At 34.8% G+C, this 137,720-nt stretch overlaps 10 protein-coding genes, 5 long non-coding RNA genes and 1 pseudogene across 21 annotated transcripts; 10 read left to right on the forward strand and 6 right to left on the reverse strand.

The window, feature by feature from the left end:
- Positions 1–22,661: 22,661 nt before the first annotated feature.
- Positions 22,662–27,020, forward strand: LOC113347204 (armadillo repeat-containing protein LFR-like). 3 transcript variants are annotated; one of them, XM_026590811.1, is made up of 8 exons: positions 22,662–22,902; positions 23,657–23,826; positions 24,055–24,197; positions 24,300–24,556; positions 25,845–25,950; positions 26,035–26,173; positions 26,307–26,434; positions 26,533–26,757. In XM_026590811.1, exons 1-8 carry the CDS (start codon positions 22,719–22,721, stop codon positions 26,534–26,536), a joined length of 1,131 nt encoding a protein of 376 aa, XP_026446596.1. In that variant the 5' UTR covers positions 22,662–22,718; the 3' UTR covers positions 26,537–26,757. The 3 variants fall into 3 exon arrangements, with proteins under 3 accessions (XP_026446596.1, XP_026446594.1, XP_026446593.1); XM_026590809.1 differs by having other exon boundaries at positions 22,663–22,902; positions 24,333–24,556; positions 26,528–27,020; XM_026590808.1 differs by having other exon boundaries at positions 22,664–22,902; positions 26,528–27,020.
- A 3,085-nt stretch (positions 27,021–30,105) lies between these two features.
- Positions 30,106–32,199, forward strand: LOC113347206. Its single transcript, XM_026590813.1, has 5 exons — positions 30,106–30,369; positions 30,463–30,559; positions 30,648–31,144; positions 31,269–31,368; positions 31,512–32,199. Exons 1-5 carry the CDS (start codon positions 30,146–30,148, stop codon positions 31,854–31,856), a joined length of 1,263 nt encoding a protein of 420 aa, XP_026446598.1. The 5' UTR covers positions 30,106–30,145; the 3' UTR covers positions 31,857–32,199.
- Positions 32,200–33,325: 1,126 nt separating this feature from the next.
- On the reverse strand, positions 33,326–35,809 carry LOC113347205 (3-ketoacyl-CoA synthase 2-like). Its single transcript, XM_026590812.1, has 2 exons — positions 34,961–35,809; positions 33,326–34,412 (listed from the first exon to the last, which is right to left on the reverse strand). The coding sequence occupies exons 1-2, from the start codon at positions 35,561–35,563 to the stop codon at positions 33,621–33,623; spliced, it is 1,395 nt and encodes a 464-aa protein (XP_026446597.1). The 5' UTR covers positions 35,564–35,809; the 3' UTR covers positions 33,326–33,620.
- Positions 35,810–42,671: 6,862 nt separating this feature from the next.
- Positions 42,672–43,889, forward strand: LOC113353074. The gene is made up of 2 exons (XR_003361064.1): positions 42,672–43,177; positions 43,273–43,889. It is a non-coding gene; the product is annotated as an uncharacterized LOC113353074 (long non-coding RNA).
- A 1,606-nt stretch (positions 43,890–45,495) lies between these two features.
- On the forward strand, positions 45,496–48,445 carry LOC113347208. 4 transcript variants are annotated; one of them, XM_026590815.1, is made up of 6 exons: positions 45,496–45,975; positions 46,106–46,296; positions 46,509–46,561; positions 46,649–47,384; positions 47,509–47,608; positions 47,752–48,436. In XM_026590815.1, exons 4-6 carry the CDS (start codon positions 46,924–46,926, stop codon positions 48,094–48,096), a joined length of 906 nt encoding a protein of 301 aa, XP_026446600.1. In that variant the 5' UTR covers positions 45,496–45,975; positions 46,106–46,296; positions 46,509–46,561; positions 46,649–46,923; the 3' UTR covers positions 48,097–48,436. The 4 variants fall into 4 exon arrangements, 3 of the variants coding, with proteins under 3 accessions (XP_026446600.1, XP_026446601.1, XP_026446602.1); XM_026590816.1 differs by having other exon boundaries at positions 46,509–46,556; XR_003358814.1 differs by having other exon boundaries at positions 46,106–46,847; positions 47,216–47,384; positions 47,752–48,445.
- A 1,121-nt stretch (positions 48,446–49,566) lies between these two features.
- Positions 49,567–51,913, reverse strand: LOC113347207 (3-ketoacyl-CoA synthase 2-like). Its single transcript, XM_026590814.1, has 2 exons — positions 51,202–51,913; positions 49,567–50,653 (listed from the first exon to the last, which is right to left on the reverse strand). The coding sequence occupies exons 1-2, from the start codon at positions 51,802–51,804 to the stop codon at positions 49,862–49,864; spliced, it is 1,395 nt and encodes a 464-aa protein (XP_026446599.1). The 5' UTR covers positions 51,805–51,913; the 3' UTR covers positions 49,567–49,861.
- Positions 51,914–58,935: 7,022 nt separating this feature from the next.
- Positions 58,936–60,129, forward strand: LOC113353075. The gene is made up of 2 exons (XR_003361065.1): positions 58,936–59,417; positions 59,513–60,129. It is a non-coding gene; the product is annotated as an uncharacterized LOC113353075 (long non-coding RNA).
- Positions 60,130–62,737: 2,608 nt separating this feature from the next.
- LOC113350787 lies at positions 62,738–64,307 on the forward strand. The gene is made up of 5 exons (XM_026594906.1): positions 62,738–62,800; positions 62,888–62,910; positions 63,017–63,622; positions 63,747–63,846; positions 63,990–64,307. Exons 1-5 carry the CDS (start codon positions 62,738–62,740, stop codon positions 64,305–64,307), a joined length of 1,110 nt encoding a protein of 369 aa, XP_026450691.1.
- Positions 64,308–65,802: 1,495 nt separating this feature from the next.
- Positions 65,803–68,422, reverse strand: LOC113347210 (3-ketoacyl-CoA synthase 2-like). The gene is made up of 2 exons (XM_026590818.1): positions 67,438–68,422; positions 65,803–66,889 (listed from the first exon to the last, which is right to left on the reverse strand). The coding sequence occupies exons 1-2, from the start codon at positions 68,038–68,040 to the stop codon at positions 66,098–66,100; spliced, it is 1,395 nt and encodes a 464-aa protein (XP_026446603.1). The 5' UTR covers positions 68,041–68,422; the 3' UTR covers positions 65,803–66,097.
- Positions 68,423–74,110: 5,688 nt separating this feature from the next.
- On the forward strand, positions 74,111–76,377 carry LOC113347213. Its single transcript, XR_003358815.1, has 2 exons — positions 74,111–75,665; positions 75,761–76,377. It is a non-coding gene; the product is annotated as an uncharacterized LOC113347213 (long non-coding RNA).
- A 2,245-nt stretch (positions 76,378–78,622) lies between these two features.
- LOC113347214 lies at positions 78,623–79,249 on the forward strand. Its single transcript, XR_003358816.1, has 3 exons — positions 78,623–78,786; positions 78,999–79,051; positions 79,139–79,249. It is a non-coding gene; the product is annotated as an uncharacterized LOC113347214 (long non-coding RNA).
- Positions 79,250–79,296: 47 nt separating this feature from the next.
- On the forward strand, positions 79,297–80,924 carry LOC113347212. The gene is made up of 3 exons (XM_026590819.1): positions 79,297–79,873; positions 79,998–80,097; positions 80,241–80,924. Exons 1-3 carry the CDS (start codon positions 79,413–79,415, stop codon positions 80,583–80,585), a joined length of 906 nt encoding a protein of 301 aa, XP_026446604.1. The 5' UTR covers positions 79,297–79,412; the 3' UTR covers positions 80,586–80,924.
- Positions 80,925–82,055: 1,131 nt separating this feature from the next.
- Positions 82,056–84,677, reverse strand: LOC113347211 (annotated as a pseudogene).
- A 9,539-nt stretch (positions 84,678–94,216) lies between these two features.
- On the forward strand, positions 94,217–95,741 carry LOC113353076. 2 transcript variants are annotated; one of them, XR_003361066.1, is made up of 4 exons: positions 94,217–94,696; positions 94,826–95,016; positions 95,228–95,280; positions 95,368–95,741. It is a non-coding gene; the product is annotated as an uncharacterized LOC113353076 (long non-coding RNA). The 2 variants fall into 2 exon arrangements; XR_003361067.1 differs by having other exon boundaries at positions 95,228–95,275.
- A 1,912-nt stretch (positions 95,742–97,653) lies between these two features.
- Positions 97,654–98,587, reverse strand: LOC113353077. Its single transcript, XM_026596785.1, has 2 exons — positions 98,153–98,587; positions 97,654–97,785 (listed from the first exon to the last, which is right to left on the reverse strand). The coding sequence occupies exons 1-2, from the start codon at positions 98,533–98,535 to the stop codon at positions 97,776–97,778; spliced, it is 393 nt and encodes a 130-aa protein (XP_026452570.1). The 5' UTR covers positions 98,536–98,587; the 3' UTR covers positions 97,654–97,775.
- A 24,579-nt stretch (positions 98,588–123,166) lies between these two features.
- On the reverse strand, positions 123,167–124,836 carry LOC113353078 (3-ketoacyl-CoA synthase 20-like). Its single transcript, XM_026596786.1, has 2 exons — positions 124,196–124,836; positions 123,167–124,086 (listed from the first exon to the last, which is right to left on the reverse strand). The coding sequence occupies exons 1-2, from the start codon at positions 124,754–124,756 to the stop codon at positions 123,316–123,318; spliced, it is 1,332 nt and encodes a 443-aa protein (XP_026452571.1). The 5' UTR covers positions 124,757–124,836; the 3' UTR covers positions 123,167–123,315.
- Between the last annotated feature and the right edge of the window lie 12,884 nt (positions 124,837–137,720).

The following is a 137,720-nucleotide window of genomic DNA, read 5'->3' on the forward strand; positions in this document are numbered from 1 at the left end:
TCATGTGTTATTTTTATATTTAAATCTATAAAATATTATGATTCATGTGATAACAATATAATATGAATTTTTCATAAAGAAGACAACTTTCAACTTTCAACTTGTGAAGAGTGTTTGTCCATAATTTCAATTACGGAGAGCTGAATCCCAGTTCAATATTTCACCATCTTGGAATAGGTAATAGAGATAAAGACATTTTCACGCTTGAAAACTACTTCTGAAATGACAAAGGTACCAAGTACACCACAATATTTTTGATATTAACCTATAAGTATGATACCTTGCGTGATCTAATATAGACATGAACTGTCAAGAAGATAACAACCACAAGGTATATACTTGGTACATAGTATAAGTCCGAAAATGAACCTTAAACTATAGGGATCAACCCAAGTGTTTGGGGTTAACGTACAATGTATTTACTTTTAATTATAACTAAAACAATGACTATAATTGCAGAAAGTAAAAGTAAAGACACAACAAGATTTTGTTAATGAGGAAACCAAAAATGCAGAAAAATCCCTGAGACCTAGTCGGTTTTGAATGCTCTCAGAATTAAGCCTCCACACAAAGACTACTACCAACTTCGTGTGGTTGAGACCAAGTAAACTACCCCTAGTCACCTAGTTTCCTCAGTATCCCTGCGCCTATAACCAATCTTTCCAATGAACGTGAATCTTAAGATAGAGTCCACTATCTTAAGTTGCTTCAGTCCATTTGATTACTTTAAGCACTCAACCTTTAGATTGTCCTCCAAACAGTGAAGACCTAATCCGTTTGGTAATCACTCTTCTTATAGAGATATTATAGTTGAGCTTGATAAAGGCTTTTCTGTCTAAAATCAGTTAAACTCCTTTTTCGGGTTAGGTCTTCCAAGATTTGTATTAACAAGTTAACCAGATGAAGTCAAACAAAACTACCAGATGTGGATACTGAAGAGTACCACCAAATGATAGCTTATCGATCTGAATACGAATAAAAATAACAATTCTATCAAAAGATAAACCATATCTAGTCGGGTCACAGCCGATCAAGTTTGTGCATGAAGCAAATGACAAAGATACGAAACCAATAAGAAAGTTTTCTTGTCTTCAAATCTTCAATAGTCTTCTGTATCTGCATAATAACAAACTTGAATCCAACTTATGATCGATCACGTAAAGAATAGAGTCTGTTAACAATGGATGATCACAAGTCAATGCCAGATCTAACATCAGGTCTAAACTATCGCTAATCTCTTGATCCAATTTGAGTGACCTTATGTCAGAAGACAAGTCTTCAAGAATAATCAAACTAGGTGAAATCAAGAGTTAACAACTGTTAGTAAAACAAATCAATAATCAAAAAATAAAATAAAAAGCCATATTCTAGTTTCCCATAAACGGTACTAGTAGACGCTTCTTGATCCCAGAGAAGTCTTTCAACTAGAGGACGCAAGAAATTTTGCCTAATTAGGTTACTCTCCTCTCCAAGATAGTATTACAAGTAATACTATTAGTCGGCTACATCACTGATTACGAAATGAAGTGCATTCCTCAGGATAACTTTGTAAGAAGAACAAACTTCACTATTTATAGACAAACGTAGTTTGGATACCAAGGAATTCCCATAACCAAAAATAATCTCAAGATATGCAATAAGCACCTAAATTCGGTTTTGTCTAATTCCAACAAATATCCAACTGTACAACCGAAATCCCTCTTGTACAACTCAATATTAGCTAGCACTTAAATAATATATCTTTCCAGATATATGTTTTGTTTGCTGGTAAAACAAAAACATATACATTCGAAAATCTCAAAAGATTATCAAACATTTTGGTTTTGGGATCTTACCTTGAGTATCAAGGAATATTTTTGAACAATAAAATGTAAGATTTGGTACATGTTGAAATTACTCATTATGTCTACATCTTGAACTTTTCTATTTTGTAAACCAAATTTTCAAACACAAACCCTATAGTGTACGTGACTTGAGGAAATAGGTTTTGCATATTGGGACCGGTTCAACCTGACTCCCAACATAGGTTAGGACCGGTTCTACCTTGACTCCCAATATAGTTAAGGAACCGTTCTATCTTGACTTCCAATTTAGGTAACAAACAGTTCTACCTTGACTCCCAACATTAGTTAGGGTCAGTTCTACCTTGATTCCCTATATAGGTTAGGATCGGTCCAACCTTAGATCTTCAATGAAAACCGGACCTTCAGTCCTAATTTGATTTCTTTCAACTACGAACTCATGTAATTAAACATATACATGAAATCAAACTTATGTTCGCTACACAATTTAGTAATAAGTTACAAATATTATGTTGATATCACAGTCACGAAGTTCAAAAGATAAGCGTTATACTTCGTAATACAATATACCAATATAAAGCATTCATAATTGATATATTCTTCCTTGACACTTTGATCATAATAAGATGATCAAGTCTCTAATACTAGAGTTTCATGTATATAACTTTGCATGTTACGTTTTCAATCAGAATCAACTTGAAAGTTTACGATATAGAAATGGAAACAAGTCAAGTCATGTATTACTAACCTCAGGTGGAAGGATGATGTCTTCGTTGATGTCGACACGTCTTTGGGTTCTTCAGGTCTTCAGAGTAATACTTGTATGTATCAACATTTCTAAATTTCCTAGTCTAACCTAACGAAGTTGACTCTAGTAATCTAATCAAGCAACTTTTGAGTTTTGTAACTAAAATATGATAACCAACTTTGACATACCAACGTTTGGCGGGTTCAACCGAGCAGTGCTCTACCAATATCCCCTTTTGTCAATTTTAGTGACAAAACTCTATTACATATGGAGAATACACGAATTAAAAGATAAAGATATTACATTACATAACTTTCTCTTAACTCATTCTTCAAACGCTTGTTTCCAAGTTTTAACAACACAATAACCTGCACATATTCAAAAATAAATACTATTGTTAATGCATTTAAATAACAAAATCTTTACTCCCCCTAAAGGAAAGCTAGGTAAATATTCAATACGAACCTATTTCCTCTTTTCTAGTATGAAACACTATACAACAAGATGATATATCTCTCCCCCTTATTCATTGTGTTACTCTTTCGTTAGATATATACTTTTTCACACACATATCCTTTCTCAGTGATTGTAAATCACCCGTATATTCCATATATTTCCCCCACTTTTTGTCACAAAAATGACAAAGACATGAAAAATACAAGAGCAAACCGAAAAGATTTTACAAGTTCATAAGAATATACAACCTATAAGTGTTAAGCACGAAGGTCTAACATACCATTTTAGATAAGTAGTTCTAAAACCGAAACTACCTAAGTAATTTTTTTTAGCACCTTATTAAGGAAACAATTGCCCGAAGCAATTTTTATTTTGATTTGATAAGTCATACTAAAATCATAGTTAACTTAGTTACTTATCAGGATCCAATTATTCATAAATAATGGTACCTAATTTAGACAAGACAAAACTAGGTTAGATAACTAGTTTTCTTATCAAGGAATCTATTAGACTTGCATAATCGTACCTCGTTTTGATAAGCCTAAATTACGATTAGAATCAACTTAGTTTTTTTAATCGGGAATCAATTGGACTAGAGAAATTGAACCTCCTTTTCGTTAGGCAAAAACAAAAGTCAAACTTACTTAGCTTTTTTTAGCCGAAACCAATTTAAACATAATATTTGTACCGTACTTTTCATTAATCAAAAGCAAGAAAAAACATTTCGAATAATCTTTTCTTAATAAGAAGACGATTAACAAACATAAATAAATCATGACCTTATTCTTCGTTATGATAAACTAGGATCCGAATCGATCAATTTTTCATATCAGGAAAGATTATTAAAATAATTCTCCCTCGGTTTCCATAACCACTCTCCCCACAAAGATATGACGTTTAAGCACTAGTTCAATATAGAATTCCCCCTCATGTGAGTTGTTATTCCATGCAAGACAAAAGAATAACAAACAAGAAAACCTTTTGCCAGAGAAAGGTCGACCAAGTCTTAGCTATTACGTGCCATTGTAAATAGCTAAAACTGAAACTCATATGTATACTAAATACACAACTTGTGAAATATAAATCGATAATAGTTGATCGCTGTCTTATGCGTCAAAAATAATATTATTTTCTCACTACTCAAAATATATTATATAGCAAGGCAAAGAAAGGATCGTTCCCACAGAGAGGCCTAGGGATGTTATGTAGTTTCTGTTTCCTAAATAGAATAAGGGGGGATTTTCTAATTTTATGAAACTAAAACTAAAATAAAAGAAAACAAGAAAGAGTAATCACGCAAATCAAAGATGTAACGATATTGTTCAAAGATTTCATCTTCGATTTCAAATAAGTATTTGAATAAATAATTAGAATTCATATTTAATCTCGCTATCATCAAAATCCCTAGAGTATCAAGAGAACAAGTTACTCCGTTAATTTCCTAAAATCATCACACTTACATGTAAAACGATGCAAATATGAATACTACCTATAGAATAATCCGACGCCTTGCGCTAATCAAGTTCAATTCTTAAAGATGCATTAAGAATGGTGAAATAGGCTAATCAATGCAATTGAAATACATTGCGCAAACAATTCGAACAAAGGTCAATTTATACATCTGATTACAAGAAAGTATCACTACTATCCGTAATCTTATCATGCTACTTGTATTTGGGGTTATCGCTCGATGATAAACCCTAAATTAGCTATAGATATGGATGTGAGTTCAATAAATTCTAGACTTAACTAAACAAACATTCAATCATATTATAATACATCAATCATGCAATTATTATAAACATTAGAACGGAGAAACTTTCCTCACTAATTTAACAGGTTATGTTTTAACTTAATCAAAAATAGTAATAGTCCATGAGTTCACTATTTTCTACGAGACATCAAATATGTCATTTGGGGGGATTCTCATTGCAATATTGATCTGGAAGTTTACAACAACGTGCAGTGTGACAACATATCCATGATGAGAAGGTAACAAGTAGTACTATTAATCATAGTTAAGAGAATGGGGGAGTACTGATCATACATAACTTCTGATCTTTCCTCACATATGTAACTAATTTAGTGTGTTATTTTCCTAACTTAACCAAATATAGTAGTAGTCCATTACTTTACCATTTTCTATAAGACATCAAATATGTCACATAGGGGGATTTTCATTGAGGTATTGGTATGGAAATTTAGAACAACGTGTGTTGTGGAAACACATCTATAATGACAAGGTAACAAGTAGTGGGAACTATTAAGGGAAGTTAGGCGAATGAGGTCATACGTAATTGATGATCTTCACTCACGTAGCGAACATGACTTCATCCTTACCTCCACGACCATCACCTTTCCATTTTTTCACAACTTCTACAACTTACAAGAAATCATTGTGTTCAATGCGACTCTAAATAGATGACTTCATCTATTCAAAAAAGGAAGATATCAGACTTTCATTAAGAAGTCTAGCATTTACAATAGTTCAACAACTCTACACTGCAAAATATGTCACACAGTGATTTCCCAACCTTCATTGCTTTTATCCCCTAAAATCAACCCATCATCTCCACCTTCGTGATCGAAGCAAAACCTGAACGATCATTTCTTGGTTTAGGCTCGTCTTGTATGATTTTGATTTCTTAAACCCAAAAAGTATTTCTACTGTACATTGTTTTTACTTAAAAACAACATGGATCAGTGGTGGTTATTTAGGATAACTACAAATCTCATCTAGAAGGGGATAAGATATACAAAAATCTAGTTGGGTACACGAGATAAATACAAATCGAAGTGGTTATTAGGATAATTGCAAAATTTTAACAACTAGATTTGTTTTGTGCCTATAAATAAAGTCTGAAATCCAAGGCTCTCTCTTATTCGAGCGTGAGAGTGTCTTTGCAAGCATCCCTATTTTTTTTCTACAATATTATTAGAGAGTTTGACCAATCGTTGGAGATCAATCATTCATCATCAGTTTTGAGAAGTTTTGGGGTCTGGGTTGCACAGAGGCGGACGCGTATACGCGGACACGACAAAATTCTCAAAATAGTAGGACGCGGACACGTATATACTTATTTTATTTATATATTGTTTATATATATAATCATGTATTTATACAACAAAGTCAAGTGTTTTGATCCTGAAAATTATAAAATGATGCCACATTATGTTGTTTTTGTGTATAAATTTCAAAAGAAAAGAAGAGATCGTTTGTTTATACACGCTGAAGGTCAAGCAAGCAATCACTATTAAACACGTTCCCAACCAAGGGTACTTACATAATGTCGTTTCCAAATACAAAACCCTAATAAAGACCTAATTATCCCATTTATTGTCTCTGTCTTCTTATTCTCGCCTCCTTTTCTTCACTTTCCTTCATCGTTGAATTGTTTTGCTTCATCTTCTACTAATTAACACTAAATCTACATTGACGAAAGATCAATGTGTATGAATACGTAATGTAATTAGTTAATATTTTAGTTACATTTCCTTAAGCTTATTATTTCGTATTCTATTCAGATGGATCGGTTTAATGATTGATCTAAATGTTTGTCTTTCTTCATTTACTTAATTTTATCAGGCAAGTTACTAAATTTTATCAGTGGAATAAGTGACAAACCAACATCGAGCACGGGTAGTTCATCAGTGGAATTTCGTGATTTGAAGTGGTTGTCACTCATGTCAACTGTTTGTGATAATGCCAATGTGCAACTATTGTTATATGTTGCTATTATTTGAATGTTGTGATTGTCTATTGTCGCCTATATTTTTATTCTTTAAATGTTGTGATCGTCTAATTCTCGCCCGCACTCATGTAGGTAATTCAAATGTTCCAAAAAACGCGTTGGATTTCATGGACGTGAATGATGTCTTCACCATTGATGACAATGTAAGTAGCACTCGCCCTTCAAATCTTTGTTGATCAACAAATAACCTATTAGATTTTGATACCTTATAATCAATCCTTTGTATTTTTTTAACATAGCTTTGTACAAGGTCTTAACGTGGCTAATATGAAGCTCTTATAAGCTTTTAAGCTTTTATAATCTTTTTGAGGTTTACTTCCCTATTTTAATATATAGTGAAAGTAAATATCCAGAACCCATATATTTGTTATTTATGGCCTCTACATGCATTGCGTTGATTTACGTATTACAAAATTTCATTATAATAGGAAGTCTTAAATTTTCTTGGTTGTTTATGCTTACATCTCCCTTTTCTTACACATCTACTTCTTCCTATAGTAAATTGGGCAACAATACATGATATCTATTTTTCTTTACAGTAAAGGGCAAGGGTTCATGTTAAACCAAGGCACAATTATTGTTTCCATGGAGGAAACAATTACTTCAAGGCAAGCGTTTGAGATGATAATCCATTGTTCCAAGTTGGATAACAAAAACATATATTCTAAAATGATCAGTTTCATAGTGATCATATGGTTTTTAAGATTTTTGATTTCTGCATACCGGGATCATCAGGAAATGTAGCCATTATAGTTAATAAATTGGCAAGGTATATATGTCTCTTCACCAAGCTTTATGTTTTAATTTTGATATGTTCAAATTTGTTTTTAACTCATTAAACGGGTATTTTCATATAGCTTGCAGAATTCAATTTTAACTTACTGGATTGATGATCCATAACAGACAAAGAGAGTTCATATGTGCAGTATCCAAGATGCACTCATCCTGCAGGTAAGTATAATGTTCATTAAGCTTATGAAAGAGAAATTTTGAATGTCTTGACCTGGGTTTGGTTCTTCTCATGGAGTATTTACTGCTGGATAATTTGAATGAATGTCTTCGAATTTGTTAAATCCCATTGCAGGCAAGTTATGGTGGTATCTTCAACTATCAGTCGGTCGATCAGTGGATTTCCGTGATTTGAATAATAAGTGATGCAGAATTTTATCAGTGGAATTCCACTAATAACTTCAACACAAGTTATGGTGTTATCATTGTCATCACACTAGGAAATTTATGTGGTACTGAAATGTGCCAACCAAAGTGTCATCTATGTTATGGAAATTTAAGCTCTTCAAATATAATTTCATCATTTTGGATACAAATAAATTGTTCGACAACTTTATTACTTTCGGATGTTGACTAAAGAAAACAAATTTCCTTCCATGGAATCATATCACACACATTTTTAATGGTTTAGATTGTTCAACTAATTAAACATCTCTTTAGTTATAGATCCATGGTATACCTTCAGTTTATGATTTCTTTGTTCTTGCTAATTCAGTAATCGATCAGTCAACTTTCTGCGTATAAGCGTGAACGATTTAGTACAATATTTCATAACCTTTATACACTAGTTTAGGGTGTGAAGGTTAAATATGCACAGTTATCTATACATCACTTGATGTATATATTTCATTGCAGGTGCTTGAATATAAGACCGCCACATCGTATACACTGCCTATGAGGAAAGGGAAAACACCTCATGATTCTTTGTAATGGGATCCCACCTACTCGGTGAGCTTTTGCAGTGCATTTCATATAGTTTTACTTTTAATGTTCCACCCATGTATGAGATTACTAATATCTTCATTTCAATGCGGTCACTACCAAAAATAGTTGGAAGAGAATGAGAATTGAATATGGGAATTCCCGTAGCAAGGTTAACACTCTGGACTATATATCATATTGACCATGTTTGTTGGGACCTATCATCCTGTGCTTTTGTGGTTCTATTCTTATTGTATTTGGTTTTGAATTCTGTCTTTCTCTACGTGGTGAAAAATATAAGTTTAATTTTTCTTTCTTTACACTATGAAAAAGACGGCAAAGAAGACACTCCTTACACTTTTTTGTATCACCGTCGTTACCTTTCATCTACATCTTCTCTTTGTTATCGTATATCAACCCAATTTGATAATGTGCTACTGTGCTATCAAGCGGGAAATTTTGGATGGTTTAGTGGACAAAATCTCCGATCTAGCTAATTATAGCATCACAGGTGTATATACAGGCATTCCATCGGTCAAGATGACAAAAAAAAAAATCGATCTCTCGAGATTGCATTGACATAGGTGAGAATAAAGATAGGTATGTTTCCAGAAGAATCAACGACGATGTGAGAGGTTGTAACTTTTACGTGATGCTTCTTTTGGGTCACATACTTATATGTTACTAGATTCTAATAATGGCAGCTGTAATACTTAAAAATAGAATGAACGTGTATGATCGATTTCATTTTAGGGTGTAGATTACATCTTCTGGACCCTCTATTCTTGACAGGTATCTTTATGGAACAAGAAGTTTGTGACCTGGCGAAAATAGTTCACAATATCGAAGTGTTGATTCTCATCATTGGTAGTATTTTCATACTCTTTATGGAGCATATGTTACACACCTTTAGATATGTAAGCTCATGCTCAATGGATAGTCATTACTTTAAATTTTACATTTGTATTTTGGATACCGTTGACGCATATTTACTAAGCCGGATACCTGAGGTTTTAGGTGAGCTCTTTATGATAGATATAATAGCAAGATATATGACTAGTAGGGCATACAGACTGTAGTGCACCATCATTATTCTCATGGTGTTCTCATAAGTCAGTGGATGTCTAATAGTAAAACCCATGGATCTGGATGCTGTCAGCAACTAGACATTTATTATGGTTTGGCTTCAAAAATTTAACGTTTTAAGTTTTTAGTATCTTTTTTATTAAAATTTCGTTGAACAGTATTCGTGAATTTTTTGAAACTCTAAAATGTACTCAATGTTTGTTTAGCAGTTATTTGTATTTAGTTGAACCGTTTAAGAATTTGTGTTGTTATTATGATTAATGTAATGGTGATTAGCATGGGAACTTAGATAACAAAGTTCAGATCCGCACTACATTTTTGAAGAAAAGTGGACAAGAAAGGAAGACAATTCTTTTCCCACACAAAGAAACATATATAACCTTTGTGAGGGTGTTGTTTAAAATGGCGGTTTGCCAAATATTTTTGACGGTGGAAATCCAAATTTTGGAACCAGTATGGTCAAAAAATATCTAATAACCATATCGTTAAAAAGTAACTGCATAACCATTAAACCATATCAAGCAAGCACCATAGGCGAAGAACAACAACACAACAAGAAGAAAGTTTGGCGATCAATTATCATTGACACCTAATAACAGTCCGGGCCGTTACGGCACTGGATTGGATTAGCTGTGAAAATAAAGATCGTAGAAATTCGTGGGGGCGCTAATTTTCTTGGTATTGAAATCTAATTACCTTTATTTTTGGCCTTCCTTTGAAACAAATTGTAGCTTTTACTTTATTAGAGCAATTCTTATGGTGGAATCCAAACTATTCCAAGTGTGGAAAAATCATGGAATGTCAAGTCTAGTGGCTTCCAAGTTGGGGTCTTCCACAAAAAATCCAAGCAAGGTTCCACGGTTTCGTGGAAGGGTTCGTGGAATCCATCTGAACGCCAATAAGAGTAGCGTTAAACGCAATTAAGAATGGAGCTAAAAAAATGCAATTAAGAATTGCGTTATTTTTATCCATAGATTTAAAATAAGTTGTTGAAATCTAACGGCTGAAAAAAAGATCGATTCTTAATTGCGTTTTTTTAGCTCCATTCTTAATTGCGTTTTTTTAGTTCCATTAAGAATAGCGTTTCTACTATTCCACCATTACACTTGCGCTTCCATCCACAGTTCCAAGTGCTGAGTTGGCGTGGAAGATGGATGGATTCCACCATAAGACTTGCTCTTACAGTGGATTCGTTTTATGTATGTTTATTTATGCCTGGCATATTAGGCTCGTTTTACTTGAATCAGTTTTAGTGATTCTTTAAAAAAAACTACCCCTTTTGTGGCTTGGGAGAAACTGAATCTAGAAGCAGCAAGCAGCAAATGAAAATCCCAATTAATCATTGTGAAAAGTTCTGAATATTATCGTGAAAAGTTATGAATTCTGCTGTTGCAAAGTTTCAAATTCTTGCAGAGGTCTTAATTGAATATGCTCGAAACTGTACAACAATGTATATATATAGAGTAATATTTACTTTTATTTCTTCATGTGATAAAAAAGAGGCATAATTGCATTATCCAAATAATGATCATACATTAGTAAAATGAGTTTTTCTTGGTAAATAGTGGTCACACTAATTTATTGAAGATGAAATTTCCCAGCATTCAACAATTACATCAAGTGACAACCATAAGAAGTTATCGCTTGATACATGCCGCGCACCACCATTCTTCAAAGTCTTAACTCGCACGAAGATCAATTTGTAGCATTAGTTCAAAACTTTTACTCGAGTAATAAACTTATTTTCTAGGAATTTTGTGTTTCACTAAATTTGTACATTAAATTCTATTCACGACATCAATTTTGATACCCGAGATTGAATTGGTACAAAGATTCTCACTTTCAAGCTTCTATAAAAACGATTTCCAAAATCCAAATACAATTGTCAGTTTAACAACCCTCAAGAAGAAGAAGAATTGTCATTGCCATAAAAATTTAATCTTCTAAAACACTCCAAAAATTGGGTTAATTGCACACCCCCTGATAATTAAATAATAAAAAAACAAAAATCAAATAAAAATCATGGATTTTATGAAGTTACCCTTATTTCATGACTGATAAACAACATCAACAACAGATGAAAAATAAGCATGCAGTTGAACTAAGTATGGAGCGGGAAATAATCGAGACAACAGTTGCAAAAATGGATGGGTGCTATTGTATTGGCAGATTTTCAGTTAAAACGCACCCGTTATGGTTTGTAATGGTTATACAAAAATTTAGCGCTTGTCCAATATAACGTATTTACATTTCATAAAAAACTTCGTCGCTCCTCTCTTCTTCCAATTCCATTTCAGATTCACTCACTCCAGTTCTGCCCACTACTGTATGATTTCCCGTAACCAACCGAATTCAGCTAATACACGCAGTAAAGTTTTCCTTCAGTTGTTTGTAATATGAATAATTTATGTCGTTTTAGTCTATATTACCTGTCGTTTGACTTTCCTTTTCGTTGGTACCGTTGGATCCTGCAGCAAAATTTCAGTTCAGTTTCATTCATAAATGCACGTTTTGTCTGGGTAAACTTTGTTCGATTGATGTCAATTCATTTAAACAAAAAACATACTTCCATAGAATTAAAATGTCTGACTAAAGCTCCGACGAATAAAAACAATATGATTTACCTTCGTAATACAAAATTTGTTAAAATATAGCTTCGTTCTCGATCTGACAGCTATATTTTTTAGAATGATTTCCAAATACGACTAACATTTGTTTTCACTTGATGCTGGTGATATCATCTGAAAGTCTCGCACCAATAAGACTCATCCTATAATCCGCTCCTACCGATTTATCGTAGTTAGAATATAATAGCAGCCAATCAAGTTAAGGCTAGAAATATACTCATCAATAAAGGCGACTAAATTGTACCTTTTATATTCGTCAGCTTTACTAAGAGACTTTGACGCCTCATTAGCATCCTGAAAATAATGTGATAAAGTGAGAATAAGCTTATCCAGCAAAAAAAATAATTCTGGAGACTAAATTCAATCAATATCTATGTCTCGTAAAATGAGTCAAACAATAAAGTCAATCTTACATGAGTCGATGGGATTTGTCACTTTGTTTGGATTCCAGAATGCAAATTTTGATTCGTAATATTTAATTGGTCTCAGGAGGAATTATGATACGACTTGGACGACTCACTTCTCGTACATGAAGCTTTTACAGTAGCTTAGCAGGATTAAATTGGAGCAACAAAAGAAACAAATAAATACCATATGATATGAGACTTCAAATATGGAATTCTCAACTGATCCATATGAATTGTATACATGTACCGAAAATTTGGAACTTAATATTTATTTTTTATAGATAAGTAAAGAAGCTACTGACAGATAGATAGTAGTGAGTTCATTTGCCTCCCATATTTGAGGACTTTGTTGTCTACCCCCAACCTTAGGAAATGAATTGTATTTGGGAATACATGATAATGGTATACCTTTTAAAAAAGAACTTCATTCCTTGACCTCAGTTACTAATCGGTATGAAATGCTTGTTGCTAAAGTTGTATGAAATGTTTCACTTCTAAACCAACCATTACGCATGCTATTAGCCGTTAAGCGTTTTTTTTACACGTGTGCCATTCAGGTTAACTACAAAGCAAAATACACATGCTTGAAACCTTTAATCCCAACATAGATACAACATCTTCATCGAAAATTACTTTTTAAAAGAAAAAAGAATTTGAGTTTCCCGACAATCACCTTTTGAACGAAAAAAATAACATCACTTGTAATAAGTGTATATACACCAAAGTACCTGATATGGTGCCGAAAATGCAGAGTAGACATAAGTTTAGACCTCTAATTTAAGTCCCTAAAACTTTCTCGGAGAACTTCTTCATCTAGTTTGACATGAAGGACTCTTGGGAACGCCAGGTTCCAACACCAAGAATTTTACTCCCCGTATTGGAAGCTGTCAACATGGAAACCCTGCTTTCAGCCTTTAGGAAAAGACCTTTCGTAACAGTACCTATTAGCCATAGCTATAGCCAAAATCCATGGAACTTATCTCCGAAAATGCTCCATGAGTATCATTCACTATTAAGCATATAGTTCATGTTTGGGATTAGAATTTCGTTATAATGGTTAAATCCATGATACATAACAACATAATGTGAACTCTACAAAAGAAAATAATTACAGGGAAACATATCAACTCGGTTTAAAGTAGTACTCGGATTCAGGATGAGTTACATATCCTCGCATCAAGTAAGCATAAGTGGGAAAACAATACGAAGAGGAACTCATAATTCCTTTGTCGGCCGAGCATACTCCTGTGAGAGGAAGATAAAATATTGTGGTGCGACATCGGCATTTTGCAAGTATAAGATTCAAGTTTCATCGACAATGTTTACCTTTAGATATCAAAGGAAATCTCTAAAGCAGTCAGAAAAATGACTGTCGGTATCACCAGATATTAAAAGAGATTTGTGATTTACAACAAAGTAATTGAACTGTGGCTGAAGTTTACAAAATCGTTTAACAAACTTTGAATTCAGTTGAAATGTTACGATTGATTTATGATTATTTGTAGAGTTACACGACACACCAAAACTCAACATGAATATAGAGAAGATAAGCTCAAATACAACAAACTGATATATGCAAATCTTCTTTGACAAACAAACTGCTCCATTGCATGGACATTATAAGTCATCTTTCCTGAAAAGAGAAAAATGATGAATTGAAGAGTCAGAAACTGCTCCGCTGCTTTGGGATCAGTCATAATTAAAAATCAGTTGAACAGAGTCAAAAACATAATTTCAATTGAAGAAACTAATCAAATCCATGATATGCATCAGCAAAGCCGATCACAATTAAAAATCATTTGAAGATATGGAAGAAACAAAATTAAAATCGAAGAAACTCATCAGGAAAGATGAGTACTTACCTAATAGTCGTGAAAATAGTACTTACCTAATAGTCGTGAGAGAGCATGTGATAGACGCATTTATGTGTCTATTTTGTTCTCAATGTTCTGTATTGTTAGACTCGATTAAGTACTTATTGTGTTATTTTGTTTTCTTGTAGGAAATTTTAGAGAAATAAGCCCTTGCGGCGAAATGGGCTCAAAAAGCAGTGTTTTACACCCCGGAGAAATGTACCGTAGGCACCCCAGAATTGCACTGGAAGCGTCCCAGAAATTTCCCAGAGGAACCCATAAAATTTACTATTTCCACCCCAATTGATATTCGCACCCCAACACTCTGGATAAGGGGCACCTTCTTCAACAATTTGAATTTGTGTTTTTGGCGGGAAATGAAGTTTTCAACTGGCAGAATTTTGATTGTCAAAATGAATGGGTTAGAGTGCGATTCAATCGCTGAAAATTGGCAGAAAGATGTGATTTGGCATAAGGAACAAAGTTTGGGTGGTGGTTTCGATCAAATTTGGTTGGAATACGTGTTTTTATTCTCGAGTTCAAAACAGGGCAAGCATGCACTGGAGGATGATAATCACGCGTCATGGAGAGTTATGGACGTGTTCTGACGATGTGGAATGGCTCGAGCATCACTTTGGGTCGTGAAGAATCGATTTGGAGCGTGGAGGGAGGATTTACGCAAGAAATTCCAAGTTTGGTAAGAAAATATTCGGAAAATATTGTTATTCACTGCCCGCATAATGAAGAATTATATTGGAGTTACTGGCGAGATTTGGAGCTGTTGTTGAGTATAAATAGGCTCTTTGGGTCTACTAGAGAGGGTGTCGAGAGTGGGGAGGAGAAGAGAGGAAGCTGCAGAGGAAGAATCACCAATTCTCTCTGTTGCTGCTGCTGTTCGTGATGAAGATGAAGAACACGAAGAACAGACTTGCAAGAACCGTCGTTTATTGACAGTCGTAGTTACAACGCGCGACAACGACACTTCAGCTTTTTATCGTTCCTTTTGTAACGGTTGAACAGCGCCTTTGCAACAGTTATTTCTGTTGCGATTTTTCTGTTCAATTGTTTTACTCCCTTTAATCAACGTTTGAGCTTTATACATGTATTTTGAGATTATGATTAATATGAGGAGCTAAACCCCAACACTGGGGCGATGGAGGAAGCCTTATTTCACACTTGGGTAATTATATTTAATTGTTTTCATGACTTTTGCATTAATTTTAATTGAAATTATGATTCAAATTAATTAGTTGTGATTTGATTTGATGGGTCATGCTTAGCTTAGATGATTTGATGTCCCATGCTTAACATTTACACCTAATATTTTGAGAATCTATCTTGGCGATAAATTAGAGTCGATATATTTAATATATTTTTCGAGCTATTATTGATAAAAGAATTATTATTTGAACCTTAAGAAATGAATTTGGCGGAATCCTAGTCTCAGTACCTCTCTACCAATTTGTCAATATTTTTGTATATAATTTTTATAAATCTAAAAATCCTTCACCTTCACAAGTCTTAGAGTTCGAACCATCCTTACCACTACTACAACCCCCATTAAATCTAAAATCATTTTGGCGTCGCCGACGCGGATTTGTGCTTAGGTAGAATTTTTAGGTTTTTATTATTTTTTTTACTATTATTTGTTCCTTTTTACGTTTCTTTTTGTGTCTTTGATTTACAGGTTCGAAGTGGAATACTAAGGACTTGGGAACAAAAAGCTTAAAGCTAAAAGCTAAAAGCTAAAAGAGAAGAAAAAAAAGACATAATTTTTTTTTAGGATTTGTAAATAGGCTTTATTTTTCATAATTTTTGTAATTTTTGGACTTTTTATTTGGACTTTATTCTGGACAATTGGACTTTATTCTTTTTTTAACCCTACGGAAGGGTATTATTAAAAAAAATTATATAAACTGTGTGCAGGGAAGGACGACAATTACTATATCGTCTCGGCTCCTCGGGTTCGTACATGACATAGGAGTCGTGGCCCGAGTCGACTTCAATGGTTCATCCCTCGTCTGGTACGGGAGGCAAGTCCGTCGAAACACTCGCGAATCTCCTGTAAGCGAGTTAATGTATTCCTTAAGGTGATTCATTGATTGAGGACGAATTTGGACTGTTTTTAAATTCCTAGTAAAGGGCAAGGCCTGGCCAATACAAGATAATAGTTCGGATTTCATCACCGCTCCCTTCTTGCCCGCCTTAGGAAAACGAAACCTAACGGAAACCCAAGCTTTAAAATTTGGAATAGAAAAAGACCGATAGGGTAACGAGCTTAATAGGAAACTCGTTCGAAAAATATTGGTTGCTCTTTAAGCACACTTCCAAGTTCATGATGGTTTCTGTGAGTTGAATGCGTGGCTGCGCCGCCTTCTAATGCGGTGAGGCCTTGGGTATCAAAGCTCTACTAAGCTTCCCTCTCCTCGATTCAACTTACATTAGCTCGGATTGATTCCAGAGGGGTGTGCTCAAATTGTAACGAATTCCTTTTCGAAGGAATAGAAGCTGGTCTAGAAAACAATCTAAGTGAAGCCATCATGCTTTTTGTTTGCTAGAAATCTTTAGGTTTGTTTTGGTAGAGTCGAGTCGGCCTTGTTTGTGGTTGTGTAGAATTCCCTTGCAATTAAGAATGTCGAACTGGTATGATAGAAGCCAATACAATGAGTATCGACCTGAATTTGAATATGGACGTCATCAGTTTTATGACCATAGTGGGAATAATAGTTGGGAACGCCAACCTTTTCAAGGTTATGGTTCATACCATGGTGAGCCCAATTACTATCCACACGCGAATTGGTCTTACGAGCAAGAAAATCAGGAACACTGTAGTACTGGTTACTCGTTTTTGGAAACTAGTCCTGATTATGATATTTCTGAACCTGTTCCATCTCTAGAAGAGACCCAACAACTGATTGAAAGGACGTATAAATGTTTAGTTGCAATGAATAGTTCAAAAGAAGAGTGTACACGATATTCTGAGATGATAAACGAGAGTGGTGAACGTATAAGTGTTATGCTCAGTGAAATTCAGGCACGTCTAGAGGCAGAAAATGAACAGTTGGATAATGCTGCTCGAAATAATCTAAATTTCCAAAATAGGGTTTCTAATTCTACCCTTGATATCAATAGTGAATATTTGCCTAATTTAGAGGACGGGGTTAGAATTGGTAACACTACTTGTTTTGATAAGGTTCGATCATTTTCATATTATTATAGTGATGATTATGATGAGGATAGTATTGATGAAGAACATGAAATATGTAGGCATAGTGATCAGGAATTTGTTACTCCGATTGAGCTTTATAATGATAGTGTTGTTTCTAATACAAATCCAAATAATTTTAATAATTATTCACCTATTCAAAAGGATGTGGATTTGACTAGAGATACCACCGTTTTAGACGATGTAGTTCATGATCCTTTAGCCTGCAGTATGTTGGAAAATCCATTATTTGATTTGCCTATCAGTGAATCGGAGGAGGTAACTATGATTAAAACCTTAGTTTATGAGACTTTCTATGATAATCCTTTATATGATTGTGATGATGGTTTAGAGGAAAGAGTTTACCCTGAGAATACTGTTTTAGAATCTAGCGATTTAGAAACACTAGTCTTAGAAGATGATAAACTCGTAGAAATGAGTGAGGATGAACCCAACTTATAAGAATCTATTGACCATTTCCAGGAATCTGATGACCTAGAAATTAGGGAAGTTGTGACTAGTCTTTCTAGAGACACAGAAAACTCTAAGTTTGGGGGTGATTAGCATTCTCCGTGTGCTTTAACTCTTAGAAAGTACCCTCCTGTAGGACTTGAAATTTGTGCCTCAACCATCTTACAAGATTATCTTCATACACGTTTTCCCGAACCTAATGATGTCCATAAAGAAGCTCAGTTGTTAGAAACCCATCCTCTGGTTGATGTGGTTAACCCAGGCTATGATACCAAGATTGATTTTGTTTTCCCACCAAAAACTTTTCAACCAATTGTGGGAACTTTTGATTTTAAGATGTGTCGGTTATTAAGTTTTGAGACTAAACCTAATCACTTTAGGATATTAGGGTCGACACATTTTCTTAAGGAAGACCACCTCTTTTACTGTGGTCAACTATGTAAGTCATATCTGATTGACTTAGAAGATCCGCAATTATTTAGGTTATTACTTCGTGATTCTAAGTTTGTAATTGAGTTTTTACAGACTCTAAGACCTAGTGATTCGGATCCCATCTCTGAAGAAACGCAGCCAATGAAAATATTCTATTTAGACCCTTTCATAGAACCTGAACCTGAACCGCAATTAGCGATAGTTTTCAGGAAACTAGGTAAGGGCATGCTTTTCTTGTCCATTTTCTTGGTTCATTGCAGTTTCCTATGGTCAGCTCTATTTGGTTTTGAAGACCCACAGTTATTTCGACTGTTACTTTATGGTTCGATTTGACCAATCCTTTTATAAGTCTGTCTGAAGACTTTAAACTTAGCACTTCTTGGGAGGTAACCCAATCTCATGCAACACGGTAATATCCTTCCTCAACTCTTTTGCTTCAAATAGTAACCGTTTATCCTTGTTCATGCTTTTAATTTCATCTTTAGATCATTGAGGACAATGTTAGATTTAAGTTTGGGGGTATGGGAGAAACTTTTTAGTTGCAATTAGTAAACTCCAGAGCCTAGAAATTTATGCCTATTAAGGTTTGCACTAACCAATCTAAGTGGATGGGAAAATCTTGGTTATAGAAGTTGAGAAACCAATCTGATTAGATGGAAACATCGAAAGAGTCTATTCATAAAAGCACAGATCTCAGGTGTTAGAAATAACATGATAGTTGCACCATATCTCGTTGAGCCCTTTTCATTTCTGTTTTATTTTTTCATTTTAAACTATGTTTCTCTAAGTGATTAGGTGGGGCACACGATTCAAGTTGTTACCACTGCTAGGGTGAATTAGAGTGACTGAGTTACTAAAAAAAAAAAGATCGGACCAGTTAGACCAATCGGAATAAGTATTAACACTTGGATAGCAATATGTGTGTGTTCTCCCTGTTTCCGTCGCCTAAGCAAGCGTGGAATGCAGGACCCGTGGGAACTATCGTGTAATCTGCTGACAAGAAGCATGCACTTGGATCAAAAAGATCTATTCATGCCGTTAAGTTAAAAAAAATGGTTATTGTTCTGTGTAGTCAACTGCTGGTTCCCTTGTATTTTCCAGTTTGTTGATCTAGATTTAAGTTATTGACCACTGGTTCCCTTGTATATGCCAGTTGTGTTGATATTAGTCAGACCGATATCTCAGTCCATTAGGATAGGTTCATTTTGGCAGTGGCCTTCAGACAGATATGTGAAACATCGATCATTTGGTTAACATCAAAACCATCTACATTTTTCTATTTCCATCTCATTTTTCTATCCATATGATTAGTTTGACTCCGAATATGATGTCCATAGTGCAACTATCTGAGTAGAGCTCTGTCACTGTATATGAATTTTAGTATGCTTGAGTGTAAACTCGTGTACAACAATTGGAATTTCGCATCAGGGTACTTCCTCCTGTAGTCAGTGATTGTAAGCCAACCAAGGAGATTATTTAGTGCCTTCCAAGGTTCTTCGTAGATAGCTAGGGTCTAGAGTAAAGGTTTTGTGGATACACCTCTGGTAAACCCTCCGGAGACAACACTCCTCCACTAGGGCCACCTAGGGGTTCAAATGATTTTCCTTTCTAGAATAAATTTGCTCGAGGACTAGCAAATAATAAGTTTGGGGGTATTTGATAGACGCATTTATGTGTCTATTTTGTTCTCAATGTTCTGTATTGTTAGACTCGATTAAGTACTTATTGTGTTATTTTGTGTTCTTGTAGGAAATTTTAGAGAAATAATCCCTTGCGGCGAAATGGGCTCAAAAAGCAGTGTTTTACACCCAGAAGAAATGTACCGTAGGCACCCCAAAAATGCACCAGAAGCGTCCCAGAGGAACCCAGAAAAATTACTATTTCCACCCCAACTGATATTCGCACCCCAGCACTCTGGATAAGGGGCACCTTCTTCAACAATTTGAATTTGTGTTTTTGGCGGGAAATGAAGTTTTCAACTGGCAGAATTTTGATTGTCAAAATGAATGGGTTAGAGTGCGAATCAATCGCTGAAAATTGGCAGAAAGATGTGATTTGGCATAAGGAACAAAGTTTGGGTGGTGGTTTCGATCAAATTTTGCTGTAATACGTGTTTTGATTCTCGAGTTCAAAACAGGGCAAGCATGCACTGGAGGATGATAATCACGCGTCATGGAGAGTTATGGACGTGTTCTGATGATGTGGAATGGCTCGAGCATCACTTTGGGTCGTGAAGAATCGATTTGGAGCGTGGAGGGAGGAAGTTTACGCAAGAAATTCCAAGTTTGGTAAGAAAATATTCGGAAAATATTGTTATTCACTGCCCGCATAATGAAGAATTATATTGGAGTTATTGGCGAGATTTGGAGATGTTGTTGGGTATAAATAGGTTCTTTGGGTCTACTAGAGAGGGTGTCGAGAGTGGGGAGGAGAAGAGAGGAAGCTGCAGAGGAAGAATCACCAATTCTCTCTGCTGCTGCTGCTGTTCGTGATGAAGATGAAGAACACGAAGAACAGACTTGCAAGAACCGTCGTTTATTGACAGTCGTAGTTACAACGCGCGACAACGACACTTCATCTTTTATCGTTCCTTTTGTAACGGTTGAACAGCGCCTTTGCAACAGTTATTTCTGTTGCGATTTTTCTGTTCAATTGTTTTACTCCCTTTAATCAACTTTTGAGCTTTACACATGTATTTTGAGATTATGATTAATATGAGGAGCTAAACCCCAACACTGGGGCGATGGAGGAAGCCTTATTTCACACTTGGGTAATTATATTTAATTCTTTTCATGACTTTTGCATTAATTTTAATTGAAATTATGATTTAAATTAATTAGTTGTGATTTGATTTGATGGGTCATGCTTAGCTTAGATGATTTGATGTCCCATGCTTAACATTTACACCTAATATTTTGAGAATCTATCTTGGCAATAAATTAGAGTCGATATATTTAATATATTTTTCGAGCTATTATTGATAAAAGAATTATTATTTGAACCTTAAGAAATGAATTTGGCGGAATCCTAGTCCCAGTACCTCTCTACCAATTTGTCAATATTTTTGTAAATAATTTTTATAAATCTAAAAATCCTTCACCTTCACAAGTCTTAGAGTTCGAACCATCCTTACCACTACTACTACAACCCCCATTAAATCTTTGATCAGTATGCGATTGAAAGAAATGGAGAAACCTGGGAAGATGAACCTCCGTTGAGGTTTTATATAGAGAAACATTTCAAAGGGTATCTCTTCTAACGTAACACATCAAATTGACTATCCGTTTATGAATCAGAGGGAGGCGCAAATCATGTCGTTGTTAATGGAAGAGAACAATCCGAAGAAGTTTTCAAAGGTAGATCTTCTAACTTAACACATCAAATTGACTATCCGTTTATGAATCAAAGGGAGGCGCAAATCATGTCGTTGTTAATGGAAGAGAACAATCTGAAGAAGTGCCATAATTTACTTCTGTAACCGAAGAGGGGATTAACTACAAGAAAATATCAGTGATGATGGGTTTTGTAACGGAAGAGGGGACTTGATGCAAGAAAATATCTGGGACGTCGGATGAGATCGTAGAAAAGGGTTCATTCTCAGTCACGATTTGTCTTTTGCATTTTTGAAAGAATGGCAGCCGCCGATCAGAGAAAAAGGCTATTTAGAGCCATCAGATTAGGCAAAACACATTTATTTTTGTAAGATAGACTTAATTATAGTAAAAATAAAGGAAAAAGTTTAAATCAAATTGAAAAGAAAAAAACGCGTCAAACCCGAATCATTAGTGCGTCCAAACTAGACGTGTGTGGGACCCGTGCATAGGTGCGTCGGACACGAATCATGTCAGCGTTTCACACGCATCCAGTGTTCAACACGCATCAGATGCGGACACAGCTCGAAAAATGTAGCATGCGTGCAGCACAGGTTGGGGTGAATATTTTTGCATCCGAACGCCTATAAAAAAAACTACCAAGAATAAAAATCCCATGTGAATCGGGGGAATCAGATTCAGAACTATGGATGAAGTGTAACTGTGTAAGCAACACTCAAACTGTTGCGGGCTCAAACTTTATGATATGGTATTTGGTGTTGTGCCCTTAACGAGTTTTGTTGGGTTATCTAACAGGTAGAGACTAGAGACGCGAGAGAGTCAGAGACAGTGGGAATAATGCAGAAGAGGGAACAGGGGAAATTAGGCGGAGCTGGTGGTGGCTCCGCCACTCAAACACCGAAAAGAGGACGTCCTTTTGGAAGTGTGAACAATAGCACTGGTCTTTCTTCAGCTACAGCTGATTCTGTTGCACCTCAGTGTCTCCTTGGTCCTTCTCTTCAAGTTCATAGCTCGTTTGCTGGTCAGTCTCTACCTCTCTAAACCCTAATTTCGCCCAATATTTGTGAAAAATTAGTCTAATATAAGTCTAACGACCATGATTTTGTTACTACGTTGTCTTGATGACTTCGTTATCATGTCATATACATTGCTTTTGTGTAATTAGGGTTTTGTACATAACATGGTATTCTGGTGAATATTTTTCTATGAAATTTTTGACGAAATTGCTAGTGGCAAAAGCCTAATTTAAGGACGAATTTGGTCTGAAATTTACCTTATAATATGTAGCAAAAGCCTTTTGGATCTTTACTTTCTAGCTTATTGAAGATCAGTGATGCATCCGAGATAAAGGAACTGTTTCTAGTCTCTAAGAATATGTCAATGCCTTAAAAGGGGGGGGATACTGTATTGTTGCTTTGGGTGCTTGATATGAATGCTTTGAGAAATATCAGATGTATAGAATTCTGTAGTGCTGATTCTTGAAAGTGGCAACAACTTTTCTTTCTTGGGTGCTATACATGGACTTTACTAGTGTGATACTCCTAGTAGTTTCTTTCCTTTTCCTATCTTTTCCGCTGTTTTTTTCCTTCTAGTTTAAGCAACTTGATCTCGTCAACTATATTGCTGTCTGTCTTGCTATGTATAGTTATTTCTTTTCTAGGATCGGATTCTAAGAGTTTGCATTTGAGTCAGCTCAGCTCATATAGTGAGACATATATGTACTAGTAGTTGCTCTGTCCGAGTTCTCTTCCAATGAACTTGATTTCTTTTTTCAGAACAAAACAACAAAAGAATAGTCCTAGCACTTCAAAGTGGGCTGAAGAGTGAGTTGACATGGGCGCTGAACACTCTGACTTTGCTTTCTTTCAAAGAGAAAGACGAAATGCGACGAGATACCACTCCACTGGCTAAAATTTCTGGGTTGCTTGATGCTCTTCTTCAAGTTGTGGGTATCACTAATATATTCTCTTTTATGCTTACCTACATTTGTAGATTGGGTTCTTTCTTATTACATTGCAATTTACAGCACTTGGATCATAATTCCTATAAAAGTCATCAAAGAAAACAATAATGATTTTATCAAATATTTTACATAGGGGTTCCTTTAGTTTTCTCGTACATAGGGCTTTCTAGCATCTTACTCAAAATAACAATGTTCCCCTGGTTTGACCAGATAGATGATTGGCGTGACATGGCTCTACCGAGAGAATTTCAAAGGGCACCTAGGGTCAGAACGTTGGGTACAAACACCCCAGTTTCAGGGTTTGGCAATGAGTATGAGGCGTTGGGCGTGATTGATGCTCCCTCACATCCTGGGTAACCCTGAAGCTAATTTCAAATCTCCATGTAATCTGAAATTCAAACTTGCTGAACCTCACTAACTCTATACGCATTATGGTGTGTTTTCTTTTGGGGTAGATCGGTTTCTGTTCCATCCAATCCCGAGGCATCAAGCCAGAAGAGCATGGTGAGCCATCATCCCACAGAGTGGTGGTTCGATGAAGATGGCTTGTTTAATCTGGATGAGGAAGGTCGTTCAGAAAAACAACAATGTGCTGTTGCTGCTTCAAATGTGATTCGTAACTTCTCTTTCATGCCTGATAACGAGGTGATTATGGCCCAACATAGGCATTGCCTAGAAACAGTTTTTCAATGCGTGGAAGATCACAACACTGGTGAGAGATCCCTGTCTCTAATAAAACCTTACTTCTATCTATTTGCCATTACCTCCAGTGGCCAAGATCTTTTTTACACATCATTTCTGTTGAGAGTATCGTGCACGCCTGAGAAACATATAAAATATTTAAATAGCACCTCATGGTGACTTCATTGTTGATTCCTTTACATATGAAATTAATCTAGGGGGGGTTAGGGAACTTGCGAATTCTACAAACCATACCAAGGAAGATAAAAACCTTGGCGTATTGTCAAAGTTCGGATCCTCTTTGTAAACTGTCTCACTTAGTTCATTTCTGAGTTATTCAGTGGCTATGTTGTTATGGGCGTAAGGCGCCGCTTGGCGTCAGGTGTAAAATCCCGAGCCGCAGCGAGGCGTGGCGAAGCCGCAGCATAGAACAATAATTCCCACATAGGTTTATGCACTTGACATAACTGATAATTAGCTTAGGATCTTCTATATTAGCTTGTAAATCTTAATGAAAAAGAGTTGCAAAAAAATTGGGAAGATTTTTTTTCCTTCACTATTGTTCAAGTAATTAACAAAAACAGCTAGGATGATCTGTTTCTTAACATAATTAACTTAGGGTTTTAAAATATTAATGTATGACTTAATTAAAAAGATTTTCCAAATATTTTGGCAATATTTGTTTTCCTCTTTTAGCATAAAATGCCACTTTGGCGCCCAACAAATTGGCGCCTTTGCCTGGGCGCCCAAAAAGGCGCCGCTGGGGCGCCCCTTTTGAAAGTGGCATCCTATTTTCCACTGCGTGGCGCCCACTTAAAAAATAAGTCCACTTTGGCGCCTCGGCGGCGCCTTTGACAACATAGTTCAGTGGGTTGTTCAATTTGTGAAGTATGTTTAAAGGAAAACATGTATGTCCTGGCCTACTTCGTGGTATGGAAGAGATACCCTACGGGCCCAAAGTAACGGTTGTTTGAGTCTCAGCTTTCTGCTTTTGTCGCAATTTCAATTCTTAACCCATTCATCATCTCCTTATTGGATACTATTAATCTTCAGTAGTCTCTTTAAATTCAGAGAGAAATCTGTTAATATAACGGAATAACTGAATAACTGAATAACATCGTAAACTGAACAGTTGCCAAAGAATCACCTTTTACTGCCTATGAAACTTTTCTGAATTACTGATAAATTTTTTGTTAGCCGTCTTGAAATATAATGACAGATAATAGGTTGGCGTTGGTAACTACTTATTTTCCAGAAAAAGATGTTTGACAAGTACTTATGGTTTGATAGACCTCTAATCTGTTGCTGTTTGAAATCAGGGGATGAAGAGCTCGTAACTAATGCTCTTGAGACAATCGTGAATTTAGCACCATTGTTGGACCTCCGCATCTTCAGCTCCTCTAAGCCATCCTATATCAAAATAACGTAATACATTTCTTTCTGATTTTTTCGACCACATTCTATGTTAGTTCTTAAGTTTAATATCTTTATCGTTTTCTGGACAAGCAGCGAGAAACGCGCAGTTCAAGCCATCATGGGGATCCTATGCTCTTCTGTAAAGACGTGGAATTGTGCAGCTGCTGAATTGCTAGGCCGGTTGATAATAAACCCAGACAATGAACCTTTCCTTCTTGCCTTTGCGCCACAGGTTTAACTATTTCACGCTCATAGTTCATCACTATTATGTTACAGCTTAAAGTTTCATTAGTTTTTCTGTTACATCCTTTTAGTACAGCTGAATATATTACATAATGTTAGTGACCAACTGATTTGTTTTGCAGATCTATAAGCGCTTAGTCGATCTTCTTAGCGTGCCTGCTATAGATGCACAGGCAGCAGCTGTTGGGGCTCTCTATAACCTTTCTGAAGTTAACATGGATTGCAGGCTGAAGCTTGCAAGTGAGCGATGGTGAGATTTTTTTTCTCAATCACATGGCTTCCATAGTTTTCTGTTGAGAAGTTTACGTAGCTGAAATTTGTTTATGTTTATATTTATTTTTAGGGCAGTTGATCGACTTCTGAAAGTTATCCGAACTCCTCATCCTGTACATGAAGTATGCAGGAAATCAGCGCTGATACTTGAGAGCCTTGTTGGAGAGCCACAAAATAAAGCTCTCCTCCTAGCTTATGAGAATGCATTTTCTGAAATCCTCTTTTCTGATAGCCGGCAGTCTGACAGCTTCGCCAGGATATTGTTTGAGTTGACATCTAAACCCAACAACAAAGTGGCAGCAGCTCAAGGTATTTGGGGCATGTAGCAGAAGCAATTGTAATGGCACTTTTGATATTGCTGTCTTTGCAGCCATTTGATGCCATGAAGATGTTTTCCTGAGTTAAGTCAAGGCTGATCAGGTGTATTGTATCAGTACTTGAGAGTTTCTCCTGGTGTTGCATATTTTCAATTTTACTTGGGTTAGCTAGTGTTTTAATGTAGTATTGCCTTTTCATTACTTCCTGTACTGCTGATCATATGTTCGACGAGGTTGGGTTTCTTTGAAATTCTAATTTCAGTTGCCAAGTCTTTCCTTCAGCACTAGGAGGAGGGAGCACTGGGCCAAGCCATTACCCGCAGAGTGGAATTCATGTTTCCATATATATCTTGAATTCAGGATCACCTAAAATTGACGGTTCTGGACTATTGATTTGAGTTTTCATGGTGATTAAAACTCGTAGGGGCAATTGATGAGATTCTAATTCTATATTTTTTTTTTGAACCCTGATTTTGGGCATACCTAAATCTTTCTAGGCATACAAAACAATAGTCCCATCTTGGGTGACCTTATAAGGGGTACCCTATGGGTAGTTCAATTACCTATATACCCTTAATACAAAAATCTAAAATCAGTTTTCTAAAAAATCAAAATCAGTTTCCCTTAACATCTCTTCTTCCTCCTCCTACTCTAGCCGAACTCTTCCCCCTCCTGCGAAAAAATAATTCATCATCGTGATTAATTGTCGATTCGTAAAAATTTAATCGTCGATTACTCAACCACTCGTACAAAGAAAAGCAGGGACTAGGCAAACAAAATCGTCTTCTAATCCATCAATTGAAGAAGAAGAACCAATTGAAGATGAAGGTGTAGAAACTGAAAATCAACCACCAATTGAACCAGAAATTGAACCAACTGCATCTCCAACTCCGGAAATGAGGATAAGAAAGTAAGTTTTACAAACCCAATCTCCTATTTGTTGTTTTTCATCGATTAAATGACGGTTACAGTGTTGGGTTCGGCTCAAAATTGAGTTGCGTTTTTAGCCGAACTGTTCTTCACAAAAGCTTCCTGTAAGTGTATATGAACGGTTCAGCATGAAATTTCAAGCCGAACCTAGTCATAAATAGAGATGCATAGGGGTTCGGCGTATTCGATAATCATAATATGTGCCGAACCTAGCACATTTACGAGGTTCGGCTATTACGATATTCTCAATATGTGCCGAACCAATAACAATATTTTAACCCAAAAAATAACAAATTGATGTTCGGCTCATACGATTTTCGAAATATAAGCCGAACCAGTAATTTTTTTTTTCCGGGCTATTCAGGATGTTGTTCGGCTTACTATGAAACTTTCATATAAGCCGAACTAGTGTCTAGCAAAAGGGTTGGAATTGAAAATTATAGGTTCGGCGCATGCAGTAAACAGATTCAGTGAGCCGAACTCCGGAAAATTGGTAGATTCGGCTCATAGATGTGAGTCGAACCTCAACTTGTTTCGCCAAACCATGATCAAAAGAATCATCTAAACAACCTTTCTAATTCTGAAAATTATCTTAATCACTAAACAAAATATTTAATCACTAATCAATATTATTAACACTAATACGTAAAGGGCAGATTTGCCATTAAAAGAAATTTGGGTTAAGGGGTAATCTGATTTTGCTATTTCACAATCTTATTTGGTTCTTTTTTTTTTTTTTTAATGTTTCAAAGATTATTATCATCGACTCGGTTAGCAGTAGGCTTATTGCGTTGAATTTGGGTTGCATGGTAACCTTTGATGTGATAAATTACGTAGTGGGCTTAGTTGTGGGAGATGATCCTTTTGCAGCTTACGTAAAAAAAAGAAGAAGACATTCCAGTTTGAAATTCACTACTGTGTTTTCTCCTGGCTTCATTTCTCTGTCCTCTGTCTCCCACGACCTCCTATAACTTCTTCCTTGTATGCTTCCAAAAGAAAAAAGTAAAAAGAAGAATTTCTTCGTTCTGCTTCCGCTCTTAGATGAGAGATTGGATTCTTAACAGCACCAACATTTAACCATCCATCTAAAATGTTTGTCCATAAGCAGGCGCGATTCAGATGTTTTAGTTCATATGGCCTTGATAAAAAAAAATGAGTAAGAAATATGGCCAAAGTTGACCTGAATGCGCATGAGCACACCTGAAATACACAATCATAGCCATAGCCTATGTCATTACCGCAAGGATCATACCCTGGCTAGTACTGATATGGTCTAGAAGACTAGAACTTTGAGGACGGATATTGACATCGACTATATGTTATGTAAGTAACACATTTACTGTAATTTTCCATGGTGAAAACCATATTTGTCAAAAATTGAGAAGAATTTCGGAAGAATAAATAATATGGATCAGAATTTGATGGTAGGATAAGTAGTAGATATCAGAATTCAAAGCTAACAACAAAAAATAGTTAGGATTAACAACTTTTTCACCAAACAATTAATATTCATAAATGTACACTCAATAAAAAACAAAATGAGAAGACTATTAGAAGACCTTTTGGTGTATGGTTGATGATGTCCTTTTGGTTCATCTAACCCAATCGAATGAACTTGCCATTGTTTAGAAATTTACTAACTCCAACAACAACCAAAGAGTAGTACACTGAGGTAGACTAGACATTATCGAATCTCTTAGCTGTAAAACTTGGAAAATCGTATCAGAGGTGAGAGTTAATATATGGGAAAACGTTGCCCTCTGTTACTCTATATCTGATGATTTACACGAAAGCATCTAAATTTTTATTCGACGGATACATCTCTCCCTTTCTCGGTATTACTATCTTCAATCACATAAGCTTGTAATACTTGAGCAAACTTGATATTATTACCCAACGCGCGAACTTGGATATTGTTAACTTTTATCTTGTGTTTAGTACAACTCAATGTGCATTTGAATTGTTTTTTCTGAGAGAGAAATCCGCATTTCAATCCTTGGAACCCTTATAAGCAGATCGGAAAGAAAACTTCCCCTGACCATTGAATCCTAACGATCAAAAAAAATAAACTCAAATTTGGCAACGTTGAATTATTTCTCCATCTGTGGATCATAAGTGAGATAAGGTGGACAGACTGTGTCCTTTCTGAGATCTAACCATGAGTGACATGAGAAGCTTCACGGTTGGCAATAGTGTCAGATAGGTTGAGAATTGAATGTTCAATTTATTCCAACTTTGTAGTACACGTGAAGCTGAAAACTGCTCCCATCAATAATTTTAGTACGATTTCGTATCCTTAAATGCAATCAAAACTCTTATTTGTAGTGCAAGAGACTTTTTTGTTACTCGTAACATAGATATACCATATATTTCAGAAAGCAGGAAGACCAGTCATAGGGTTAGATGCATGCCATCTAACTGGAAAGCGTGGTAGTGTTATAATGGCTGCAACAACACTTGATGGTCAGAATAATCTTGTGCCTTTAGGCATTAAGGTCTGTCAGAGTGAAACTAAGGAGAACTGGACTGGGTTCCTCAAGGATTTGGCTCCAGCAATCAATGCACATCATGCTGGCAGAATTACCTTTATTTCCGATAGGCAGAAAGGCTTGTTGGAAGCTGTTCCTAAGGTTTTCCCTGGTGCAAGAGTTAGATATTGTTTCAGGTATGTGTTTTTTACAGTAGTTTACATTGTGTATGTGTTTTTCTATTGGTTCAAGAACTTGAAGAAGTACTAACTCTTTATTTGCATATGCAGGCACTTATACAAGAACTTCAAGAAATACTACAAGGCACCAACCTTGCACAGCTCATTGTGGAATGCATGCAAAGCATACAAAGTAAAGCATTTTCAGGTTTGTGCCTCTTTTGTTAAAATCCCCTGTGTTTCTTGATTGTTAGTTTGTAGGTTATATATAAAATTGTGATTGTTTTGCAATGTAGGAGCACTTTGACAGTATATGCAAAGAAAATGCTGATGCTGGTGAATATCTTAGGAAAGAAGATCCAAGTACTTGGTCTAGGGCCTATTTTGATCCCCTTAGCTGTTGTGAGCATATGAATAACAATTTCTCTGAATCTTTTAATTCCATGGCTTCTAATATGAGAGATAAACCTATAATCCAACTAGGCATGATGTATGGTCAGTTAGTCATGGGTTTGTTATTTAAGAGAAGGGAAGAATTTGCTAAGTGGAATGAAAATTGTTTGGTCCCTGCTGCTGTTAAATTGATAAATAAGATGCTTGACTTGGTTGGAAAGTTTGATACAGAAGGCAGTGTGGTTGGACAAGTTTATTTGGTAACTAATGTGATCACCAAGAAAATATTCACAGTGAATATTATAGACAAACAATGCACTTGTTTGCAATGGCAGCTAAGGGGATTCCCTTGTCAACATGCTGTATGTGCATTGAAACTGCTGAGGCCAAACTGGAAAGAGTAAGTGGTTTGTATTATTCAATTACTTTTTTTGTATTATTCATTTACTTTTGTTTTTGTAAGTGGTTTGTATTATTTATTGTTCCTTGTACACTGACACACCTTTGTTTTATTGATTGAACAGTTATTGTGCTCCTTACTATTCTGTGGAGTATTATAGGACCACATATGCAAATGCTGTCACACCCTTAGAAGACATAACTGAATGGTTATGGGAAGATAAGGTAGATTTATAAATTTTATTGAAAGTGGTGCATTTACTTTTCAAGATATTGGTTATTTATTTTTCTCTTTTCCCTATTTAAGAATCAAACCCTTTAAGGTTTCATTACTTTAACTTTCTCATTTGTTTCTCTTCTTCTGGCAGGAAACCATGAACGTCAACGTAAACCCTCCTCCTTATCAGAGAAAAACTGGAAGACCAACAAAGAAGAGGAAGAGAAGTTATGATGAACCTGAAACTGTGGTGAAGAAAAGGAAGTGTGGAAAATGTGGATCTATTGCTGGCCACAACAAGAGAACCTGTGCTGGTGGTGATGTTGGTAAAAACCAAACTGGATTCAAGCCAAGCACTGAGTATGATGCTGCAAACTGCACCTTCACACATAGAGATCAGCCTGAAAGTAGCACTGCAAGGGGTAAAGCCAAGGTGAACAGATCCAGAGGTACATCATTTTTTGTTGGTGAGTCATCTGCAGGACCTAGCACTTAAGGAAGACCAGTAGCAGGACCTAACACTCATGGATCTACACAAGATAATCAAAATTTCAGTCAGAATTTTGCTGGTATTGGATCTGTCAGTCAACATCTTTCTGTCACAAAGGGAAAGCAAACCAAGGCTAAGAAGACTAGGAAGTAGAAGTGTGTGTGCTTTATTGTTTGTTTTAGATATGTTGTGGACAAGTATCTAATTGATGGTTAGTTTTTTTGGTTGCTTTTGACACTGATTCTGGTATGGACATGTATATGTACCAGAAATAAGTTTTATTTTGATGGGATAATCTTGCTTTATGAATGAAAATGATATTAGTTAGAACTAATTTTCAGATTACATGTTAATTGTCTTTTCAAGTTAATTTTTACATATTCTCAGATGCATTTCTGATTTGCATTGTTCTTTGTAGCATTCTTGTTTATGCAGTGGCTAACTCGTTTTCTTGACTGCACCGAGTCGCGAGTTAACTCTCTGCTCAATCACTGGCTAACTCGTTCCAGTTACTGATTCAGGGGCTTTAATGTTATTTTACGCTGCTGATTTAATGCCACATATGCACTAACGGATACTAACGCCAGTTAACTGTTTTCTCAAAAAAACATGACGAAAAAAGTCAAGAATGTGGCATTTAATAAACTTTGAAAAAAACGGTGTCATTTTCTTAAACATGAAATAGGAAGTGTGGCACTCTATTAAAATTCCCTTTATTCTTTCGATATGTTATTGCTTTTCATTAACATTTTGCATTTTAAAATTTTGATCCGACCACGAGTAGATGCTAATAGTAAAATAAAGAGTGAAACATTGAATAAGTGGATCTTGTCAATGTGTAAGAAAAGTACTTGGTTGTTTATATATACTATACACCCTTAATTCCATGAATCCTTTCAGTACTTAATCGTGCACATCCAAGTCTAGCTAAATTTTCTATCAAACTATTAAGTTTTTCAACTGCCTCACCGAACATCATTCATGCATAACCAGTCATGTGAACACCTATTGGAACTCAGTCGTATAGTGTACTTTGCAGTTTCCTTGCAAGTTACTAAAAATTATAATGATTTTTCTTTTAAAAGATGGCTAACTGTGTGAACAACACTTACACCCATATTTGTGTCTACAATCTCTACATCATTAAGATCACACGCGTAGTATGTCTGTGATATCAGTTTTTTTATTATTATCAGGTGACTGCAATGCATAAAACATTTTTTATTATCAGGTGACTGCAATGCATATTGCGAAAATAAAACCCTACTTGCATCGTGTTGTTGCTCTTTTTTGAAGAAGAGAGCATGCAGATGCCAACCGATCAAATAAAAGAAAAACAAAGCATGCAACAACTCTAGAAGTCTAGTTACACTGTTACTTTATAATTTGTATTTACACCAAAATTTTGCAATAAAATTGATGTAAAGTAGCAAAATAGTAAAATTGTGAGAAAGGACGCAATACCAAGGACAATATCCGTGCTTTCTCCTCCGTGAAAATAAACTTATAATAATTTTATAATAACAATAGGATAAAGATAACCAAGTACGTACAACTAAAATAATGCATGCAAACAGTAACTAGTGCTCCTTACGTACCAAACCCAACCATAACTGCATCAAAAAAAAACCCAACCATAGATATTTTTTTCACACACAACGTAAACCCACTTACAGTTCTCCAAATTAAGATCATCTATTATCATCATTCCTATACTATTATAATTGCATGATGATGATGTTCATCAAAACGATGCACCCATTAAAGAGATCAAGCCTTTGGCAAATCAACAGGAAACCTATCGATCTCATCAATCCAAGCGTTCTTAATAGATCTCCGATCAGCGCTCTTTAACGTTGCAGGATCGACGGTCTTTAAAGCATGCCAAACTGCACTATTACATTTAAACCCTGATCCAAATGCAATTTGACAAACCTTATCACCTTTCTTGATCCTTCCTTTAGCTTCGGAATAAGCAAGTTCATACCATAAAGAACTGCTTGAAGTATTTCCAAATCTGTATAATGACATTCTTGATGGTTCTAAATGCCATTCAGTTAGGTTTAAACTTCTCTCAACTTTGTCAAGAACACCTCTACCACCAGCATGAATACAGAAATGATCGAAAGCTAGCTTGAAATCAGGAACATATGGCTTTACCTCCATCAATAACCATTTTCTTGATATGTAGTTAACAACAAATTTGACCTTTTCGGCAATTGGAAGAACAAGGGGACCCAAAGTTGTTAAATTACTTTTCAAAGCTTCTTCAGCAACCGATGTTAAATCTTTGGATAATGTAACTCCCACACTTCCTGTATTATCTTCTTCTTGATAAGCACATTTGTATCCACGATCTTCATTACCTTTATGTGTTCGGATGGTGTGGATTAATTGATATTTAGCACGGCTACGATCAGATGTTCGGTTTGATAGTAATACAGCTCCGGCTCCCATTCTGAATAGACAGTTGGATACCAACATTGATCTTTTGTTTCCCCAGTACCAATTCAGTGTAATGTTTTCGGTACTTACTACTAGGGCGCATGAATCTGGGTGCACCTGTTTTTGACATAAATATTTACAACAATAAAAATCGGAATTAGAATCATGTAATCAAATGTTGTGTACTTTAGTAATTTAGTTTCGCAACAATTCTTTTCTTTTCATCAGTATATGCATGCATCCTATTACTAAGAGATCTCCTCATACAGTATCGCATCTTCAACAAGATGTACCAAATGCGTATCAGCGGTGGGACTAACTAACGTAAACGTCAAACGAGTAAACAGTCTTCGTGGAAAAAACATGACTATGATTCTATTAAATCATGAACAAAAAGAAGACAACCACGAAAAGTAGTTGACAGAAAGATCACAAATTAAAATCATGCATAGAATGACAAATCAACTTCTTATAGTTTTAAGGAACAAGTTACAAAGTTAAATGCATGCAATGACGTTCATGAAAACTTACGTTAACAAGAATTACCAAAACAAACTTAATTATGCGCAGGTCAGATACATATATATCCAAAGTCTTTCATCATGATCATCTAATGGTAATAAAAAGATCTAAACATAAGAGTATAAGATCCAAGAAATACGTACTTGAAGGAGCCGTTTGGCAAGGTCTACAGAAATGAGTCCAGCACTGCAACCCATTCCACCAAGGTTGTAGCTCACAATATCACTCTTGAGCTTATAATGATTTATGATCATTGAACACAACGATGGGGTAGGATTGAAAAGACTACTATTCACAACAAGTATGCCTATTTCAGAAGGTTTGATGCCAGTTTTGTTCAAAACTTCGTCGATAGCTCCAAATAGAACCGTCTCAATTTCTATTCTTGCTTTATCCATGCATGGGTTTGGTGGAAGCTCCCACATAGCCTCTGGAAAGTATGTGGATTGTCCTAAACCCGATTTTTCTAAGATCGTTCTTTGAAAAGCCAAGCTTTCTTCAGAAAATATTCCTAGCAAGCCCGAGTGCTCAAGGAAGATTTCATGGGAACACTTTAACTCATCAGTGGGTTTGTAACTAGCGAAATCGGCTAGGTAAATATTACGACGTTTAACCATGGAGTACAGTTTCGCTAAAAACATTGCTAGCACCAAACATAAAAGTATGTAAGAAAGGTTGAGCTTAATAAGGATGAAAAATTCAGTAACATAATGAGAACTAAGTACAGTACTCAATATGTCAGCCATTTTTGTGCTTTTCGAAACTAAAAGTTTTGATGATCACTTTTCAAGCAAACCAAAACGAAAACTCAAGTACAAAGAGAGAAAAACAGATCAATTTTAGCAAAGAAAAGATTTAACCCTTTTAACTGCTAGTTCACTGATATAGATAGAATGTTCAGAGAAGTAAAATAGAACACATAGTGGCTGAAAACCCTAAAATGGTATTATCAAAGCTGAGAAGTAACAGATGAGTAGTATCATTTGTTTTTGGTGGCTACTGTAAAAATATAATATGAGACATTACTATTTTAGAACCTGAGAACTGAAACTTAATGAGAAAAGGCGAAGAATGAATTGAACAAAAATTTAGAAGTAGAAAACTTAAATAGATTTTCTTCTTTCTTCTGCTTTAAATCAGGTAGATGAGACAGGATTTATAGCAACACAACTATACACCACAACAGAGAGAGACTCAACTGCTTAGGAATCTATTTATTAATCACCACCAACATATATGGATATAGAGAGAGAGACAGACTTTAAATGGTGTCGGTGTTGGCTGAACAAGTAAATTTCCCTTCTGTTATTATTTTGGTAGCATGGGCAAGTAAAAGTTAAATCAAGGATGCATGTTGTAGAAAAAATATCATGGAAAGCTGGCTGACCTTATATAAGGTTAGGGTTTCTTTCATTTTGAATGGAACCTTGCAAATATATCACACTTGATCCCCTGACACCCTTTGTCAATGAAACTTATATTCTTAGTTGCACACGTTCTTTACGTGTTTGTGTATTCCCTTTTGTGGAAATTTTGGATAAGGATAACTTTGATCCTTGTAAGGGTTGGCAGTTTCAGTGCGTCTGCAATTTCTTTTTTAGTTTTAAAGTGCAAGATATATTCCGAGACTCATCATTAGCACGAAGATGGTGCCAAAACTGAGCCAGAGATGCAAAGTCCTTCTAAAGTACAAAATGAATATCACCTTAATTTCCTTCTTCTAATAGGGTCATGTTAACTTGTATACCCTTATACATGTTAAGGTTCATTAAAGCAACAATTCTTGCATTGGAAACAAGATTTGTTTGTTTTATTACATTGAAAACGGTAATTCTTTGCATTAGGAACAAAAAATGTTGTTTCTAGTGCAAGAAAAACCAATTATAGTAGAACAAGACAAAAAAAACACAATTTTCAAATAAATAAAATAATTTTTTATTAAACCTTAAAATATATGGATATACAAGTTAATAAAAGTCTTATAAGCATCTATTGTCTCGTCTTTTGAGAATTTTGTAATTTTTCCTTCTTTTGACCTTTCTCTGTAACTTTTTCTTTGAATGATTCTAGACGAAACGGAGAGTTTTGGACATCACTACAACTCACATCCTCAAAGCTAGAGTGGGGGGTTTTTAGTCTTGGTTTCTGAAGTATTTTGTTTTTACTTATGTGTGGATAGTGGATACACTGCTGTGGTAAAATTTATCATGGTCATCAATCATTTTACTGCAGTAATCAAATTGCGGTAGGTGTTATTAAGGTGCTTCCTCAATGTATATATTTCTTTAGTAAGTTTAATCTTTTATAGCCCTCGGTATGGTCCATTGTATGCTTTTATATACATATCTATTATATTATAAGGGACAATGGTGTTTTTTCCTATGCACGGAGATCTACAGTTTGGACACATAAAGGATGGTCCAGATTGAGATGCATATTTAAGTTATTCTATTACATTTCTGACATATAAATAATGGTCCAGATTGAGCTAAATATTTAAGATTTTCAATCCACATTTTAGACATATAAAGAAGGGTCCGGATTAATTCACATATTAATTTTAGATAAGACAATTAATTTAGATTTTTAATGTCATTTATTTGGGAGTTATTAATTTTACTTAAGACAATGAATTTAAATTTTTAATGTCATTTATTTGGGAGTTATTCCTCCTATTTAATGTCAAACCGTTTCTTTTATTCTAAATCAACAACTCTATTCATCCTCTACACAACTCTATTCTCAAGGTATGATTCTTTTTTGTTTTGGTTGATTGAGATAATTTTTGTTAGCTTTTCTCTTTAACTTTTGTTAGATTTTCATCCTTTGCAAAACTCTGTTTTCAAGGAATGATTCTTTGTTATTTTGCTTGATTGAGATAATTTTGTTAGCTTTTCTCTTTAATTTTTTGTTTAACATCAATGGATTCACGGTGCCTCGCGCCTAATATTTGTGTCATTTATGCAGTTTAATTTTTCTAGATAATTTTTGTTAGCTTTTATCTTTAATTTTTGTTAGCTTTTCATCTAAGATTGAGCTAAATATTTAAGATTTTCAATCAACGTTTTAGGCATATAAAGAAGGGTTCAGATTAGTTCACATATTAATTTTAGATAAGACAATTACTTTAGATTTTTAATGTCATTTATTTGGGAGTTATTAATTTTACTTAAAACAATGAATTCAGATTTTTAATGTCATTTATTTGGGAGTTATTCCTCCTATGTAATGTCAAACCGTTTCTTTTATTCTAAATCAACAACTCTATTCATCCTCTGCACAACTCTATTCTCAAGGTATGATTTTTTTTGTTTTGGTTGATTGAGAAATTGTTGTTAGCTTTTCTCTTTAACTTTTGTTAATTTTTGTTAGCTTTTCATCCTTTGCAAAGCTCTATTTTCAAGGTATCATTCTCTGTTATTTTGCTTGATTGAGATAATTTTTGTTAGCTTTTCTCTTTAATTTTTTGTTTAACATCAATGGATTCACGGTGCCTCGCGCCTAATATTTGTGTCATTTATGCAGTTTAATTTTTCTAGATAATTTTTGTTAGCTTTTCTCTTTAATTTTCGTTAATTTTTGTTAGCTTTTCATCCTTTGCACAACTATATTCTCAAGGTATGATTCTCTGTTGTTTTGCTTGATTGAGATAACTTTTGTTAGCTTTTCTCTTTAATTTTTTGGTGCCTCGCGCCTAATATTTGTGTCATTTATACAGTTTAATTTCTCTTTGTTACTTTTCATTAATATACTATTTTGTTATCTCGAGTTTTTTCATTTGTAGTCAAAAGATACTGATCATATATGATTGCTATCTATTCATTTTTATTCTTATGTTAGGTTCTTTTTAATACCATACCATTTAATTTCTATTTTTTTACACTAGTTTTTTTATTTTTCTCTGGACAGGAAATTGTCCAATTAGACTGACTTATATGGGCCATAATCAGAGGATTTACATGGAGTGAAAATAAATGACGAAGAAAACGATGGTTCCATTGTTATGAACTTAACTTAGGTCGGTAAATAACATTTTTTAACTGTATTGCTACTGCTGTTAGAGAGTTCATACTCTTTGTTGGATTAGAGTCGTGTACATGTTCGTATCAAATGGATTAAAGTTTCTTGATTATGTGTGTATGTTATTCTTCAATTTTTTTGGATCATGTGAAACTTGAAATAACATTTCTTCACATTAATTACCTTTTGATGGTTTACAAAATGAGTATTTTTTTTATCTTAAATTCTTCGTGCATAGTCAAATAATGATTATATGCAGTTGACATCTAAAAATATCTATTCTCTTAAAAGATCATCTTAAATTCTTTATACATAGTCGACCATCTTGCTAATACTGAAATTTAAGAAGCCCAAAACAAGCAACGCGGAACTGGCTTATTGAAACTCACCATTTTCTGGTTTCAAGAGATTATTTTAAGCAATGAAGAAAGTGGTTTAGGGAGCAATACAATAATACAATTTTCTTTTCTGTGTGATGCGTCACTATATCTATATGTGTCGGGACTACACAAATCTTCATTGCATGCATTTTATCATTGATGCAAATGAAGAAGTTTTGGTATTCCAGAAAGGTACAAGTCTAATTTTTGCTGGAAAATGTGGTTCATATGTGATTGCGATGACTAAATGTAATTGTCGAGTTTTTTTTAAAGATAAAGCTTAGTGCATAGGAACTCATATACATTTTTCATCTAAAGATACCATGACTAATAATTGATCCATTACCCATGTTTTACTATGTGGATATCATCTAATACTTGAGCTTTTTTATTTCATTGAAGATACCAAGTAACCAAGGTTAATACAAATATGTTACACTTTATAGAAGTTGATTTAAAAAATATTTTAATATTCAATTGTATTGTCATGTTCATTTTATGCTAGCAAATTATAAATTATGGATGTTTTCGGCCTCTTATGTACTCTTAGGTTAAGATGTAATATCAGTTCCATTTGCAAGTTTTCATACCATTCATATTTAGACTGGGTCTCTTATTTACTTCTAGGTCTCAAATGCATATGTTGATAAAGAGCGACTCTCTTATACACGTATCATATTAGAGGGGGAAATTTCTTTTGTTTGGATATGCAATTTTATTTAGCGCGAGTCTTTCACTACTTAGTTAAGACAATAAGATTGTATTATTAATTTGCAAGGAAAAGCATATTTGGCATATGATATATGCAATATCATCACGCACGTCATTTTTCACCCTAAGAAATATTCAAGGACGCTTCGTATCACTAATATCCAAGGGAATGCAATAGGATTTAATGTTTTACATTTTTTTTTTGGTGAAGCTGTAAGCTGGGCGTTTTTCATATGTTAGTTTAAACCATAAATGTATAGTTATCATTCTTTATCAACGGATTTCATATTACAGTATAACGTCTCTCAAACCTAGAATATTGTAGGGAATAATGACGTTTAATGGCCGTAAAATGACTGGCCGTAAATTATATTATCCCAACCGATTGATATTTTTTTACCATGAGTTCAAGTATTACTAATGTGTAATCACGCCAATTATACATTGATACAAGCACAAAGTCAATATTCATATTTTAAAACTGTTAGTTGTTCCAAAAATTAATGTAGATATAAGGATATGAAAGAAGGATTCCCAACTCAGATTCAACATTTTGAATTTCGAAAAAAAAATTACTAAATTTTTTTTAGTACAAAATGACAATGTATTTAAATGATGGCTGAACTGCATTTGTAATTTGGAATGCAATCGACAAGTTACTTTTATTCAAACCTGGAATTTCTACGTGTTCCTTCTTGGGACATCAGGTTTTCAAGTTTGCTGGTATTATTTGCAACAACTATGAATAGATGGTTATCTCAATTACCATAAATGAAAACGGGTGTAGATCCCATTTTACACACTTACATTGGATATCTTAATCACCAAAAAAAATACTTTCTGTTGTATATGTGTCAGTGTACATCCATGTGGACATCCTAATCGTCATTTAACAAGAAACTGATCTGGTTGATGTTAATAGTTTCGATCAAAGCTTCGAATTCAGTTTGAGAAAGATTACAGTTCCCCAAGGGTTCCCACGCTCATCTCTTGGTAGTCTCACAAGAAAAAAATATTTAACCAACACAAAAACAATTCATAACCTCGTGCCGTTACAGCACGGGTCATATCATAGTCTATATTATAAGGGACAATGGTTTTTACCAATCGACGGTTATCTATAGTTTGGATATATAAATAAAGGTCCAGATTTAACACTATCCAATAAAAGGTGTGTTTTTCCATGTGTACCAAAAACTACATTTCGGATATATAAAGAGCGGTCCAGATTTCATAATAAAATTTATCCGAGTTGTAACGTGTTCGGTCATTCAATGTTAACAAAGTCAAAGACGTTTCTTTTCCTTCCATCAATAATCATACCAATGAAAGTAATTTATGTAAATTTTAATTTCAGTTCATAGGAAAGATCACCAGCCAAAGGCTTACCCATCCTACGAATCTATAATCCCGGATAATTTCAGTAATATATTTTCCAAGATTTGTTTTTGTGATTCTACATTCAAACTGTATTAGGTTATTTGAATTTCGTTTTGCGTTTTTCGGATTTCTAACTGTTTTGATAATTTTTTCCATTGATAGACAGAGAGTTCCTCACTTTTCAAAAGGGAAAATTTGTTGAGTTCTAGAAGGAAAGATTTGGAGCAATAAAAGTTCTCATAATTTCAGGTACACATTACAGTCCCCCCCTTAATATGTTTTCTTCTCTTGAATGGATCTAATAAAAGGAACGGTATGTAATTTATATTTATATTTCATAGTTGGATCGTTTTTTCTTCATCCGTCATGAATTTTGTTTTCTAGGGCGTTGTTGGAATGTCTTAATCTACCAAATACGAAGGTCTTATAGGTTTATAGGATTTTGTAGATTTTTCACTTTTTTTTTTACCTCAAAATTGCTAGATATATTTAACAAAAAATCCCTTTTAGTTTTGGTTTCAATGGATAGTACAATGTGCCTGTGACTAATATTTTTTCTTATTTTCGCTGTTGTACCTTTTGGTTTGAATAATACTTTCACCAAATAATTTGAAGAATGTTTAAGCTCAAAGATGAAAACGAACATCTAAACGGACATTCATATATTAAGAAATCTATTTATATTTCATAGTTGGATCGTTTTTTTCTTCATCTGTCATGAATTTTTTTTTTTGGGTGTTGTTGGAATGTCTTAATCTACCAAATACGAAGGTCTTATAGGTTTATAGGATTTTGTAGATTTTTCACTTTTTTTACCTCAAAATTGCTAGATATATTTAACAAAAAATCCCTTTTAGTTTTGGTTTCAATGGATAGTACAATGTGTCTATGACTAATATTTTTTCTTATTTTCGCTATTTTACCTTTTGGTTTGAATAATACTTTCACCAAATAATTTGAAGAATGTCTAAGCTCAAAGATGAAAATGAACATCTAAACGGACATTCATATATTAAGAAATCTATTGCTACTTAAGTGGGTTGTGTTTCTGTGTCCGTCGACACAGTGACCAGTTGTTAGTTTTGGATTATACACAGTGACCCGCTATTAGTTTGCACGCGCTATCAAGCAAAAGTTCTTACTCATACGATCATTATTCTCCAATCGGAACATACATCCTGGGAAATTGACGATCTGTTTTGCAGAACTTAATGGATAAGCATCTCTGGCACTTGCTATATTTTCTTCATGCTATTGACTTTTTGCGCTAATCGAAAGATATTGTTTGCAGGGACATGCCCATGGAGTTGTTTGTCAAATTTAATGTCAGGTCAAATAAAATCATTAGCGATTTTGTAAATTTGTCTGTCAAAAAATGTTGGAGATTGGAAAATGTCATTCCTTACAGAATTTATATTGTGCACTGTTAGGATTGTCAATACACTGAGAATTTTATTATCCATAGTCTGGTGTCTGTGTTTGATAGATATTGACTGCCTACAACATCCATGGTTTTTGTGTCTATGATCACTTTTGATCCCTTACACCTGTTTAATTGTAATTATTTTCTATTACACCTGTTTGAAATTGTGATATCATTGCTAATCATCTTTTTTTTTGCACTAAAATATGGATTTGATTTATAATTTTTCATTTAACGAGCATAATTGGTGATACTAGAAGCTTAGGCATGGGTAGTGACTACTTATATAAGATGTCAGATATGTTCCCTTGAGTTGGTTTTGACTCTGCTGCTTGAAGTTCCAAATTATTCTTTGATTGTGTTAATGAGCATTTAAATATAGAAAAGAATATATTGGCAGCAATATTAATATTCCGACCGGATACTTACTAATGGGATGGACCAAGGTATGATTGTTATTCTTATTCTTTGTTTGTGGAAGCAATATAGACTGTTTCTTCCCATATTTAACTCATGGGAACTCCGTTATTGTGTTATGCAGGTTGGCATTGTTTGGTGTGATATTGGAATATGTCCAAGGTCTGGATGATGCTTAAGCAATCAACCGAATTCATGAAATTGACGAAGGGAATCCATGCCAGATCCATGTTGGATCACCCGTAAGTGGTATGAAATTGACTGGAAGTGTACTATGGTTATCAGTTTAGATGCGTTGTTAGTCGCGAAAATGTAAGAAACTTGTACTGTGTACCTTTTTGTAACCCTTTCATTTGTTGTCTCTTTTTAAAGCTAATGCTAAATCGAATACAGAAGATGAATTGCATGGGGTCAAGTAATGGGTACTCAACAAGTGAGGGTCGTCTATAAAACACTTAAAAAGAAGGATGATTCTAAACAGACCGAGAAACTAGACTACACCAAAACAATATCTCACTTTATGTCTCACAATTTTTTTTGTATGGTCTCGGTGGGCCCCGCGGAGGACAGTAAGGGGTCCCATTTTTTGGGTTTGTTGCGTCTAAGGTTTCCGTGTGGTTTCATTCACACGGTTCACTAAGAATTTTTGTAAAAAGAAATGCAGATGGAAATCTACATCAAGGTGTTACTTTCTTGATCATTAATACGAAACTCTGGTCAAAGTAAAGAGTTTTATTGAAATGCAAAATTATTCTTTAGAGTTACTGTATATAAAGGATGACAAACCTATCGTATTAAATAGGATTTCACAAGAATCTAACCAATTTATACACTTTGAGCAGGACATGAACTAGCAGTTGGCACCTCGATAAACGTATCAGATCAGTTTGAAGGGAGATGATTGGGATATCAATGTCAGCTGTAGTTATAGTCTTTGTAAATCCTTGGCTCTTTGTGCATGTGTGCAATCTTCAAGAAGTCTTCTTAGTTTGTTGCTCAATCATTACAATTTATCCACGGTTAAGGTTTAAATTAACGCCTTGGATATGGTTCTTAAATATTTGCAGTGTTGCATTTGCTATTTTGATTTTCTCCAAATCTAGACAATTTTTCGGAGTGCTATATTTTGTGTTAAAAAATAGTCTTATAAGATGTGCACCTTAAATAGAAAATTAGATGTATCCCAAAACCTCAAACTGAATTTGTTGGAAATTATTTATTTTTTAGATTGATTCTTTACAGAAAACAAAAAAACATTAGTGTTTCCGTTGCTTTTTTAAAATAGTATTTTCAAAAATAAAATAATAATGGAGTTGTTAAATAGTATCTTGAAAATAAAATAGTAAGTCACCTCGACTGAAACAATACCTTCAGCTAAAACGCGGGTTTAGTGGTGGGTCAAACCGCACCCAACATATTACCCCTTTTCCTACATGGTGTTTGATATACTTTTAAACGGTTTTTCTAAGTGAAATTTCAAACTTCAAACTCCCTGAATATCAATCGAATGTTTTGAAATTTCTTTCATTTTTTAAAATAAAAATGATGAAATGTTGTCGGGTGAAAAAAGAAAATTTGACAAAGAAAATAATTTAAGTTTGCTGAGAAATGATCTATAACGATCTGGCTTAGGGGAGGAAACATATTTTCTTGACAGGAGGCTGAAATGCTTTTATGCTCAAAACTTTCACAATGGTTAACGCGTTTTGGCTCACTTAGTTATTCATTATGATACATTTTCCTTCACTTTTAATTTTCAAAGGTAACAATTTTAATTTCCGCCTTCTTCGTTATAACGAAAAGCACGCCAATTTATATGTACAAAAGGAATATGCAACAACATAAAATCTGTGGTGTTTATTATTTATATTTAGATAAATCTTAAACTAAATAAGGGTGTAAACCATATTTATCGATATCACCGGTAAAAAAAAATCCCCTGATTATGATTATATAAGAAATTGTTGATAAAACACCGAATAAGCTAGCAAGTCCACATTCTAACAACGAACAACATTAATGATCCAAAACCCGTGCCGTATCATACCCTAGTCTATATTATAAGGCACAGTGGTGTTTTCCTACATCGACGGCTCTCCACAGTTCGGACACATAATGGACGGTCCAGATCGAGTAGCTATATAGACAATTTAGGGACAATGATGTTTTACTACATCAACAACTCTCTATAGTTTGGATCCATAAAGAACGGTCCAGATCAAGAAACTAATGTGTAGTTTCCATAGTTTGGATACACAAAGATTTCGTCATTTAAAGGACAGTTATGGTTTAATGGAAAATGTTAACAAATATATTATTTTCTTTATGTTAATGAGGATCTAAAATTTAGGTTACGGTTTAGGCACTTAATGAAAGATGTTAACAAATACATTATTTTCGTCTTCAAGAGGAGATAATACAGCCATTACAGACACCACCGGATTATGAAAATCACCCTAATATCATCTTCCAGGTCTAATATTCAATTTCAAATCCAATTTCAATACCAAAGCCGTTACAGATTCTCATTAGACGCCATAATCATTCAAACCCTAAACCTAAATTTCTAGGATTTGCTCCTAAAAATATTTTAGACTTTCAATCACAACCGTTGAACGTTTGTTTATCAGATGTAACAGTTGAATATTTCAAATTTCGACATCATTTATCTCATTCAACCCAGTTAGTGTGCTGTGGATGACCTGATCATTCAAATCTGAAGGAAACAGCCGTTTCGCATTTTCTTAGCAATTTTGGCTATAAGATAGTCTCGGGCATAAACCCACTCTCAGTGACGAATAAACCTATCGAAAAATCTTTTATCCCGGTATGACTCTCTCTAATTTTGGGTTGATTGATTTTTTCTTTTTTTTGAATCATGGGTTAATTGACATTAGATACTCCGATTTAGATAGTAATAATTCATCATCCAAATTTTTGGTCTATTTTAATAACAGGCACGATCTGCTCCATATTTTTTTGGTTTAGCAAATCTAGTGTGAACGAACCATCAATGCAAGCTATTGAGTATGAGTTTCAATGAAGGAAATTGACGAAAAAGGTTGGAGATGGAGTAACGGATACTGATAAGGTCAAATTCTGAGATAGCTTCCATCGATGGTTCGGTCACATACTTATTCTAGGGCAGGTATGTCATGGAACAGTATCTTTTTAATTTTTGCAACTGCAGTAACGGATGTCTGTATATAAGTGATTCTTGATTAGGATTTTACTTGATATTTGATCTTTGATATACTCTTTTTCTGTGCTTATGTGATTTCATTTTGGGAATTAGGGTAGTTTTGTATGATAATTTTGTGATTAATTTGGGTTTGATCAAAGACTAAATTATGGGTGTAGATTCATTGGCTATTGATGCAGATAATGCACATACGAATTTGGCACCGGGTAAGGTAACTTTTGATCCCAACGGATCTTTGTAAACAATATCATTTTGTGGTTTACTAACGGATGTGTTTGAATTCCGAAAATTGTGTCAGTCCCTTATGGCGCTTCAGGAGCAGTGAGCAAAACTCCCATATCATATCAAACTAAATCCTTGAAAGTTAAAAAAAAAAAACAAATACTAACTACTCAAATCTATAACTCAGTTCCTTCTCTTACGGCAGTGCGTTGCTCCTATTTGGTAATGAGAGATGCATTGATGTGAGATTGCATCTATCAGATGTTGCTCGACAGGTGAGCACATACTCGCATCTTTTTTTGTTGGTTACTAGCATATGACCCGTGTCGTAACAGTCTGGGGTTTGAGCTGATGTTGTTGGCTCTTAGGAAAGAAGATCCAAGTACTTGGTCTAGGGCCTATTTTGATCCCCTTAGCTGTTGTGAGCATATGAATAACAATTTCTCTGAATCTTTTAATTCCATGGCTTCTAATATGAGAGATAAACCTATAATCCAACTAGGCATGATGTATGGTCAGTTAGTCATGGGTTTGTTATTTAAGAGAAGGGAAGAATTTGCTAAGTGGAATGAAAATTGTTTGGTCCCTGCTGCTGTTAAATTGATAAATAAGATGCTTGACTTGGTTGGAAAGTTTGATACAGAAGGCAGTGTGGTTGGACAAGTTTATTTGGTAACTAATGTGATCACCAAGAAAATATTCACAGTGAATATTATAGACAAACAATGCACTTGTTTGCAATGGCAGCTAAGGGGATTCCCTTGTCAACATGCTGTATGTGCATTGAAACTGCTGAGGCCAAACTGGAAAGAGTAAGTGGTTTGTATTATTCAATTACTTTTTTTGTATTATTCATTTACTTTTGTTTTTGTAAGTGGTTTGTATTATTTATTGTTCCTTGTACACTGACACACCTTTGTTTTATTGATTGAACAGTTATTGTGCTCCTTACTATTCTGTGGAGTATTATAGGACCACATATGCAAATGCTGTCACACCCTTAGAAGACATAACTGAATGGTTATGGGAAGATAAGGTAGATTTATAAATTTTATTGAAAGTGGTGCATTTACTTTTCAAGATATTGGTTATTTATTTTTCTCTTTTCCCTATTTAAGAATCAAACCCTTTAAGGTTTCATTACTTTAACTTTCTCATTTGTTTCTCTTCTTCTGGCAGGAAACCATGAACGTCAACGTAAACCCTCCTCCTTATCAGAGAAAAACTGGAAGACCAACAAAGAAGAGGAAGAGAAGTTATGATGAACCTGAAACTGTGGTGAAGAAAAGGAAGTGTGGAAAATGTGGATCTATTGCTGGCCACAACAAGAGAACCTGTGCTGGTGGTGATGTTGGTAAAAACCAAACTGGATTCAAGCCAAGCACTGAGTATGATGCTGCAAACTGCACCTTCACACATAGAGATCAGCCTGAAAGTAGCACTGCAAGGGGTAAAGCCAAGGTGAACAGATCCAGAGGTACATCATTTTTTGTTGGTGAGTCATCTGCAGGACCTAGCACTTAAGGAAGACCAGTAGCAGGACCTAACACTCATGGATCTACACAAGATAATCAAAATTTCAGTCAGAATTTTGCTGGTATTGGATCTGTCAGTCAACATCTTTCTGTCACAAAGGGAAAGCAAACCAAGGCTAAGAAGACTAGGAAGTAGAAGTGTGTGTGCTTTATTGTTTGTTTTAGATATGTTGTGGACAAGTATCTAATTGATGGTTAGTTTTTTTGGTTGCTTTTGACACTGATTCTGGTATGGACATGTATATGTACCAGAAATAAGTTTTATTTTGATGGGATAATCTTGCTTTATGAATGAAAATGATATTAGTTAGAACTAATTTTCAGATTACATGTTAATTGTCTTTTCAAGTTAATTTTTACATATTCTCAGATGCATTTCTGATTTGCATTGTTCTTTGTAGCATTCTTGTTTATGCAGTGGCTAACTCGTTTTCTTGACTGCACCGAGTCGCGAGTTAACTCTCTGCTCAATCACTGGCTAACTCGTTCCAGTTACTGATTCAGGGGCTTTAATGTTATTTTACGCTGCTGATTTAATGCCACATATGCACTAACGGATACTAACGCCAGTTAACTGTTTTCTCAAAAAAACATGACGAAAAAAGTCAAGAATGTGGCATTTAATAAACTTTGAAAAAAACGGTGTCATTTTCTTAAACATGAAATAGGAAGTGTGGCACTCTATTAAAATTCCCTTTATTCTTTCGATATGTTATTGCTTTTCATTAACATTTTGCATTTTAAAATTTTGATCCGACCACGAGTAGATGCTAATAGTAAAATAAAGAGTGAAACATTGAATAAGTGGATCTTGTCAATGTGTAAGAAAAGTACTTGGTTGTTTTATATATACTATACACCCTTAATTCCATGAATCCTTTCAGTACTTAATCGTGCACATCCAAGTCTAGCTAAATTTTCTATCAAACTATTAAGTTTTTCAACTGCCTCACCGAACATCATTCATGCATAACCAGTCATGTGAACACCTATTGGAACTCAGTCGTATAGTGTACTTTGCAGTTTCCTTGCAAGTTACTAAAAATTATAATGATTTTTCTTTTAAAAGATGGCTAACTGTGTGAACAACACTTACACCCATATTTGTGTCTACAATCTCTACATCATTAAGATCACACGCGTAGTATGTCTGTGATATCAGTTTTTTTATTATTATCAGGTGACTGCAATGCATAAAACATTTTTTATTATCAGGTGACTGCAATGCATATTGCGAAAATAAAACCCTACTTGCATCGTGTTGTTGCTCTTTTTTGAAGAAGAGAGCATGCAGATGCCAACCGATCAAATAAAAGAAAAACAAAGCATGCAACAACTCTAGAAGTCTAGTTACACTGTTACTTTATAATTTGTATTTACACCAAAATTTTGCAATAAAATTGATGTAAAGTAGCAAAATAGTAAAATTGTGAGAAAGGACGCAATACCAAGGACAATATCCGTGCTTTCTCCTCCGTGAAAATAAACTTATAATAATTTTATAATAACAATAGGATAAAGATAACCAAGTACGTACAACTAAAATAATGCATGCAAACAGTAACTAGTGCTCCTTACGTACCAAACCCAACCATAACTGCATCAAAAAAAAACCCAACCATAGATATTTTTTTCACACACAACGTAAACCCACTTACAGTTCTCCAAATTAAGATCATCTATTATCATCATTCCTATACTATTATAATTGCATGATGATGATGTTCATCAAAACGATGCACCCATTAAAGAGATCAAGCCTTTGGCAAATCAACAGGAAACCTATCGATCTCATCAATCCAAGCGTTCTTAATAGATCTCCGATCAGCGCTCTTTAACGTTGCAGGATCGACGGTCTTTAAAGCATGCCAAACTGCACTATTACATTTAAACCCTGATCCAAATGCAATTTGACAAACCTTATCACCTTTCTTGATCCTTCCTTTAGCTTCGGAATAAGCAAGTTCATACCATAAAGAACTGCTTGAAGTATTTCCAAATCTGTATAATGACATTCTTGATGGTTCTAAATGCCATTCAGTTAGGTTTAAACTTCTCTCAACTTTGTCAAGAACACCTCTACCACCAGCATGAATACAGAAATGATCGAAAGCTAGCTTGAAATCAGGAACATATGGCTTTACCTCCATCAATAACCATTTTCTTGATATGTAGTTAACAACAAATTTGACCTTTTCGGCAATTGGAAGAACAAGGGGACCCAAAGTTGTTAAATTACTTTTCAAAGCTTCTTCAGCAACCGATGTTAAATCTTTGGATAATGTAACTCCCACACTTCCTGTATTATCTTCTTCTTGATAAGCACATTTGTATCCACGATCTTCATTACCTTTATGTGTTCGGATGGTGTGGATTAATTGATATTTAGCACGGCTACGATCAGATGTTCGGTTTGATAGTAATACAGCTCCGGCTCCCATTCTGAATAGACAGTTGGATACCAACATTGATCTTTTGTTTCCCCAGTACCAATTCAGTGTAATGTTTTCGGTACTTACTACTAGGGCGCATGAATCTGGGTGCACCTGTTTTTGACATAAATATTTACAACAATAAAAATCGGAATTAGAATCATGTAATCAAATGTTGTGTACTTTAGTAATTTAGTTTCGCAACAATTCTTTTCTTTTCATCAGTATATGCATGCATCCTATTACTAAGAGATCTCCTCATACAGTATCGCATCTTCAACAAGATGTACCAAATGCGTATCAGCGGTGGGACTAACTAACGTAAACGTCAAACGAGTAAACAGTCTTCGTGGAAAAAACATGACTATGATTCTATTAAATCATGAACAAAAAGAAGACAACCACGAAAAGTAGTTGACAGAAAGATCACAAATTAAAATCATGCATAGAATGACAAATCAACTTCTTATAGTTTTAAGGAACAAGTTACAAAGTTAAATGCATGCAATGACGTTCATGAAAACTTACGTTAACAAGAATTACCAAAACAAACTTAATTATGCGCAGGTCAGATACATATATATCCAAAGTCTTTCATCATGATCATCTAATGGTAATAAAAAGATCTAAACATAAGAGTATAAGATCCAAGAAATACGTACTTGAAGGAGCCGTTTGGCAAGGTCTACAGAAATGAGTCCAGCACTGCAACCCATTCCACCAAGGTTGTAGCTCACAATATCACTCTTGAGCTTATAATGATTTATGATCATTGAACACAACGATGGGGTAGGATTGAAAAGACTACTATTCACAACAAGTATGCCTATTTCAGAAGGTTTGATGCCAGTTTTGTTCAAAACTTCGTCGATAGCTCCAAATAGAACCGTCTCAATTTCTATTCTTGCTTTATCCATGCATGGGTTTGGTGGAAGCTCCCACATAGCCTCTGGAAAGTATGTGGATTGTCCTAAACCCGATTTTTCTAAGATCGTTCTTTGAAAAGCCAAGCTTTCTTCAGAAAATATTCCTAGCAAGCCCGAGTGCTCAAGGAAGATTTCATGGGAACACTTTAACTCATCAGTGGGTTTGTAACTAGCGAAATCGGCTAGGTAAATATTACGACGTTTAACCATGGAGTACAGTTTCGCTAAAAACATTGCTAGCACCAAACATAAAAGTATGTAAGAAAGGTTGAGCTTAATAAGGATGAAAAATTCAGTAACATAATGAGAACTAAGTACAGTACTCAATATGTCAGCCATTTTTGTGCTTTTCGAAACTAAAAGTTTTGATGATCACTTTTCAAGCAAACCAAAACGAAAACTCAAGTACAAAGAGAGAAAAACAGATCAATTTTAGCAAAGAAAAGATTTAACCTTTTAACTGCTAGTTCACTGATATAGATAGAATGTTCAGAGAAGTAAAATAGAACACATAGTGGCTGAAAACCCTAAAATGGTATTATCAAAGCTGAGAAGTAACAGATGAGTAGTATCATTTGTTTTTTGGTGGCTACTGTAAAAATATAATATGAGACATTACTATTTTAGAACCTGAGAACTGAAACTTAATGAGAAAAGGCGAAGAATGAATTGAACAAAAATTTAGAAGTAGAAAACTTAAATAGATTTTCTTCTTTCTTCTGCTTTAAATCAGGTAGATGAGACAGGATTTATAGCAACACAACTATACACCACAACAGAGAGAGACTCAACTGCTTAGGAATCTATTTATTAATCACCACCAACATATATGGATATAGAGAGAGAGACAGACTTTAAATGGTGTCGGTGTTGGCTGAACAAGTAAATTTCCCTTCTGTTATTATTTTGGTAGCATGGGCAAGTAAAAGTTAAATCAAGGATGCATGTTGTAGAAAAAATATCATGGAAAGCTGGCTGACCTTATATAAGGTTAGGGTTTCTTTCATTTTGAATGGAACCTTGCAAATATATCACACTTGATCCCCTGACACCCTTTGTCAATGAAACTTATATTCTTAGTTGCACACGTTCTTTACGTGTTTGTGTATTCCCTTTTGTGGAAATTTTGGATAAGGATAACTTTGATCCTTGTAAGGGTTGGCAGTTTCAGTGCGTCTGCAATTTCTTTTTTAGTTTTAAAGTGCAAGATATATTCCGAGACTCATCATTAGCACGAAGATGGTGCCAAAACTGAGCCAGAGATGCAAAGTCCTTCTAAAGTACAAAATGAATATCACCTTAATTTCCTTCTTCTAATAGGGTCATGTTAACTTGTATACCCTTATACATGTTAAGGTTCATTAAAGCAACAATTCTTGCATTGGAAACAAGATTTGTTTTTTATTACATTGAAAACGGTAATTCTTTGCATTAGGAACAAAAAATGTTGTTTCTAGTGCAAGAAAAACCAATTTATAGTAGAACAAGACAAAAAAAACACAATTTTCAAATAAATAAAATAATTTTTTATTAAACCTTAAAATATATGGATATACAAGTTAATAAAAGTCTTATAAGCATCTATTGTCTCGTCTTTTGAGAATTTTGTAATTTTTCCTTCTTTTGACCTTTCTCTGTAACTTTTTCTTTGAATGATTCTAGACGAAACGGAGAGTTTTGGACATCACTACAACTCACATCCTCAAAGCTAGAGTGGGGGGTTTTTAGTCTTGGTTTCTGAAGTATTTTTGTTTTTACTTATGTGTGGATAGTGGATACACTGCTGTGGTAAAATTTATCATGGTCATCAATCATTTTACTGCAGTAATCAAATTGCGGTAGGTGTTATTAAGGTGCTTCCTCAATGTATATATTTCTTTAGTAAGTTTAATCTTTTATAGCCCTCGGTATGGTCCATTGTATGCTTTTATATATACATATCTATTATATTATAAGGGACAATGGTGTTTTTTCCTATGCACGGAGATCTACAGTTTGGACACATAAAGGATGGTCCAGATTGAGATGCATATTTAAGTTATTCTATTACATTTCTGACATATAAATAATGGTCCAGATTGAGCTAAATATTTAAGATTTTCAATCCACATTTTAGACATATAAAGAAGGGTCCGGATTAATTCACATATTAATTTTAGATAAGACAATTAATTTAGATTTTTAATGTCATTTATTTGGGAGTTATTAATTTTACTTAAGACAATGAATTTAAATTTTTAATGTCATTTATTTGGGAGTTATTCCTCCTATTTAATGTCAAACCGTTTCTTTTATTCTAAATCAACAACTCTATTCATCCTCTACACAACTCTATTCTCAAGGTATGATTCTTTTTTGTTTTGGTTGATTGAGATAATTTTTGTTAGCTTTTCTCTTTAACTTTTGTTAGATTTTCATCCTTTGCAAAACTCTGTTTTCAAGGAATGATTCTTTGTTATTTTGCTTGATTGAGATAATTTTTGTTAGCTTTTCTCTTTAATTTTTTGTTTAACATCAATGGATTCACGGTGCCTCGCGCCTAATATTTGTGTCATTTATGCAGTTTAATTTTTCTAGATAATTTTTGTTAGCTTTTATCTTTAATTTTTGTTAGCTTTTCATCTAAGATTGAGCTAAATATTTAAGATTTTCAATCAACGTTTTAGGCATATAAAGAAGGGTTCAGATTAGTTCACATATTAATTTTAGATAAGACAATTACTTTAGATTTTTAATGTCATTTATTTGGGAGTTATTAATTTTACTTAAAACAATGAATTCAGATTTTTAATGTCATTTATTTGGGAGTTATTCCTCCTATGTAATGTCAAACCGTTTCTTTTATTCTAAATCAACAACTCTATTCATCCTCTGCACAACTCTATTCTCAAGGTATGATTCTTTTTGTTTTGGTTGATTGAGAAATTGTTGTTAGCTTTTCTCTTTAACTTTTGTTAATTTTGTTAGCTTTTCATCCTTTGCAAAGCTCTATTTTCAAGGTATCATTCTCTGTTATTTTGCTTGATTGAGATAATTTTTGTTAGCTTTTCTCTTTAATTTTTTGTTTAACATCAATGGATTCACGGTGCCTCGCGCCTAATATTTGTGTCATTTATGCAGTTTAATTTTTCTAGATAATTTTTGTTAGCTTTTCTCTTTAATTTTCGTTAATTTTTGTTAGCTTTTCATCCTTTGCACAACTATATTCTCAAGGTATGATTCTCTGTTGTTTTGCTTGATTGAGATAACTTTTGTTAGCTTTTCTCTTTAATTTTTTGGTGCCTCGCGCCTAATATTTGTCATTTATACAGTTTAATTTCTCTTTGTTACTTTTCATTAATATACTATTTTGTTATCTCGAGTTTTTTCATTTGTAGTCAAAAGATACTGATCATATATGATTGCTATCTATTCATTTTTATTCTTATGTTAGGTTCTTTTTAATACCATACCATTTAATTTCTATTTTTTACACTAGTTTTTTTATTTTTCTCTGGACAGGAAATTGTCCAATTAGACTGACTTATATGGGCCATAATCAGAGGATTTACATGGAGTGAAAATAAATGACGAAGAAACGATGGTTCCATTGTTATGAACTTAACTTAGGTCGGTAAATAACATTTTTTAACTGTATTGCTACTGCTGTTAGAGAGTTCATACTCTTTGTTGGATTAGAGTCGTGTACATGTTCGTATCAAATGGATTAAAGTTTCTTGATTATGTGTGTATGTTATTCTTCAATTTTTTTGGATCATGTGAAACTTGAAATAACATTTCTTCACATTAATTACCTTTTGATGGTTTACAAAATGAGTATTTTTTTATCTTAAATTCTTCGTGCATAGTCAAATAATGATTATATGCAGTTGACATCTAAAAATATCTATTCTCTTAAAAGATCATCTTAAATTCTTTATACATAGTCGACCATCTTGCTAATACTGAAATTTAAGAAGCCCAAAACAAGCAACGCGGAACTGGCTTATTGAAACTCACCATTTTCTGGTTTCAAGAGATTATTTTAAGCAATGAAGAAAGTGGTTTAGGGAGCAATACAATAATACAATTTTCTTTTCTGTGTGATGCGTCACTATATCTATATGTGTCGGGACTACACAAATCTTCATTGCATGCATTTTATCATTGATGCAAATGAAGAAGTTTTGGTATTCCAGAAAGGTACAAGTCTAATTTTTGCTGGAAAATGTGGTTCATATGTGATTGCGATGACTAAATGTAATTGTCGAGTTTTTTTTTAAAGATAAAGCTTAGTGCATAGGAACTCATATACATTTTTCATCTAAAGATACCATGACTAATAATTGATCCATTACCCATGTTTTACTATGTGGATATCATCTAATACTTGAGCTTTTTTTATTTCATTGAAGATACCAAGTAACCAAGGTTAATACAAATATGTTACACTTTATAGAAGTTGATTTAAAAATATTTTAATATTCAATTGTATTGTCATGTTCATTTTATGCTAGCAAATTATAAATTATGGATGTTTTCGGCCTCTTATGTACTCTTAGGTTAAGATGTAATATCAGTTCCATTTGCAAGTTTTCATACCATTCATATTTAGACTGGGTCTCTTATTTACTTCTAGGTCTCAAATGCATATGTTGATAAAGAGCGACTCTCTTATACACGTATCATATTAGAGGGGGAAATTTCTTTTGTTTGGATATGCAATTTTATTTAGCGCGAGTCTTTCACTACTTAGTTAAGACAATAAGATTGTATTATTAATTTGCAAGGAAAAGCATATTTGGCATATGATATATGCAATATCATCACGCACGTCATTTTTCACCCTAAGAAATATTCAAGGACGCTTCGTATCACTAATATCCAAGGGAATGCAATAGGATTTAATGTTTTACATTTTTTTTTGGTGAAGCTGTAAGCTGGGCGTTTTTCATATGTTAGTTTAAACCATAAATGTATAGTTATCATTCTTTATCAACGGATTTCATATTACAGTATAACGTCTCTCAAACCTAGAATATTGTAGGGAATAATGACGTTTAATGGCCGTAAAATGACTGGCCGTAAATTATATTATCCCAACCGATTGATATTTTTTTACCATGAGTTCAAGTATTACTAATGTGTAATCACGCCAATTATACATTGATACAAGCACAAAGTCAATATTCATATTTTAAAACTGTTAGTTGTTCCAAAAATTAATGTAGATATAAGGATATGAAAGAAGGATTCCCAACTCAGATTCAACATTTGAATTTCGAAAAAAAAATTACTAAATTTTTTTTAGTACAAAATGACAATGTATTTAAATGATGGCTGAACTGCATTTGTAATTTGGAATGCAATCGACAAGTTACTTTTATTCAAACCTGGAATTTCTACGTGTTCCTTCTTGGGACATCAGGTTTTCAAGTTTGCTGGTATTATTTGCAACAACTATGAATAGATGGTTATCTCAATTACCATAAATGAAAACGGGTGTAGATCCCATTTTACACACTTACATTGGATATCTTAATCACCAAAAAAAATACTTTCTGTTGTATATGTGTCAGTGTACATCCATGTGGACATCCTAATCGTCATTTAACAAGAAACTGATCTGGTTGATGTTAATAGTTTCGATCAAAGCTTCGAATTCAGTTTGAGAAAGATTACAGTTCCCCAAGGGTTCCCACGCTCATCTCTTGGTAGTCTCACAAGAAAAAAATATTTAACCAACACAAAAACAATTCATAACCTCGTGCCGTTACAGCACGGGTCATATCATAGTCTATATTATAAGGGACAATGGTGTTTTTACCAATCGACGGTTATCTATAGTTTGGATATATAAATAAAGGTCCAGATTTAACACTATCCAATAAAAGGTGTGTTTTTCCATGTGTACCAAAAACTACATTTCGGATATATAAAGAGCGGTCCAGATTTCATAATAAAATTTATCCGAGTTGTAACGTGTTCGGTCATTCAATGTTAACAAGTCAAAGACGTTTCTTTTCCTTCCATCAATAATCATACCAATGAAAGTAATTTATGTAAATTTTAATTTCAGTTCATAGGAAAGATCACCAGCCAAAGGCTTACCCATCCTACGAATCTATAATCCCGGATAATTTCAGTAATATATTTTCCAAGATTTGTTTTTGTGATTCTACATTCAAACTGTATTAGGTTATTTGAATTTCGTTTTGCGTTTTTCGGATTTCTAACTGTTTTGATAATTTTTTCCATTGATAGACAGAGAGTTCCTCACTTTTCAAAAGGGAAAATTTGTTGAGTTCTAGAAGGAAAGATTTGGAGCAATAAAAGTTCTCATAATTTCAGGTACACATTACAGTCCCCCCCTTAATATGTTTTCTTCTCTTGAATGGATCTAATAAAAGGAACGGTATGTAATTTATATTTATATTTCATAGTTGGATCGTTTTTTCTTCATCCGTCATGAATTTTGTTTTCTAGGGCGTTGTTGGAATGTCTTAATCTACCAAATACGAAGGTCTTATAGGTTTATAGGATTTTGTAGATTTTTCACTTTTTTTTTTACCTCAAAATTGCTAGATATATTTAACAAAAAATCCCTTTTAGTTTTGGTTTCAATGGATAGTACAATGTGCCTGTGACTAATATTTTTTCTTATTTTCGCTGTTGTACCTTTTGGTTTGAATAATACTTTCACCAAATAATTTGAAGAATGTTTAAGCTCAAAGATGAAAACGAACATCTAAACGGACATTCATATATTAAGAAATCTATTTATATTTCATAGTTGGATCGTTTTTTTCTTCATCTGTCATGAATTTTTTTTTTTGGGTGTTGTTGGAATGTCTTAATCTACCAAATACGAAGGTCTTATAGGTTTATAGGATTTTGTAGATTTTTCACTTTTTTTTACCTCAAAATTGCTAGATATATTTAACAAAAAATCCCTTTTAGTTTTGGTTTCAATGGATAGTACAATGTGTCTATGACTAATATTTTTTCTTATTTTCGCTATTTTACCTTTTGGTTTGAATAATACTTTCACCAAATAATTTGAAGAATGTCTAAGCTCAAAGATGAAAATGAACATCTAAACGGACATTCATATATTAAGAAATCTATTGCTACTTAAGTGGGTTGTGTTTCTGTGTCCGTCGACACAGTGACCAGTTGTTAGTTTTGGATTATACACAGTGACCCGCTATTAGTTTGCACGCGCTATCAAGCAAAAGTTCTTACTCATACGATCATTATTCTCCAATCGGAACATACATCCTGGGAAATTGACGATCTGTTTTGCAGAACTTAATGGATAAGCATCTCTGGCACTTGCTATATTTTCTTCATGCTATTGACTTTTTGCGCTAATCGAAAGATATTGTTTGCAGGGACATGCCCATGGAGTTGTTTGTCAAATTTAATGTCAGGTCAAATAAAATCATTAGCGATAATTTGTAAATTTGTCTGTCAAAAAAGTTGGAGATTGGAAAATGTCATTCCTTACAGAATTTATATTGTGCACTGTTAGGATTGTCAATACACTGAGAATTTTATTATCCATAGTCTGGTGTCTGTGTTTGATAGATATTGACTGCCTACAACATCCATGGTTTTTGTGTCTATGATCACTTTTGATCCCTTACACCTGTTTAATTGTAATTATTTTCTATTACACCTGTTTGAAATTGTGATATCATTGCTAATCATCTTTTTTTTTGCACTAAAATATGGATTTGATTTATAATTTTTCATTTAACGAGCATAATTGGTGATACTAGAAGCTTAGGCATGGGTAGTGACTACTTATATAAGATGTCAGATATGTTCCCTTGAGTTGGTTTTGACTCTGCTGCTTGAAGTTCCAAATTATTCTTTGATTGTGTTAATGAGCATTTAAATATAGAAAAGAATATATTGGCAGCAATATTAATATTCCGACCGGATACTTACTAATGGGATGGACCAAGGTATGATTGTTATTCTTATTCTTTGTTTGTGGAAGCAATATAGACTGTTTCTTCCCATATTTAACTCATGGGAACTCCGTTATTGTGTTATGCAGGTTGGCATTGTTTGGTGTGATATTGGAATATGTCCAAGGTCTGGATGATGCTTAAGCAATCAACCGAATTCATGAAATTGACGAAGGGAATCCATGCCAGATCCATGTTGGATCACCCGTAAGTGGTATGAAATTGACTGGAAGTGTACTATGGTTATCAGTTTAGATGCGTTGTTAGTCGCGAAAATGTAAGAAACTTGTACTGTGTACCTTTTTGTAACCCTTTCATTTGTTGTCTCTTTTTAAAGCTAATGCTAAATCGAATACAGAAGATGAATTGCATGGGGTCAAGTAATGGGTACTCAACAAGTGAGGGTCGTCTATAAAACACTTAAAAAGAAGGATGATTCTAAACAGACCGAGAAACTAGACTACACCAAAACAATATCTCACTTTATGTCTCACAATTTTTTTTGTATGGTCTCGGTGGGCCCCGCGGAGGACAGTAAGGGGTCCCATTTTTTGGGTTTGTTGCGTCTAAGGTTTCCGTGTGGTTTCATTCACACGGTTCACTAAGAATTTTTGTAAAAAGAAATGCAGATGGAAATCTACATCAAGGTGTTACTTTCTTGATCATTAATACGAAACTCTGGTCAAAGTAAAGAGTTTTATTGAAATGCAAAATTATTCTTTAGAGTTACTGTATATAAAGGATGACAAACCTATCGTATTAAATAGGATTTCACAAGAATCTAACCAATTTACACTTTGAGCAGGACATGAACCTAGCAGTTGGCACCTCGATAAACGTATCAGATCAGTTTGAAGGGAGATGATTGGGATATCAATGTCAGCTGTAGTTATAGTCTTTGTAAATCCTTGGCTCTTTGTGCATGTGTGCAATCTTCAAGAAGTCTTCTTAGTTTGTTGCTCAATCATTACAATTTATCCACGGTTAAGGTTTAAATATAACGCCTTGGATATGGTTCTTAAATATTTGCAGTGTTGCATTTGCTATTTTGATTTTCTCCAAATCTAGACAATTTTTTCGGAGTGCTATATTTTGTGTTAAAAAATAGTCTTATAAGATGTGCACCTTAAATAGAAAATTAGATGTATCCCAAAACCTCAAACTGAATTTGTTGGAAATTATTTATTTTTTAGATTGATTCTTTACAGAAAACAAAAAAACATTAGTGTTTCCGTTGCTTTTTTAAAATAGTATTTTCAAAAATAAAATAATAATGGAGTTGTTAAATAGTATCTTGAAAATAAAATAGTAAGTCACCTCGACTGAAACAATACCTTCAGCTAAAACGCGGGTTTAGTGGTGGGTCAAACCGCACCCAACATATTACCCCTTTTCCTACATGGTGTTTGATATACTTTTAAACGGTTTTTCTAAGTGAAATTTCAAACTTCAAACTCCCTGAATATCAATCGAATGTTTTGAAATTTCTTTCATTTTTTAAAATAAAAATGATGAAATGTTGTCGGGTGAAAAAAGAAAATTTGACAAAGAAAATAATTTAAGTTTGCTGAGAAATGATCTATAACGATCTGGCTTAGGGGAGGAAACATATTTTCTTGACAGGAGGCTGAAATGCTTTTATGCTCAAAACTTTCACAATGGTTAACGCGTTTTGGCTCACTTAGTTATTCATTATGATACATTTTCCTTCACTTTTAATTTTCAAAGGTAACAATTTTAATTTCCGCCTTCTTCGTTATAACGAAAAGCACGCCAATTTATATGTACAAAAGGAATATGCAACAACATAAAAATCTGTGGTGTTTATTATTTATTTAGATAAATCTTAAACTAAATAAGGGTGTAAACCATATTTATCGATATCACCGGTAAAAAAAAATCCCCTGATTATGATTATATAAGAAATTGTTGATAAAACACCGAATAAGCTAGCAAGTCCACATTCTAACAACGAACAACATTAATGATCCAAAACCCGTGCCGTATCATACCCTAGTCTATATTATAAGGCACAGTGGTGTTTTCCTACATCGACGGCTCTCCACAGTTCGGACACATAATGGACGGTCCAGATCGAGTAGCTATATAGACAATTTAGGGACAATGATGTTTTACTACATCAACAACTCTCTATAGTTTGGATCCATAAAGAACGGTCCAGATCAAGAAACTAATGTGTAGTTTCCATAGTTTGGATACACAAAGATTTCGTCATTTAAAGGACAGTTATGGTTTAATGGAAAATGTTAACAAATATATTATTTTCTTTATGTTAATGAGGATCTAAAATTTAGGTTACGGTTTAGGCACTTAATGAAAGATGTTAACAAATACATTATTTTCGTCTTCAAGAGGAGATAATACAGCCATTACAGACACCACCGGATTATGAAAATCACCCTAATATCATCTTCCAGGTCTAATATTCAATTTCAAATCCAATTTCAATACCAAAGCCGTTACAGATTCTCATTAGACGCCATAATCATTCAAACCCTAAACCTAAATTTCTAGGATTTGCTCCTAAAAATATTTTAGACTTTCAATCACAACCGTTGAACGTTTGTTTATCAGATGTAACAGTTGAATATTTCAAATTTCGACATCATTTATCTCATTCAACCCAGTTAGTGTGCTGTGGATGACCTGATCATTCAAATCTGAAGGAAACAGCCGTTTCGCATTTTCTTAGCAATTTTGGCTATAAGATAGTCTCGGGCATAAACCCACTCTCAGTGACGAATAAACCTATCGAAAAATCTTTTATCCCGGTATGACTCTCTCTAATTTTGGGTTGATTGATTTTTTCTTTTTTTTGAATCATGGGTTAATTGACATTAGATACTCCGATTTAGATAGTAATAATTCATCATCCAAATTTTTGGTCTATTTTAATAACAGGCACGATCTGCTCCATATTTTTTGGTTTAGCAAATCTAGTGTGAACGAACCATCAATGCAAGCTATTGAGTATGAGTTTCAATGAAGGAAATTGACGAAAAAGGTTGGAGATGGAGTAACGGATACTGATAAGGTCAAATTCTGAGATAGCTTCCATCGATGGTTCGGTCACATACTTATTCTAGGGCAGGTATGTCATGGAACAGTATCTTTTTAATTTTTGCAACTGCAGTAACGGATGTCTGTATATAAGTGATTCTTGATTAGGATTTTACTTGATATTTGATCTTTGATATACTCTTTTTCTGTGCTTATGTGATTTCATTTTGGGAATTAGGGTAGTTTTGTATGATAATTTTGTGATTAATTTGGGTTTGATCAAAGACTAAATTATGGGTGTAGATTCATTGGCTATTGATGCAGATAATGCACATACGAATTTGGCACCGGGTAAGGTAACTTTTGATCCCAACGGATCTTTGTAAACAATATCATTTTGTGGTTTACTAACGGATGTGTTTGAATTCCGAAAATTGTGTCAGTCCCTTATGGCGCTTCAGGAGCAGTGAGCAAAACTCCCATATCATATCAAACTAAATCCTTGAAAGTTAAAAAAAAAAAACAAATACTAACTACTCAAATCTATAACTCAGTTCCTTCTCTTACGGCAGTGCGTTGCTCCTATTTGGTAATGAGAGATGCATTGATGTGAGATTGCATCTATCAGATGTTGCTCGACAGGTGAGCACATACTCGCATCTTTTTTGTTGGTTACTAGCATATGACCCGTGTCGTAACAGTCTGGGGTTTGAGCTGATGTTGTTGGCTCTTAGGAAAGAAGATCCAAGTACTTGGTCTAGGGCCTATTTTGATCCCCTTAGCTGTTGTGAGCATATGAATAACAATTTCTCTGAATCTTTTAATTCCATGGCTTCTAATATGAGAGATAAACCTATAATCCAACTAGGCATGATGTATGGTCAGTTAGTCATGGGTTTGTTATTTAAGAGAAGGGAAGAATTTGCTAAGTGGAATGAAAATTGTTTGGTCCCTGCTGCTGTTAAATTGATAAATAAGATGCTTGACTTGGTTGGAAAGTTTGATACAGAAGGCAGTGTGGTTGGACAAGTTTATTTGGTAACTAATGTGATCACCAAGAAAATATTCACAGTGAATATTATAGACAAACAATGCACTTGTTTGCAATGGCAGCTAAGGGGATTCCCTTGTCAACATGCTGTATGTGCATTGAAACTGCTGAGGCCAAACTGGAAAGAGTAAGTGGTTTGTATTATTCAATTACTTTTTTTGTATTATTCATTTACTTTTGTTTTTGTAAGTGGTTTGTATTATTTATTGTTCCTTGTACACTGACACACCTTTGTTTTATTGATTGAACAGTTATTGTGCTCCTTACTATTCTGTGGAGTATTATAGGACCACATATGCAAATGCTGTCACACCCTTAGAAGACATAACTGAATGGTTATGGGAAGATAAGGTAGATTTATAAATTTTATTGAAAGTGGTGCATTTACTTTTCAAGATATTGGTTATTTATTTTTCTCTTTTCCCTATTTAAGAATCAAACCCTTTAAGGTTTCATTACTTTAACTTTCTCATTTGTTTCTCTTCTTCTGGCAGGAAACCATGAACGTCAACGTAAACCCTCCTCCTTATCAGAGAAAAACTGGAAGACCAGCAAAGAAGAGGAAGAGAAGTTATGATGAACCTGAAACTGTGGTGAAGAAAAGGAAGTGTGGAAAATGTGGATCTATTGCTGGCCACAACAAGAGAACCTGTGCTGGTGGTGATGTTGGTAAAAACCAAACTGGATTCAAGCCAAGCACTGAGTATGATGCTGCAAACTGCACCTTCACACATAGAGATCAGCCTGAAAGTAGCACTGCAAGGGGTAAAGCCAAGGTGAACAGATCCAGAGGTACATCATTTTTTGGGTGAGTCATCTGCAGGACCTAGCACTTAAGGAAGACCAGTAGCAGGACCTAACACTCATGGATCTACACAAGATAATCAAAATTTCAGTCAGAATTTTGCTGGTATTGGATCTGTCAGTCAACATCTTTCTGTCACAAAGGGAAAGCAAACCAAGGCTAAGAAGACTAGGAAGTAGAAGTGTGTGTGCTTTATTGTTTGTTTTAGATATGTTGTGGACAAGTATCTAATTGATGGTTAGTTTTTTTGGTTGCTTTTGACACTGATTCTGGTATGGACATGTATATGTACCAGAAATAAGTTTTATTTTGATGGGATAATCTTGCTTTATGAATGAAAATGATATTAGTTAGAACTAATTTTCAGATTACATGTTAATTGTCTTTTCAAGTTAATTTTTACATATTCTCAGATGCATTTCTGATTTGCATTGTTCTTTGTAGCATTCTTGTTTATGCAGTGGCTAACTCGTTTTCTTGACTGCACCGAGTCGCGAGTTAACTCTCTGCTCAATCACTGGCTAACTCGTTCCAGTTACTGATTCAGGGGCTTTAATGTTATTTTACGCTGCTGATTTAATGCCACATATGCACTAACGGATACTAACGCCAGTTAACTGTTTTCTCAAAAAAACATGACGAAAAAAGTCAAGAATGTGGCATTTAATAAACTTTGAAAAAAACGGTGTCATTTTCTTAAACATGAAATAGGAAGTGTGGCACTCTATTAAAATTCCCTTTATTCTTTCGATATGTTATTGCTTTTCATTAACATTTTGCATTTTAAAATTTTGATCCGACCACGAGTAGATGCTAATAGTAAAATAAAGAGTGAAACATTGAATAAGTGGATCTTGTCAATGTGTAAGAAAAGTACTTGGTTGTTTTATATATACTATACACCCTTAATTCCATGAATCCTTTCAGTACTTAATCGTGCACATCCAAGTCTAGCTAAATTTTCTATCAAACTATTAAGTTTTTCAACTGCCTCACCGAACATCATTCATGCATAACCAGTCATGTGAACACCTATTGGAACTCAGTCGTATAGTGTACTTTGCAGTTTCCTTGCAAGTTACTAAAAATTATAATGATTTTTCTTTTAAAAGATGGCTAACTGTGTGAACAACACTTACACCCATATTTGTGTCTACAATCTCTACATCATTAAGATCACACGCGTAGTATGTCTGTGATATCAGTTTTTTTATTATTATCAGGTGACTGCAATGCATAAAACATTTTTTATTATCAGGTGACTGCAATGCATATTGCGAAAATAAAACCCTACTTGCATCGTGTTGTTGCTCTTTTTTGAAGAAGAGAGCATGCAGATGCCAACCGATCAAATAAAAGAAAAACAAAGCATGCAACAACTCTAGAAGTCTAGTTACACTGTTACTTTATAATTTGTATTTACACCAAAATTTTGCAATAAAATTGATGTAAAGTAGCAAAATAGTAAAATTGTGAGAAAGGACGCAATACCAAGGACAATATCCGTGCTTTCTCCTCCGTGAAAATAAACTTATAATAATTTTATAATAACAATAGGATAAAGATAACCAAGTACGTACAACTAAAATAATGCATGCAAACAGTAACTAGTGCTCCTTACGTACCAAACCCAACCATAACTGCATCAAAAAAAAACCCAACCATAGATATTTTTTTCACACACAACGTAAACCCACTTACAGTTCTCCAAATTAAGATCATCTATTATCATCATTCCTATACTATTATAATTGCATGATGATGATGTTCATCAAAACGATGCACCCATTAAAGAGATCAAGCCTTTGGCAAATCAACAGGAAACCTATCGATCTCATCAATCCAAGCGTTCTTAATAGATCTCCGATCAGCGCTCTTTAACGTTGCAGGATCGACGGTCTTTAAAGCATGCCAAACTGCACTATTACATTTAAACCCTGATCCAAATGCAATTTGACAAACCTTATCACCTTTCTTGATCCTTCCTTTAGCTTCGGAATAAGCAAGTTCATACCATAAAGAACTGCTTGAAGTATTTCCAAATCTGTATAATGACATTCTTGATGGTTCTAAATGCCATTCAGTTAGGTTTAAACTTCTCTCAACTTTGTCAAGAACACCTCTACCACCAGCATGAATACAGAAATGATCGAAAGCTAGCTTGAAATCAGGAACATATGGCTTTACCTCCATCAATAACCATTTTCTTGATATGTAGTTAACAACAAATTTGACCTTTTCGGCAATTGGAAGAACAAGGGGACCCAAAGTTGTTAAATTACTTTTCAAAGCTTCTTCAGCAACCGATGTTAAATCTTTGGATAATGTAACTCCCACACTTCCTGTATTATCTTCTTCTTGATAAGCACATTTGTATCCACGATCTTCATTACCTTTATGTGTTCGGATGGTGTGGATTAATTGATATTTAGCACGGCTACGATCAGATGTTCGGTTTGATAGTAATACAGCTCCGGCTCCCATTCTGAATAGACAGTTGGATACCAACATTGATCTTTTGTTTCCCCAGTACCAATTCAGTGTAATGTTTTCGGTACTTACTACTAGGGCGCATGAATCTGGGTGCACCTGTTTTTGACATAAATATTTACAACAATAAAAATCGGAATTAGAATCATGTAATCAAATGTTGTGTACTTTAGTAATTTAGTTTCGCAACAATTCTTTTCTTTTCATCAGTATATGCATGCATCCTATTACTAAGAGATCTCCTCATACAGTATCGCATCTTCAACAAGATGTACCAAATGCGTATCAGCGGTGGGACTAACTAACGTAAACGTCAAACGAGTAAACAGTCTTCGTGGAAAAAACATGACTATGATTCTATTAAATCATGAACAAAAAGAAGACAACCACGAAAAGTAGTTGACAGAAAGATCACAAATTAAAATCATGCATAGAATGACAAATCAACTTCTTATAGTTTTAAGGAACAAGTTACAAAGTTAAATGCATGCAATGACGTTCATGAAAACTTACGTTAACAAGAATTACCAAAACAAACTTAATTATGCGCAGGTCAGATACATATATATCCAAAGTCTTTCATCATGATCATCTAATGGTAATAAAAAGATCTAAACATAAGAGTATAAGATCCAAGAAATACGTACTTGAAGGAGCCGTTTGGCAAGGTCTACAGAAATGAGTCCAGCACTGCAACCCATTCCACCAAGGTTGTAGCTCACAATATCACTCTTGAGCTTATAATGATTTATGATCATTGAACACAACGATGGGGTAGGATTGAAAAGACTACTATTCACAACAAGTATGCCTATTTCAGAAGGTTTGATGCCAGTTTTGTTCAAAACTTCGTCGATAGCTCCAAATAGAACCGTCTCAATTTCTATTCTTGCTTTATCCATGCATGGGTTTGGTGGAAGCTCCCACATAGCCTCTGGAAAGTATGTGGATTGTCCTAAACCCGATTTTTCTAAGATCGTTCTTTGAAAAGCCAAGCTTTCTTCAGAAAATATTCCTAGCAAGCCCGAGTGCTCAAGGAAGATTTCATGGGAACACTTTAACTCATCAGTGGGTTTGTAACTAGCGAAATCGGCTAGGTAAATATTACGACGTTTAACCATGGAGTACAGTTTCGCTAAAAACATTGCTAGCACCAAACATAAAAGTATGTAAGAAAGGTTGAGCTTAATAAGGATGAAAAATTCAGTAACATAATGAGAACTAAGTACAGTACTCAATATGTCAGCCATTTTTGTGCTTTTCGAAACTAAAAGTTTTGATGATCACTTTTCAAGCAAACCAAAACGAAAACTCAAGTACAAAGAGAGAAAAACAGATCAATTTTAGCAAAGAAAAGATTTAACCCTTTTAACTGCTAGTTCACTGATATAGATAGAATGTTCAGAGAAGTAAAATAGAACACATAGTGGCTGAAAACCCTAAAATGGTATTATCAAAGCTGAGAAGTAACAGATGAGTAGTATCATTTGTTTTTTGGTGGCTACTGTAAAAATATAATATGAGACATTACTATTTTAGAACCTGAGAACTGAAACTTAATGAGAAAAGGCGAAGAATGAATTGAACAAAAATTTAGAAGTAGAAAACTTAAATAGATTTTCTTCTTTCTTCTGCTTTAAATCAGGTAGATGAGACAGGATTTATAGCAACACAACTATACACCACAACAGAGAGAGACTCAACTGCTTAGGAATCTATTTATTATCACCACCAACATATATGGATATAGAGAGAGAGACAGACTTTAAATGGTGTCGGTGTTGGCTGAACAAGTAAATTTCCCTTCTGTTATTATTTTGGTAGCATGGGCAAGTAAAAGTTAAATCAAGGATGCATGTTGTAGAAAAAATATCATGGAAAGCTGGCTGACCTTATATAAGGTTAGGGTTTCTTTCATTTTGAATGGAACCTTGCAAATATATCACACTTGATCCCCTGACACCCTTTGTCAATGAAACTTATATTCTTAGTTGCACACGTTCTTTACGTGTTTGTGTATTCCCTTTTGTGGAAATTTTGGATAAGGATAACTTTGATCCTTGTAAGGGTTGGCAGTTTCAGTGCGTCTGCAATTTCTTTTTTAGTTTTAAAGTGCAAGATATATTCCGAGACTCATCATTAGCACGAAGATGGTGCCAAAACTGAGCCAGAGATGCAAAGTCCTTCTAAAGTACAAAATGAATATCACCTTAATTTCCTTCTTCTAATAGGGTCATGTTAACTTGTATACCCTTATACATGTTAAGGTTCATTAAAGCAACAATTCTTGCATTGGAAACAAGATTTGTTTGTTTTATTACATTGAAAACGGTAATTCTTTGCATTAGGAACAAAAAATGTTGTTTCTAGTGCAAGAAAAACCAATTTATAGTAGAACAAGACAAAAAAAACACAATTTTCAAATAAATAAAATAATTTTTTATTAAACCTTAAAATATATGGATATACAAGTTAATAAAAGTCTTATAAGCATCTATTGTCTCGTCTTTTGAGAATTTTGTAATTTTTCCTTCTTTTGACCTTTCTCTGTAACTTTTTCTTTGAATGATTCTAGACGAAACGGAGAGTTTTGGACATCACTACAACTCACATCCTCAAAGCTAGAGTGGGGGGTTTTTAGTCTTGGTTTCTGAAGTATTTTTGTTTTTACTTATGTGTGGATAGTGGATACACTGCTGTGGTAAAATTTATCATGGTCATCAATCATTTTACTGCAGTAATCAAATTGCGGTAGGTGTTATTAAGGTGCTTCCTCAATGTATATATTTCTTTAGTAAGTTTAATCTTTTATAGCCCTCGGTATGGTCCATTGTATGCTTTTATATATACATATCTATTATATTATAAGGGACAATGGTGTTTTTTCCTATGCACGGAGATCTACAGTTTGGACACATAAAGGATGGTCCAGATTGAGATGCATATTTAAGTTATTCTATTACATTTCTGACATATAAATAATGGTCCAGATTGAGCTAAATATTTAAGATTTTCAATCCACATTTTAGACATATAAAGAAGGGTCCGGATTAATTCACATATTAATTTTAGATAAGACAATTAATTTAGATTTTTAATGTCATTTATTTGGGAGTTATTAATTTTACTTAAGACAATGAATTTAAATTTTTAATGTCATTTATTTGGGAGTTATTCCTCCTATTTAATGTCAAACCGTTTCTTTTATTCTAAATCAACAACTCTATTCATCCTCTACACAACTCTATTCTCAAGGTATGATTCTTTTTTGTTTTGGTTGATTGAGATAATTTTTGTTAGCTTTTCTCTTTAACTTTTGTTAGATTTTCATCCTTTGCAAAACTCTGTTTTCAAGGAATGATTCTTTGTTATTTTGCTTGATTGAGATAATTTTTGTTAGCTTTTCTCTTTAATTTTTTGTTTAACATCAATGGATTCACGGTGCCTCGCGCCTAATATTTGTGTCATTTATGCAGTTTAATTTTTCTAGATAATTTTTGTTAGCTTTTATCTTTAATTTTTGTTAGCTTTTCATCTAAGATTGAGCTAAATATTTAAGATTTTCAATCAACGTTTTAGGCATATAAAGAAGGGTTCAGATTAGTTCACATATTAATTTTAGATAAGACAATTACTTTAGATTTTTAATGTCATTTATTTGGGAGTTATTAATTTTACTTAAAACAATGAATTCAGATTTTTAATGTCATTTATTTGGGAGTTATTCCTCCTATGTAATGTCAAACCGTTTCTTTTATTCTAAATCAACAACTCTATTCATCCTCTGCACAACTCTATTCTCAAGGTATGATTCTTTTTTGTTTTGGTTGATTGAGAAATTGTTGTTAGCTTTTCTCTTTAACTTTTGTTAATTTTTGTTAGCTTTTCATCCTTTGCAAAGCTCTATTTTCAAGGTATCATTCTCTGTTATTTTGCTTGATTGAGATAATTTTTGTTAGCTTTTCTCTTTAATTTTTTGTTTAACATCAATGGATTCACGGTGCCTCGCGCCTAATATTTGTGTCATTTATGCAGTTTAATTTTTCTAGATAATTTTTGTTAGCTTTTCTCTTTAATTTTCGTTAATTTTTGTTAGCTTTTCATCCTTTGCACAACTATATTCTCAAGGTATGATTCTCTGTTGTTTTGCTTGATTGAGATAACTTTTGTTAGCTTTTCTCTTTAATTTTTTGGTGCCTCGCGCCTAATATTTGTGTCATTTATACAGTTTAATTTCTCTTTGTTACTTTTCATTAATATACTATTTTGTTATCTCGAGTTTTTTCATTTGTAGTCAAAAGATACTGATCATATATGATTGCTATCTATTCATTTTTATTCTTATGTTAGGTTCTTTTTAATACCATACCATTTAATTTCTATTTTTTTACACTAGTTTTTTTATTTTTCTCTGGACAGGAAATTGTCCAATTAGACTGACTTATATGGGCCATAATCAGAGGATTTACATGGAGTGAAAATAAATGACGAAGAAAACGATGGTTCCATTGTTATGAACTTAACTTAGGTCGGTAAATAACATTTTTTAACTGTATTGCTACTGCTGTTAGAGAGTTCATACTCTTTGTTGGATTAGAGTCGTGTACATGTTCGTATCAAATGGATTAAAGTTTCTTGATTATGTGTGTATGTTATTCTTCAATTTTTTTGGATCATGTGAAACTTGAAATAACATTTCTTCACATTAATTACCTTTTGATGGTTTACAAAATGAGTATTTTTTTTATCTTAAATTCTTCGTGCATAGTCAAATAATGATTATATGCAGTTGACATCTAAAAATATCTATTCTCTTAAAAGATCATCTTAAATTCTTTATACATAGTCGACCATCTTGCTAATACTGAAATTTAAGAAGCCCAAAACAAGCAACGCGGAACTGGCTTATTGAAACTCACCATTTTCTGGTTTCAAGAGATTATTTTAAGCAATGAAGAAAGTGGTTTAGGGAGCAATACAATAATACAATTTTCTTTTCTGTGTGATGCGTCACTATATCTATATGTGTCGGGACTACACAAATCTTCATTGCATGCATTTTATCATTGATGCAAATGAAGAAGTTTTGGTATTCCAGAAAGGTACAAGTCTAATTTTTGCTGGAAAATGTGGTTCATATGTGATTGCGATGACTAAATGTAATTGTCGAGTTTTTTTTTAAAGATAAAGCTTAGTGCATAGGAACTCATATACATTTTTCATCTAAAGATACCATGACTAATAATTGATCCATTACCCATGTTTTACTATGTGGATATCATCTAATACTTGAGCTTTTTTTATTTCATTGAAGATACCAAGTAACCAAGGTTAATACAAATATGTTACACTTTATAGAAGTTGATTTAAAAAATATTTTAATATTCAATTGTATTGTCATGTTCATTTTATGCTAGCAAATTATAAATTATGGATGTTTTCGGCCTCTTATGTACTCTTAGGTTAAGATGTAATATCAGTTCCATTTGCAAGTTTTCATACCATTCATATTTAGACTGGGTCTCTTATTTACTTCTAGGTCTCAAATGCATATGTTGATAAAGAGCGACTCTCTTATACACGTATCATATTAGAGGGGGAAATTTCTTTTGTTTGGATATGCAATTTTATTTAGCGCGAGTCTTTCACTACTTAGTTAAGACAATAAGATTGTATTATTAATTTGCAAGGAAAAGCATATTTGGCATATGATATATGCAATATCATCACGCACGTCATTTTTCACCCTAAGAAATATTCAAGGACGCTTCGTATCACTAATATCCAAGGGAATGCAATAGGATTTAATGTTTTACATTTTTTTTTTGGTGAAGCTGTAAGCTGGGCGTTTTTCATATGTTAGTTTAAACCATAAATGTATAGTTATCATTCTTTATCAACGGATTTCATATTACAGTATAACGTCTCTCAAACCTAGAATATTGTAGGGAATAATGACGTTTAATGGCCGTAAAATGACTGGCCGTAAATTATATTATCCCAACCGATTGATATTTTTTTACCATGAGTTCAAGTATTACTAATGTGTAATCACGCCAATTATACATTGATACAAGCACAAAGTCAATATTCATATTTTAAAACTGTTAGTTGTTCCAAAAATTAATGTAGATATAAGGATATGAAAGAAGGATTCCCAACTCAGATTCAACATTTTGAATTTCGAAAAAAAAATTACTAAATTTTTTTTAGTACAAAATGACAATGTATTTAAATGATGGCTGAACTGCATTTGTAATTTGGAATGCAATCGACAAGTTACTTTTATTCAAACCTGGAATTTCTACGTGTTCCTTCTTGGGACATCAGGTTTTCAAGTTTGCTGGTATTATTTGCAACAACTATGAATAGATGGTTATCTCAATTACCATAAATGAAAACGGGTGTAGATCCCATTTTACACACTTACATTGGATATCTTAATCACCAAAAAAAATACTTTCTGTTGTATATGTGTCAGTGTACATCCATGTGGACATCCTAATCGTCATTTAACAAGAAACTGATCTGGTTGATGTTAATAGTTTCGATCAAAGCTTCGAATTCAGTTTGAGAAAGATTACAGTTCCCCAAGGGTTCCCACGCTCATCTCTTGGTAGTCTCACAAGAAAAAAATATTTAACCAACACAAAAACAATTCATAACCTCGTGCCGTTACAGCACGGGTCATATCATAGTCTATATTATAAGGGACAATGGTGTTTTTACCAATCGACGGTTATCTATAGTTTGGATATATAAATAAAGGTCCAGATTTAACACTATCCAATAAAAGGTGTGTTTTTCCATGTGTACCAAAAACTACATTTCGGATATATAAAGAGCGGTCCAGATTTCATAATAAAATTTATCCGAGTTGTAACGTGTTCGGTCATTCAATGTTAACAAAGTCAAAGACGTTTCTTTTCCTTCCATCAATAATCATACCAATGAAAGTAATTTATGTAAATTTTAATTTCAGTTCATAGGAAAGATCACCAGCCAAAGGCTTACCCATCCTACGAATCTATAATCCCGGATAATTTCAGTAATATATTTTCCAAGATTTGTTTTGTGATTCTACATTCAAACTGTATTAGGTTATTTGAATTTCGTTTTGCGTTTTTCGGATTTCTAACTGTTTTGATAATTTTTTCCATTGATAGACAGAGAGTTCCTCACTTTTCAAAAGGGAAAATTTGTTGAGTTCTAGAAGGAAAGATTTGGAGCAATAAAAGTTCTCATAATTTCAGGTACACATTACAGTCCCCCCCTTAATATGTTTTTCTCTCTTGAATGGATCTAATAAAAGGAACGGTATGTAATTTATATTTATATTTCATAGTTGGATCGTTTTTTCTTCATCCGTCATGAATTTTGTTTTCTAGGGCGTTGTTGGAATGTCTTAATCTACCAAATACGAAGGTCTTATAGGTTTATAGGATTTTGTAGATTTTTCACTTTTTTTTTTACCTCAAAATTGCTAGATATATTTAACAAAAAATCCCTTTTAGTTTTGGTTTCAATGGATAGTACAATGTGCCTGTGACTAATATTTTTTCTTATTTTCGCTGTTGTACCTTTTGGTTTGAATAATACTTTCACCAAATAATTTGAAGAATGTTTAAGCTCAAAGATGAAAACGAACATCTAAACGGACATTCATATATTAAGAAATCTATTTATATTTCATAGTTGGATCGTTTTTTTCTTCATCTGTCATGAATTTTTTTTTTTGGGTGTTGTTGGAATGTCTTAATCTACCAAATACGAAGGTCTTATAGGTTTATAGGATTTTGTAGATTTTTCACTTTTTTTACCTCAAAATTGCTAGATATATTTAACAAAAAATCCCTTTTAGTTTTGGTTTCAATGGATAGTACAATGTGTCTATGACTAATATTTTTTCTTATTTTCGCTATTTTACCTTTTGGTTTGAATAATACTTTCACCAAATAATTTGAAGAATGTCTAAGCTCAAAGATGAAAATGAACATCTAAACGGACATTCATATATTAAGAAATCTATTGCTACTTAAGTGGGTTGTGTTTCTGTGTCCGTCGACACAGTGACCAGTTGTTAGTTTTGGATTATACACAGTGACCCGCTATTAGTTTGCACGCGCTATCAAGCAAAAGTTCTTACTCATACGATCATTATTCTCCAATCGGAACATACATCCTGGGAAATTGACGATCTGTTTTGCAGAACTTAATGGATAAGCATCTCTGGCACTTGCTATATTTTCTTCATGCTATTGACTTTTTGCGCTAATCGAAAGATATTGTTTGCAGGGACATGCCCATGGAGTTGTTTGTCAAATTTAATGTCAGGTCAAATAAAATCATTAGCGATAATTTGTAAATTTGTCTGTCAAAAAATGTTGGAGATTGGAAAATGTCATTCCTTACAGAATTTATATTGTGCACTGTTAGGATTGTCAATACACTGAGAATTTTATTATCCATAGTCTGGTGTCTGTGTTTGATAGATATTGACTGCCTACAACATCCATGGTTTTTGTGTCTATGATCACTTTTGATCCCTTACACCTGTTTAATTGTAATTATTTTCTATTACACCTGTTTGAAATTGTGATATCATTGCTAATCATCTTTTTTTTTGCACTAAAATATGGATTTGATTTATAATTTTTCATTTAACGAGCATAATTGGTGATACTAGAAGCTTAGGCATGGGTAGTGACTACTTATATAAGATGTCAGATATGTTCCCTTGAGTTGGTTTTGACTCTGCTGCTTGAAGTTCCAAATTATTCTTTGATTGTGTTAATGAGCATTTAAATATAGAAAAGAATATATTGGCAGCAATATTAATATTCCGACCGGATACTTACTAATGGGATGGACCAAGGTATGATTGTTATTCTTATTCTTTGTTTGTGGAAGCAATATAGACTGTTTCTTCCCATATTTAACTCATGGGAACTCCGTTATTGTGTTATGCAGGTTGGCATTGTTTGGTGTGATATTGGAATATGTCCAAGGTCTGGATGATGCTTAAGCAATCAACCGAATTCATGAAATTGACGAAGGGAATCCATGCCAGATCCATGTTGGATCACCCGTAAGTGGTATGAAATTGACTGGAAGTGTACTATGGTTATCAGTTTAGATGCGTTGTTAGTCGCGAAAATGTAAGAAACTTGTACTGTGTACCTTTTTGTAACCCTTTCATTTGTTGTCTCTTTTTAAAGCTAATGCTAAATCGAATACAGAAGATGAATTGCATGGGGTCAAGTAATGGGTACTCAACAAGTGAGGGTCGTCTATAAAACACTTAAAAAGAAGGATGATTCTAAACAGACCGAGAAACTAGACTACACCAAAACAATATCTCACTTTATGTCTCACAATTTTTTTTGTATGGTCTCGGTGGGCCCCGCGGAGGACAGTAAGGGGTCCCATTTTTTGGGTTTGTTGCGTCTAAGGTTTCCGTGTGGTTTCATTCACACGGTTCACTAAGAATTTTTGTAAAAAGAAATGCAGATGGAAATCTACATCAAGGTGTTACTTTCTTGATCATTAATACGAAACTCTGGTCAAAGTAAAGAGTTTTATTGAAATGCAAAATTATTCTTTAGAGTTACTGTATATAAAGGATGACAAACCTATCGTATTAAATAGGATTTCACAAGAATCTAACCAATTTATACACTTTGAGCAGGACATGAACCTAGCAGTTGGCACCTCGATAAACGTATCAGATCAGTTTGAAGGGAGATGATTGGGATATCAATGTCAGCTGTAGTTATAGTCTTTGTAAATCCTTGGCTCTTTGTGCATGTGTGCAATCTTCAAGAAGTCTTCTTAGTTTGTTGCTCAATCATTACAATTTATCCACGGTTAAGGTTTAAATATAACGCCTTGGATATGGTTCTTAAATATTTGCAGTGTTGCATTTGCTATTTTGATTTTCTCCAAATCTAGACAATTTTTTCGGAGTGCTATATTTTGTGTTAAAAAATAGTCTTATAAGATGTGCACCTTAAATAGAAAATTAGATGTATCCCAAAACCTCAAACTGAATTTGTTGGAAATTATTTATTTTTTAGATTGATTCTTTACAGAAAACAAAAAAACATTAGTGTTTCCGTTGCTTTTTTAAAATAGTATTTTCAAAAATAAAATAATAATGGAGTTGTTAAATAGTATCTTGAAAATAAAATAGTAAGTCACCTCGACTGAAACAATACCTTCAGCTAAAACGCGGGTTTAGTGGTGGGTCAAACCGCACCCAACATATTACCCCTTTTCCTACATGGTGTTTGATATACTTTTAAACGGTTTTTCTAAGTGAAATTTCAAACTTCAAACTCCCTGAATATCAATCGAATGTTTTGAAATTTCTTTCATTTTTTAAAATAAAAATGATGAAATGTTGTCGGGTGAAAAAAAAAATTTGACAAAGAAAATAATTTAAGTTTGCTGAGAAATGATCTATAACGATCTGGCTTAGGGGAGGAAACATATTTTCTTGACAGGAGGCTGAAATGCTTTTATGCTCAAAACTTTCACAATGGTTAACGCGTTTTGGCTCACTTAGTTATTCATTATGATACATTTTCCTTCACTTTTAATTTTCAAAGGTAACAATTTTAATTTCCGCCTTCTTCGTTATAACGAAAAGCACGCCAATTTATATGTACAAAAGGAATATGCAACAACATAAAAATCTGTGGTGTTTATTATTTATATTTAGATAAATCTTAAACTAAATAAGGGTGTAAACCATATTTATCGATATCACCGGTAAAAAAAAATCCCCTGATTATGATTATATAAGAAATTGTTGATAAAACACCGAATAAGCTAGCAAGTCCACATTCTAACAACGAACAACATTAATGATCCAAAACCCGTGCCGTATCATACCCTAGTCTATATTATAAGGCACAGTGGTGTTTTCCTACATCGACGGCTCTCCACAGTTCGGACACATAATGGACGGTCCAGATCGAGTAGCTATATAGACAATTTAGGGACAATGATGTTTTACTACATCAACAACTCTCTATAGTTTGGATCCATAAAGAACGGTCCAGATCAAGAAACTAATGTGTAGTTTCCATAGTTTGGATACACAAAGATTTCGTCATTTAAAGGACAGTTATGGTTTAATGGAAAATGTTAACAAATATATTATTTTCTTTATGTTAATGAGGATCTAAAATTTAGGTTACGGTTTAGGCACTTAATGAAAGATGTTAACAAATACATTATTTTCGTCTTCAAGAGGAGATAATACAGCCATTACAGACACCACCGGATTATGAAAATCACCCTAATATCATCTTCCAGGTCTAATATTCAATTTCAAATCCAATTTCAATACCAAAGCCGTTACAGATTCTCATTAGACGCCATAATCATTCAAACCCTAAACCTAAATTTCTAGGATTTGCTCCTAAAAATATTTTAGACTTTCAATCACAACCGTTGAACGTTTGTTTATCAGATGTAACAGTTGAATATTTCAAATTTCGACATCATTTATCTCATTCAACCCAGTTAGTGTGCTGTGGATGACCTGATCATTCAAATCTGAAGGAAACAGCCGTTTCGCATTTTCTTAGCAATTTTGGCTATAAGATAGTCTCGGGCATAAACCCACTCTCAGTGACGAATAAACCTATCGAAAAATCTTTTATCCCGGTATGACTCTCTCTAATTTTGGGTTGATTGATTTTTTCTTTTTTTTGAATCATGGGTTAATTGACATTAGATACTCCGATTTAGATAGTAATAATTCATCATCCAAATTTTTGGTCTATTTTAATAACAGGCACGATCTGCTCCATATTTTTTGGTTTAGCAAATCTAGTGTGAACGAACCATCAATGCAAGCTATTGAGTATGAGTTTCAATGAAGGAAATTGACGAAAAAGGTTGGAGATGGAGTAACGGATACTGATAAGGTCAAATTCTGAGATAGCTTCCATCGATGGTTCGGTCACATACTTATTCTAGGGCAGGTATGTCATGGAACAGTATCTTTTTAATTTTTGCAACTGCAGTAACGGATGTCTGTATATAAGTGATTCTTGATTAGGATTTTACTTGATATTTGATCTTTGATATACTCTTTTTCTGTGCTTATGTGATTTCATTTTGGGAATTAGGGTAGTTTTGTATGATAATTTTGTGATTAATTTGGGTTTGATCAAAGACTAAATTATGGGTGTAGATTCATTGGCTATTGATGCAGATAATGCACATACGAATTTGGCACCGGGTAAGGTAACTTTTGATCCCAACGGATCTTTGTAAACAATATCATTTTGTGGTTTACTAACGGATGTGTTTGAATTCCGAAAATTGTGTCAGTCCCTTATGGCGCTTCAGGAGCAGTGAGCAAAACTCCCATATCATATCAAACTAAATCCTTGAAAGTTAAAAAAAAAAAACAAATACTAACTACTCAAATCTATAACTCAGTTCCTTCTCTACGGCAGTGCGTTGCTCCTATTTGGTAATGAGAGATGCATTGATGTGAGATTGCATCTATCAGATGTTGCTCGACAGGTGAGCACATACTCGCATCTTTTTTTGTTGGTTACTAGCATATGACCCGTGTCGTAACAGTCTGGGGTTTGAGCTGATGTTGTTGGCTCTTAGGAAAGAAGATCCAAGTACTTGGTCTAGGGCCTATTTTGATCCCCTTAGCTGTTGTGAGCATATGAATAACAATTTCTCTGAATCTTTTAATTCCATGGCTTCTAATATGAGAGATAAACCTATAATCCAACTAGGCATGATGTATGGTCAGTTAGTCATGGGTTTGTTATTTAAGAGAAGGGAAGAATTTGCTAAGTGGAATGAAAATTGTTTGGTCCCTGCTGCTGTTAAATTGATAAATAAGATGCTTGACTTGGTTGGAAAGTTTGATACAGAAGGCAGTGTGGTTGGACAAGTTTATTTGGTAACTAATGTGATCACCAAGAAAATATTCACAGTGAATATTATAGACAAACAATGCACTTGTTTGCAATGGCAGCTAAGGGGATTCCCTTGTCAACATGCTGTATGTGCATTGAAACTGCTGAGGCCAAACTGGAAAGAGTAAGTGGTTTGTATTATTCAATTACTTTTTTTGTATTATTCATTTACTTTTGTTTTTGTAAGTGGTTTGTATTATTTATTGTTCCTTGTACACTGACACACCTTTGTTTTATTGATTGAACAGTTATTGTGCTCCTTACTATTCTGTGGAGTATTATAGGACCACATATGCAAATGCTGTCACACCCTTAGAAGACATAACTGAATGGTTATGGGAAGATAAGGTAGATTTATAAATTTTATTGAAAGTGGTGCATTTACTTTTCAAGATATTGGTTATTTATTTTTCTCTTTTCCCTATTTAAGAATCAAACCCTTTAAGGTTTCATTACTTTAACTTTCTCATTTGTTTCTCTTCTTCTGGCAGGAAACCATGAACGTCAACGTAAACCCTCCTCCTTATCAGAGAAAAACTGGAAGACCAGCAAAGAAGAGGAAGAGAAGTTATGATGAACCTGAAACTGTGGTGAAGAAAAGGAAGTGTGGAAAATGTGGATCTATTGCTGGCCACAACAAGAGAACCTGTGCTGGTGGTGATGTTGGTAAAAACCAAACTGGATTCAAGCCAAGCACTGAGTATGATGCTGCAAACTGCACCTTCACACATAGAGATCAGCCTGAAAGTAGCACTGCAAGGGGTAAAGCCAAGGTGAACAGATCCAGAGGTACATCATTTTTTGTTGGTGAGTCATCTGCAGGACCTAGCACTTAAGGAAGACCAGTAGCAGGACCTAACACTCATGGATCTACACAAGATAATCAAAATTTCAGTCAGAATTTTGCTGGTATTGGATCTGTCAGTCAACATCTTTCTGTCACAAAGGGAAAGCAAACCAAGGCTAAGAAGACTAGGAAGTAGAAGTGTGTGTGCTTTATTGTTTGTTTTAGATATGTTGTGGACAAGTATCTAATTGATGGTTAGTTTTTTTGGTTGCTTTTGACACTGATTCTGGTATGGACATGTATATGTACCAGAAATAAGTTTTATTTTGATGGGATAATCTTGCTTTATGAATGAAAATGATATTAGTTAGAACTAATTTTCAGATTACATGTTAATTGTCTTTTCAAGTTAATTTTTACATATTCTCAGATGCATTTCTGATTTGCATTGTTCTTTGTAGCATTCTTGTTTATGCAGTGGCTAACTCGTTTTCTTGACTGCACCGAGTCGCGAGTTAACTCTCTGCTCAATCACTGGCTAACTCGTTCCAGTTACTGATTCAGGGGCTTTAATGTTATTTTACGCTGCTGATTTAATGCCACATATGCACTAACGGATACTAACGCCAGTTAACTGTTTTCTCAAAAAAACATGACGAAAAAAGTCAAGAATGTGGCATTTAATAAACTTTGAAAAAAACGGTGTCATTTTCTTAAACATGAAATAGGAAGTGTGGCACTCTATTAAAATTCCCTTTATTCTTTCGATATGTTATTGCTTTTCATTAACATTTTGCATTTTAAAATTTTGATCCGACCACGAGTAGATGCTAATAGTAAAATAAAGAGTGAAACATTGAATAAGTGGATCTTGTCAATGTGTAAGAAAAGTACTTGGTTGTTTTATATATACTATACACCCTTAATTCCATGAATCCTTTCAGTACTTAATCGTGCACATCCAAGTCTAGCTAAATTTTCTATCAAACTATTAAGTTTTTCAACTGCCTCACCGAACATCATTCATGCATAACCAGTCATGTGAACACCTATTGGAACTCAGTCGTATAGTGTACTTTGCAGTTTCCTTGCAAGTTACTAAAAATTATAATGATTTTTCTTTTAAAAGATGGCTAACTGTGTGAACAACACTTACACCCATATTTGTGTCTACAATCTCTACATCATTAAGATCACACGCGTAGTATGTCTGTGATATCAGTTTTTTTATTATTATCAGGTGACTGCAATGCATAAAACATTTTTTATTATCAGGTGACTGCAATGCATATTGCGAAAATAAAACCCTACTTGCATCGTGTTGTTGCTCTTTTTTGAAGAAGAGAGCATGCAGATGCCAACCGATCAAATAAAAGAAAAACAAAGCATGCAACAACTCTAGAAGTCTAGTTACACTGTTACTTTATAATTTGTATTTACACCAAAATTTTGCAATAAAATTGATGTAAAGTAGCAAAATAGTAAAATTGTGAGAAAGGACGCAATACCAAGGACAATATCCGTGCTTTCTCCTCCGTGAAAATAAACTTATAATAATTTTATAATAACAATAGGATAAAGATAACCAAGTACGTACAACTAAAATAATGCATGCAAACAGTAACTAGTGCTCCTTACGTACCAAACCCAACCATAACTGCATCAAAAAAAAACCCAACCATAGATATTTTTTTCACACACAACGTAAACCCACTTACAGTTCTCCAAATTAAGATCATCTATTATCATCATTCCTATACTATTATAATTGCATGATGATGATGTTCATCAAAACGATGCACCCATTAAAGAGATCAAGCCTTTGGCAAATCAACAGGAAACTATCGATCTCATCAATCCAAGCGTTCTTAATAGATCTCCGATCAGCGCTCTTTAACGTTGCAGGATCGACGGTCTTTAAAGCATGCCAAACTGCACTATTACATTTAAACCCTGATCCAAATGCAATTTGACAAACCTTATCACCTTTCTTGATCCTTCCTTTAGCTTCGGAATAAGCAAGTTCATACCATAAAGAACTGCTTGAAGTATTTCCAAATCTGTATAATGACATTCTTGATGGTTCTAAATGCCATTCAGTTAGGTTTAAACTTCTCTCAACTTTGTCAAGAACACCTCTACCACCAGCATGAATACAGAAATGATCGAAAGCTAGCTTGAAATCAGGAACATATGGCTTTACCTCCATCAATAACCATTTTCTTGATATGTAGTTAACAACAAATTTGACCTTTTCGGCAATTGGAAGAACAAGGGGACCCAAAGTTGTTAAATTACTTTTCAAAGCTTCTTCAGCAACCGATGTTAAATCTTTGGATAATGTAACTCCCACACTTCCTGTATTATCTTCTTCTTGATAAGCACATTTGTATCCACGATCTTCATTACCTTTATGTGTTCGGATGGTGTGGATTAATTGATATTTAGCACGGCTACGATCAGATGTTCGGTTTGATAGTAATACAGCTCCGGCTCCCATTCTGAATAGACAGTTGGATACCAACATTGATCTTTTGTTTCCCCAGTACCAATTCAGTGTAATGTTTTCGGTACTTACTACTAGGGCGCATGAATCTGGGTGCACCTGTTTTTGACATAAATATTTACAACAATAAAAATCGGAATTAGAATCATGTAATCAAATGTTGTGTACTTTAGTAATTTAGTTTCGCAACAATTCTTTTCTTTTCATCAGTATATGCATGCATCCTATTACTAAGAGATCTCCTCATACAGTATCGCATCTTCAACAAGATGTACCAAATGCGTATCAGCGGTGGGACTAACTAACGTAAACGTCAAACGAGTAAACAGTCTTCGTGGAAAAAACATGACTATGATTCTATTAAATCATGAACAAAAAGAAGACAACCACGAAAAGTAGTTGACAGAAAGATCACAAATTAAAATCATGCATAGAATGACAAATCAACTTCTTATAGTTTTAAGGAACAAGTTACAAAGTTAAATGCATGCAATGACGTTCATGAAAACTTACGTTAACAAGAATTACCAAAACAAACTTAATTATGCGCAGGTCAGATACATATATATCCAAAGTCTTTCATCATGATCATCTAATGGTAATAAAAAGATCTAAACATAAGAGTATAAGATCCAAGAAATACGTACTTGAAGGAGCCGTTTGGCAAGGTCTACAGAAATGAGTCCAGCACTGCAACCCATTCCACCAAGGTTGTAGCTCACAATATCACTCTTGAGCTTATAATGATTTATGATCATTGAACACAACGATGGGGTAGGATTGAAAAGACTACTATTCACAACAAGTATGCCTATTTCAGAAGGTTTGATGCCAGTTTTGTTCAAAACTTCGTCGATAGCTCCAAATAGAACCGTCTCAATTTCTATTCTTGCTTTATCCATGCATGGGTTTGGTGGAAGCTCCCACATAGCCTCTGGAAAGTATGTGGATTGTCCTAAACCCGATTTTTCTAAGATCGTTCTTTGAAAAGCCAAGCTTTCTTCAGAAAATATTCCTAGCAAGCCCGAGTGCTCAAGGAAGATTTCATGGGAACACTTTAACTCATCAGTGGGTTTGTAACTAGCGAAATCGGCTAGGTAAATATTACGACGTTTAACCATGGAGTACAGTTTCGCTAAAAACATTGCTAGCACCAAACATAAAAGTATGTAAGAAAGGTTGAGCTTAATAAGGATGAAAAATTCAGTAACATAATGAGAACTAAGTACAGTACTCAATATGTCAGCCATTTTTGTGCTTTTCGAAACTAAAAGTTTTGATGATCACTTTTCAAGCAAACCAAAACGAAAACTCAAGTACAAAGAGAGAAAAACAGATCAATTTTAGCAAAGAAAAGATTTAACCCTTTTAACTGCTAGTTCACTGATATAGATAGAATGTTCAGAGAAGTAAAATAGAACACATAGTGGCTGAAAACCCTAAAATGGTATTATCAAAGCTGAGAAGTAACAGATGAGTAGTATCATTTGTTTTTTGGTGGCTACTGTAAAAATATAATATGAGACATTACTATTTTAGAACCTGAGAACTGAAACTTAATGAGAAAAGGCGAAGAATGAATTGAACAAAAATTTAGAAGTAGAAAACTTAAATAGATTTTCTTCTTTCTTCTGCTTTAAATCAGGTAGATGAGACAGGATTTATAGCAACACAACTATACACCACAACAGAGAGAGACTCAACTGCTTAGGAATCTATTTATTAATCACCACCAACATATATGGATATAGAGAGAGAGACAGACTTTAAATGGTGTCGGTGTTGGCTGAACAAGTAAATTTCCCTTCTGTTATTATTTTGGTAGCATGGGCAAGTAAAAGTTAAATCAAGGATGCATGTTGTAGAAAAAATATCATGGAAAGCTGGCTGACCTTATATAAGGTTAGGGTTTCTTTCATTTTGAATGGAACCTTGCAAATATATCACACTTGATCCCCTGACACCCTTTGTCAATGAAACTTATATTCTTAGTTGCACACGTTCTTTACGTGTTTGTGTATTCCCTTTTGTGGAAATTTTGGATAAGGATAACTTTGATCCTTGTAAGGGTTGGCAGTTTCAGTGCGTCTGCAATTTCTTTTTTAGTTTTAAAGTGCAAGATATATTCCGAGACTCATCATTAGCACGAAGATGGTGCCAAAACTGAGCCAGAGATGCAAAGTCCTTCTAAAGTACAAAATGAATATCACCTTAATTTCCTTCTTCTAATAGGGTCATGTTAACTTGTATACCCTTATACATGTTAAGGTTCATTAAAGCAACAATTCTTGCATTGGAAACAAGATTTGTTTGTTTTATTACATTGAAAACGGTAATTCTTTGCATTAGGAACAAAAAATGTTGTTTCTAGTGCAAGAAAAACCAATTTATAGTAGAACAAGACAAAAAAAACACAATTTTCAAATAAATAAAATAATTTTTTATTAAACCTTAAAATATATGGATATACAAGTTAATAAAAGTCTTATAAGCATCTATTGTCTCGTCTTTTGAGAATTTTGTAATTTTTCCTTCTTTTGACCTTTCTCTGTAACTTTTTCTTTGAATGATTCTAGACGAAACGGAGAGTTTTGGACATCACTACAACTCACATCCTCAAAGCTAGAGTGGGGGGTTTTTAGTCTTGGTTTCTGAAGTATTTTTGTTTTACTTATGTGTGGATAGTGGATACACTGCTGTGGTAAAATTTATCATGGTCATCAATCATTTTACTGCAGTAATCAAATTGCGGTAGGTGTTATTAAGGTGCTTCCTCAATGTATATATTTCTTTAGTAAGTTTAATCTTTTATAGCCCTCGGTATGGTCCATTGTATGCTTTTATATACATATCTATTATATTATAAGGGACAATGGTGTTTTTTCCTATGCACGGAGATCTACAGTTTGGACACATAAAGGATGGTCCAGATTGAGATGCATATTTAAGTTATTCTATTACATTTCTGACATATAAATAATGGTCCAGATTGAGCTAAATATTTAAGATTTTCAATCCACATTTTAGACATATAAAGAAGGGTCCGGATTAATTCACATATTAATTTTAGATAAGACAATTAATTTAGATTTTTAATGTCATTTATTTGGGAGTTATTAATTTTACTTAAGACAATGAATTTAAATTTTTAATGTCATTTATTTGGGAGTTATTCCTCCTATTTAATGTCAAACCGTTTCTTTTATTCTAAATCAACAACTCTATTCATCCTCTACACAACTCTATTCTCAAGGTATGATTCTTTTTTGTTTTGGTTGATTGAGATAATTTTTGTTAGCTTTTCTCTTTAACTTTTGTTAGATTTTCATCCTTTGCAAAACTCTGTTTTCAAGGAATGATTCTTTGTTATTTTGCTTGATTGAGATAATTTTTGTTAGCTTTTCTCTTTAATTTTTTGTTTAACATCAATGGATTCACGGTGCCTCGCGCCTAATATTTGTGTCATTTATGCAGTTTAATTTTTCTAGATAATTTTTGTTAGCTTTTATCTTTAATTTTTGTTAGCTTTTCATCTAAGATTGAGCTAAATATTTAAGATTTTCAATCAACGTTTTAGGCATATAAAGAAGGGTTCAGATTAGTTCACATATTAATTTTAGATAAGACAATTACTTTAGATTTTTAATGTCATTTATTTGGGAGTTATTAATTTTACTTAAAACAATGAATTCAGATTTTTAATGTCATTTATTTGGGAGTTATTCCTCCTATGTAATGTCAAACCGTTTCTTTTATTCTAAATCAACAACTCTATTCATCCTCTGCACAACTCTATTCTCAAGGTATGATTCTTTTTTGTTTTGGTTGATTGAGAAATTGTTGTTAGCTTTTCTCTTTAACTTTTGTTAATTTTTGTTAGCTTTTCATCCTTTGCAAAGCTCTATTTTCAAGGTATCATTCTCTGTTATTTTGCTTGATTGAGATAATTTTTGTTAGCTTTTCTCTTTAATTTTTTGTTTAACATCAATGGATTCACGGTGCCTCGCGCCTAATATTTGTGTCATTTATGCAGTTTAATTTTTCTAGATAATTTTTGTTAGCTTTTCTCTTTAATTTTCGTTAATTTTTGTTAGCTTTTCATCCTTTGCACAACTATATTCTCAAGGTATGATTCTCTGTTGTTTTGCTTGATTGAGATAACTTTTGTTAGCTTTTCTCTTTAATTTTTTGGTGCCTCGCGCCTAATATTTGTGTCATTTATACAGTTTAATTTCTCTTTGTTACTTTTCATTAATATACTATTTTGTTATCTCGAGTTTTTTCATTTGTAGTCAAAAGATACTGATCATATATGATTGCTATCTATTCATTTTTATTCTTATGTTAGGTTCTTTTTAATACCATACCATTTAATTTCTATTTTTTTACACTAGTTTTTTTATTTTTCTCTGGACAGGAAATTGTCCAATTAGACTGACTTATATGGGCCATAATCAGAGGATTTACATGGAGTGAAAATAAATGACGAAGAAAACGATGGTTCCATTGTTATGAACTTAACTTAGGTCGGTAAATAACATTTTTTAACTGTATTGCTACTGTTAGAGAGTTCATACTCTTTGTTGGATTAGAGTCGTGTACATGTTCGTATCAAATGGATTAAAGTTTCTTGATTATGTGTGTATGTTATTCTTCAATTTTTTTGGATCATGTGAAACTTGAAATAACATTTCTTCACATTAATTACCTTTTGATGGTTTACAAAATGAGTATTTTTTTTATCTTAAATTCTTCGTGCATAGTCAAATAATGATTATATGCAGTTGACATCTAAAAATATCTATTCTCTTAAAAGATCATCTTAAATTCTTTATACATAGTCGACCATCTTGCTAATACTGAAATTTAAGAAGCCCAAAACAAGCAACGCGGAACTGGCTTATTGAAACTCACATTTTCTGGTTTCAAGAGATTATTTTAAGCAATGAAGAAAGTGGTTTAGGGAGCAATACAATAATACAATTTTCTTTTCTGTGTGATGCGTCACTATATCTATATGTGTCGGGACTACACAAATCTTCATTGCATGCATTTTATCATTGATGCAAATGAAGAAGTTTTGGTATTCCAGAAAGGTACAAGTCTAATTTTTGCTGGAAAATGTGGTTCATATGTGATTGCGATGACTAAATGTAATTGTCGAGTTTTTTTTTAAAGATAAAGCTTAGTGCATAGGAACTCATATACATTTTTCATCTAAAGATACCATGACTAATAATTGATCCATTACCCATGTTTTACTATGTGGATATCATCTAATACTTGAGCTTTTTTTATTTCATTGAAGATACCAAGTAACCAAGGTTAATACAAATATGTTACACTTTATAGAAGTTGATTTAAAAAATATTTTAATATTCAATTGTATTGTCATGTTCATTTTATGCTAGCAAATTATAAATTATGGATGTTTTCGGCCTCTTATGTACTCTTAGGTTAAGATGTAATATCAGTTCCATTTGCAAGTTTTCATACCATTCATATTTAGACTGGGTCTCTTATTTACTTCTAGGTCTCAAATGCATATGTTGATAAAGAGCGACTCTCTTATACACGTATCATATTAGAGGGGGAAATTTCTTTTGTTTGGATATGCAATTTTATTTAGCGCGAGTCTTTCACTACTTAGTTAAGACAATAAGATTGTATTATTAATTTGCAAGGAAAAGCATATTTGGCATATGATATATGCAATATCATCACGCACGTCATTTTTCACCCTAAGAAATATTCAAGGACGCTTCGTATCACTAATATCCAAGGGAATGCAATAGGATTTAATGTTTTACATTTTTTTTTGGTGAAGCTGTAAGCTGGGCGTTTTTCATATGTTAGTTTAAACCATAAATGTATAGTTATCATTCTTTATCAACGGATTTCATATTACAGTATAACGTCTCTCAAACCTAGAATATTGTAGGGAATAATGACGTTTAATGGCCGTAAAATGACTGGCCGTAAATTATATTATCCCAACCGATTGATATTTTTTTACCATGAGTTCAAGTATTACTAATGTGTAATCACGCCAATTATACATTGATACAAGCACAAAGTCAATATTCATATTTTAAAACTGTTAGTTGTTCCAAAAATTAATGTAGATATAAGGATATGAAAGAAGGATTCCCAACTCAGATTCAACATTTGAATTTCGAAAAAAAAATTACTAAATTTTTTTTAGTACAAAATGACAATGTATTTAAATGATGGCTGAACTGCATTTGTAATTTGGAATGCAATCGACAAGTTACTTTTATTCAAACCTGGAATTTCTACGTGTTCCTTCTTGGGACATCAGGTTTTCAAGTTTGCTGGTATTATTTGCAACAACTATGAATAGATGGTTATCTCAATTACCATAAATGAAAACGGGTGTAGATCCCATTTTACACACTTACATTGGATATCTTAATCACCAAAAAAAATACTTTCTGTTGTATATGTGTCAGTGTACATCCATGTGGACATCCTAATCGTCATTTAACAAGAAACTGATCTGGTTGATGTTAATAGTTTCGATCAAAGCTTCGAATTCAGTTTGAGAAAGATTACAGTTCCCCAAGGGTTCCCACGCTCATCTCTTGGTAGTCTCACAAGAAAAAAATATTTAACCAACACAAAAAATTCATAACCTCGTGCCGTTACAGCACGGGTCATATCATAGTCTATATTATAAGGGACAATGGTGTTTTTACCAATCGACGGTTATCTATAGTTTGGATATATAAATAAAGGTCCAGATTTAACACTATCCAATAAAAGGTGTGTTTTTCCATGTGTACCAAAAACTACATTTCGGATATATAAAGAGCGGTCCAGATTTCATAATAAAATTTATCCGAGTTGTAACGTGTTCGGTCATTCAATGTTAACAAAGTCAAAGACGTTTCTTTTCCTTCCATCAATAATCATACCAATGAAAGTAATTTATGTAAATTTTAATTTCAGTTCATAGGAAAGATCACCAGCCAAAGGCTTACCCATCCTACGAATCTATAATCCCGGATAATTTCAGTAATATATTTTCCAAGATTTGTTTTTGTGATTCTACATTCAAACTGTATTAGGTTATTTGAATTTCGTTTTGCGTTTTTCGGATTTCTAACTGTTTTGATAATTTTTTCCATTGATAGACAGAGAGTTCCTCACTTTTCAAAAGGGAAAATTTGTTGAGTTCTAGAAGGAAAGATTTGGAGCAATAAAAGTTCTCATAATTTCAGGTACACATTACAGTCCCCCCCTTAATATGTTTTCTTCTCTTGAATGGATCTAATAAAAGGAACGGTATGTAATTTATATTTATATTTCATAGTTGGATCGTTTTTTCTTCATCCGTCATGAATTTTGTTTTCTAGGGCGTTGTTGGAATGTCTTAATCTACCAAATACGAAGGTCTTATAGGTTTATAGGATTTTGTAGATTTTTCACTTTTTTTTTTACCTCAAAATTGCTAGATATATTTAACAAAAAATCCCTTTTAGTTTTGGTTTCAATGGATAGTACAATGTGCCTGTGACTAATATTTTTTCTTATTTTCGCTGTTGTACCTTTTGGTTTGAATAATACTTTCACCAAATAATTTGAAGAATGTTTAAGCTCAAAGATGAAAACGAACATCTAAACGGACATTCATATATTAAGAAATCTATTTATATTTCATAGTTGGATCGTTTTTCTTCATCTGTCATGAATTTTTTTTTTTTGGGTGTTGTTGGAATGTCTTAATCTACCAATACGAAGGTCTTATAGGTTTATAGGATTTTGTAGATTTTTCACTTTTTTTTACCTCAAAATTGCTAGATATATTTAACAAAAAATCCCTTTTAGTTTTGGTTTCAATGGATAGTACAATGTGTCTATGACTAATATTTTTTCTTATTTTCGCTATTTTACCTTTTGGTTTGAATAATACTTTCACCAAATAATTTGAAGAATGTCTAAGCTCAAAGATGAAATGAACATCTAAACGGACATTCTATATTAAGAAATCTATTGCTACTTAAGTGGGTTGTGTTTCTGTGTCCGTCGACACAGTGACCAGTTGTTAGTTTTTGGATTATACACAGTGACCCTCTATTAGTTTGCACGCGCTATCAAGCAAAAGTTCTTACTCATACGATCATTCTCCAATCGGAACATACATCCTGGGAAATTGACGATCTTTTTGCAGAACTAATGGATAAGCATCTCTGGCACTTGCTAATTTTCTTCATGCTATTGACTTTTTGCGCTAATCGAAAGATATTGTTTGCAGGACATGCCCATGGAGTTGTTGTCAAATTTAATGTCAGGTCAAATAAAATCATTAGCGATAATTTGTAAATTTGTCTGTCAAAAAATGTTGGAGATTGGAAAATGTCATTCCTTACAGAATTTATATTGTGCACTGTTAGGATTGTCAATACACTGAGAATTTTATTATCCATAGTCTGGTGTCTGTGTTTGATAGATATTGACTGCCTACAACATCCATGGTTTTTGTGTCTATGATCACTTTTGATCCCTTACACCTGTTTAATTGTAATTATTTTCTATTACACCTGTTTGAAATTGTGATATCATTGCTAATCATCTTTTTTTTTGCACTAAATATGGATTTGATTTATATTTTTCATTTAACGAGCATAATTGGTGATACTAGAAGCTTAGGCATGGTAGTGAGTGACTACTTATATAAGATGTCAGATATGTTCCCTTGAGTTGGTTTTGACTCTGCTGCTTGAAGTTCCAAATTATTCTTTGATTGTGTTAATGAGCATTTAAATATAGAAAAGAATATATTGGCAGCAATATTAATATTCCGACCGGATACTTACTAATGGGATGGACCAAGGTATGATTGTTATTCTTATTCTTTGTTTGTGGAAGCAATATAGACTTTCTTCCCATATTTAACTCATGGGAACTCCGTTATTGTGTTATGCAGGTTGGCATTGTTTGGTGTGATATTGGAATATGTCCAAGGTCTGGATGATGCTTAAGCAATCAACCGAATTCATGAAATTGACGAAGGGAATCCATGCCAGATCCATGTTGGATCACCCGTAAGTGGTATGAAATTGACTGGAAGTGTACTATGGTTATCAGTTTAGATGCGTTGTTAGTCGCGAAAATGTAAGAAACTTGTACTGTGTACCTTTTTGTAACCCTTTCATTTGTTGTCTCTTTTAAAGCTAATGCTAAATCGAATACAGAAGATGAATTGCATGGGGTCAAGTAATGGGTACTCAACAAGTGAGGGTCGTCTATAAAACACTTAAAAAGAAGGATGATTCTAAACAGACCGAGAAACTAGACTACACCAAAACAATATCTCACTTTATGTCTCACAATTTTTTTTGTATGGTCTCGGTGGGCCCCGCGGAGGACAGTAAGGGGTCCCATTTTTTGGGTTTGTTGCGTCTAAGGTTTCCGTGTGGTTTCATTCACACGGTTCACTAAGAATTTTTGTAAAAAGAAATGCAGATGGAAATCTACATCAAGGTGTTACTTTCTTGATCATTAATACGAAACTCTGGTCAAAGTAAAGAGTTTTATTGAAATGCAAAATTATTCTTTAGAGTTACTGTATATAAAGGATGACAAACCTATCGTATTAAATAGGATTTCACAAGAATCTAACCAATTTATACACTTTGAGCAGGACATGAACCTAGCAGTTGGCACCTCGATAAACGTATCAGATCAGTTTGAAGGGAGATGATTGGGATATCAATGTCAGCTGTAGTTATAGTCTTTGTAAATCCTTGGCTCTTTGTGCATGTGTGCAATCTTCAAGAAGTCTTCTTAGTTTGTTGCTCAATCATTACAATTTATCCACGGTTAAGGTTTAAATATAACGCCTTGGATATGGTTCTTAAATATTTGCAGTGTTGCATTTGCTATTTTGATTTTCTCCAAATCTAGACAATTTTTTCGGAGTGCTATATTTTGTGTTAAAAAATAGTCTTATAAGATGTGCACCTTAAATAGAAAATTAGATGTATCCCAAAACCTCAAACTGAATTTGTTGGAAATTATTTATTTTTTAGATTGATTCTTTACAGAAAACAAAAAACATTAGTGTTTCCGTTGCTTTTTTAAAATAGTATTTTCAAAAATAAAATAATAATGGAGTTGTTAAATAGTATCTTGAAAATAAAATAGTAAGTCACCTCGACTGAAACAATACCTTCAGCTAAAACGCGGGTTTAGTGGTGGGTCAAACCGCACCCAACATATTACCCCTTTTCCTACATGGTGTTTGATATACTTTTAAACGGTTTTTCTAAGTGAAATTTCAAACTTCAAACTCCCTGAATATCAATCGAATGTTTTGAAATTTCTTTCATTTTTTAAAATAAAAATGATGAAATGTTGTCGGGTGAAAAAAGAAAATTTGACAAAGAAAATAATTTAAGTTTGCTGAGAAATGATCTATAACGATCTGGCTTAGGGGAGGAAACATATTTTCTTGACAGGAGGCTGAAATGCTTTTATGCTCAAAACTTTCACAATGGTTAACGCGTTTTGGCTCACTTAGTTATTCATTATGATACATTTTCCTTCACTTTTAATTTTCAAAGGTAACAATTTTAATTTCCGCCTTCTTCGTTATAACGAAAAGCACGCCAATTTATATGTACAAAAGGAATATGCAACAACATAAAAATCTGTGGTGTTTATTATTATATTTAGATAAATCTTAAACTAAATAAGGGTGTAAACCATATTTATCGATATCACCGGTAAAAAAAAATCCCCTGATTATGATTATATAAGAAATTGTTGATAAAACACCGAATAAGCTAGCAAGTCCACATTCTAACAACGAACAACATTAATGATCCAAAACCCGTGCCGTATCATACCCTAGTCTATATTATAAGGCACAGTGGTGTTTTCCTACATCGACGGCTCTCCACAGTTCGGACACATAATGGACGGTCCAGATCGAGTAGCTATATAGACAATTTAGGGACAATGATGTTTTACTACATCAACAACTCTCTATAGTTTGGATCCATAAAGAACGGTCCAGATCAAGAAACTAATGTGTAGTTTCCATAGTTTGGATACACAAAGATTTCGTCATTTAAAGGACAGTTATGGTTTAATGGAAAATGTTAACAAATATATTATTTTCTTTATGTTAATGAGGATCTAAAATTTAGGTTACGGTTTAGGCACTTAATGAAAGATGTTAACAAATACATTATTTTCGTCTTCAAGAGGAGATAATACAGCCATTACAGACACCACCGGATTATGAAAATCACCCTAATATCATCTTCCAGGTCTAATATTCAATTTCAAATCCAATTTCAATACCAAAGCCGTTACAGATTCTCATTAGACGCCATAATCATTCAAACCCTAAACCTAAATTTCTAGGATTTGCTCCTAAAAATATTTTAGACTTTCAATCACAACCGTTGAACGTTTGTTTATCAGATGTAACAGTTGAATATTTCAAATTTCGACATCATTTATCTCATTCAACCCAGTTAGTGTGCTGTGGATGACCTGATCATTCAAATCTGAAGGAAACAGCCGTTTCGCATTTTCTTAGCAATTTTGGCTATAAGATAGTCTCGGGCATAAACCCACTCTCAGTGACGAATAAACCTATCGAAAAATCTTTTATCCCGGTATGACTCTCTCTAATTTTGGGTTGATTGATTTTTCTTTTTTTTGAATCATGGGTTAATTGACATTAGATACTCCGATTTAGATAGTAATAATTCATCATCCAAATTTTTGGTCTATTTTAATAACAGGCACGATCTGCTCCATATTTTTTTGGTTTAGCAAATCTAGTGTGAACGAACCATCAATGCAAGCTATTGAGTATGAGTTTCAATGAAGGAAATTGACGAAAAAGGTTGGAGATGGAGTAACGGATACTGATAAGGTCAAATTCTGAGATAGCTTCCATCGATGGTTCGGTCACATACTTATTCTAGGGCAGGTATGTCATGGAACAGTATCTTTTTAATTTTGCAACTGCAGTAACGGATGTCTGTATATAAGTGATTCTTGATTAGGATTTTACTTGATATTTGATCTTTGATATACTCTTTTTCTGTGCTTATGTGATTTCATTTTGGGAATTAGGGTAGTTTTGTATGATAATTTTGTGATTAATTTGGGTTTGATCAAAGACTAAATTATGGGTGTAGATTCATTGGCTATTGATGCAGATAATGCACATACGAATTTGGCACCGGGTAAGGTAACTTTTGATCCCAACGGATCTTTGTAAACAATATCATTTTGTGGTTTACTAACGGATGTGTTTGAATTCCGAAAATTGTGTCAGTCCCTTATGGCGCTTCAGGAGCAGTGAGCAAAACTCCCATATCATATCAAACTAAATCCTTGAAAGTTAAAAAAAAAAAACAAATACTAACTACTCAAATCTATAACTCAGTTCCTTCTCTTACGGCAGTGCGTTGCTCCTATTTGGTAATGAGAGATGCATTGATGTGAGATTGCATCTATCAGATGTTGCTCGACAGGTGAGCACATACTCGCATCTTTTTTTGTTGGTTACTAGCATATGACCCGTGTCGTAACAGTCTGGGGTTTGAGCTGATGTTGTTGGCTCTTAGTGTTACCTTATTAACTTATCCAATGTTTCTATTATAATTCTGGTCATGTAAACCCATTGAATCTCAGCTTTATAAGACTATTATACTGTACTATCAATCTCTAAACTCGCAAGGCCTCTAATCCCCATAAACCCAAACTCTGGAGGATAACAATTGGAGTTTAGACCTTTGAGCAAACAGATGCAAAAAGCAGCAAAGAATTTGAAAAAAGAAAGAAAATTTTTTTACAGAAAGAAGTGATACATTGTTTTCTGTACTTTTAGGTCTTGAAATTGCTGGTGATAAATGCTCATACTACATCTACATCTTCTTAGTCCTTCACTCTTAACCCCGACCCTTCAGTTTTGATCTATCAACAGAAAATTAAGAAAGCCGTCATGAAGCAAAAAAAAAAAAAAATTGAAATTTCAGAATTACCGTTCTTCACTAATTTTACATAACGATAATACTTACTACTCGCTTAGCATGACTATCCACCAATCTTCTTCTTCTATTGTTCTCCTCTGCAGAAAGTATCCGATGAGAGAAAAAACTGATAACAAAGATTGAGAAAAAAAATGGAGGCATCGTGATTTTCCTTCATTTGGAGGATACTTAGAGAGTATCGTGTTCTTCTTCATTCCCTAAATAGAATACTTACTTTAGTTTTAGATATACAGATTTGATAGTCTCTGAGTTGTTTACCTATCCAATCAAATATACCAATCAAATAAAAATCTAAAATAAAATCCAGACTAAGACAATAGTTACTTGGTTTTCTTGAGAGAGCATGCTGAAGAAAGAAACGGAGAAACCTGGGAAGATTATCTTGAGATTTATGTAGTTGAACATTCAAGGGGGTTCTTGTAACGTCAGAGATTGATTATCAGGTATGAATCTAAGGGATTGAATGTTACAAATAATGGTTTTGAATCTTTTGATAACGGCTTGTGTAACCGGCGAACAACGGGAGGATTTGAATAAAGTGCCACACTTCCTATTTCATGTTTAAGAAAATGCCACCGTTTTTTTCAAAGTTTATTAAATGCCACACTCTTGACTTTTTCCGTCACGTTTTTTTGAGAAAACAGTTAACTGGCGTTAGTATCCGTTAGTGCATATATGGCATTAAATCAGCAACGTAAAATGACATTGAAGCCCCTGAATCAGTAACTGGAACGAGTTAGCCAGTGATTGAGCAGAGAGTTAACTCGCGACTCGGTGCAGTGAAGAAAACGAGTTAACCTGAATCATATTCCTATTTCTCCTTACTTTTCTGCCATTGATCCACTCAAATCGAAGATCATCAAGCTACTTAAAGAGAACTGTTGCTGCGCTTTTGAAGAAGAGAGCCATTGCTACAATGAATGCCCACTGCATAAACAAGAATGCTACAAAGAACAATGCAAATCAGAAATGCATCTGAGAATATGTAAAAATTAACTTGAAAAGACAATTAACATGTAACTGAAAATTAGTTCTAACTAATATCATTTTCATTCATAAAGCAAGATTATCCCATCAAAATAAAACTTATTTCTGGTACATATACATGTCCAGACCAGAATCAGTGTCTAAAGCAACCAAAAAAACTAACCATCAATTAGATACTTGTCCACAACATATCTAAAACAAACAATAAAGCACACATACTTCTACTTCCTAGTCTTCTTAGCCTTGGTTTGCTTTCCCTTTGTGACAGAAAGATGTTGACTGACAGATCCAATACCAGCAAAATTCTGACTGAAATTTTGATTATCTTGTGTAGATCCCTGAGTGTTAGGTCATGCTACTGGTCTTCCTTGAGTGCTAGGTCCTGCAGATGACTCACCAACAAAAAATGATGTACCTCTGGATTTGTTAACCTTGGCTTTACCCCTTGCAGTGCTACTTTCAGGTTGATCTCTCTGTGTGAAGGCGCAGTTTGCAGCATCATACTCAGTGCTTGGCTTGAATCCAGTTTGGTTTTTACCAACATCACCACCAGCACAAGTTCTCTTGTTGTGGCTAGCAATAGATCCACATTTTCCACACTTCCTTTTCTTCACCACAGTTTCAGGTTCATCATAACTTCTCTTCCTCTTCTTTGCTGGTCTTCCAGTTTTTCTCTGATAAGGAGGAGGGTTTACGTTGACGTTCATGGTTGCCTGCCAGAAGAAGAGAAAACAAACGAGAAAATGAAGTAATGAAATCCTAAAGGGTTTGATTCTTAAATAGGAAAAAGAGAAAAATAAATAACTAATATCTTGAAAAGTAAATGCACCACATTCAATAAAGTTTATAAATCTACATTATCTTCCCATACCCATTCAGTTATGTCTTCTAAGGGTGTGACAGCATTTGCATATGTGGTCCTATAATACTCCACAGAATAGTAAGGAGCACAATAACTGTTCAATCAATAAAACAAATGTGTGTCAGTGTACAAGGAACAATAAATAATACAAACCACTTACAAAAACAAAAGTAAATGAATAATACAAAAAAAGTAATTGAATAATACAAACCACTTACTCTTTCCAGTTTGGCCTCAGCAGTTTCAATGCACATACAACATGTTGACAAGGGAATCCCCTTAGCTGCCATTGCAAACAAGTGCATTGTTTGTCTATAATATTCACTGTGAATATTTTCTTGGTGATCACATTAGTTACCAAATAACCTTGTCCAACCACACTGCCTTCTGTATCAAACTTTCCAACCAAGTCAAGCATCTTATTTATCAATTTAACAGCAGCAGGGACCAAACCATTTTCATTCCACTTAGCAGATTCTTCCCTTCTCTTAAATAACAAACCCATGACTAACTGACCATACATCATGCCTAGTTGGATTATAGGTTTATCTCTCATATTAGAAGCCATGGAATTAAAAGATTCAGAGAAATTGTTATTCATATGCTCACAACAGCTAAGGGGATCAAAATAGGCCCTAGACCAAGTACTTGGATCTTCTTTACTAAGATATTCACCAACATCAGCATTTTCTTTGCATATACTGTCAAAGTGCTCCTACATTGCAAAATAATCACAATTTTATATATAACCTACAAACTAACAATCAAGAAACATAGGGAATTTTAACAAAAGAGGCACAAACCTGAAAATGCTTTACTTTCTTTGCATGCACTCCACAATGAGCTGTGCAAGGTTGGTGCCTTGTAGTATTTCTTGAAGTTCTTGTATAAGTGCCTGCATATGCAAATAAAGGGTTAGTACTTCTTCAAGTTCTTGAACTAATAGAAAAACACATACACAATGTAAACTACTGTAAAAAAACAAGGGACTAAACTTAATTACCTGAAACAATATCTAACTCTTGCACCAAGGAAAACCTTAGGAACAACTTCCAACAAGCCTTTATGCCTATCGGAAATAAAGGTAATTTTGCCAGCATGATGTGCATTGATTGCTGGAGACAAATCCTTGAGGAACCCAGTCCAGTTCTCCTTAGTTTCACTCTGACAGACCTTAATGCCTAAAGGCACAAGATTATTCTGACCATCAAGTGCTGTTGCAGCCATTAGAACACCACCACGCTTTCCAGTTAGATGGCATGCATTTAACCCTATGACTGGTCTTCCTGCTTTCTGAAATCCTGTCATTGGTGCAACAAATGAAATAGTCATGCTCATGAATGCCTTATCTGCACTTTAAGTAACCAAACTATGTAACTAACTGAGCATAACTTACAAATAAATAAAGGGAAGAGCATAAATAAGATGTACTGAACATAATGTTACCTTTTTTTCGATAACTGCATTTAGCAACTGACCCTGGATTAGTATGAGCCACCATTGCACAAAAGATTGGTACATCCTTGTAGCTGTCATCATAATTACCAAACAGATCTTCTAAAAGAAGATTTCTTGCTTTCCATGCACAAATATATGGTATATCTATGTTATGAGTAACAAAAAATTCTCTTGCTATATGTCTAGGCTTTGGAATTAAGGCCCCAACTGTCTCCTTTAACTTCTCATGTACCACTTCTTTTACAAACTCAGGATTGGCAGATCTGTTAAAACTCTTTGGATTTCCAACACAAGTATGTTCTAGATTAACCTTCCTAACAATGAAAGTAGGCTCATGCCTTTTTATGCTAGCATTTACAAACCATTGACATCCATACTCTTCCCTAAACCTACATCTGACTCTTAATCTAGTTTTGTCACTCTTGTAAACAGTGTACTGATAATTATTTTTTACACAGTAACCCCTAAGATGTTTCTTAAATGCCTTCTTGTTATTAAAAGCATACTTTACCTCAATCTTTGTAGGACCAACAGGAGCCACCTCTTCTTCTACAGGGAATAAGGGTTCTTCTTCTTCATCACTGTGCATATTGAAGTCTTCTTTCCAGTTCTTGTAATCAAACTTCGCTTTCACATCTTTATCATCTATTGCTTCAAGACAATCATTATTATCATTACTCCCACCATCATTAGAAACTGCAATTAACAAACAACATCAAAGTGTTAGTACATTTAAAGAAAGGGGAAATAGATAATAAGTTATAAACATCAAAGGGTTAATACTTCAATACCTTCTTCATCATCTTCTTCACTGCTGCTTGAATCACTACTTTCATCTCAAACTTTATATGTCTTGACAATATCTTCATAATCAATATCATCCTCTTCATCACTGTCATATATTGGTGGAGCATTTGGGTCTTCAATGGGGTGACATTCATCCACAGTAGTGTTCTCTAACACCACATTCTCCTCATCATCATCACTGCTGACCCCTGCATCATTGTTGTTCATTGCATTAATCTGGTTCACTGCATCAGTATTCTTGACTGCATCAACCCAGTAATCATGGTTAAAGTTTTCAGTCACTTGAATTGGTACACTGCTAGAACCCACAACACTGGCTTGACTAACGCATGAATAACCCTGAGATTCTGTTTCATTTAACAGATCCACAAACAATTTCCTAGATACTCCTCCATTTGAGTTTTCAAACTTTGACTGAGCTTGCAACCTTGGTGATCTCCTTACAGTCTTTTCTGGTGATCTCCTTACAGACTTTTCCTTTGAAACTGGCTTTTTAGCAATCCTCTTATGGGACTTCTTTGGAGTCTCATCAATTACTGTCACTGGTTGTTCTATTGCAGCCTCAATGAAGTCATTGTCATTACCGAATTCAGAATTTAATATCTTCAAATGTAAACATATAAATCCTTTATCATCAGGTACTGCATGCTCCCAGAACTTAAACAAGTCCTCATTACTATCTATAATCTCAGGAAAACATGGTTCTATCATCCAATATAAACTAGGAATTTCATTTTCAGTTAGGCGCAACTTAACACGCAACATCTGCTCTAATTCCTTGAGGTCAATTTTTTCTCTATCCATGTGAGGGAAGAACAAAGTCATATTATCGTCCATAACCAACACGCTGATGTCTCTATATGGATAATATGTTTCATCACTGCATCATAAGTAAACAAATGAACTTCAGAAATTGAACTCATGCTTCGATTCACTATGAACTTTACTGAAACAATCAAACCCTAATTAAAAATTACAGAAAAATTTCAGAGAAAATTTAACCCTAACTAAATCAGAAAACAAACCAAATATCAACTCATGCTTAGATTCAAAACCCTAACATGCAACAACATTGATTTAAGTAACAAAATGAAAAGAAGACAAAAAAAGATGAAAAAAGAGATGGGTTTCTTCAGAAATTGAAAAAAACGAAGTTAGGGTTTTAGTAAAACATACAACTGGTTGTTCTTCCCGTTCTTTTTCTTCTTCATCTTGAACTTTACAAAACCCTTCACTCAGATTCACAAACTAAACCAAATCCCTCTGTAGAACCCTAGTTTTCTTTAACCTAAGTTTCTCCGCTGGAAAAGAGAGACACAGAGAGAACGAAATGAATGAGAAAGTAAAAGCCTTGCTGTGGTTTCATTCCGTGAAGGATAGGATAGTAAATTAACACACTGCCACGTGTAATAATCTCGTGATGCTATTCTTGAGCCGTCGATATATAGACAGGTGTAAGAATCTTGACCTGGTCAGCGAACTTTTGACCAATTAGGTGGGTCCGGACGGAAACACTAACAGTTGTGGCATTTAATAAACTTTGAAAAAAACGGTGGCAGTTTTTGAAACATGAAATTGGAAGTGTAGCAGTTTGTTAAAATCCCTAATTTAGGACTTAATTGGATTTTAATGCGATGTTCATTAAATTTTGTAATCGAAGAGAAAGAATGAGTGAAAGAATCTCTCCCGTCAAATTAGGGCTTGGAAAGGGGATTCATTTTCAGCCACGATTTATCTTTTCCATTCTGGGAAAAATAAGAGTCGTCGATAGCTCCAAAAGGCACATTTACAGCCATCAGATGGATACAAAACCATCTGTTTTTGTAAGATAGATGTGTTATTTATTCTTTGCTCACGGATGGTTGTACTAACAAGGCTTGATGATATAATGGCCAGTGTGCTCGAATTAGCCATATGTTACTATCAAAATGTTGTTGTTCAAGGGAATGAACTTCTTAAATCTGATGACGCATTCTTGCTTAAAGGTATCGTAGGGAATGGAACACCAGCTTTCTTCTCAATTTGTCCCACAAAATGGCATGTCAATGTTGCATTTCATGCAGGACGCACTACAAGCAACATCCGGTGCTTGTAGAGTATTATTTTAAATAGTTCCTTTTGGTTCTTTTACTATATATCTTTTTTTTTTGAAGCATTTTTATTATATATCTGATTATATATGTTCAAACTGCATCTCTAAAAAAAATCTGCCTTCAAATTGTTTCAATTTTGATCTCCATATTTTGATTTAATGGCACGGGATGATAGTTGAATATCTATGCTTTCTGAACTCTTTGTGAAGAACAATACTATATTTCCCGTCAATATATGTTTTGTATTATTAATTTACATGTTTCAAATTATTGGATCGAGTCAAGAGTATCAGTATACATGTATGTGTATGTATTTGTTTGTTTTTGGTTCTTTTTCTTTTGACAAGAACGGTATGTGACCGTTGTTATAGTCAGATTTTGGACTTCTGTGTTGCTTTATCCTAAACTTGTACTCTGAAAGCTTACGAGCACCTGCCAATAATTTTTTGAATTTCTCCTCTGCTCTTCAAAAGAACCCAGCTTGGAATTTTTTCTCCGTCTACCAGTATTAAGAGCTTCTTCCCAAACTTTTCTTTACAGTCTTGCTCATATTGAGCCAATTAATTACTTGGTATGAAGCTTACGGACTTTAATTTATCATTTGATCCTTCAGTTTCTCTCATTTGCACTTTGACCTTCAAAGTCTTTAACCATTTCCACTTTACTACATCTTTAGGACTTGGTGCAGTTGGTCGGATGTTATTACTTAAAATATGTAATATCAATACTTTATAAGGCTTTAGGCTTTCATTTTTCTTTATACTTTGAGCCAATTAATTACTTGGTATGAACTATGAAGCTTGCGGACTTTAATTTATCATTTGATCCTCCAGTTTCTCTCATTTGCACTTTTACCTTTAAGTCTTTAACCATTTCCACTTTACTGCATCTTTAGGACTTGGTGCAGTTGGTCGGGTGTTATTACTTAAAATAGGTAATATCAATACTTTGTAAGGCTTTAGGCTTTCATTTTTCTTTATACTTATAATGATCTGTTTAAAAAGATATTATGTACAATCTTTGCTATGAAACCATGCTTACTATGCATCATGTATGTACAATCTTTACAATGAGCATCAATGTCCATAAGTTTATAGAATGCTAACTTCTATCAGTAGTAGATAAGGTGATTGTAATTTTAAATAATATCTCCAACAAACATAAAACTTTTCCATACTACATAGTTTTAGAAAGACTTTTAGACTCAAGAATTGTGGAAATTTGATAATAATCAGTTCGTCCATTTTGTTGGTTTGCTTAATGCAAGTTGTTCAGTTGGTGTGATCAGGATTATTTGGTGTTAAATACTTAAATGACAGGTGACTTGATCTCTCAGTATGGAACTCTGGATAGTTGGTGTCATCAATATATTGATGCAACAGATGCGTTTTCTAATTGTAGATATCTTCAACTTCACGTGCTTTATGTTACTTGCCTGTACAAGGAATTCGTGCGAGTAATTTGTTATGAAACATGGTACAGTAGGCTCTGGATTTTTTAATGCTCATCTAATCTAATGCTTATTCAATTTTATTTTTTTTGATACCTACTTCAGGACAAGAAATATTCTGCCTCATTCGTTTGCGATATCAGAGAGCCACCTGTCAGATATTTTTTCAAACTCTCCGGGAAAGGGAAAGCCAAACTAGAGTAGATCTCCCCGAATTTGTTGTTTAAATGGATGATGCAGGGCATATTACAATTCCAAAAGATTCCGCTTAGAGGTTTGGCTTCCATGGTTTCCTAGTTTCAGTCTTTCTTATTTTTAGGATTCTTTTAGATTTCCTTTTAGTTTTCTGTTTCCTAGTTTAGTTATTCTTCAAGCCTATATAAAGGCTAGATTAAGTCTTGTAAGAGCTATCTATTACTCAATCAAATTATTAAACACAAAACTTATCTTTCTCTTCTTGCTTGAATTCTCTTCTCTTCTTGCTTATAGCAATCTAGTATTGCTTTCTTTTACCTTGTTCCACATTAGTTGGTATCAACCGCTTAGTTTTAGATTTTCATCCTATAACTTGATCCTTTACATCGCTTCCGCAACACCTTTCAGTCCTTTTTTTAGTTCCTTTTCGTATACAAAAAAAAAAAAAATGACTGCTCAACCAGTTACTCTAGCAGCAATCGAAGCTCTCATCAAATCTCATACCGAGATTTTGGAAAAAAACATTACTGAAGCTCTTGAGAAGTCCATGGAGGAAAAATTAGGGTTAAGAGATACCAAGCTTGAAACCATGCAGAATCAAGTTTTGAAGGTTGCAAAACATATAAATCTAGATTTGGATATGCCTGAGCTTGTAGACTTAGAAGGAAAAACTAAAGAAGATATACTTCAGTTTTTACAGAATGATGAAGTACCTGAAGATGTATTGCGTACTTTAAACATTAAGAAACCGTATGAAGGTTTCATAGGTCATTCAAAGAAGAAGATAGTTTCTCCTTCACTTGACAGTTATGATGAAGATGAACGTGAGAACGATCTAGAGAAGAATTGGATTGAAGAACGACGTTTAAAAACTGGTCACAACCCTTACAGTTCTTTACCATAATATAAACTAAAAGCTGATATTCCCAACTTCTCTGGAAATTTTCGTATTGAAGAACTAACTGATTGGTTCTTTGAGGTAGAAGCTTTTTTCGAATTCATGGAAGTCCCTGAAGATGCTAAGGTTAAACTTGTGACATACAAACTCAAAGGAGGAGCTGCATCTTGGTGGGATAAGATCTGTGATGATCGTAGAAACGCTAACAAACCGAAAATACGTACTTGGAAACGTATGAAAACTTTGATCAGGGATAAGTTCTTACCTAGAGACTTTATGCAGCAACTTTTCATCAAATTACAAAACATTCAGCAGGGGGCACGAACTGTTGAAGAATATGTGTCAGATTTTTATAATTTGGTCGCACGAAATCAACTCAAAGAATCTGAAGAACAGTTAGTTGCAAGATTCATTGAGGGACTGAATAGATTAATACAAAATGGTATGACTCATTCAGTTTTTACTTTGGTCGAAGCTGTGCAGCAAGCTATTAAGATAGAAAATCGTCTTATTCGTTCTTCTAGGATTTATCCATCCAGACAAGGGCGTTATCAAAATACTTACAGGGGCAATTCATCTCAAAACTTTTCTCCAGATACTGTTTTGAATATTCCCAGGCCTCCTTATGATGATGTTAGCCATTCACATCGACAACCTAGCCATATTGTGCCTTATACTCCACCTCTGGCTACACCTATCTTAGCCAATCCAGTTGATCTTCAGTCGGGTCAGCAGTCTCACTCTCTGCAACCAACTCCTCCTACTACAGGGAATCGGTTTCATAACAGGCAACAACAATTTCCACCGCAACAGCGAGCTAATAATGCTTATACAAAATTTCGTGGAGATAAGTGCAATAAATGTCAGCAATCGGGGCACACTTCTAGTGATTGTCGGAAATTCAATGCTTTGATTGGTGAACCTCGGTTCATTAATGAAGTCACTGGTGCGCTTAATAAGTTCGAAGATGAAGACTCACCTGGTGATGACGACGAGTTTGTTGGGATGATTCGTCCATTATTTCTTACTTAACAATGCAAGTCTCAGAGACACAGTATTTTTAAATCAAGATGTTATATTGGGGGTAAAATCTGCAAGATGATAATTGATAGTGGCAGTGTGGATAATTATATTGCTGATCACGTAGTTAAGAAGCTTGAACTACCAGTAACTTCTCATCCAGAACCTTACACTGTAGGATGGGTTAATGCCTCTAGCACACAGAAGATTACTCTTCAGTGTTATGTGTCATTCTTTTTGAGGGTTATGAAGACACAGTTCTATGTGATGTCATTAATATGACGGCAACCCATCTTCTTCTTGGCAGACCTTGGCAATACGATCTTCACGCGGTTCACAATGGATTCGAGAATACTTACACTTTTGTTCATAATGGGAAAACCAAGGTTCTTAGTCCATCCAATTCCACTTCAAACTCTTGTGCGCAGACTGATTGTCGTAGCCACTGTTATTCGTTCTTTGCACCCACAACATTCTTTACATTCCCATGAAGATTCTAAGCCTATGATTGAGTTCCTGCAAAGGTGAAGCCCTTATTATTTCAATATAATGTTTTATTTCCAGATGAACTACCAACTGCATTACCTCCTTTACGGAATATTCAACACTGCATCGATTTTATTCCTGGAGCCTCTTTACCAAACCAAGCACACTATCGCTTGAGTCCTGCTGAGCATGAGATATTACAGGGACAGGTAAATGATTTGCTTACAAAGGGTTTGATACGACCTAGCAACAGTCCTTGTGCCAGTCCTGCCTTCTTGGTTAGTAAAAAAGACAATGGATGGAGGATGTGTATCGATTGCAGAGCATTAAATCGCATCACCATTCCTTATAGATTTCCGATCCCGCGTATTGATGATATGATTGATTTACTGTCGGGCTCTATTATTTTTACTAAGTTGGATTTACGCAGTGGTTACCACCAAATACGCATTCGAGGTGGAGATGAGTGGAAAACAGCATTCAAGACACGTGAAGGTTTATATGAATGGCTGGTCATGCCATTTGGGTTATCTAATGCACCTAGTACTTTTATGCGACTTATGAATCAGGTTCTCCAACCCTTTCTCAGTAAATTTGTTATTGTCTATTTTGATGACATACTAATTTTTAGTCGCAGTGAGCCAGAACACCTCCAACATCTTTCACAAGTGTTTCAAGTTCTTGCTGACAACTCTTTATATGTTAATTTGAAGAAGTGTACCTTCATGGCTTCTTCAGTAACATTTTTGGGATATGTGATTTCTACTGATGGTATTCATGTCGATCCTTCTAAAGTTCAAGCAATTGAAGATTGGCCAGTTCCTACTTCTATTCGTGATGTTCGTAGTTTTCATGGTTTGGCTTCTTTCTATCGAAGATTTGTGAAGAACTTTAGCTCTATTTCTGCACCTTTGACTGACTGTCTCAAGAAGGAGAAGTTTGAGTGGACGGAAGCAATGGATAAAAGCTTTATTCTTCTTAAAGAAAAGCTTTGTACGGCACCAATTCTTGCACTTCCGAATTTCAACAAGCCTTTTGAAATAGATTGTGATGCATCTGTTGTTGGTATTGGTGCAGTATTATCACAGGAGGGTCATCCAATTGCATATTACAGTGAGAAGAATTCAGATGCACAAAAGAAATGGTCTACATATGAATTAGAGTTATTGGCTCTTGTTCAATCTCTTAAGCAGTGGCATACTTATCTTATACATAGGGAATTTGTTGTCAACACTGACAACCATGCTTTGAAGTTTTTGAATACTTCTGCTAAAGTTAACAGAATGCATGATCGATGGCTTTCCACACTCAACAAATACACTTTCTCCGTGAGACATAAAAGTGGCAAATTGAATCAAGTTGCTGATGCCTTAAGTAGAAGAAGTCATCTATTAACTACAATTCGTAATGAGAGTTATGCATTTGACTATATCAAAGACATTTATCCAGAAGATGAAGATTTTGGCAAACTATGGGATCAATGCAGTTCTCAAACTCATGGGGTTGATGATTTTCTTATACAAGAAGGTTTTCTTTTTAAAGGGAATCGATTATGTATTCCTCAAGGGTCTTTACGTTTACATCTTATGCGAGAATTACATGGCAGTGGTCTTGGTGGTCATTTTGGGAGAGATAAAACCATTGCCCTGATTGAAGAAAGATATTTCTGGCCATCTTTGAAACGTGATGTACAAAAGTTCGTACAAAAATGCATGGTCTGTCAGAGAGCAAAGGGTACAATTCAAAATACCGGGTTGTATACTCCTTTACCAGTTCCTGATGCACCTTGGGTTGATATAAGTATGGATTTTATACTTGGTTTACCTCGTACTGCTAGAGGTAATGATTCTGTTATGGTCGTAGTTGATCGTTACTCTAAAATGGCTCACTTCGTGGCTTGTAAGAAATCAACTGACGCTTCTAATGTTGCTTCTTTGTTCTTTAAAGAAGTAGTAAGATTGCATGGGGTTCCAAAGTCTATCACTTCTGACAGAGATACCAAATTTTTGAGTTATTTCTGGAAAAGTTTATGGATGCGCTTAGGCACAGTTCTACAATTCAGCACAACTTCACATCCGCAAACTGATGGACAGACTGAGGTTGTTAATAGATCACTTGGGAATTTGATTAGAGCTAAGTGCCTGGATAATAGTAAGCAGTGGGATGTGTTATTGCCACATATGGAATTCGCTTTCAACACTTCTGTGAATCGTTCTACTGGGAAAACTCCATTTGAGATTGTGTACTCTAAAGTACCTAATCATACTCTTGATTTGGTAGCCTTACCCACCACACAGAGTACAAACACTGCAGCCGACTCTTTTGTAGACAAAGCAACTGAATTACATAATGAAGTAAAATCTAAACTGGAGAAGTCCAATTCTAAATATAAAGAGGATGCTGATAAACACAAGAGGTTTAAAACCTTCAAGGAAGGGGAGCTCGTGATGATACATCTAAGAAAAGAGAGATTTCCAGTGGGTACTTATAACAAAACCAAGATGAAGAAATATGGTCCTTTCAAGGTTTTAAAGAAGATCAATGATAATGCTTATGTTATTGATCTACCAAATGATTGGAATATCTCCAACACATTTAATGTTCAAGAGATTTTTACGTTTCATGGTGACAATGAACTTCTGGTTTGTTTGGACAACTCGAGGACGAGCTTTACTCTAGAAGGGGGGACTGATGCAGGGCATACTACAATTCCAGAAGATTCCGCTTAGAGGTTTGGCTTCCATGGTTTCCTAGTTTCAGTCTTTCTTATTTTTAGGATTCTTTTAGATTTCCTTTTAGTTTTCTGTTTCCTAGTTTAGTTATTCTTCAAGCCTATATAAAGGCTAGATTAAGTCTTGTAAGAGCTATCTATTACTCAATCAAATTTTTAAACACAAAACTTATCTTTCTCTTCTTGCTTGAATTCTCTTCTCTTCTTGCTTATAGCAATCTAGTATTGCTTTCTTTTACCTTGTTCCACATTAATGGAGGAGGATGCTGTAACTAGCGCTTGCAGAAAGATTCATCTTAGAAAAAGGCCCATGATGAGAATCACCGAGACCAAATTTGCATCAGCAGATGTTGATTAGAAAGTATTGATAATGGATCACTGAAGTCGGTTTGGAGAGGAACTTTTCTATTAGAAGCATATGTGCCATATTACATCCATATGTATGCACAACAGAGGAACTCTTAATTTACATTAAAATGTTTTGGTAACAGCTAAATTTGTCTCAACCAAGGAATGATCTTGACATAGAACTTAGGAATTCTTAATCGTCTGTTTCTTCTGAACTAAATCATTTGGTTTAATACTATTTCAACCGATTAAAATTGTAAAGTGTTTGCCTCCAACCTCAAGTGAGCTCTCTTTCTCTTGGAACTCAAGAAAATCATAAAAGTTCATATATATACCACCGTGAAACTACCTAAAAGTTCATATATATACCACCGTCAAGTACGTTAACAACCTAAGAGCAGATCAAATCCCGTGCCGTGACGGCACGGGTCACACCCTAGTATATATATATAAGAATATGTTAAAATGAAATAACGATAATATCTCTTTTTAAAATACGGAGGGAGTATAAGATTGACTAAATTTCTCAAGATCCGTACATAACGTGTTCTTTCCAACATTTTTGTATGTACTATTAGTCCCCGTGCTTTTATTCTTATTACCTATTTCCTGAAAACTTATTTTTGTTACAAGAACTACTCTCTAAAGGTTCATTTGTTCAGAATCATGCAAGCTCTCCCATCTCGGGCCTCCGAAGTTTTTGACATATCAACACACCAGCTACGCTAGCTTTATCGAGACCAGCTAAGCAGCTTGCTTTTATCGATTTCTTCAGCTTAGTTAACGTTCAACAACCATTTATCATGGTAGAGACTAGCTAACTTAAACCATTGTTCAGTTAGCAAATGAGATTGTAAAAATAATAATCTTAAGCCATTGTTCAGTTAGCAAATGAGATTGTAAAAATAATAATCGGCACGACATTCGCCTTTGTAAAGAATCCCTGTTTCAAACAATCTGTGTATATCCGAGCTCATTTAAAGAAAGCATAAATTAGTTATATAGTCCAACAGCCACCCACAATCATAGAAGTTGCTCAAGGAAATACTAGTTAAGTTTTAATTTGGTAGTTAGCTTATAGCTGGATATCATAATACATTATGGTTGGAGGTAGTTTGCAATTGCCATCTTAAATAATAATTCGAGTCTGCGCTTATAAGGATACGTGTTTCTGTGTTTTCACAGTCCGTTTATTATCAAGGCTGAATTGGGGCCATGGAAACTAATTGGGGACCAGAACATATTTTATACCCACACCAAAAGATATACGGAGCTTCCAAAATGATGGTGAAATAATTATTTTACCCTTCTCTAATAACTTCTTCTCCTCCACTCCCTCTCTCCCACCGTTCCTCATTCCATTAACGACTTTTGAGAAAAAAAATTCTCACTGATTCATCGTCGTAAGTGAACTAAAAAAAAATAGGTTTTCAACTGCAAAATTGCAGTTACAGTTCTAGGGTCGTTAACCACGGTTTTTTATTGCTTAACGATTTTTGATATGCATGTTGAATTGATAAAAAATCGTTAACCATTAGGGTGTAGTAGATAACGATCCTAAACCTGGTTTTATGCCCTAGAACAGTGTCGTCTAGGGATTTCTAAATCGCTAACGACTCTATATGGCTCGCTAGGGTCGCCAGTATATAGGAATGCCTAATTAACGACCCTAAGAGTAACATCTTCAGAGAGTAAAAAGTTTTAGAGTCGTTGGGTTCTAAACATATTAAGTTAACGACTCTATATGACCTAACTAGCTGGAGTCGTCAATTATATCACACTTGGTTGACGTTTTTTCATAACCTGCAAAAGTTGTAGGTTTGAGTCGTCAAAGGTTGTGTCAAGTAATTGACGACTCCTTAGAGTCGTTCGTTTATTACCCTCTCGACTTAACGACCCTCACTCTGAGTAGTTGCATAGTGTACATGAATCGACCACTTGGGACATCATTCATACAATTTGAAGAGTATAGGAAGTTTACCTGATTGTTTTGAGCTTCGGGTTCTTCATTTTGAGGATTGGTTCCTTCATTTTGAGCAATATGATTCATCTACTGGAATCCCCCAAAAACTCAACTTCTTCCTCTCCACAACACAAAAACACAATTTTTCCTTTATCAAAATTTTATCCCTAAATATGATTTTAATCTAATTAAACTAATTAACAATTAATTAACTTAACTATCATTAATGATTTGGAATTTAGCCATTTAAAAAAAATTGGGGATAAGGGATAACTCTTAATTACTATTTCATGATCTTTTTTGTCACGTAGTTAGGATCCCCATTTATTTTTGCAGGCCCCCAATTCAGCCTTGTTTATTATCATCAGATAGGAAATATAATTAGAAAGAGAGTGAGTCAGTGGCTTCGTTTCAAAACTAAGAGAACTATTATTTTTAGATGTAAATCAAATGTTCGCAACCGAGCAAAATAAATAATTAAATGTTTGCAAATTGTTTCCGTGGGGAATTGTGTAGTAATAAATTTGGTGGGGAAGTCGAGAATCTTGAGATATTTTTAACAGTCGCGGTCGTGGCCGTATGTGAATCATACAAGTATAGTGAAGTCTCCGAAGATCAAACACAAAAAGGTCTACTCCCTCCGTACCTATTATATGGACGGAATTTCCATCTTTCCTTGTATCATTATATAGGCGGAGTCCAAATTTCAAAATGATTGTTTACTTATATTATCTTTATTTATTTGCTTGGGAATCATCACAAATAAGTATATGTCTCCAACATTGGAAATATAATTAAGGATAAAACAGAGAAAAAACATAGAAATGTATAAAATCAATAAAAATTTCTTAATATAAGAGAATTGGTCCCTCCACCTATATATATGTGGTACGTACGCAGTATATGAAATTTTGTACCGGTTCAGATCAAATGGGTGCCCAGTTCATGACATGTTCAATTACTTTCTGGGAAGATCAGAACTTAAGCCCAATAATCCGAAGCTCAACCTCCCCAATTTTGGATTGGTACATCCAAAATCTCGCGCCATTAACTGGACCAAGGCGAACCGGAGGAGGGAATCTCTGTGGCCTTGTTCCTGTAAATCTTAGAAAGAATTAGGGGACGTAGGAAGCAATTTAGAGAAGGGGAAATTAGGGGAAGAGCCAAAAAAAAAAAATATTCTCATTGTTATGTCCATAATTAATTTTGGGTACTGTGACATCCATAATTATTTCCGTGACACCCATAATTATATGAAATTATTAAAAATGTCTGCATGACGGATTATGCATCCGCATGAAGGGTTATGCATCAGGGGTATAATTGACAACGCAACTTGGATATAACATATCAAAAATCCGAGCCTTGTAAATTTACAAATTTTATATCGTTGGAAATCTTTTAAAGAGAGCTACCCAACGAGTACAAACAACAATATCAAATTTTTGTTTTTCACGAAAAAATCGGAGGTGATCATCGTTTTAGGAAAAAAATTCGAAAACTGACTGCATATTCATTATGCAGCCTCCAAAAAAGATGCATAACACATTATGCAGACGCATAACGAATTATGCAACCATTTTTTCGACTGCATAACAAGTTATGCATCTGCATAGCCATTGTTTTGGTTGATTTTAGTTCGTACAGAAAAAAATTGATGCATAATGCGTTATGCAGCCATATTTAAATGATGCATATCAGGTTATGCATCCATTTTCTCGATGCATAAAAGATTATGCAACAATTTTCTCGATGCATTATGCAGCCGTATTTTGGATGCATATCAGGTTGCGCATCCATTTTCTCGGCTGCATGATGCATTATGCATCGATTTTCGATTTCACATAAAATAACAAAGATGCCGGATAATGTGTTATGCATCCATTTTTCCGATGCATAAAAGTTTATGCATCTAGGTCTTGTAACTCAACCATCATCTCTTCGATAACAAAGACCTAACATTCATCTAGGTCTTCTTCTCTGTGATCAACATCATACAGACTCATTCACTAACCCTTGTAACTCAACTATCATCTCTTCCACTGCACCACCATGACCTCTGTATCTGCAACTTCACATTATTTGTATCAGTAGCAACACCATCACTGCACATTCAACAGCATCTAAATACCAGCATCAGACCCATTCTGCATTGCACCATCACCAGCTAAAACACCATAACTCAGACACTTCTCTGCAATGTTGAATTCAACACAAGCTAGCATACACATAATCCATTCAGTCAAAGCTGGCAACAATCCCTTGTAAATCTTGTACCAGGAATCTCATTGCATTAACACGGTGCCTAAACAACATTTCTTCCATCTTCTTCTCTCTGTTTACACAACACCAACATCTTCCAAAAACTCATTTCATTGAAACTGCCAGAGATTCTCAACTGAAACCCTAGAATTCAATCCTCAACTACCAGCATCTACAACCATTCAATCGAACCCTAACTTCTTTTCTCTGATAAACACCCATCTGCTCAAACGCAACTTTGTTGGCTCAAATTCTCGAATTCCTCTCACTGTAACTTAATTCCAACACATACCCATGCTCATCAGCACCTTAAACAACCTAAACCCCTTCGAATCAACAACAAAACCACTTCAAATTCATAATCTTCTGAAACCCTAACTTCCACCAACAAAATCAATTCCTTCTTTCCGATCTCAGCAGCATCAACGAGCATCAACCTCTCCATCTTCATTTGCTTCTCAACAGATCCCCTTTCTTCATCCCTGTTCTTCCTTTTTTTCTCGAATTAACTGCATCAACATCATTTCTTCTTAAAACAAAATCGAATCCCTGCTTGAAAACTAAAAAGAAAAATAAAAACGAAGACAGAAACCCACGTAAGCATAATTTCCGAAAATATGGGTCTATAAACAATTGTTTCCCCTAAAATGGGTGTGCGCCTGAAGTTTTCTGTGCGTGGATTTCTCATTGGAAAAATCTGGGAGAATGGGTCTCACCGTAGTTTTCACTTTAGAGAACTCGAAACTAGTTTCCCGATGACGAGCAGGTCTTCGCTCAGATAATGTTATTATGCCAACGATTAAGGTGAGTTTGTAGTGTAGGGTACGTACACTAGTTTAATCCCGCCAATAAATATGGCTGTTACAAATTAAGGTTTCCTTTGGCGCGTCAAGTGTGAGCCATACCACATTATTGTTGGAAATGATTTGGGGTAAATGGGCTAAATGGGTATTGAATATTTTGGAAATGGGCTCACAAACACTCAACTGTGGTTTATGGGAAACAAACAATTTTATTACTCTCTCAAAACTGGTCGTACACAGACCACTCACTCTTCTTACAAACTCACTTCTTACACTAGATTTCACTCGATCACTTCACTAACCTTACTACCCACTTTGGGTTTCCACTCAATTACACCTATACCTCACTTGGTGTCTTCACTCAATTACAATTCACAATGTTTACAGCCGATGCCTATTTATAGGCTTTGATTGACCGACCTCTATAAGGTCTATAACCTTCCCTAACTCTCTAGTGTATGACCTACTCTAGAAAACTCTAGTTTTTTTACATTTCTTTTACATCTAAATGCTGACTTGGACTCTAGATTTCTCTAGTCTAACACTTGTTCCAGAATACTCCATCGTCACATTTCTCTTACATTTTCTTACTAATTAAGCCTTCTAGAATACTCTTGATTAATCCAGATCAAGTTTATTCTTTCGACACGCCCCCTTAAACTTGATTTTCTTGTTATTCCACGTTGGATTTTCACGTCCACAAAATCTTTGTGCATCGGTGCTTCTGTAAGAGCGCTTGTGACTTAGTCATTGACCGTAGCCTTTTACCACCCAACTCATCCCCGATTTATCTCCTTTTATTTTGCCATTATTGTGTTCCTTGACTCCACACTCCATGGTGTTACTCCTTGCCGCATCTCTCCATTTTTCAGTTTTCATGATCCTTCTAGCCGGTTCGCAACTTGCGGAGTGGCAAAATAGTGACACCGGATTTCCGTAGATCTCATATAGACTTTTGGTTCGCGATGGTCTTTCGTCAGAACTCCTTTCTGACGATGACGGTTCAGCATGCTCCAATCTTGGAGGCGATTGAGGTGGTGAAACATCTTCAGCAACTGGTTCTGGCGGTACTTGTTGTTCCTCTTCTTCTTCCAGGATCGAGAGAAAATTATACTCCTTTTCTTGAACATCAAAGTCCCAGATTCCTTCTTCATCGAACTCCACATCTCTGCTTATGATGACCTTTCGGTTGGTCGGATCGTACAACTTATATCCCCTTGATCGAGCATCATAACCGATAAATATGCACTTTGCATTCTTGTCACGGACATATGCAATGCTTCTGAATACTCGCAAATGTGAAACTCCAGGTTTAACTCCACTCCATGCTTCTTGAGGTGTCATGTTCCACACATTCTTCGTGGGACATCGGTTTATCAAGTAAACCGCACAATCAACTGCTTCAGCCCAAAACTCCCTGGGAAATTTCTTAGCCTTCAACATACTCCGGGCCATACTGAGAATTGTCCTATTTCTCCTTTCGGCAACTCCATTTTGTTGAGGGGTGTATGGAACCTTAAGAGGCCGACGGATTCCATTGTCTTCACAGTAATACTCGAACTCTTTCGAAGTAAATTCACCTCCTCTGTCTGATTTCATAGCCACAATTTCAAAGCCACTCTCTTTCTCCACAAGGGATTTAAATTTCTTGAAATTCGAGAAAACCTCTGATTTTTGTTTCAAGAAATAAAAACCCATGTATTTCGACTAAAATCATCGACAAATATGAGGAAATAATTATTTCCACCATAAGAACTTGGCTTTAACGGTCCACAAACATCCGTGTGAACCAACTCTAGTGGTTTTGTGGCTCTCGTTAATGTTTCCTTAGGAAAACTTTTCCTAAAATGTTTTCCAAGTAAACATCCTTCACACAACTGATACGGGTAGTCTATTCTTGGCAAACATCTAACCATATTTTGTTTGGACAGTAACTTTAATCCTCCAAAATTTAGATGTCCATACCTAAGATGCCAGATCCATGACGAGTCTTTCACACAGGCTGTTAGACATCTCGCAATGTCTTTTTGAATGTTCAAATAGAACATCCTATTTCCCGTCATTGGCACTTTGGAAATCAATCTTCCTTCTCTATCTCTTATGAAAAGGTTAAGGTCCTCCATACTCATCCTATAACCTTTTTCTAAAAGTTTTCCCAAACTTAGTATATTCATTTTTACGTTAGGGACGTAATAAACATCTGAAATAAACTCATGATTTTCATTTTTTAACTTAATCAAAAAATTTCCAAGACCACTTACCGGTGTTTTTTCTCCATTCCCAAACGTAACGTTGCCGGAAACTGATTCATAAGCTCCACGAACTTCTTCTTCGTGCCGCACATATGGTTGCTTGCTCCAGTATCAAGCACCCACGTACAATTTTCATCATACTCATCTCCTTTGCATGCAACTAACAAGGTCTGGTCTTCTTGATTTTCTTTACTAACATAATTAGCTTCTTCTTCGACGTCATCCGAAGAATACCGTCGCATAATGACCAAGTTTATGGCAATTATAGCATTCAACTTGAGATTTTTTATACCTAGGCCTGTTATTGTTGCTCCATAAGTTATCTCCTCTACCACGACCTCTTATGGAGCTTGACCATTGGCCTTTCTGATCATCGTCTTTGTGCCTGCCTCTTTCTCTTCCGTCGTAGTAGCCGCGTCCTCTTCCTCTAGCATTACTACTAGAGCTCTATCCTTTGTCTTTCAAAGTGAGCTTCGCTTGTAGAACTTGTTCTACTGCTCCCTCATTGCTTCTTTTTCTTATTCTTTCTTCATGGGCTTGTAACGATCACATGAGCTCATCTACGGTCATAGAATCAACGTTTTTGGACTCCTCAATTGCGACGATGATATAATCGAATTTTGGAACGAGTGACCGTAATATTTACTCGATCACACGACTATCACTCATGACCTCACCATTTCTTCTTAGTTGATTGACGACAACTAAAACTCTCGAAAAATAATCTGATATTAATTCAGACTCTTTCATGGAGAGAGATTCAAACTCACCTCTTAGAGTTTGCAACCGCACCTTCTTCACTTTATCCACGCCCTTGAACGAATTTTGCAAAATCTCCCATGCTTGCTTTGCATTGGCATCTCTTGATATCTTCTCGAACGACGACTCATCCATGCCTTGATAAATGAGGAAACGAGCTCTTTCTCGAAATACGTAACGTATCTTTTTCATTTTTTGGTAGCGCCGCTTCATCATCCAGTTCGACATAACCTTTTTCTATTATCTCCCATGCATCTTGCGAGCCTAGTAACGCCTTCATTTGAATGCTCCAATTTTCATAATTATCTTTGGTGAGTTTAGGAATTTGGAAGGGAAACATCTCAGTAGCCATAGGATCTGTGGCTCTGATACCACTTTGTTGGAAATGATTTCGGGTTAATGGGCTAAATGGGTATTGAATATTTTGGAAATGGGCTCACAAACACTCAACTGTGGTTTATGGGAAACAAACAATTTTATTACTCTCTCAAAACTGGTCGTACACAGACCACTCACTCTTCTTACAAACTCACTTCTTACACTAGCTTTCACTCGATCACTTCACTGACCTTACTACCCACTTTGGGTTTCCACTCAATTACACCTATACCTCACTTGGTGTCTTCACTCAATTACAATTCACAATGTTTACAGCCGATGCCTATTTATAGGCTTTGATTGACCGACCTCTATAAGGTCTATAACCTTCCCTAACTCTCTAGTGTATGACCTACTCTAGAAAACTCTAGTTTTTTTACATTTCTTTTACATCTAATTGCTGACTTGGACTCTAGATTTCTCTAGTCTAACACTTGTTCCAGAATACTCCATCGTCACATTTCTCTTACATTTTCTTACTAATTAAGCCTTCTAGAATATTCTTGATTAATCCAGGTGAAGTTTATTCTTTCAACACGCCCCCTTAAACTTGATTTTCTTGTTATTCCACGTTGGATTTTCACGTCCACAAAATCTTTGTGCATCGGTGCTTCTGTAAGAGCGCTTGTGACTTAGTCATTGACCGTAGCCTTTTACCACCCAACTCATCCCCGATTTATCTCCTTTTATTTTTCCATTATTGTGTTCCTTGACTCCACGCTCCATGGTGTTACTCCTTGCCGCATTTCTCCATTTTTCAGTTCTCATGATCCTTCTAGCCGGTTCGCAACTTGCGGAGTGACAAAATAGTGACACCGGATTTTCGTAGATCTCATATAGACTTTTGGTTCGCGATGGTATTTCGTCTGAACTCCTTTCTGACGATGACGGTTCAGCATGATCCAATCTTGGAGGCGATTGAGGTGGTGAAACATCTTCAGCAACTGGTTCTGGCGGTACTTGTTGTTCCTCTTCTTCTTCCAGGATCGATAGAAAATTATACTCCTTTTCTTGAACATCAAAGTCCCAGATTCCTTCTTCATCGAACTCCACATCTCTGCTTATGATGACCTTTCGGTTGTTCGGATCGTACAACTTATATCCCCTTGATCGAGCATCATAACCGATAAATATGCACTTTGCATTCTTGTCACGGGCATATGCAATGCTTCTGAATACTCGCAAATGTGAAACTTCGGGTTTAACTCCACTCCATGCTTCTTGAGGTGTCATGTTCCACACATTCTTCGTGGGACATCTGTTTATCAAGTAAACCGCACAATCAACTGCTTCAGCCCAAAACTCCCTGGGAAATTTCTTAGCCTTCAACATACTCCGGGCCATACTGAGAATTGTCCTATTTCTCTTTTCGGCAACTCCATTTTGTTGAGGGGTGTATGGAACCTTAAGAGGACGACGGATTCCATTGTCTTCACAGTAATACTCGAACTCTTTCGAAGTAAATTCATCTCTTCTGTCTGATTTCATAGCCACAATTTCAAAGCCACTCTCTTTCTCCACAAGGGATTTAAATTTCTTGAAATTCGAGAAAACCTCTGATTTTTGTTTCAAGAAATAAACCCATGTATTTCGACTAAAATCATCGACAAATATGAGGAAATAATTATTTCCACCATAAGAACTTGGCTTTAACGGTCCACAAACATCCGTGTGAACCAACTCTAGCGGTTTTGTGGCTCTCGTTAATGTTTCCTTAGGAAAACTTTTCCTAAAATGTTTTCCAACTAAACATCCTTCACACAACTGATACGGGTAGTCTATTCTTTCCAAACCTCTAACCATCTTTTGTTTGGACAGTAAATTTAATCCTCCAAAATTTAGATGTCCATACCTAAGATGCCAGATCCATGACGAGTCTTTCACACAGGCTGTTAGACATCTCGCAATGTCTTTTTGAATGTTCAAATAGAACATCCTATTTCCCGTCATTGGCACTTTGGAAATCAATCTTCCTTCTCTATCTCTTATGAAAAGGTTAAGGTCCTTCATACTCATCCTATAACCTTTTTCTAAAAGTTTTCCCAAACTTAGTATATTCATTTTTACGTTAGGGACGTAATAAACATCCGAAATAAACTCATGATTTTCATTTTTTAACTTAATCAAAAAATTTCCAAGACCACTCACTGGTGTTTTTTCTCCATTCCCAAACGTAACGTTGCCGGAAACTGATTCATAAGCTCCACGAACTTCTCCTTCGTGCCGCACATATGGTTGCTTGCTCCAGTATCAAGCACCCACGTACAATTTTCATCATACTCATCTCCTTTGCATGCAACTAACAAGGTCTGGTCTTCTTGATTTTCTTTACTAACATAATTAGCTTCTTCTTCGACGTCATCCGAAGAATACCGTCGCATAATGACCAAGTTTATGGCAATTATAGCATTCAACTTGAGATTTGTTATACCTAGGACTGTTATTGTTGCTCCATAAGTTATCTCCTCTACCACGACCTCTTATGGAGCTTGACCATTGGCCTTTCTGATCATCGTCTTTGTGCCTGCCTCTTTCTCTTCCGCCGTAGTAGCCGCGTCCTCTTCCTCTAGCATTACCACTAGAGCTCTCTCCTTTGTCTTTCAAAGTGAGCTTCGCTTGTAGAACTTGTTCTACTGCTCCCTCATTGCTTCTTTTTCTTATTCTTTCTTCATGGGCTTGTAACGATCCCATGAGCTCATCTACGGTCATAGAATCAACGTTTTTGGACTCCTCAATTGCGACGACGATATAATCGAATTTTGGAACGAGTGACCGTAATATTTACTCGATCACACGACTATCACTCATGACCTCACCATTTCTTCTTAGTGGATTGACGACAACTAAAACTCTCGAAAAATAATCTGATATTAATTCAGACTCTTTCATGGAGAGAGATTCAAACTCACCTCTTAGAGTTTGCAACCGCACCTTCTTCACTTTATCCACGCCCTTGAACGAATTTTGCAAAATCTCCCATGCTTGCATTACATTGGCAGCTCTTGATATCTTCTCGAACGACGACTCATCCATGCCTTGATAAATGAGGAAACGAGCTCTTTCTCGAAATACGTAACGTATCTTTTTCATTTTGTGGTAGCGCCGCTTCATCATCCGGTTCGACATAACCTTTTTCTATTATCTCCCATGCATCTTGCGAGCCTAGTAACGCCTTCATTTGAATGCTCCAATTTTCATAATTATCTTTGGTGAGTTTAGGAATTTGGAAGGGAAACATCTCAGTAGCCATAGGATCCGTGGCTCTGATACCACTTTGTTGGAAATGATTTGGAGCTAATGGGCTATGGGTATCGAATATTTTGGAAATGGGCTCACAAACACTCAACTGTGGTTTATGGGAAACAAATAATTTTATTATTCTCTCAAAACTGGTCGTACACAGACCACTCATTCTTGTTACAAACTCACTTCTTACACTAGCTTTCACTCGATCACTTCACTGACCTTACTACCCACTTTGGATTTCCACTCAATTACACCTATACCTCACTTGGTGTCTTCACTCAATTACAATTCACAATGGTTACAGCTGATGCCTATTTATAGGCTTTGATTGACCGACCTCTATAAGGTCTAGAACCTTCCCTAACTCTCTAGTGTATGACCTACTCTAGAAAACTCTAGTTTTTTTATATTTCGTTTACATCTAATTGCTGACTTTGACTCTAAATTTCTCTAGGCTAACACTTGTTCCAGAATACTCCATCGTCACATTTCTCTTACATTTTCTTACTAATTAAGCCTTCTAGAATATTCTTGATTAATCCAGATCAAGTTTATTCTTTCAACAATTATGTCTTCAACAATTGCCGTAAGACCCACGATGATAAGTCCCTCTTGTGTTCTTTTAGTTGGATACGCACTCATTTAATTTGGTCTTTTATTTATACTCTGCAATGGTGGTTGTTTCAAATGCATGCTCTAAAATTTAGATTAACAGGTTGATTCTACTCTAGCCTGCCTTCGTCTAATTAACACAATAACCACGAAGAAATAAAATAAGAAGAGGAGATTAAATAGGCTATGATCTGTGTTAATCAGAAGATATACCGACAATGATTTAGAGGAGTAAGTGTCATATTCAATCCCTTTAAAGATATTTAAAATCCCATGTTAGTGTTCGGCCGATGTTCTTAAGTGGACCTGTATGTATTTCGACATTAATTTGCAGACAAATTTAAGTATGTAGAGAGGAATTAGATTTTCATAAGTGGACCTGTATGTAGAAAGGACTGATGTACCGCTGGATTGGGTCCGGTATTCAGCTGTAATTGGATGGTTAAGGTTGATAGAGTTGAGTTTCACCTAAGTGAAGAACATTACACGTGTTGTAACAAACAAATACAAGGGTACATGTTTGGCTAAGGTAGATATTTCATAACAAGGCTAGAATATATTTGATCATCCCAAAAAATCTGTTTACCAACACGGTGAAAAGTAAGAATTCTATCAAGAAGAGATACTTACTGAGGCCAGTGTAATCTTTTAATGTTCTCTGACTCTGCAGACTTCGGGTGTCATTGTGTAACCCCGGGGAGGGGGGTGTCGAATGTTGAGTGGCTCCAGCTCCAGCACTAACTGGACACATTGCTTATCAGGGAGAGTTGGGTCCATGGGCTCTAACATCATGATTCATGATGACATACGGCTTGGAAAAGTTATATTTGTTTATAGAGCATTTTCTGCAACTCCTCAAAGGGTTCAATGATGCAAGTCTAGTGAAGTTGTTGATGGTATTAGCTACTGCACATCCTTCCTGACATGTGTTCTACCATTCCGTGGGTGTTGCGTGCCCATTGTCACTGAGTTGTAGCACTATTAAACATCCAAGTCGTAGTGGATGCGATATCATGGATGTAACCGGGGATGGGATTACAGACCACCTAGAACTTCTCATTTATATTTTCGCCAAAAATTAGTTAGCAGTAAAACTTCATATAATACTGCAGAGTGCAGAGTTTCTTGTGTTTTATATCTCTTCTAATGATATTTCGAAACTTGGTTTGACAGAAAGAACTGATTTTTACGGATAAAACTACGATGTAGAACAGATCATTGTGAACACAAGTACACAACATCATGGCCTGAGTCTGTTGCTAAATCTTAATGAGCTTTCCACCCCTAGATAAGAAGGGAAGCCTAATGCATGAGAGTAGATAATCTATCCAAAAAGAAAAAAGACGAGACTAAACACGTACAATAACAACGAAACATTAGACGGCACAGACACACAGAAACTACAACCTAATTAAGAGAATCAAAAATAACATTAAGTCAGTCTTAGCTATTTTGTTTCTAAATGGCCTACTAGTTTTTTCCTTGGGCAAAGGTCGTTCCAGATTACCCAGAAGGCTAAGAAACGATTCAAGAAACAAAAAAAAAAAAAAAACATAATTGATTAATCCAGTATTTCCCTCATTTCATGTCCAAATGGAACTTACCATGATTTCTAAATGCTTATAATACGGTGTCCATAAGAACAGGGAAAGATTCAATCTCCTCCATCCAAGCGTTCTTCTCCATCGAAGGATCTAATGTTCTTATCGCACTCCAAACTGCACTATTACACTTGAATCCTGCACCAAGTCCGATCTGCAAAACTTTGTCACCTCTTTGAATCCTTCCTTTAGCTTCAGAATAAGCAAGTTCATACCACACAGAACTACTTGAAGTATTTCCAAACCTGTATAGAGTCATTCTTGATGGCTCTAATTGCCATTCACTAAGTTTTAAGTTCTTCTCGAACTTGTCAAGTAATCCTTTACCTCCTGGATGAATGCAGAAATGCTCAAACAGAAGTTTGAAATCTGGTACGTATGGGACCATTTTCATGAATAGTGCCCTCCTTGCAATGAAGTTTGTCAGGAAGAGAAATTTTTCTGATAAAGGAAGGACTAGTGGACATAACAAAGTTATGTTTGTTCTTAGAGCATCTTCGGCGACTTTAGCTAGGTCTTTTGAGAGATTAAGCCCAATGATCCCATTGCTATCTTCTTCCTGATATGTACACTTGTAATCACGATCTTCTGAACCCTTGTGTGTTCGCACGGTGTGGATGAGTTGATATTTGGAGTTTTTATGATCGGAAAGACGATTCGATAGGAGGATTGCTGCACCTCCCATTCGAAATAGGCAGTTGGGGACTAGCATGGACCGTTTGTTGCCTTTGTATAAGCTGAGAGTTATGATCTCTGTGCTCACCACTAGGACATAAGAGTTGATGTGCACCTGCTTAGTCCCAAATCACCATCACAAATCACTCATTTGAAACATTAATTGTCAGATATAAACATGCACAAATAAACATTAAGAAATAATAGTCCATTCATATACAAACCTGTAGAAGTTGTTTAACAAGATCCATAGCTATGAGTCCAGCACTACAACCCATTCCACCAAGGTTATAACTTACAACATCATTCTTCAGTTTGTAATGATTTATGATCATGGAACAGACAGATGGGCTAGTGTTGAAGAGACTACAGTTTACAATCAGAAACCCCACATCAACGGCTTTCACACCGGTTTTGAGAAGAACCTCATCAATAGATCCATATATTACTGTCTGTAGCTCTTCTCTTGCATCTGCCATGCATGGATTAAATGGCACTTGCCATATGGCCTCCGGCAAGTATGTCGAGTGCCCCAATCCTGATTTTTCTAAAATGCTCTTTTGAAATTCCAAGCTCTCTTCTGAGAAAACACCCACTGCTTGCTCCATGAAGATATCATGGCTGACCCTTAATGAATCAACAGGTTTATAACAAGCAAAATCTAATAGAAAAATCTTGCAAGGACGAGAAGTAAAGTATGCTTTTGCTAATGAACCCAACAAAAATGTTGAACAAATTAAACTTAGTATCAGGGTTATGAGACTGAAATATGTAATATCCTCCATTGCAAAACAAAGAGCTGCTTCCTGATTGATCCACCCACATATAATGCCTTCGTTGTTGTGTTTTTATCCTTTTTTTAGTGTGATGAAAGTAACGAAGCATAGTAGTGGCTTAGGGCTTCATTCATTAATATACAACAAGGATGAAACAAAAAAAACTGTTTTTTTCTTTTCTTTCTTTTCAGTGTACTATGGAAGTACTGAGCAGATATTTATTATAGGAACTCAGTAACTTGTCTCAATCAACTAAAGATTTGAAAAGGACCATGTATAATTAACACGAGGATTTTGATAATTTTGAAGTGCAGGGGTGTTTGAGCTCGTTGTAGCTAGCTCCGGGAAGTACGAACAAATACAATTATAGCTCTTCTACAAATTCTCATATGCCGGTCAGCTAACTACTACAATCGAACATGTGATCATCAAAGACAAAGGGATTGAAATTCTAAACCTCCATGTTTTGGTTGAATTACCTTATCCCTGCAACTTGTTAGAGGTTAACAATAGTGTATACACTGATGAAGCTTAAGACTATATTAATGACCTGTATTCCTTAACCCATTGTAAAACCTGTTAAACTTTTTGACCTGACGAGGTACGTTTTATGCCTTAAATCGCGTAGCAGATTTGCACATGACGCAGAACAGATAGGTACATATATAACTTCACATCCTAACTTCCACCAAATGTCATAAAAGTTCCCCAACTAACCGTCCTTAAAATTCAAAGGTTGTCTTTTCTCGTTTACACCGTTCTCACAACTCTTTCACTGCTTTTTCTTGATTTTTATTTCATGGTTGACTTTCATCTGATATACTTATATGGTTTGTGTGGGTGCTTGGCTAACTATGGTAGGCAAGTTATGGTAACTTGAGATGATTGTCGAGCTTAAAATCCCAGGTTAGGCTGTAATTGAGTTTCTTTTTAGCGCAGACAAGGGCTTACAGCAGCTTAGTGATGATTACCAGTGTCATTTTGCGTGATACATGGACCGTGGAACCCACGTTATCCAACCCCCATTGTACCTTTTCATGCTTGATTTGATGTGTGCATTTTTTTTTATCCGTATAGTATAAATAGGTAGACATGAGACAGAGATTAGGGTGCGGAGACAAGAAACTTTGTAATTACCATTGTCAAAAACCTGAGATAGTAGATGGAATTCAAGTTATAGTTTCTCTTTGATAATATCTTTTTCATAATTTGTTTGTGCATCTTATATGTTGTATGGGATTGTTATGACTGGGGAAGAATCCGATGACATTCTCTTTTTGACAGGGGAAGAATCCGATGACATGGTTAGAATGACATTATCATGACATGATGATGCCATTTTTTTTTATAAAATCCAAATGGCGATGAATTTGAAGTTAATTTTTTGGTGTCATGCATGTTGTTCTTATAAAAATCTACATTCCTACAGAAACTGAGAGTATTCCGCAATATGAAACTCACCATCCACATATTTTAATTTCAACTGTTAATCTTCAACGCCTGATATTCAAAATGGTAGATGGTAATCTTTTACGTGCTGGATTCATAAAAAAAATACCTTGTTTTGTAGATTGAATCTTGGTTCAAAGCTTAATAGTATGATTAGCAGAAACTCGTGAGAACTTATCTTCAAGATTGTTCCATAATTCATGAGATGAAGAAGCAACAACAGATTCAGGAAAAGTTGATTAAGTCTGTATTTTCAATACCATTGTTTGTATTAGCTCGATTAGTAAATTGAACATGACAAGAAGCTATACCATGAAGAAACCCTAGAAGCTTAAATTTCTTGATTATCGGCATCAATAATGCTTTCTAGGTGATGTAGGTATCGTGTTTAAGTTTCAATAAAAACATATTTGTGAGTTGATGTATATAAGAATATCAATATTATTGTGATTCTTCATTGATGAATTGGTAAATTCAGAATTGAGATCTATAAATTCTTGAATCGTAAAACCTAAATATATAAATCTATTTTGATACCATAGTTTTGTATCAAGAAACAAGAGAAATGAATGTATTCTATTAATGAATGAACTGTAACTGAACCAGGAGAGGGAGACTTGGTTTTATGCCAAGTATAAACTTGTACAAGTTGTCATAACAACTGGACATACAATCACCCATACCACTATATCACAAGCACGTGTTACCAAACTCTAACAAAATAATTAACATAAAATAACTAAACTGGTTTTACACTTTCTATTCCGAATCGAAGCTGACTTTAGTAATCAGAAATTATAGGCACAGATGTTTTACCCTCTTCTCGTTGTGTTAGAAGAGGAAGAATAGTTTTCTATTTATATTGTTGAGTTACATTGACATACAAGAAAAACTAAATACAAAATTGTTTCTAAATATAGAATATACGGGATGTGCATACCAAGTTATCGACTTTCTTGCACACACTACTTTCAAACACTCCCCCTCAAGTTGGAGTCGTATCAGAGATGTCGCGTACGCCCAACTTGTTGATAATGCGTCGATGATCTTTTCCCTCTAAGGATTTTGTAAAGACGTCCGCTAATTGATCGTAAGTTCTGACATAAGTTGGAGATATCAATCCCGACATGATTCTTTCACGCACAAAATGACAATCATTTTCAATGTGCTTTGTTCGTTCGTGAAAGACTGAATTATTTGCAATGTGAATTGCAGCTTGATTATCACATTGTACTGTCGCTGGTTCATGAATCTTGATTTTAAAATCTTGCATGAGATAAGTGAGCTATTGAATCTCACTTGCGATATTAGCTAAAGATCGGTATTCATCTTATGCGGAAGATCAAACTACAGTAATTTGTTTCTTATTTTACCAGGATATGGGGTTGTTTCCTTTCATGGTAACATACCTTGTGGTTGATCGATGGGTTGTTGGTCAACCATCCCAATCAGAGTCTGTATACCCAGTTAAGACCAAATTATTATTTGAATACAAAATAATTCCTTTACCAACGGAACCTTTCAGATATCGTAGAATATGATTGGCAATATCCATGTGCGTAGGTGTAGGATTTTGCATAAATAGACAAATGAAATTATTGCGTACTCTGTATCAGGTCTTGTGACCGTTAAGTATAGAAGTCGTCCAATTAGACAACGATAAGATGGAGGAATATCTGGAATTTTACCATTCACAAGCATTAGTTTTGGATTTTGTTCCATATGGAATGATGTTGGATGTGATCCTGTTAGCCTTGCATCGTGGAGGATATCCAAGATATATTTTCTTTGGCATAAAAATATGCCTTTTGGCGAACGAAAAACCTCAATCCCTAAAGTAAGTTAACTTACTTAAGTCTTTGATTGAGAATTTCTTTTCAAGAACTTCTTTGAAGTGCTGAATCAACATATGATCATTTCCTTTCATAATAATATCATCTGCATATACTAAAATATATATAGAGATAGAACCTTTATGATAGTGAAATAGAGAATAATCTTCTTAAGATTTCTTAAAACTTTCTGAAATGAGAGTGGTCGAAAACTTTACAAACCACTGACGAGAAGCTTGTTTAAGTCCATAAAGAGATTTATTTAAACGACATACGAGATTCTCCCCTGTCGTTTAAAACCGGGTGGTAACTCCATAAAAATTTGTTCAACTAAATCGCCTTGAAGAAAGGCGTTATTGATACCGAATTGGTGAAGTGACCAACCTTTAATAGAGGTTATGGATAATAGCATACGAACAGTTACAATCTTTACAACTGGTGTAAAAGTTTCGTGATAATCGACTCCTTCAAGCTGAGTGTAACATTTTGTAACCAAACGAGATTTTTAAACTTCAATCGTACCATTTAATTTGTATTTGACATGGTACACCCATTTACATCCATTAACATATTTATTATGGGGAAGAGGTACCTCAGACCACGTGTTGTTCTGATATGGGACGTATTCGAACACATCACAGTGGCTAGTTGAGTTTCCAAATCTTGCAAAATTTGCATATCTCTCCATGTTTAAGTAGCAGTCCAACAAAAGGGAAGATAATAGATTATATGAGTGTTCTTGTTAGGTATTACATATTTGTGGATTTTTTTAGGATTGTTAAGTTTAGTAAGAATTTATTGTTAGGGTTTGGTGGTACTACAAGTACCGAAGAGTCTTTTCTCTTAGAGGTAGCTTTTGCTCGTTTATCATTATCAATCTTAAAGATTTAGTTTATCGGTTATGAACCCTTTTTACATTTTTTACTCTTGGATTAGAGTTTCCGTAGCTCTTGGATTTGAGTGAGTTATCTATTTTAAGGAGTGTATTTTCCTTATTTTACTAACCTAATTCAATTGATTCAGTTGTCCTCTATCAGGTGTTACCAAAGCTAGTTCTTTCCTGCTGCACATCTTTGCCTAGAAGACTGATTTCATGTCTAAGCCAACGAAGACATCTAACGAAGGAAATAATGGTGCAAAACCTGATGAAGTAAACACTAATAAAGATCCAATGTTTTTAATGATTGAAGCTCAAGATACGACCATTACTAATTTTGGTGAAACCCTAACTGCTCACACAAAGATCTTACAAGAACTACAAGATTCCTTAAAGGTTTTGAAATTGGAGCGAAGCAAAAATAATCGAGATGCGGAATGACGACCATATCAGCAACTACCTCAAAGATTCAATAGCGACGCACGCCCAGGACCATATTAACAGCCATCTCAATGTTTCACCCTCAAAACTCCTGAAGGTAACATTTTTCATTCTAGAGGTACTACTAATCGAAACCCTTACTTTGAGGATAACCGGCGAAGGACTGGACGTGATGTTCATGGATTTTGTGAATTTGATTTTGTGTCTGATAATTTTTAAGAGTTTGAATCAAACTTAAGGAATTTTTTTTTAGAGCGAACAGTTACAAAGAGGGAGTTTTCCAGGGTTTAAAGTTGGGTCTCTTCGTATTCCTGTTGAGTACGAGGATGAATCAGGTTCTGAAATTTTTGTTGATGAGGCGTACCAAAATAATACCTTTCGCGAAGAAGGTGATTCAAGTTTTTCTTACAAAATGTAATTGGACACTCCCATCTATAACGGTACGATCGATATGGAAGGATCCCTTGATTATATCGCATCTGTTGAGAATTTTTTTGAGTGTACGCGGATTCCAGAATCACAGTGAGTAAAGCAGGTCTCTTACAAGTTTAAGGGAGGGGACGGTACTTGGTGGAGAAAAACCGAACACAGTCGAAGGCTACGAGGAGAAACAACAATGACCCTGTGGCCTCAAATGCGTAATATGATGAAGGTACATTTCCTCCCTCCTGATTTTTCACAGAAACCTTTCCAAAGTTGCCAACAGTGCTCACAAGGAAAGAGGTCAACGAGTGAATATATAAAAGAATTATACTAGTTGGGCGCGAGAGTCAACCTTCCCGAAATTGAGGATGAACAAGTCAATAGATATATCTGTGATTTAAGGCTAGAGATTAATGAAGGCCTATACTTGCATTCAATTCATACCTTAAATGAATTTCTTGCTCAGAAGACAGAAAGGCAACACAAGAAAAAGATAAAAGATGAATACATAAGGAACAAGAACTATAAGGCCGTGTTAGAACCATCAAACGAGGGTACCACGGGCCCTTTTTCTAACAACCAACAACCATTGTCCGACAGCAAATGCCCTTCCATAGAGTCATCAACTGCTCCAGTGATGTGATTTGTAGATAGTGGTAAAAGTGGTTCGATTCTCAGACTTGTGAAGGATATTAATTAGACTTAAATTCTAATATTAAAATAGAAAACTCACTAAAAATTATAGCAAACTCAATCAAAGATGATATCAATACTAAAAGAAACACTGAGGCTAAGATTCCACTATTTTCCAAGTTCAAAGTGATTAAACCAATACTTATATTTATGCAATCTTCTCGTTTAATTTGATTCTAAAATATTGCAACAAGTAGATTTTCAAAAGTAGTAATTGTAAATACCAAGTATGAAGCATCAAAAGTCTTAAAACTAAGCATACTCCATCAAAATAGATCACAATCACTCAAATAAAAATCATATTCAATAATAGTTCAAGGTAAATAATCATATAATTATTGCAAATAAAAAGATAAAATAGAATATACCACTTTTTGTTGGAAAAATAGCTTCCTCTATCGCCTCAGCAATGGGGTTTAGCTCCTCATATTAATCATGATCTCAAAATATGTGTTTGTTGCTCAAAAGATGATTAAAAGAGTGAAAAGTAATAACACAGACTGTTTGCAACAGTGTATTGGTGTTGCAAAACAGCTGTTACAATGGAACTGTTACAGAAAACTGTTGTAAGTACTGTTGCTTTGTCGTTGATTTTAAGACCCTAGAATACGACTGCCCTGCACAGCTTAATGTTCTTCAGCTGTTAAACAACACCACTATTCTGCGACTGTTTCCCTGCGTCAATGTTCTTCGCGTTCTTCCTCTTCAGCAACAGCAGCAGCAGAAACAGAGTTTGGTAAAGCTATGATTTCTTCTTTTCTGGCTCTCCTTAGGTTCCCAAACTCTCGACACCCCTTCTATATGACCCAAGACATCTATTTATATCAAAAATAGCGATTAAATCTCTCCCAAATCTTCCAAAATCCCTTTCCTTCTCTTCACGGCAAAGTTGTGGAAATTTCTTGTTTTAGAATTTCTACGCGTTTCTGAGCTTTTATTTTTATTCTAAACTCTTCCTTAGATAGATACAAATCTTTGGTAAGGTTTACAACACTTTAATCTCTCTAAAATTCCCTAAAACAGGTCACACCCGTGACTTTCCATATATTTCTGTTGTGATAAAAATCCGTCGATTGAGCCCAGTCTAATCGATTTAAACACCCATATCAGATTCCTAGACCCATAAGGAGTCTATCCTATGAAAATCCGAGTTTTAATCGACCTCAAACTCCTCCAAATCACGATTGCCAAAATTGTTCTTCACTGCACCTATTTTCCCGCCAAAACCTGGTTTTTGAAATGTTGAAGATGGTTTCCCCTTATCCAGGGTAGGGGTGCGATTAGCAACTGCCTGGAAATGGGATTCCCCTTAATAATTAGGTTACCCCTTATCCAAAGTGTAATTAGGTTACCCCTTATCCAAAGTGAGAGTCTGAATAGCAAATGTCCTCCGGGTGTTTTCGGACAACTTTTCGAGCCAATTTTTTCCAAAAATGTTTATTGTCCAAAAATACCTACAAATAAATAAAACACCATAATAAGTACAAAAATGATCCCTAACAATATATAGAATCGAGACAAATCGGACACAAAAATGTGTCTATCAAATACCCCCAAACCTATTATTTTCTAGTCCTCGAGCAAAAATAAAATAGAAATAAAATCCTAACACACTGTCGCAGGCATCGTCGATTGCATTTAGCTTATGCAATAAGCCTTTAAACCCCTAGGTGTCCCTAGTGGAGGAGTGTTGTCTCCGGAGGGCTTACCAGAGGTATACCCACAAAATCTTTATACTCCAGACCCTAGCTATCTACACAGAACCTTGGAAGGCACTAAATAATCTCTTTGGTTGGCATACTTATTGACTACAGGAGGAAGTACCCTGATGCGAAATTCCAATTGTTGTACACGAGTTTGCACTCAAGCATACTAAAATTCATATATAAGTGACAGAGCTCTACTCAGATAGTCGCACTATGGACATCAATATCCGGAGTCAAAACTAATCACATGGATAGATCAAGAAGATGGATATAGAAAAACATAGATGGTTTTGATGTTTACTAGGTGAACGGTGTTTCTCATATCTGTCTGAAGGCCTCCGCCAAAATGAACCTATCCTAATGGACTGAGATACGTCTGACTAATATCAACACACTGGCATATACAAGGGAACCAGTGATTGATAATCCTAACTCTAGGTCAACACAACTGGCATATACAAGGGTTCCAGTGGTCGACTTTATTGAATTTATTCCAGTTGGTCTGATGGTCTGGTCTCTTTTTTTTTTTTTTTTTTTTTTTTTTTTTTCTCTCAATCACTCTAATTCACCCTAGCATTGGTAACAACTTGAATCGTGAGCCCCACCTAATCACTTAGAGAAACATAGTTTAAAAACAAAACAAAATAAAAACAGAAGTGAAAAGGACTCAACGAGATATGGTGAAACTATCATGTTATTTCTAACACCTGAGCTCTGTGCTTTTATGAATAGACTCTTTAGATGTTGCCATCTAGTCAGATTGGTTCCTCAACTCCTACAACCAAAATGCTTCCATCCACTTAGATTGGTTAGTGCCATCCTTAATAGGGATAAATTTCTAGGCTCTGGAGTTTATTTATTGCAACGAAAAGGTAACAAAAAGTTCTACCCCACCCCCAAACTTAAATCTAACATTGTCCTCAATGTTTCTAATCAAAGAACAGTACCAAAAATATAAGTAACATGAGGAAATAGTAAAGAGAGAAGTCGGAAAGATAGTACCTGGGTGAAGTGTAACCAAAAACCTACAAAAATATTATACAACATACAAAATCGCCTCGATGGTCAATCAAGGTAAACAGGGTCCTCCAGAGGGACCTCCTCAACATCACCTGTAGGAAAAGGCTCTAAAAAGGGCTTCAATCGCTGACCGTTAACCTTCGAAGAACTACTACCATCTGGTGTCTCAATCTCAACAGCGCCATGAGGAAAAACAGTACGGACCACAAAAGGACCGGTCCACCGAGAGCGCAACTTCCCGGGGAATAGATGCAAACGAGTGTCATACAGAAGAACTTTTTGACCTGGAGAAAATGACTTTCGTAAAATATTCCTATCATGCACAAGTTTCATTTTGTTCTTATACTCCTTAGCACTATCGTATGCATCTCTACGAATCTCGTCCAACTCATTGAGCTGGAGCTTTCTTTGAGCTCCTGCCTTGTCAAGTGAAAAGTTTAAGTTCTTAATAGCCCAATAGGCTCGATGCTCTAACTCAACAGGAGGTGACATGCCTTGCCAAACACTAAACGATAAGGTGACATTCCAATGGGTGTCTTAAACGCAGTACGGTAAGCCCATAAGGCATCAGTAAGCCTCGACGACCAGTCTTTCCTATTTGGATTAACTGTTTTCTCTAGAATACGTTTAATTTCCCTATTGGAAACCTCTACCTGACCACTAGTCTGAGGGTGATATGGGGTTGCTACTTTATGGGTAATACCGTATTGTTTCATTAAAAGAGAAACGGTCTATTACAAAAGTGTGAACCTCCATCACTAATTATAGCTCGCGGCGTACCAAAACGTGTAAGTATATTCTCTTTCAAAAACTGGACTACGACCCTGTGGTCATTCGTTCTACAACCGCCTCAACCCACTTAGACACATAGTCTACAGCGACAAGTATGTAAAGATAACCAAACGAAATAGGAAATGGACCCATAAAATCAATGCCCCACACATCAAAGACCTCAATCACTAAAATAGGGTTCAAAGGCATCATATTTCTACGGGAAATGGTTCCTAACTTCTGGCAACGCTCACAAGAAACACAATGACTATGGGAATCTTTAAACAACGAAGGCCAGTAAAATCCACACTGCAAAATCTTAGCAGCAGTCTTCTTAGCACTAAAATGACCCCCACATGCATGTTCATGACAAAAGGAGATAATACTAGACTGGTCACTCTCAGATACACATCTCCAATAATCTGGTCCGGACAATACTTAAACAGATAAGGATCGTCCCAAAAGAAATGCTTAACCTCGGCTAAAAACCTAGAACGATCTTGCTTACCCCAATGTTGAGGGGTTCGACCAGTAACAAGATAATTCACTATATTTGCATACCAAGGTGATTGGGAAACAGAGAACAATTGTTCATCAGGAAAGCTATCCCTTATAGGAAGGGAATCACTAGGGGAACTAACAACTAGCCTAGACAAGTGATCTGCTACTACATTTTCTGCACCCTTTTTGTCTCTAATGTCTGGGGAAAATTCCTGTAACAATAGGATCCATCTAATCAATCTAGGTTTGGTATCCTTCTTAGATAAAAGGTATTTCAAAGCAGCATGATCTGTATAGATTATGATCTTAGAACCTAATAGGTAGGACCTAAACTTATCCAAGGCAAACACGATGGCTAAAAGTTCCTTCTCGGTAGTTGTGTAGTTCATTTGGGCATCATTCAGAGTTTTGCTAGCATAATAAATCACATGAAGTAATTTGTTTTCTCGTTGTCCTAAAACGACGCCTATAGCATAATCTGAAGAATCACACATAATCTCAAAGGGTAGGTTCCAGTTAGGTGCCTGGACTATCGGGGCAGTAGTGAGTAAAGTTTTAAGCTTCTCAAAAGCCTCTAAACAAGCATCATCAAAGACAAACTTAACATCTTTTGCAAGCAAATTGCAAAGAGGTCTAGAAATCAAGCTAAAATCCTTAATGAATCGACGGTAAAAACCTGCATGCCCTAGGAATGACCTAATATCTTTTACGGTTTTTGGGACCTGTAAAGTCTTAATAAGGTCAACTTTGGCTTTGTCTACCTCTATACCCTTTGAAGAGACGATGTGCCCTAATACAATTCCTGATTTAACCATGAAATGGCATTTTTCCCAATTAAGCACTAAATTTTTTTCCTTACACCTAGTCAACACTAATGTCAAATGATGCAAGCACTCATCGAAAGATGAACCAAACACTGAAAAATCATCCATAAAGACCTCTAAGAACCGTTCTACCCATATCAGAAAATATGCTCATCATACAACGCTGAAAAGTTGCAGGGGCATTACATAGCCCGAAAGGCATGCGTCTATACGCAAAGGTACCAAAGGGACAGGTAAAAGTGGTTTTCTCTTGGTCTTCTGGGGCAATAACGATCTGATTATAACCGGAGTAGCCATCTAAGAAGCAATAGTGACTATGTCCAGCTAATCGCTCTAGCATTTGGTCGATAAAAGGAAGGGGAAAGTGATCCTTCCTTGTGACCTTGTTCAATTTCCTATAGTCAATACACACACGCCATCCCGTGGTCACTCGGGTTGGGATTAATTCATTATTATCATTCTGGACTACAGTGATACCTGATTTCTTGGGGACAACCTGAACAGGGCTGACCCACTTACTGTCTGAAATTGGGTAAATAATACCCGCATCTAACAACTTAAGCACCTCTTTTCGAACTACCTCTTTCATGTTAGGGTTCAGTCGACGTTGCATCTCCCTAGAAGGTTTGGAGTCTTCCTCTAAATGAATCTGATGCATACACACAGTAGGACTTATACCCTTAATGTCTGCTATAGTCCACCCTAAAGCTTCCTTATTGTCTTGAAGTACATTTAGCCTACTTTCCTGATCACTATCCAAATTGGAAGCTACAATCACAGGTAAAGTCTCAGATGGGCCTAAAAACACATACTTTAGAGTATCGGGTAGTGGTTTAAGGTCCAACTTTGGGGGCTCTTCTAAAGAAGGAATTAGGGTAGTCTCAGAAACTGGTAACGGTTCGAACCTAGCTTTCCATCTATCAGTGTCTAACACAGGGGGAATCTAATAGAGCATTCACCTGTTCAATAGTGCTATCGTCGTCAAAATCTAAACCAAAATGGGATAGACAACTTTCTAATGGGTCTTCAGACAAGATGTTTGGTAATGACTCCTGAACTAAGGCTTCTATCATGTTCACCTCCTCAACACATGTGTCATCTAGCTCATGAGGTTGCTTACTGACATTAAAAATGTTCATCTCCATAGTCATATTACCAAAAGATAAACTCATCACACCATTTCGACAGTTAATGATCGCATTAGACGTAGCTAAAAATGGGCGACCTAAAATCACAGGTATCTGGTTCTCTGGGTCAGGGACAGGTTGGGTATCTAGGACCACGAAATCCACTGGATAAATAAACTTGTCGACCTCAATAAGAACATCCTCGATAACACCTCGAGGGATTTTAACAGACCTATCAGCTAACTGCAGTGTCATCTGAGTAGGTTTCATTTCACCAAGTCCTAGCTGTAAGTATACATGGAATGGCAGTAAGTTCACACTGGCTCCTAAGTCAAGTAAAGCTTTTTCTACCCGGAAGTTACCTATTGTGCAAGCAATGGTAGGAGAACCTGGGTCTTTGTACTTTGGAGTTGTGGTGTTCTGAATGATTGAACTTACGTGACTAGCTAAAAAGGCTTTCTTATGGACGCTAAGTTTTCGCTTTCGCGTACACATATCCTTAAGGAACTTGGCATAAGCAGGAATTTGCCTAATTGCATCTAATAAGGGAAGGTTTATGGTAACTTGCTTAAAAACCTCCACTATGTCATTAAAGTTCGATTCCTTCTTTGTTGGTACTAATAGCTGAGGAAATGGGGCTCTAGGCCTAAAATCAGACCTTTCAGGAACCGAATTCACATCATCAGAAACTTTATCAGTCTCTTCAGCTACTGGTCCTGAGAGGTGAGATCCTGAGGGGTGAACTACAGTATGTTCACTATCGGGCATGGTTACCTTATTGTCTACAACTCTACCACTTCTAAGGGTTCTAACACATTCAATTGATTCGATGGTTTTGCACCTAATTCATGAACTCCTCTAGGGTTGGGTTGTGTTTGACTAGGAAACTTACCTTTTTCTCTCAAAGAATCACTTATCAGACCAACCTGGGTTTTTAACTCGGAAATAGCCTGACTATTTTCTTGTCCTATCCTGTTACTAGCTTGTAGACTCTGTTCTACGGATAACTGGAATTTTGCAGTTTGCTGAGTTAACAAGGCGAGAGATTCCTCTAAACTTAGGATTTTCTTATCTGACTGATTCTGAAACTGAGCTAGTCCTGAAGGATTCTTAGTATAGCCAAAACCTGGGGGAGCATTAGAATTACTAAACTGACCTTGACTTTGGCCCTTAGACCACGAAAGGTTCGGATGGTTTCTCCAACCAGGATTATAGGTTTCTGAATATGGGTCAATCTTTTGACGGTTATCAAATCTAGTGTTATTATAAAGAGCATTGGCCTGCTCTTCAATATTCTGGCCTTCCCAAA

Source organism: Papaver somniferum, chromosome 2 (assembly GCF_003573695.1).
Source record: "Papaver somniferum cultivar HN1 chromosome 2, ASM357369v1, whole genome shotgun sequence".
NCBI classification, from domain to species: Eukaryota; Viridiplantae; Streptophyta; class Magnoliopsida; order Ranunculales; family Papaveraceae; genus Papaver; species Papaver somniferum.

Coding starts and splice junctions, on each gene's coding strand:
- LOC113347204 (XM_026590808.1), top strand. CDS start 22,719: ATGCAGAAGAGGGAACAGGGGAAATTAGGCGGAGCTGGTGGTGGCTCC. Junction 24,198..24,299: donor GATGCTCCCTCACATCCTGG/GTAACCCTGAAG, acceptor CTTTTGGGGTAG/ATCGGTTTCTGTTCCATCCA. Junction 26,435..26,527: donor AAGCTTGCAAGTGAGCGATG/GTGAGATTTTTT, acceptor ATTTATTTTTAG/GGCAGTTGATCGACTTCTGA.
- LOC113347206 (XM_026590813.1), top strand. CDS start 30,146: ATGGCTGCAACAACACTTGATGGTCAGAATAATCTTGTGCCTTTAGGC. Junction 30,370..30,462: donor AGAGTTAGATATTGTTTCAG/GTATGTGTTTTT, acceptor TTGCATATGCAG/GCACTTATACAAGAACTTCA. Junction 31,369..31,511: donor AATGGTTATGGGAAGATAAG/GTAGATTTATAA, acceptor TTCTTCTGGCAG/GAAACCATGAACGTCAACGT.
- LOC113347205 (XM_026590812.1), bottom strand. CDS start 35,563: ATGGCTGACATATTGAGTACTGTACTTAGTTCTCATTATGTTACTGAA. Junction 34,413..34,960: donor TTGCCAAACGGCTCCTTCAA/GTACGTATTTCT, acceptor TGTCAAAAACAG/GTGCACCCAGATTCATGCGC.
- LOC113347208 (XM_026590817.1), top strand. CDS start 46,924: ATGTTGTTGGCTCTTAGGAAAGAAGATCCAAGTACTTGGTCTAGGGCC. Junction 47,385..47,508: donor CTGAGGCCAAACTGGAAAGA/GTAAGTGGTTTG, acceptor TTGATTGAACAG/TTATTGTGCTCCTTACTATT. Junction 47,609..47,751: donor AATGGTTATGGGAAGATAAG/GTAGATTTATAA, acceptor TTCTTCTGGCAG/GAAACCATGAACGTCAACGT.
- LOC113347207 (XM_026590814.1), bottom strand. CDS start 51,804: ATGGCTGACATATTGAGTACTGTACTTAGTTCTCATTATGTTACTGAA. Junction 50,654..51,201: donor TTGCCAAACGGCTCCTTCAA/GTACGTATTTCT, acceptor TGTCAAAAACAG/GTGCACCCAGATTCATGCGC.
- LOC113350787 (XM_026594906.1), top strand. CDS start 62,738: ATGGGTGTAGATTCATTGGCTATTGATGCAGATAATGCACATACGAAT. Junction 62,911..63,016: donor CTTATGGCGCTTCAGGAGCA/GTGAGCAAAACT, acceptor CTCTTACGGCAG/TGCGTTGCTCCTATTTGGTA. Junction 63,847..63,989: donor AATGGTTATGGGAAGATAAG/GTAGATTTATAA, acceptor TTCTTCTGGCAG/GAAACCATGAACGTCAACGT.
- LOC113347210 (XM_026590818.1), bottom strand. CDS start 68,040: ATGGCTGACATATTGAGTACTGTACTTAGTTCTCATTATGTTACTGAA. Junction 66,890..67,437: donor TTGCCAAACGGCTCCTTCAA/GTACGTATTTCT, acceptor TGTCAAAAACAG/GTGCACCCAGATTCATGCGC.
- LOC113347212 (XM_026590819.1), top strand. CDS start 79,413: ATGTTGTTGGCTCTTAGGAAAGAAGATCCAAGTACTTGGTCTAGGGCC. Junction 79,874..79,997: donor CTGAGGCCAAACTGGAAAGA/GTAAGTGGTTTG, acceptor TTGATTGAACAG/TTATTGTGCTCCTTACTATT. Junction 80,098..80,240: donor AATGGTTATGGGAAGATAAG/GTAGATTTATAA, acceptor TTCTTCTGGCAG/GAAACCATGAACGTCAACGT.
- LOC113353077 (XM_026596785.1), bottom strand. CDS start 98,535: ATGAATAACAATTTCTCTGAATCTTTTAATTCCATGGCTTCTAATATG.
- LOC113353078 (XM_026596786.1), bottom strand. CDS start 124,756: ATGGAGGATATTACATATTTCAGTCTCATAACCCTGATACTAAGTTTA. Junction 124,087..124,195: donor TTGTTAAACAACTTCTACAG/GTTTGTATATGA, acceptor GGGACTAAGCAG/GTGCACATCAACTCTTATGT.